This window comes from Megascapheus bottae, chromosome 15 (assembly GCF_031878675.1).
Source record: "Megascapheus bottae isolate mThoBot1 chromosome 15, mThoBot2.hap1, whole genome shotgun sequence".
Taxonomy (NCBI): Eukaryota; Metazoa; Chordata; class Mammalia; order Rodentia; family Geomyidae; genus Megascapheus; species Megascapheus bottae.
This window is the reverse complement of record NC_143523.1, coordinates 29,015,081-29,159,259: the sequence shown is the minus strand read 5'-3', so window position 1 is coordinate 29,159,259 and position 144,179 is coordinate 29,015,081. Positions and strand designations below refer to the sequence as shown.

The 144,179-nt window shown below is 38.5% G+C and overlaps 1 protein-coding gene across 9 annotated transcripts; it reads right to left on the bottom strand.

Moving 5' to 3' along the window:
- Positions 1 to 30,944: 30,944 nt before the first annotated feature.
- Htr7 (5-hydroxytryptamine receptor 7) lies at positions 30,945 to 129,438 on the bottom strand. Of its 9 annotated transcripts, XR_016537823.1 has the most exons (7): positions 128,761 to 129,438; positions 50,250 to 51,005; positions 46,797 to 46,893; positions 45,397 to 45,572; positions 44,070 to 44,162; positions 39,302 to 39,323; positions 31,034 to 31,109 (listed from the first exon to the last, which is right to left on the bottom strand). XR_016537823.1 is itself a non-coding variant. In XM_090346286.1 (4 exons), exons 1-4 carry the CDS (start codon positions 129,333 to 129,335, stop codon positions 45,561 to 45,563), a joined length of 1,440 nt encoding a protein of 479 aa, XP_090202412.1. In that variant the 5' UTR covers positions 129,336 to 129,438; the 3' UTR covers positions 44,544 to 45,560. The 9 variants fall into 9 exon arrangements, 4 of the variants coding, with proteins under 4 accessions (XP_090202410.1, XP_090202412.1, XP_090202413.1 ...); XR_016537824.1 differs by lacking the exon at positions 39,302 to 39,323 and having other exon boundaries at positions 31,039 to 31,109; XR_016537822.1 differs by lacking the exons at positions 31,034 to 31,109; positions 39,302 to 39,323 and having other exon boundaries at positions 43,890 to 44,162.
- Between the last annotated feature and the right edge of the window lie 14,741 nt (positions 129,439 to 144,179).

Sequence of the window (144,179 nt, the reverse complement as noted above, 5' to 3'; positions counted from 1 at the left end):
ATCCTGATTTGTAAAAACTTATATGTAAATATTGTAAAAACTTATTGTAAATATACACGTTTATTCTGTGTCCACATTTTTCCTACTTTGCTCTTACTGTTTTTACTAGTTTACATCATTATTAAAATAACAAAGTTTTCATATATTTAAATGTAGTACAACACATCAAGTTTGTGCATTGTGACTTCTGGGGATTTTCTGAGCCTCCTCACTTCCTAACAACTTTTTTGCATCATTGGTATTTTCTTCTTTACTTTCTTCAATTAATTCTCTATGTGTAAGTGTTTTATTTATTTAGAATTTACTTTAGCATAAGACATGTAATAAGTAGATATCTATATTCGAAGTTTAATATAATTTATCAATTTGAAAATATTAAAACATACATAAAATAAATATAATTTTAGCAATGTAATTTTTCTTACTAATGTCAAATACTATCCCACTCCAAGTCACATGAAAGTCTATTTCTAAACTCCACAATCTGTTCTACTGAAGTTCTTCTATCTTGTGTACAAGCTGATTTAATTATTGTAACTTTATTATTTACTTTAGTATCTCCTGAAACTAATCTTTCCTCATAGCCCATATGTTTTAGTTTCAACCTGAAAAAGCAGCACACAGAGTTTCTCTTCAAGGGTGGAAGTTTGGATTTTCTTTGAAGAATGACTGCATTTTAGTTCTGAGAGAAGCCATTGAGTGGGTCCAAGGCTTATGTAATCCCCACGCACAGCCCTGAGAAAGACCTAAATGCAGACTCAGTTGCAGTCTGCTCCATGTGAGACCAAATTCTGCTTAGAGCTGTTAATTGGGCAAATCTTTTCACAGATGTAGGTTTCTGCAGTTAATACTATCAATAGAGAAATGTTTCTCTATTAAGATGGGTTTATAACATCCTATTTTTTGAGTGCTCTTGGGTCAGCATTCATGTTTACGAGTTGGAGAGAAAAGGTGGATATGCCAAGGAAAAGTCCTGTGTGGAATCCAGATGCTTTTCTCAGCCTACATTCTAAGAGAGTGGAAAAATGACGAGGGCAGGACTGAGGCTGTCTGTTTAGCGCTGGAGCTTTTTATTCCACATTAGGTGTCATTAACGAGTGAACAGATTGGATTGGGGGAAATGTACATTATTAAGTTGTAGAGTTCTGATTTATTCTGAAGCCTGCAGGGGAAACTTTATGCCTGTGGATTTCCCATTGCAGGAATAGGAAACATCTACCTTGGAGGTCTTGTAAGGCCTGTAAAATGCTTAGTCCATGACTGGTCAGGCATATGTGTTTCACTATGATTCTAGTCGGCTGCCACTAGCCATCTGCCTGTGTTGGTAATATTTTGTAGGGCCTGCAAATGACGTTATGACAAGCCAAACTTTATTCCAAGAAAAAATGTGCCCATTCCTGAAGGAGTGATTATGCAAGTGACAAGCTGCTCAAGAGCTCTCCTCAGTAAGTACAAGAGGTAGGCAGGTGGCTTCACTGAGAGCTGGAAGAGAGGTACACACAGTCAGTGAGCTCATAGAGGAGCTTTGAAAGTTGCCTAATCTGGAGTCCTTTGTGCATTCTCTTTACTGTCAATTCCTCTGAAGCCCCTAAGCTTCCATAAAGCCTTGGGCCATTAAACAAGCTTTTATGAAAGTTTTAAGAGCTATGCTGTGTCCATCTTTGGAAAAGAAATCAAGACACATGAAGGTGGAGGATAAGGAAAGCTGGCTAAGCAGCAGCCAGATAGATGACTAAGGTGGCAGCAACCACCCTTCCTAATTTCTGTAGTATGTCAGAATTTCCCAAGGGTCCCTAAAAATTCTTAAGAAAGGCAATTTGGGATAAACTGGAATTGCCACAAGCGGGCAAATTTGCATGCTAAGGGAAAGTATGACCTCATATCTGCTGAAGAAGAGACATTGTTTGAATGAATGCTTTTTGTAAATCTAAAGTGAAAAATCTATTAACTCATTAAACAATTTAATCTTTTTCAAATGAGCCAGCTCCTATGTGGAAGTGTAATTCCAATAGTTGAAAGCTTGCCTAAAAAGTCTGGCCCTGAATTCAAACAGACATTCACGCACACGCGCGCGCGGGCACACACACACACACACACACACACACACACACACACACACGAGTAACAGGTTTCACCCAAATAATAGTTTTCACATAATCCAATAAATCCAATAATCCAGAAAGATTCTGTTTCTTTAATAGAAAGTATAACTAGCACAAAGATTAAAATCCAGGTTATCCAGGGGGTTGACATAACTATTCCTGTTAGACTGAGGCTCCAAAGATCATTTTCGCCTGAAAACTATAAATGTATTGTTTTTAATATGTTTTCTTTTATAGGTGATAGACAGTGGAGTTACAGTTATGTAAATCAGGTAATGAGTGCATTTTCTTTTTGAATAGTGTTACCTCTTCTCTCGCTCCCTCCCAGTTTTTCCCTCCCATCCCCTTGAGTAAGTTGCATGGTTCATTTTGAACATAGTTGAGTATCACTACTGCATTTGTTCATCCTTGGTCCCTCCCTTTTTGTGCCCTCCCTTTTACCTCCCCAAAACAGAAATGGTAAAGAAAATTTAAAAAAGCAACAAAGAAAAAAATAAACCCTTGTTTCCATTTCTTGGAATTCATTTTGATAAATATTATTTTATATGATCATGTGATCTTTGTTTCAGTCTCTGCTAATGAACAAGAAAAAAGCCTCCAGTGATGGATAGTCTTAGCACTTCCTTCAAATACTATCCTTCTGAATCTGTCGCTGTTTTCTGTCCCTCCCCTGGTGTCCCATCCCTCCCACACTGACTGTAGACTGCCTCTTGGGTCCTCTTTTCAGTACAGATTCCTTTGATATTTCTTTAAAGTCAAACTAGATGTTAATATGGGAATCTGGGGCAAGTCTTAAATTGTACCCAAAGTTATCTAACCTTGTGGGCACATTTCATCCAAGATCACTAAGGAATCTCCATAGTTTTTCTGAATTCTTTGTTCTTTTTTAAGGTAACCAAATATATTTCTGTCAATTTTTGGTTTGTCAGAGGATTCTTGGGTAAAATCCACCAATTAAGGTATTTTTCATTTGGAAATTAATAGAAGTGGATTTTTAAAATTTGGTTTTCTTACAATTACTGTTTAACATTTGGGGCAAAGAATTACCCTTCTAATTGATACTTTCAGCCTACATGAGAAAAAAAATCAGTTGAATGCATCATACTATATTCGAATCTTTCATTTTCATTGTATATTTGAATACATAAATATATACACACATGTACATGTAAATACAGTGCCCTGATTTTTTTTTTATTTTTTACCAGTCCTTGTGCTTGAACTCAGGGTTAAACACTGTCCTTGGGCTTTCTCAAGGCTAGGGCTCTACCACTTGAGCCACAACACCACTTTTGGCTTTTTTTTTTTAATGTATGTGGTAAGGAGGAATCAAAGCCAGGTCTTCATGCATGCTAGGCTAGCACTCTATCACTAGGCCTACTCTTCTGATTTTTAAATATCAACTATGGCAAAAATGTATACCACTGCATAGTGTTTTTAACCATGATTTTAATATTCATACCCATTACCATGACTATTACAAGATTATAATGTATCATAGAACCATTCCCCTTTATGAAACAAACACAAAATCTTCTAACCTTTTAATTCTTTTGTGAAAAAAGTCTTCCCATAATGGTGGTGGTTGTCCATAAGTCAATTATTTGAAAAGAAAAACCAATAACTTCTTCCTTTGTTTTTGAGTTTTCCTAATGAAATTACAATTATTCTAAACAAATTAATATTTCTTGATAAAGATTTTTGCTGCAATTGTTCAAATTTATCTATCCTTGAGCACTAGTCTTCCACAATTTTCTGACTGCTTTTCCCCATTTTGAGATTAAAAAAGCAAAACATTTTTCTGTTCAATCTTGCTGTACAAAAGTGGGTTCATTCACATCCATAAGGCTACAGGCTATTTCAGAGCTACACATTTAAACAAAACATCCATAACGAGCTAAGTATTTTTCTCTATTGAATTGGCAGTAAGCATCTTGGAGGTCTGGAATCACCCCTGTGCAACAGGAGAAAAGATTTAGTAATATATTCCTTGCGTAATACAGTGCGTTTGCTGGGTTGCAGTTTATTTGCCTTTTTTATCTATGAGTCTGTTTACATACAAACAAGAATGTTCTTGTGTCTCCAACTGCATAATATCACTCTGCTACTCCTTTAATTTGATCAGACCTCTTGAAATCACCTTTCATGGCCTACCCATAGCTCTAACTTAAGCCCTTCACAGTGCCTGCTGGCATCTCATTGGTAGTAGATTTTATAAGAACAAGCTTATTAAGAATTTCTGTTACATTTGAAGGTGTACATTAAAAAAAAATGTTTGCTTCAAGCACCCTGTAGTGACTCCTGAATATTTTTTTTCCTTTCAGTGCATTTCAACACAAATTAAAGAGTAGAAAATTGCACAATTATTGCAGAAACGAAACAACAGCAAGAAAAAAGGACCATATTCCTTTAGCTAAAAACCTTAAAAGGTTCTACAAGGTAAATGCATTTTGAAATATGTCTGTCTAAATCTCAGGATTCTAAATAAAGCTATGTGCACATCAGATTATAGGCTAGCTGTTTGAGGTACCTGCAAAGATGACTGAATAGAAATGTAAAAGTGTGGCTGGGCGCAGTGACTCATGCCTGTAATCCTAGCTACTCAGGAGGCTGCGATCTGAGGATCGTGGTTCAAAGCCAGCCCAGGCACTAAAGATGGTGAGGTGCTTATCTCCAGACAATCACTAGAAAACCGGAAGTGATGCTGTGGCTCTAGGGGTAGGGGTAGGGCTTGGCTCAAGGGTAGGACGGTAGCCTTGAGCTGAAGAGCTCAGGGACAACGCCCAGGCCCAGAGTTCAAGCTCCACGACAGACCAAAAAATAACCTTTTATGAAATCACAATTATAATATAAAAAGTCCTGGGACTTGAACTTAGTGGCTTGAACACGTTTTGCTCTGCCACTTGAGCCACAGCACCACTTCCAGCTTTTTCTGAGTATGTGGTACCGGGGAATCAAACCCAGCGCTTCGTTGATGCTAGGTGAGCACTCTACCATTAGTTTACACTCCCAGTTCCCAATTCTAATTTTTAGTATTTAAAATTTTCTATATTATAATTGTGATTTCATAAAAGGTTTTTTGTACTTCTCTTTCATTAGGTACGATTTCCAAAAATAATCCTGCTTTTGCTTTTGCTTCAATTTTAGAAATTTTATTACAAGTTGCTTGTGAAAGATACAGTATTTTGTTCTTTTAATCTATGGAAATTGTGTTAAATATTTCATCTTTGAAGCTTTATTGAAGTATAATCAGTAATAAAATTGCACAAATGTAAGGGTTCAGTACAATACAAGTTTTTTAATTAGTTGGTTTGCTGTAATCCTGGGGATCAAGTCAAGGTGTCTTTAGGCTATTATGAATGAAATTGTTCCTCTGATTTCCTTTCCAGTATGTTTGTATTGGTATATAGGAAAATTACTATTTTTTTGTATCTTGACAATTTACTAGGAGAGTTTACCAGACTGAAGTATTTTCTAAAGGACTCTGCCCTCTTTTATGTATACACCATCCACAGATAGGATAATTTGACTTCCATTCCTATTTGATTCCTTTCATTCCTCTCTCTCTCTTGCCTTATTGCTCTACCAAGAATTCAAGCACTCTATCAAATAAGAATATAAAAAGTAGACAGCTATAGGGAAAAAAAGATGGTGGTGAAGCAATAAAGAATCACCTAGGTGATTCTAATCAAACAGGTTTCGTGTTCTAACACACACTTCACTCCAAGAGGTCGACAACAGGGAAAATAGAGAAGAAGAAGAACCTATACATAACAAACAAGGGCAGAAGTGTGGGGTTTCTTCCCCCCAGCCCCCATGGCCTGCCTGCATCATTGCTAAGCCACAAGGGCAAAGCCCCAGGACTGCCCTGAACCCCGGCCATTGCACACGAGGCCACCCCATCCATTGCACAAGAGGCCACCCCATCCAGATGCAGAAAACTTGGACTACGCTGCCATTAGCTCAGAACCAATGCCAGCAACTTGAAGAGGGCAAAGAGACCACGGCCTTCCCACATGCAGTGAGAACCTGCTCCCCATTAGGGCTTCCAATGCTGGAGAAGCCCAATTCCAAATCTGGTGCTGTAACGCTCCTCCCTGCCTTCTGGAAATAGACTCCGGTCCAGAGCTTTGACCCGGACCACCTTCTATGACTGGTGGGAATCCGCCTACTCCAGACACAGACCCAGGCCAGGACACTAGCCCGCTATGTTGAGTTCCCACATAACGGGAACTTAACGGAAAATCAACACTAAGCCTCAACTTAGCCCAGAACACGAGACTGGCCCGCACATCACAGAGCCCTAGCTGACCAGGACACATTACACTATCCACACCACCCAGAGCTGAAAGTTGCCAAATGCCAAGTCTGACAAAGATCCATTCAATGATCACACGCTCCCACATTCCACCACAACAGGAATGACCCCAACAGTCCCTGAACCCAAATGTGTAAATTACAACAAAAGATTACAAAGCTCATGAACAATCAAGACGACAAACCAAATCCAAATGCCAACAATAATCCAACTGCATTAAAAGACAAAATTCACTTCAACAAGGAGCTTGGAAGCATGAAAGGCTCAATTTCCCTGTTGTAAACCACAGCTGAAAGCACAAACAATAGACTAGGTGAAACAGAAAATAGGTATCAGGAGTTAGTGGCAAAACAATTAGAACAAAAGGGAAATCAAGGACGTGGAAAAAAAACGCACGCACACACACACACACACACACACACACACACACACACACACACACACACACAAATTGTACCCGTCAAAGGAAAATTCCAAGAATTGGCAGATTCAGCCAAAAGATCAAATTTATGCAGTTGGGATCTATGAAGGGGAAGAATTCAAGGCCAGGAGTTTGGCCTAGTGGTAGAGTGCTTGCCTAGCATGCACTAAGACCTGGGTTCGATTCCTAGGTACCACATACATAGAAAAGCCGGAAGTGGTGCTGTTGCTCAAGTGGTAGAGCACTAGCCTTGAGGAAAAAGCCCAAGGACAGTGTTCAGGCCCTAAGTTCAAGCCCCAGGACAGGCAAAAAAAATTAAAAACTAAAGGAATTAAAAACCTATTCAATAATAAAAAAAAAACAGAAAATTTATTCAATAATAAAAAAAAAAAACAGAAAATTTCCCCGGTCTCGAGAGAGAAATTCTCACTCACCTAGTAGAGACATAGAAAACTCTTAGTAAACAGGATCCAAGAAGATATACCCGTAATGAAAATTCTGGGCTTAAAAAGCACGGAATCGGTTTAGGGGCAGAAAAATGAAGGAGCTATATTACAATGGAAAGAAGAATCGAATAACTACAGATCTTACCACACAAAATCACAATGCAAGTAAAACATGAGATGGTATAATTCAAGCACCAAAGATTAACAACTGCCAACCCAAACTGGTATACCCAGTGAAGCTGTCTTCTACAATTGATGGTGAAATTAAAACCTTCCATGAAAAAGAATTAAAGGAATTCATGAACACTACAGAGAATCATAAAGGAAAACAAAAAATCAAAGTAATAAAAAACACATTAGACAAAAATCACTAGATGACTAGTTTAGAAGCACAGGAAAAAGAAAGAGGTGAAATACAAGAAGTCAAGAAAAGAAAATACCAGGAACCATGACACATCTCTCCATAAGCTTAAACATGAACAGAATCAAATCCTCAACCAAAAGAAATAGATCAGCAGATTAGAAAAAACAAATATATATATATATCTCCATTTATTGTCTCCAAGAGACACATCTCATGGTTAAAGATAAAAACATATTCCAAGTGAAGAGATGGAAAAAGATCTTTCATGTAAATGAATCCTGCAAAAAGGCAGGAGTAGACATACTTATATCTGATAAAAATAGATTCCCCATTAAAATCAGAACAAAGAGACAAGTTAGGAAGAAATAGAATAATAGTGCAAGCCTATAGTGCAATACAATACAATACAATGGCTGACACATTGCTACAGGAAAAAGGAAATCAACCAAGATATCTCAGAATGACATATGGTTTGCAAATATAAATCAACAAAGATATCTCAGAATGATTTGTGACTTGCAAATATTTTCCCTTGATGTATAGATTGCCTTCTACCTCTGTTGGTTATTTCTTTAGCAGAGTACTTTCAGTTTGATTTAATCCTGTTTTGTTGCCTGTATCTTTAGGTATCAAACTCAAAACATTCTTTTTTTTTTTTTTTGCCAGTCCTGGGCTTGAGCTCAGGGCCTGAGCACTGTCCTTGGACTTTCTCAAGGCTAGAGCTCTACCACTTGAGCCTCAGCACCACTTCTGGCTTTTTTTCTCTGTATGTGGTACCGAGGAATCGAACCCGGGTCTTCATGCATGCTAGGCAAGCACTTTAACCGCTAGGCCAAACTCTCAGCCCCCAAACTCAAAACATTCTTGCCCAGAAAAATGTCATGAATTATTTTTTATCACATTGTCTTCTAGTTGCAATACAGTTTTAATTATACATGTAAAATGCCTTTTGACTTGATTGTTGCTTTGGTATAGGATAAGGGTATTATTTCATTCTTCTATGTGTGTTTATATAGCTGCCTCAATTTCATAAATTGAAGAGACCGCATGTTTCTGATAACTTGCACAACTATCAATTGACTGTGCTTGAATTAATTTATTTGGAAGCTTTCCACTCTATTTCATGTTGCATGTATACCTTTCTAACATATTTTGGTGACCAGTAGTATGAGGCTTCCAATTTCCTTCTTTTCATTCAAAATTGCTTTGTCTAATCAGGGTCTTTTGTATTTCTATCATTGGAATTTTTTAGTAATGATTAGATTGGATCAGCAGATAACTTTGGATAGTAAAGTTGGTTTTGGGGGTGAGGGGGGTTGTGGGTAATGGGGCTTGAACTCCACCCTGAGCTCTTCAGCTCAAAGCTACTACCCTACCCTTGAGCCAAAACCCACTTCCCATTTCTAGAGGTTAATTGGAGATAAGAGTCTTAGGTCCTTTTGTGCCCATGCTGGCTTTGAACCTTGATCCTCAGATCTCAGCCTCCTGAGTAGCTGGGATTACAGGCATGAGCCATCATGCATGGCTGGATAGTAAAGAATTTTTAAACAGAGTTCTTTTGCTATTTGACATGAAACAACTTGAAATTTATTTCTATATTCATTAATTTTCCCCATCGAAGTATTATACATCAAGTCTTTTATCTTATTTAAATATATTCTTAATGTCAAATAATATTAGGAAGTGAGCTTGTTTACTTGCTTTCTTTGTAGATAGAACATTATTGATTTGCAAAAACACAAATGATTTTTCCATGCCAGTTTTTTATCCTCTTTTTACTGGATTTATTCATTAGCTTAATAAGCCTTTATTTTTTTAAAAAAAATACTATGTTGGGTTTAATAACCAAGGTTAAAAGCCTATAATTTTTCTTTTAGTAATTTTCTTGTCTGGCTATACTATCAATGTAATTCTGAATTCATAAATGAGTTCAAAGATATTATCTCCTCTTCAATTGCTTGAAAGACCATTAAAAAAAGTGTCAGTATTATTTCTTTAAATGTTTGTTAGAATTCAGCAATAAAGCCATCAGGTTTTTGAATTTGCTTTGATGGGAAGCTTTTTATTACTGATTCAATCTCATTACTTCTCATTGTTCTGTTTAGATGTTCTATTCATTGTTCAGTCTCAGATTGTATGTGCTTAGGAAGTTATTCATTATCCAATTTGTTGTCACATAATTGCTTGCTGTTATCTCTTACGATCTTTGTGTCTCTGTGGTTTCAGTTGTAATGGGTCCTTTACAGCTCAGATTTTGTTAGTATCTTCTCTCTCAATTTCTTAGTCTAACTAAAGGTTTCTCAATTTTGTTTCTTTTCATGAAAACAGCTGTGAGGTTTTGTTGTTCTTGTTCTTTTGTATTGTTTCTTTAGTCTCCACTACACTTATTTCTGTTCTTTTTTATTTCTTTCCTTTAACCAACTTTAGGCTTCGCTTGTTCTTTTTCTAGTTCCTCAGCTATAAAATTGTCATTTATTTGTAATATTTCTTTTGTAATATAGAATGTGCTCTTGTAAACTTCTCCTTTAGCACTGTTCTTGTTATATATCACATCAGCTTTGGTATGTGGTCTTTTATTTTAATCTGACTTGAGGTGTTTTCTGATTTCTCTTTCAAAGTTTTATTTGATCAATGGATGTTCAAGAGAGAGTTGTTTCATTTTCACATATTCATGAACTTCCAAGTATACCTTTAGTGATTGATTTTTGTTGTTATTTTTTACAATTGTGGTTAGGAAGATAATTTGCTGTTTCAGTCTTTATTACCTGCCAAGCAAGGCAGCTGCCCTTAGGGTAAACTCCTCTACTAATGCACCTTCCATGTCCTTTCTCTTTTCTCAGCTAGAATTTTGGAGAGACCTGAGCATAACCAGAAGTGTTTCTGTTCCCTACTTTTATGCTGCAAATTGTGCAGGCAGAAAATTGTTATTGTTAATATTTTAGCCTAATGAACTTGTGCTCCATGAACCTGGGGCAGAATGTACTCAAAAATGTGTCTTCATAATTTTGTTTGTTGGGAGGTTGGAGACTATGAACCTAAATATTATACTCAAGAATGTTCTCACTGATCAAGCACTTTCCTGTGTAAATATGTATATGCTCACCAAACAAAATCCCCATATTTGCACTACTAGAAGCCTGGAACTAATGGAAAATAATAGAGGGCATTGTTTTGGAAACAACTGTCATGCTTTTCTTACCTGTTACAGGTAATAAATCATTTGGCCACGAACGTTTTTGGGTTTTGCACTCACAAGAGATGCCTCTGCTATTTTGCTTTATCTTCTATATTGAGACTTGCTTTACACCCAATAAGGTGATGTGGTTCTACTGGGAATGCAGCTTCCTACTCTAGTGAAGCTCTATAATTAAGGTCAATAATGGTGAACAGTACAGAGACCTCAGTGGACAAGGATGGAGATATATCTCTAGTAGAGGAAGAGAGGAAAAACTGTTGGGATCTTCCTGTGGCAAAAGCTGATTTTCCTAATCTGATTTTCACTCATCAGGAGGCATCCTTCTGCATTCCAGGTTCAATCATTAGGCATACATGTGATGGCATTAACATCACCATCCAGTGCTGGGTTGTGGCATGCAGAGATCAGCCATGGAGCCAGGTGGATGGGTGAGGAGTCCCAAATCTCCTTAATAAGTGAGTGGCACCACTATCCTGAGTGCAGGCATTCCTACATTGCTGCTAATGGCATGTGAGTTATGAAAGCTCATGAAGCTGCCAGAAGTTAGAATTCAAAAGATATCTTTTCAACCAATTATCTGGGTATAATGCCATAACTTTGTAATCCCAGCAATGCAGGAAAATGAAATCAGAAATATCATGGTTCTAGGACAACCAGATTGTTCACAAGTTTCCATTGCAATGGAGGAAGATCAGCATTGTGGGACATGTCTCTCATGTCATGTGCAGAAACAGCCTAAGATAGAATCAGGGTTGGAGGAGGCATGGCTCAATGGTAGAACACCTGCCAAGCAAATATGAGACTCTTAAGTTAAAACCACAGCACCACCAAGAAACCAGGCTCTTTACTGGTTACTTTGGAGACAAAGTTTTGCCTGAGCTGACTTCTCACAACAATCTTCAAAAATATCAGTTTTCAGGATAGCTATGATTACAGGCATGAGCCAGTGGTGCCTGGCAAGAAAATATTTCTTAATGAGGAAGGAGAAAGCAAGATATTTCTAGACAACAAAAATTAAGAATTTTCCTCTAATTAAAACACAAAAATGGGCAGGATATTAAGAATACAAGGAACGAACTTAAATGAAGGCCTCCTAATTTTGTTGTTTAGATCAATTTTATACCAGTGGTCATTTCACTCTTATATAGTCAGACTGAAACAAATTAACAGTGTATTCCAAGTTCTTTGAAACAGATGCTGAAAGGTTTAAGTCCAATCTATGACATTTGGCATTTGTTTGCATTGAAAAGCTTCAAGCATTGTGCCAGTGCTGGGATTCAGAGATATTAATCACATGAAATGAATGGTGATGCCTTCCAACCCGGGTTAATTCACTATAAAATAATTTGCTTGTCTGTTTGCTTATTTCTACAGGATACTAAATGGCTTTTGCATAAGTGCCTAAGTAGAAAGACTAATAAAATGATCACAGCATGATGCCAGTCTCAGATCTGGCCCTCTTTTCCTTTAAAAGCATGTACATCTTGGATAAGAATGTTTGGAGGCAAAACAGGGAATCTGTCGATACTATTTACACAAAGATACTGGCAGCAGAGGCATCCCTTCACTTTGCTTCTTGGACAGCAAACCCAATGAGAGTCCAGAACAGAAGAGTGGAAAGCAGAGAGAAGCAGTGGTTAAGAAGAACACATCTGAAAATAGTCCAGGGAAAGAATAGGAGAAAGAGTCACCCACAGTGGAGTAAGATTCTGCAGAACTGGCAGAAGCCGATGACATATAGTAACACTTCTGCAAATGTATATGCGCATGGTAAGCAAATATGATATTAAGCACCTTCAGGATATTTATTTTTCCACTGGTTATTGGACTGCTCATTGTCCTTCTTCTGAAAGCCTATCCCTTTGGCTTCTACCAAAGATGTTTCCAATTATTTCTGGGAAACCAAAATACAGACTTTTTGCCACAGACTGACTGACTCTGATGGCATTGTCATTATAAAATAAAATAAATCATATAAAACTTTAAAAGAATGTATAAAGTTAGGAGTGTAATGAATTGTTCCATTTTAGAAGTGGCAGAAAGAAAATCCAAAAGACTGGATGGAAATCAGAGCATTGAATGGGAAGTATAACACACACACACACACACACACACACACACACACACACACACACACACACACACACACACACACACACACACACACCCAGAGCAATAAAGAAGGAAACCGGGAGGAAAAAGGCTGAAGCTGCATCAACACGAAGAGAAAGGTGATGGTAAGGACACCAGGATAGTAAAGGATTCGGAAGCTTTTTATGTAAATAGACTGTGAATCTTTCCTGCTAAGGGTAGACCACATCCGGGATTATGGTCTAAAGAACAACAAGAATAATGATTGCTTTTCTGTCTATCCATCATTGGTAGCCACTTCAATAAGAGAAATTAATAGAGATGTAGAACAGATGAAACTGGGCATATAGAAATGATACCAACCGATGTCTTTAGTCAGCTTTAACAGCTCACTGCCAGCACATGTACAGATCTGCCTCCAGGCATAATGGCATAACACACTTAAGAGCTTACCTAATCCTTTATATGTGAAGAATACAAAGCAATAACTATTTGTTTTGTAAAGTTACACATTCTCATAAAGCTCTTCTAGTAATCCAGAATAGTAGAATAGTAAAATAAAATGAAGGCAATAAAAGTACTCAAAATTCTAGCATTATTAATATATGTCATTTACCTTTTCACATAAATCAGATCACTATCATTCTCTATATCAATACAAACATATGTACATACACATATAAATATACTCATGTGCATACTTGCATAAACATATGCACTGCTAGATATATGTGCATTTTAAAATATATACCACACAAAAGTATTTGCAGAAGCAAGAATATATAATGTATATATAGAAACAGGATAGATGGCAGACAGATAGATGAAAGATAGATAGACAGATAGATAGATAGATACTTTTACATAGCAGACTTCCCAGCACCTGAAATTTTAATAAAAATTAGATAAGTGAAGACACAACATTTAAGCAGTTAGTTAATTTAAACATCTAAGCATCCATCTACAAAGAAAAAAACTGCAAGGAAAAGGAAAAGTTTATGAAGTGCACACAATTGGCCTTATAGTTCCTTCATACAACAAGCACAAAAGAGATTCCCAGTCTTTCTTCCTATTCATTTTCAATGACAATGTGCCTTTTACAATGCAAGCACCTGGCTGCACTGAATATAGAGTTTTTAAAAAGGTGTATTTTTTGCATAAATGCGGCCCTAAAGGTGAACTTAGCACTTTACCTGTTACAGGTCTGAGGAAATGGTGACTTTCTCTAAATTGGGGGATTTAAACCCAGCTGTGGGGAACCTTCCAAGTAGATGTGACCTAGGCCACCTTGTGTTCTGAAAAAAAAAATGTCTAGATGTGATGTTCACATTCTAGGATCATTTCCAAACCTGTGTCATGAGCAAGTTGAAACATTTTCCTGCAGAGTCTTTGTTTGCTTTCATTTTTTTTGAATTTCCCAGAAGGTACTGAAGAACAACTGGAAAATTATTAACTCTTTAATCAACATTCATTTCTAAGATAATTTCATTTATAAAAGTTTCCAAAATAAAGACATAGGGGTTATTTTCTTTGCTTAGAATTATTTTAATTATCTGTATTACGTGTAGTTATCACTTATTAACCCTCTTTGAAAGATATGCCTTCTTGTACCAACTTCCTTAATGCCCACTTAAGACTGATTACATAATTGCCAAAGTTTATAACATTGTAGTCTTCCCATTAGACACAACTTCTCATTGTTTTGTGATGTTTCCACATGTTGCACCATTATTGTACACATAACAATATCATCATTTGTCTCCTGATGTCTGAATTTTATCAAGTGGAATGGGGGAAATGTAAATTAGGATGTCTGATTTACTACAACTTTCTGGCAGAATGACCTTTGGAATTGGTAAATTATAGCTAGTGATTAAACCTAGTGAGAAACCTGAGGCCAATCATCGTTTTCTCTTGTATAAGAGATCTATTTTCTCACCATTGAATTTCGATTAAACTTTAGTAATTCAGCCTGGAATAGCTCTTATTATAAACTCTAAGTGGCTGTACAAGAGTGGCCATTTTACAAAACAGTTCGTGAATACAATATATGTTCATCAATGTCACCCCTTTCCCCATTCTCACCCGTCCCTCTTTTATTCACCCCTTTCCTCTGTCTTCTTCTTTTTTTACAGTATAAAGTGTATTCGACTGAAAGCATAAGAGTCAGGCACATCAGCACAAGGATTTAATTATAGAATGTAGAGCACAAGCACAAGAACACTTCAGTATTCCCAAGCTTATAATGCTGCTGAGAGGGTGACTCCTCTCTCTTCTTAATTTTGTAGGATATACAGTGGATTCTTGTTTGCATCTTCCTCCTCTTCTCGTCTTCATTTGTCTACCCCTTTCCTTTCAACCTCATCCCTTCCCAGTACCTAGTTAGCCTGAAATGTCTTAATGTCAATGATCTAAGATAAACTGCCCTTTTATCTGCAATCCAGTTTTCTTCTCTACAAAATCAAGTATCTTACCTATATAAGTTGATTATGCTTTCTCTGTCTTCGCTTTGATGATTCCTTATAATCTCTGAAATATCTTTACCTTTTCCATGCCATTTTTGTAATACCTCAAGCCTGTGCAGTGCTCCTGTCTCTGGCTGACTTTTCAGAGGTTACTTATTCCCTGAAAATGACTTGATTTTCTTCCAGTTCTTACCTCATTTCAACTGAAAAACTCTTCATTTCTTTCTTGGTGGATTACAGTTTCTTTTCAGAACCTCTTGAGTTCTCTTTTTACATTGCCATTTCCTTGAAACTGTGCAGATTTTGTTATCAGAATTCTTCCTATGAATTAGGTACTTATTTTGCGATTTTTAAAAATTCTTTTTCTTAAAGAATAATACTAATGATTCATCTTTACATTGCATGCAGTATTAATTAAGGAATAATGTGGGAGGAAGGCTGCACACAATGTAAATTGTTTAGTGTTGGGGGCACAGTTTCACCAAATCCAGTTGTGTTAATGGCTTGTGTGTATGCTAACAGGTACTGGCTAATTTATTGGAATAGGAGGAAACAGCCAGGTAGACACCCTACCTTCACCTGCTGCACAAGAGTGCTCATTTCTCATTACTTGTTGGTAAAACATACATAAAAAGTAACCAGAAATGTACTCACGTATGTAACTGTAATCCCTCTGTATATCACCCTGACAATAAAATTAAGTTTGTAGAAGAAAGTAATTGGATTATTCATGGTCTCTGCTGTGAACCCCATCACTCCCAGAAACAGGCAGGCCCCTTCTTCTTATCATCCTCCCATGGAAACAAAAGCTCACAGAGGTAACAGCTCTGCTTGGTGATATTCACACTCTCTAAGGAATATTTCCTCCTTCCCCTCGAAATACCAAAATGGAAAGAAGACAGTTGGTGAATAATAAACCCTGGGATAAACAAGGGCAAAATTAGTTAGAACCAAAAGATGTGTAACAGAAAGGGAAAGAGGGGATGAGTCACCCACAAAATCATGCAGCAGGCAGAGTCAAGTGTATAAGAAACTAACACTGGGAGGTAAAGCAGAACTGCAGAACAAATCTGCACTATGAGTTAGACAATCACTTAAATTCTGATTACCCACATTCATTCCCCGGACTCACATTTCCAGGACCTACACAGAGAAGCCCAAAGCAGAAGGATTCAAGTCACAGCCTTGACTGCTCTGCTTCACCCCTGGTGCCTAGTCTTGCGGTTACTGCAGAGCTGGAAATTGCAAAACCACAATGGATGCCAGTGGGCAAGGTGCTTTGTGAGAGCAATGTAGAAGTCCAAGGTCTAGAGGAATGACATTGCCGCTGCCATCTGCCAGACACAAGGTCACAGATGGGAGGGGGCCCTCATGCTTTTCCCTGAGAGCTTTAGTGCAGCTGACAGGTCCTTAATACACTGTGAGCAGGTGAACACCACTGGCTGGCTCTCCTTCAAGCTGCTACTAGTCAGATGGATTTCAGATGACAAATACAGCATCTGTGATTGGCCTAACCTAGAGATGCAATTGCAGCCACTGCAAATTCCCCTGAATCATTTCAAGAGCTTCTATTTGAGGCTGACAACCACAGATAGTGAAGAACCACGAACATGCAATGCTTTTATTTCCTGCCCATAGATAGATAGATAGATAGATAGATAGATAGATAGATAGATAGATAGATGAAAGTTAATTTTTAAATCATAGTAAGAACTGAAAAATAATTAATCAAAATAAAACCATCATAACAAGACAGTATTAGTTAAAACTTCTGATTTTTTCATTTTTTCCATATTTTTTGTAATAGAAGGGTTACATTATATTAACCAGATACAAGGTGCATTACTTCACAAACATTGATACCCTTTCTCATGTCTTGGTCCCCATTTCCCTCCCCCCACCCCCACCCCTCATCTTGTTTTCCCCCCTTCCCTATCCAATTTCAAATAACCAAATATGCATATACACAATATATCAGATAACAAGGTAAAATACTGTAACAATATGAGATAACCAAGGGACAACAAAAGAGATGAGAGATAATAGCACATTAAGGCCAACACTCATTATATGGCATCGGGTTTGGGGGGGGGTTTATATTACTTTGTTCACCTTTTTCTGTTCTTTTCCCTCCACCCCCCTTCTCCTCCTCTTCCTTCTGTGGCCTGTACTCAAGTAAAGGCTAATGTTCTTTCATTTGAGGCACATCTTCAGTCTTGAATTTTCCTGGCTTTTGTTTGTTTTGGAGATGGAATTTAGTGAACTGTTCCTGCATGAGCTAGCTTCAAAGTTTCACTTTACAGATCCCAGTCTTTTGAATAGCTAAAATAGCACATATGAGTAATCAATGTTTGGCTTCTGGTATTCTTTCATCATATATTTTATTGTAATTAATAGAAGGGTTACATTATATTCATCTGATAGAAGGTGCATTACTTCACAAACATTGATTCCCTTTCTCATGTCTTAGTCCCCATTTCCTTCCCCTTACCCCCGCCCCTCATCTTGTTTCCCCCCTTCCCTATCCTATTTCAAATAACCAAATACGCATATATACAATCTATCAGATACAAGGTGAAATACTGTAACAACATGAGATAACCAAGGGACAGCAAAAGAGATGAGAGATAACATAGTACATCAAGGACAACAGTCACTCATTATATGGCTTTTGTCTTTATGTCCTGGATGTCCTTTCATTTAGCATCATCTTATAATGCCTTATATATCTAGGCTATGCTCTATTGTAAATCTCTGCTAGGAGAACCCAAGGTTTCTACTGATTATGACAAATGAGAGAAACCAATGAGCCTATGTTCCTTTGAGTCTAGCTTAATTCACTTAAGATGATTTTTTCTAAGTCTTTCCATTTCCTACAAATGGGGCAATGTCATTCTTTCTGACAGGAGCATAGAATTCCATTGTGTATAAATACCACATCTTGTTGATCCACTCATCAACTGAGTGACATCTGGGTTGGTTCCATATCTTTGCTATGGTAAATAGTGCTGCAATGAACATCCTTGTGCTAGTGGATTTAGTATGTTCTTGTTTCTGGACAATTGGGTAAATGTCGAGTAGTGGAATTGCTGGGTCACAGGGGAGCTCTATGTTTAGTTTCTTGAGGAACTGCCATACTGCTTTCCATAGTGGTTGAATGAGTTTGCACTCCCACCAACAGTGTAGTAGTGATCCCTCCTGGCCACATCCCCTCCAGCATCTGTTGTTACTAGTTTTCTTGATCCTGGCCATTCTAACTAGAGTGAGGTGGAATCTTAGCGTTGTTTTGACTTGCATTTCTTTTATGACCAGAGATGTCAAGCATTTCTTCATGTGTCTATAGGCCATTCTTATTTCTTCTTCAGAGAAGACTCTCTTTAAGTCTTTGGCCCATCTTTTAATGGGATGGTTGTTTCTTTGGAGATTAGTTTTGGGGTGATTCAATTTTTTAGCTGTTGATATATTTTAGATATGAAGCCTTTGTCTGTTGTATGGTTAGTGAAGATCTTCTCCCACTCTGTGGACTTTCTAGTTAATTTGCTAGCTATGTCCTTTGCCATGCAGAAGCTCTGCAGTTTAATGCAGTCCCACTTATCCAGCCTTTCTCTGATTTATTGTGTTTCTTGGGCATTATTAAGAATGTTTCAACCTGTGCCAAGGAGGTCTAGTGAATTTCCTATTCCTTCTTGTAAAGTTTTCAGTGTATCTGCATTTACCTCGAGGTCTTTGATCCATTTGGAGTTAATTCTAGTCCAAGGTGACAAAGAAGGATCCAACTTTAGTTTTCTGCAGGTACTTAACCAGTTCTACCAGCACCACCAGTTGAAGGGGCTATCTTTCTTCTGTTCTATATTTTTTGGCTCCCTTATCAAAGATTAGGTGGCCATAGGTCTGTGGTTTAATATCTGGGTCCTCAGTTCTATTCCATTGGTCTTCAGGCCTTTTCTTGTGCCAATACCAAGCTGTTTTGGTCACTACAGCTCTGTAATAGTTTAACGTTGGGTATTAAAATTCCTCCTGTGCTGTTCTTCCTGCTAAGAATTGTTTTTGCCATTGGGGTCTTTTATTATGCCATATGAAATTTTGGATTGCCTCTTCTATTTCTTTAAAGAATGACATTGGGATATTGATGGGTATTGCGTTGAATTTGTAGATAGCCCTTGGCAAGACTGCCATTTTCACGATGTTGATTCTTCCAATCCAAGAGCATGGGAAGTTTTCCATTTCCTCAGTTCTGCTTTAATTTCCTTTTTCAGGGTTTTAAAGTTTTCATCAAAAAGGTCCTTCACATTCTTAGTTAATTCCTAGGTACTTTATTTTCCTTGAGACTATTGCAGAAGGAGTTGCTTTCCTGATTATTGCCTCGTTCCTCTCACTGTTGGCATATAGGAAAGCAGTTTATTTTTGAGGGTTAATTTTATACCCTGCTGCCTTGCCAAAGTTTTGAATCAGCTCAAGGATCTTGGGATTGGAGTCCATAGGGTTCTCTAAATACGGAATCTTGTCATCTGCAAAGAGGGAAAGTTTCAGTTTCTCTTTCCCTATTTGGATCCCCTTTATGCTTGCTTCTTGCCTTATTGCTCTGGCTAGGAATTCTAATACTATGTTAAAGAGGAGTGGAGAGAGTAGGCTTCCTTTTCTCGTTCCTGATTTTAAAGGGAATGGGTTTAGCTTTTCGCCATTAAGTATAATACTAGCTGTGGGTTTGTCATACATAGCCTTTGTTATACTGAGGAATGTTCCATGGATTCCTAGGGTTTCTCCAGAGCTTTTAGCATAAAGGGGTGTTAGATCTTGTCAAATGTCTTTTCTGCCTCTATTGAGACAATCATGTAATTCTTGTCTTTGCTCCTGTTGATGTGTTGAATTATATTGATTTGTGTATGTTGAACCAGCTTTGCCTCCCTCTGATGAATCTTGTTTGATATCATAGTGTATAATTTTTTGATGAGTTGCTGAAGACGGTTGTCCAGTATTTTAGTGAGAAGTTTTGCATCAATAATCATCAAAGAAATGGGTCTATAGTTCTCTTTCTTTGATGAATCTCTGTCTGGTTTTGGGATGAGTGTTATGGTGGCTTCATAGAATGAGTTTGGCAAAGAGCCTTCATTTCCAATTTCATTGAAGAGCTTGAGAAGTGTTGGTGTGAGGTCTGCTTTGAAGACCTTATGGAATTCAGTTGTGAATCCTTCTGGCCCTGGGCTTTTCTTGGATGGAAGTTCTCTTATTGCCATTTCTATTTCAGTGCTTGAAATAGGTCTTTTGAGGTGGATTAGGTCTTCTTGGTTCAGTGTGGGTATGTTAATTTGGCTAGAAATTCATCCATTTCTTCTAGATTTGAAATTTGTTGGCATAAAGATTTGAAAAGTATTCCCTTATGATGCTCTGGATCTTGATAATTTCTTTTTTTGTGTGTGCCAGTCCTGGGCTTGAGCTCAGGGCCTGAGCACTGTCCTTGGACTTTCTCAAGGCTAGAGCTCTACCACTTGAGCCTCAGCACCACTTCCGGCTTTTTTCTATATATGTGGTACTGAAGAATCGAACCCGGGTCTTCATGCATGCTAGGCAAGCACTTTAACCACTAGGCCAAACTCCCGGCCCCTGATCTTGATAATTTCTGTCATGATATTACCATTCTCACTGCGATTTTTAAACTTCTGAATTTTGTTGTTGTTGTTGTTGTTTTTTTGCCAGTCCTGGGCTTGAGCTCAGGGCCTGAGCGCTGTCCTTGGACTTTCTCAAGGCTAGAGCTCTACCACTTGAGCCTCAGCACCACTTCCAGCTTTTTGCTATGTACGTGGTTCCAAGGAGTTGAACCTGGGTCTTCATGCATGCTAGGCAAGCACTCTACCACTAGGCCAAACTCCCGGCCTGAAGTTCTGAATTTTTATGTCTAGAATTTTCTATTTAAAATTTTTGGAATAAGCATGACTATAGTAAGAAATCACAAGGGGTGCAATTGTATCTAGTGACCTCTGTATTAAACTGGAACTCAGCAGTGAATTCTTTACCTAGCAAACTGAGTTCTTCCACAGCTGTATATATCCACATAAGGTTAAAAATGTGGAATGAATCTGCATTATGAAGGGAATCGATAGTTCTCTGGGTCAGGTTGGGGGGCTATCTCTTTCTCTCAATGGAGAACACAGTTTGAGGCTGGGAGTATAGCTATTTTACTGTTCCCATGAATATGAAGACATAATCCTTTTCCCTGTTTTCTCTGACAAGATGTCCTCTGTTCCTAGGAATAACATCTCTGAGATCAAGGAAAACAAAAGAAGTGTTCTCCTTTTCTGAAACCAGTCATTCCATTGTTCTAGTATGGATATGGTTTGGATGCATCCACCAAGTATATGTGCCCTTACTGTGGTGATGTTTAGTGTGGACAATATTCAGAGGTAGGCTGTTCAAAGAGCCTCACTCACTGAGGATGCTAATCACAGAAGAAATTAAGGTCGTTTATATGGGACCTATGGTTAGTTCTCAAAGGAAAGTTGCTATAAAAGAAGCAGGTCCAGCCCTCTCTCAGGTTTCCTCTCAACATATGATCTCTCCACAGACTCACATGTCTGCCCTTGTGATACCATCTGCCACTAGGTTCTCATTAGAGATGAGAACCTGTGGATATATGAGATAAATAAAGTTGTTTTCTTTATAAAGTTACATCACCTCAGGTCATATAGTGACAATATTTTTTACAGTAACAAATACTGACCAATACAGGCAATAAATATCAGGGCCATTTCAAAAAACAACTGAGATCCTCTACCAAGCACCCAACTGATCTTGTTTTCTGTCAACTGACTATTCATAATTTTGCCTCAAAAAATAATTAGGAAGACCAGGAGTTTGGCCTAGTTGTAGAGTGCTTGCCTAGCATGCATGAAGACCTGGGTTTGATTCCTTGGTACCATGTACATAGAAAAAAGCTGAAAGTGGTGCTGTGGCTTAAGTGGTAGAGCTGTAGCCTTGGGAAAACCCAAGGACAATGCTCAGGTCCTGAGCTCAAGCCCAGGTCTGGCACCAAACATCATCATCACAATAATAATAATAATAATAATAATAATAATAATAAATAACGATAAATATCTAAATTCATGGTATCATGGATATCATGTTACTAATCATATTCAAAGCTTCTGTCTTGTGATTTGATATAATGTCAAGATCATTGCAGTTTCTTACTTTCTTCCATACAGCAATCACTTAAATAATTGAAACAAATTTTCTAAGTCATATCCTTCCTTATTTATCCACAATTATCCAATCAATTGAAGTACTTTCCTGTACTTTCAACCATAATATAATAAGTGCTTTAATCAAATAAGCTTAAAGTTTAATCGACTCAGACTTCTATGACTATGGAAATGTTTTAATACTCTAAATTAAAAAACATCTATAATAATTCATTGGTCCTTCCAATGGTATTTGTTAGTTCTAGCAGAGTACATGTCATGGGGTTAACTTAGAGGGGTTTTGTATTATATTAGGCAAAAATCCTCTTCTTTAAACACAACATAAATTTTAACATCTCTGTAGATTTCCATATGAACAAAAAGAAAGCACAGCCCATTTAACTTACTACCGTAAATTTCAACAAAATTACCTAGTGTTAATAACTGATTTCATTTCCCTGTCGAAAGTGTGTGAGTTTGCTTACTTCAGAGTCATTTCAAAGGTCTGTTATTCTATTACAAGTGGGGTCCTTGTCATCAGTCTGTGGTGACACATCTATGGTAAAGACTTTGGACTAACCCACACTGCCATAAAAGTTTCAGCTAGATAATGGGGCTTCATTTGTGTGTGTGTGTGTGTGTGTGTGTGTGTGTATGTGTGTGTGAAATGATAGATAACCCCTAAAATGTTTCAGAAAAGCAAGCCAATGTTTCTGGATGGGAAAAATAATTGCAAGTAGATAGTTTCAGATACGAAGGCTACTGGAGGATTAAATAAACCCTCTAAGTTAGGAAGCCACCGCTCAGATCATATCTCAATTCGTGGAGATATGAGATAGTATGAATTGAATGATGTTTTAACCTGATAACATATACTACTAACACTTGGAAAATGTATTAAAAATAAGAAGAATATCTCGTGAGTCATGATTATTAAAATGTACTTGTCATTAACATTATGAAAGTATAGAAAAGTATCCAAAGAAATAAAAAAACTACTTATATTGTCAGCATCCAGAGATTACTAGTCAGCTCAGATGTAACCACTCCTAATAATAATAAGTGCATAATATGCAATCACACATAAGGTTATATACATATAAACGTTTTAAAGTTGGGGTTCTACTACTTTATATTTCAATTTCTACTTGGAGTACGCCACTCAGCATTGTAGCATTATTTCCTGTGTATATTATCAGTTATATTTTGAAAATAATTTTTTGCCAGTCCTGAGGATTGAACTCAGGGCATGGGCACTGTCCTTGAGCTTTCTCAAGGCTAGCAGTCTACCACTTGAACCACAGCACCACTTTCAGATTTTTCTGTGTGTGCAGTACCAAGGAATAAAACCTAGAGTGCTAAGCAAGCACTCTACCCTAGGCTATACTCCTAGCTCTGAAAAATACATTTATTAATTGCTATGAAACATTCCTGTTAGACTATAACTTCATGAGCAAAGACATTAGATCTGTCTTGTTCATCACAAGTGATAAGCATGCCATATTTAACCACTTTTCAATTGTTTGACATTGAGGTGTTTTCCAAGTTTCTACTGCCATTTATTAATGTATGGATTTTCTGACTTCCCCATTCTCTGACAGCTATTTAGTTCCTATATCTCTAACCACATTCTCTGGGGGTGTGGGGGAGTTCTGTTTTGCCTAAATAATCCTTGGAGATTTTGCAGTGCAGACTAAGTAGGAAAGAGGTAAAGTTGAAGTCAAAGGGCAAAAAAATCTATTGCTTGGGACTAGAGGGAGAAATTTTTCATTATTGTGGAAGCCAGCTATGTGAGAGAACAAGATGGGATAAAACTTCTTCACTGCATTTTTAAAATACACAATCAGAAAGTGAAGTGGAGTCTGGAATCTTTGCCTGCCAGCATCCATCCCTGAGTATTAGGATAGTGTACTTTCTGAAATCCCTCAGGCTGAAGATGATCGCTCAAGTGGTACAGTGTCTACCGAGCAAGTGAAAGGATCCGACTTCAAACTTCAGTACTGCCAAAAGTAAAAACCAAATCTCTGTGGCTTGACATCCTTAGTTTATGTCTCATTGTGACAGGGTATACAGATAGACATTGCAAGATGGTATAGGGAAGTCAGTTATCGCTGCATGGTGGATGTTCCACAGGCTGTGTCTAGCACTGTATTTTTACATCCTACCTGGAGAGGAAGAAGAACAATTGGGAAGTCTTTGAGGGAGAATGATTCTCTCCCAATGATATGGGAAACATTTTTGTCCCATGTTCTTGACCCAAACGTATTCCCCATCTAGCTGCAAAGAAACCAGAAAAAAATGGAATTTATGTGTCTCCACCTCTACTATCACTCCCAATTCTATGAAATCTCAGTAGAATTATTCCAACATATCATTGTGTTTCCCTAGCAAACTGGTGGACATAAGGCCCACATAAGGCTAATTGAAGTGTCAGTCTCAGGTACTGGAATATTGATAAACAGAAGGCTGGAGTTGATTTACTCTGACAGTCAACCATGAAAAACCTAAAGTTTATTTGTTTCTGCATTTTGAACACTACCGGAGCCTGAGAGGTCTTTCATAAAAGTTGGTTATTCAGCTTTTTCTTCCTATTCATAATCTATCTACTTCTTGCCTCTGAAGTCCTTTAATGCCTTTACCCACTATTATTTTGATTTCTAATAACCACAAGACCCTAACACAGAACTTAAATTATTTTCTAATTTGCTTGTAATTATCTCACACCATCAATTTTGGAGGATGGTTTACAGAAATACCATTGAAGTAATGTGACTTGTACATAAACCTCTACTCTACTTTTATTATCTTCTTAGGCCAAATCCATAGATCAAGTATATATTTTAAAATCTTGTGACACTAATTTGGTCATTGAAATGTCAATACAAAATTGTTTCCATATGCTAATCATCTGATTTCAGCTTTAGAAAATAGTGCTCTCAGAATGATAAATAATGGTAAGCACAAGAAAGTTCTCACTACCCAGTCTAGTATTAATGGTAAGTTAGATGGAAGAAGCTAATCGTGGATAGATGAGAAAATCCCAAGAATTACAAATGCAGTATTGAACATGCCTCAAGAGAGACTCCATTTCTATGAATTCAACCAACCAATAGTTTAAAGTATTTGTGAAAATATAATTGTGTCATACATAGACATTTTCTGTATCATTGTACCCTAAAAAATGCAGAATAATGTTGCTGACATGCATTTGCATTGTATTAGTTATTAAAAGCAATCTAGGCATGATTTAAAGAACATCTGAAAATCTACCAGTCATATGCAAATACTGTGCCATTTTAAAGAAGAACTTAAGCATCTGCAGATAAAAGACAAAAGAGATGACTATGTAAAGGAACAAAGACACAAAATTATCCCCAAAAGAGAAAACTTACACAGTAACATCCAAGTCTAAGAAAACACTTTTAACAAAAATAGAGTAAAACAATTCTTAATTTAATGCCAGAGCCAAAAACAAATATTTTTTTCATGGGACTTGAACTCTGAGCCTGAGAATTCTCCCTGAGCTCTTAAGCTCAAGGCTATCGCCTTACTGCTAAAGCTACAGCACCATGTCCATAAAATTGTTTTTCAAAACCACTTACCAGAAAACATCCAGTAGATAAATTTTGGGAGCAAATTCTAAACAAACACTATTTACTTAAATTTCCTTTTTTTTTTTTTTTTGCCAGTCCTGGGCTTGGGCTCAGGGCTTGAGCACTGTCCTTGGACTTTCTCAAGGCTAGAGCTCTACCACTTGAGCCTCAGCACCACTTCCAGCTTTTTGCTATATGTGGAGTACCGAGGAATTGAACCCGAATCTTCGTGCATGCTAGGCTAGCACTTTAACCACTAGGCCAAACTCCCGGCCCCCTTTTTTTTATTATTTGCCAGTCCTGGGCTTGAGCTCAGGGTCTGAGCACTGTCCTTGGACTTTCTCAAGGCTAGAGCTCTACCACTTGAGCCTCAGCACCACTTCTGGCTTTTTTCTATGTATGTGGCACCAAGGAATTGAACCCAGGTCTTCATGCATGAAAGGCAAGCAATCTACCACTAGACCAAACTCCCAGCCCTTAAATTTCTTTACTGAAACCTTAACCCTTTTTAGAGAAAAGTTTTATAAACATAACACTATTCTCAAATATCATTAAATGAAAACAAAGCTAGTGACCAATCTGACTTAGGAATATCAACTCAAGAAAGACTAAAAAAAAAAAAAGAATTAGGAAATAGAATTAAATTAGACTGAAAGAATATCAGATCATGAATAACTTTCATTCTAGTCCTAAAGGATAATTTTCTATTAGTAAGCAAATTAACATAATATACTCTCTTAGCTACGCAAACAATATTTGTAAAAGGTGAAAGATTTATCTGAAGAGAAACCAGAGTATAACAATATTTGTTTAATTCCAATTGTGCTCTTAATTTTATAAAGGAAAACAAATTGTAAAGCAGACTTGGATAGGTACTGCAAGAATATGGTTACATATTTCTCACAAATCAGAGGTCAACATTGCGCTTAATGGAAGAATAATGAAAGCATTTCCACTGAAGTCAGAAATAAGATAAGAATGGCTTAGATGATTACAATTATTTAGTATTATTCTGAATAATATTCAAGCCAACATAATTAATTAAGATGACACTTGTAATCCCAGCACTTAGGAGTTAGAAGCAGAAAGATTAGAAGTCCCAGACCAGGCTAAGAGAAAAGGAGAGAGAAGGGGAAGGGTACTAAAAGACAGAAGGAAGGAAGGAAGGAAGGAAGGAAGGAAGGAAGGAAGGAAGGAAGGAAGGAAGGAAGGAAGAAAGGAAGGGAGGAAGGAAGGAAAGAAGGGAGGAAAGAAGGAAGGGAGAGAGGGAGGGAGGGAGAGAGAGAGGGAGAGAAGGAGGGAAGGGAGAGAAGGGAGGGAAGGAGGGACGGGGCTTCAAAATTACAATTATCTCCAAAATAGAATAATTCTACTTTTTAAAATTTTTCTGTAACTCTCAGGTGGAAAAAAATCTAAACATTTTTGAAACTATTAGGAGCATCAAGTAAGACAACTACTTTTGAGATAAATATGTGAAAATGCAATTTCTCTCTCTCCCATGCCAGTGATAACTAGTGATCACATTTTCAATAGCACAGTTAACAAGAATAACTGTAAACTGCATATACATCACAATCATAGTCTTCACTGGGCTATGTTAGAAATCAACAAAAATATTTAAATTAATGTTTTTAAAAATACAACCAAAATTAATACAGGAGGACTAGGAGGAAGGACATTGCTTTTCCATAGCAATAACCCCTGTGGTCAGCAATGGCAGCAAAAACAGCAACAGTGTAGAGAGCTACATGGGAAGATGGACTCCACAAACACTCAGTGGACCCACAGCTCTGGAAAGACATGGCATTCCAAATAACAAGGGAAAGAGTTCATTAAGGAATTGGGCATGAAGTTACTAGTCTCATTAGGGGAAATCTGAATTTCATTAATTGTAGTTAGACTAATATTTGGGGTAAATGTAAAAAGTGAAACAAAGGTAGAAGGAAACACTTTTAATAACTAATAGAACAACTCTTTCTTGACACCAGCTCCTGAAAGAAAATATAATAGACAAAAATGCCAAGAGTCCAGGTTTCATCATTTTCTAACAGGCAAACTAAAACAAGAACAAAGAAATTTTTTAAAACCTATAAAATTGACATCATGTAAATGATCAAAACTGCACACTGGCAAAAGAGAAATTAGCATAAGCTAAGAATGTTGATTGGATGGTTTCAAACTTTCAAGGAGGCATTTTTGTATATCTGTATCACAAATTTAAGTGTTGTGAGTTTTTAGAATCTTTTTATTTTCAAATTTTCATTTAACCCAACAATCTTATCTCTAGAAATTCTCCCCAAAGAGATAATTATACAATAGGGAACATATATGCCTACTGTTTTACTCAGAAACGCAAAAACAAAAAGATATAGCAAAATGTCTATCACTACATGGTTGGTTAAGTAAATGTGATCGTCTGTTACAGTTATAAAGCAAAAGCATAGCTTTTGTATATCAAGGTAGGAAAAACAATCTCAGCATGTATTTTGAATTGGGAGGAAAATAGCCTGCAGTGAAGGGCAAATTCCTTTACAAAGCATTATGTTTATCTATATCTATGCTTCCACTGCAGTCAGCAATCTGCAGGTTTATCTCTGGATGATGAGAGTGCCATAGTTTTATTGTCTTATTAGTAATTTGTTTTATTTTATTTTTATTTTGTATATGACCGCTTTTAGTTGTTAACATTTTTTTCAGATTAACTACAGACTATTAAACTTCTTGAAAAGAATTTGTCTCTCCACCAAGTCTAGAGACTTTTCTTTGCCTTGTGTTCTTCTAGTCGTATTAGTTTCACCACCACACATCAATCCTATATGGCATAATTGTCCTTTTTATTATTTTTATCTTAATTTTTATTGTTATTGTAGAGATGTTGTACAGATGATTGCAGTTACATGAATCGGGTAATGAATAACGAATACAATTCTTTTTGAATCATGTCTCCCCCGGGTTACTCTCTCCCAATTTTTCCCTCCTGTCCCCACCCACAAGATATCCCGTTCATTTTTCTCACAGTGTCTAGTGAGTGCCACTGTTGTATTTGTTCAGCCTTGTTTCACCTTTTCCTGCACTCTCTTGCCCCCCTAAATACAAACTAACAAACAAGACAAAAAGGAAAACAAAAGCAGCAACAATGGCAACTAAACGTGTGTCTTGTTTTCTTTTCTTTAGGAAAGACCATGAGATCCCAATTAGCCTCCAGAAAACTGAATGTGGTGCTGTGGCTCAAAGTGGTAGAATGCTAGCCTTTAGCAAAATTGTTCAAGGACACCTCCCAGACCCTGAGGTCAAGCCCCACAGCCAAATAAATAAACAAATAAATAAATAAAAACATCCAAATTGCTATGTATGAAAGGGCTACTTTGACATTATATTTGCATATGTAAATGTTTCACAGTTATTCATGTTGTGTCACTTGTATTAATTACATGCATTATCAGCACTGCATCTGTTAAATAAATTACCATTTATAATTGCTTTGGTTACTAATATCACATAACAAATTACCTGAAAGCTCAATTACTTAAAGTAACAGCAAGCTGGGCAAAGTGGCTCATGCCTGTAATTCTAGCGCTACTCAAGAGGCTGAGATCTGAGGATCCCAGTTCAATGCCAACCTGGGAGCTAAATTATGTGAGGCTCTTATCTCCAACTAACCACCAGAAAATGGAAAGTGGCACTGTGGCTCAAGAAGGTAGAGCGGTAGCCTGGAGCAGAAGAGCTCAGGGACAGCGCCCAGGCCCAGAGTTCAAGTCCCATGACCGGGGAAAAAAAAGGAACAGCAACTATTATCATTTTCTCTTAGTTTCTTTAGGCCAAAGCAGGGAGTCCTACTTAGAAAATCTCTAATCAGTCCACAGTTTCATAGTGGCTGTCATGAAACATGTGGAGGAATCAGGCTGGAAATTGGGCAAAGCATCTTCATGTGGCTTCATGTGGAAGCTTTTGAAACCAGGTCGTCTGGGTATCCACACAGCAGGGTGGCAAAAGGATGCTGCTGGAAATGCTAACACCAAGGCTTGGGGCAGCAAGAAGGCTGAAAGTTAACTTTCACACCTAACTTTGAAAGTCATGCACTTCTCTCCTGCATTCTTTTGCTGACAAGTCAATCAAAAGATACCCTCGGTTCAAATCAAACCCTGGGAAGAAATAAAACTTCCCCAATTTAAAAAATAGTTGGAAACATTTAGAAACATGTGTAGGACAAAGGATACACTAAAAAACAATCTGCCACAAAATGTTTTGTTTGTTTGTTTGTTTGTCTACAAAAGATCACACCACTATTCAGCACTGAAATGTAGAGTTCTTTAAAAATCCAGAAAGGTACTTCAAGATAAGAAATGATTAGAAATGAAAAAAAGAAATAATTAGATATGGAAGCAAGAGGTTTACCTTTGTGATTGTTGTTCTCAGTGTTCTATGTTATTTGTTTTCTCTTTTTTCCCCCCTTCTGACTAACTTCATGTGGTTATTGTATCTGACTTTGTTACCTGGCATAATGTTTATCTGAAAAGGGGAAGGGATAAACAAGATGATTGGGAGGGGCGGAGAGAGGAAAAGGGGGACAAAAACATGAGAAGGGGCATCAATGTTCGAGAAGTAATGCACCCATTATCTGATGAATGTAACTGCAACCCTATACATTATCCCAACAATAAAATACAATTAAAAAAATTTAAAAATACAATTAAAAAAGGAAGAACTGATTCTTGTTATCTAATATTTTTTTCAAAATAACATTTCCAAGTGATAACAGAACAATGTCTCACGCTTTCATCAGTAGAGGATTTTCTTTCATAGTAGCTGTACAAGAAATGTCTTCATTTACCTTTCCAAACCTGCTTCCCTCGGTTCTCCTTGTTCATCTGTCTTTTGGATGGTGTAGACAAGTTCCTGTCCCTCTGGCTTCTGGTTAGATTAGGCTGGTAGAATGACCTGGCAGGAGACAGGAGGTAGGAAGGGAGGAGGCTCTCCACAGCCAACTTCCCTCCCTGTGATCTGAAACCCTGACCCAGGGAACAATTAGAGCCTGTCCTACAACTCCCTCCCTTCCAGGTGGCTATAATTGTAACAAGATGGTCTGATATCCTCTGTCCAGAGTGAGAGAGTTAGGCTGTGGACACCAAGAGAGAAGTTGAGAGGCATCAGAAAGCCCCTACACTGGCAATACATATCCTGTAAAAGTAGATTGATGAGAGGAGGGGTTGGTTTGGGAAGAATGAAGGAGAATGCCAAAAGTGACAGTGTTGATCAAACCGCATTGTATTTGCAATCTAATGTGTTAAATAGAAACTCCCTTTGTACAACCACTTTAAGATAATATAAACACATTTTTAATTAAAAAATCCAACTTTTTTTCTATTGGGACAAAAAGTAATAGACCTTCAGGAAATCTCAAGAATTAGCCAAAATGTACCCGTTCTGTAGCCCCAAAGTTATGAAGACATACATTCATTTGCAAGACTTTGTCTTGGGAATTAAGTGGCATTCTGGCAAGAAGAGCCACCTAGAACTAGTTTCACCATAATTTATTTCACCATGCTCAGCTACCCAGACATGCAGGCTACTACAGCCGTCATCTAAAGAGGCCTAGGCCTGCTTAGCACTCAGGTGGCAGCCGACTTGGACATCATCCAACACTCAGAAAGCAAGACTTACATGGTCACAGTAATGTAAAAGTAGCTAATAAAAGTCTCTAGTCCTGCATGAGAAATAACTAAATCAATTAAAAACAGGTAAGTATACTTTAAAATTATTTGAAAAAAAATCAGTTAACTTTTCAAATAAAAGTATTATTTCAAAATGATAGCCAAGTTAATGTCAACAAAAATGAATTGCATTTTTCCAATGATTCCAGAATCCTCCTAGGCAAAATGAAAGTAGGTTGGGTTGCCAAATATCAAAAAGATGACAAGGACAGTCAGATCTTTGGCACCCTTCTTGCCAATCACACGGGCGGAGGAGGGGTGTCACAAATCTCTTCTCTTCTTTCTCCTCTTCTTCCCTACAATTTCTTTCTTTGACACACACAGATTTTTCCAGCTCTGCAACCATAGCATTTATCACTTACCATCTTTCACTTAGGTATCTAAAATGTCTCTTAAAGATTGCCAAAGGTTCCCACCTCCTTTTAACAGAAATGCCTTCAGTGTAACAATTCTTAAGTGTTTCAAACATAAGAACTCAGTATATTTAAAATGAGGATGGCTTGGAAAAAACAATCCCCTCTACTTCATTTGCTAGTGCATTAATGAACCTAGCTGTGGAAAACACAAACATAAATTTAATCTTTGTAGGACCAAGAAACACAACAAATCAGACAAAGGCTGGATAAGTGGGACTGCATTAAACTGCAGAGCTTCTGCATGGCAAAGGAAAGCCTACAGAGTGGGAGAAGATTTTCACTAACCATACAACAGACAAAAGCCTCATATCTAAAATATATCAACAGCTCAAAAAATTGAATCACTCCAAAACTAATCTCCAAAGAAACAACCATCCCATTAAAAGATGGGCCAAAGACTTAAAGAAAGTCTTCTCTGAAGAAGAAATTAGAATGGCCTATAGACACATGAAGAAATGCTCAACATCTCTGGTCATAAAAGAAATGCAAATAAAAACAACTCTAAGATTCCACCTCAGTCCAATTAGAGTGGCCAGGATCAAGAAATCTAATAACAAGAGATGCTGGAGGGGATGTGGCCAGGAGGGATCACTGCTACACTGTTGGTGGGAGTGCAAACTCATCCAACCACTATGGAAAGCAGTATGGCAGTTCCTCAAAAGACTAAATATAGAAGTCCCCTATGACCCAGCAATTCCACCACTTGGCATTTACCCAACCGTCCAGAAACAAGGACATACTGATTCCACTAGCACAACGATGTTCGTTACTGCACTATTTACCATAGCTAAGATTACAGCACTATTTACCATAGCAAAGATATGGAACCAACCCAGATGTCTCTCAGTTGATGAGTGGATCAACAAGATGTGGTATTTATACACAATGGAATTCTATGCTGCCATCAGAAAGAACAACATTGCCCCATTTGTAAGGAAATGGAAAGACTTAGAAAAAATCATATTAAGTGAAGTAAGCCAGACTCAAAGGAACATAGGCCCAATAGTCTCCCTCATTTGTCATAATCGATAAGAACCTTGGGCTCTCCTAGCAGAGATTCACAATAGAACAAAATCTAGATGCATAAGGCCATATAGTATGACGCTAAATGTAAGGACCTCCAGGATATAGAAACAAAAGCCATATAAGGAGTGATTCTTGTCCTTGATGTTATCTCTCATCTCTTTTACTGTCCCTTGGTTATCTCATATTGTTACAATATTTCACCTTGTTATCTGATATATTTTATATATGCTTAATTGGTTGTTTGAAATAGGAGAGGGAAGGGGGGAAATCAAGTTGTGAGGGGGGAGGGAAATGGGAAACAGAACATGAGAAAGCGTATCAATATTTGTAAAGTAATGTACCTTCTATCTGATGAATATAATGTAACCCTTCTATTAATTACAATAAAAATATATGAAAAAAATTTAATCTTTGTATTATTTAGCCCCACCTAAAGGCATTCACATCTAAAATAATTACTGGTAACAACCCTGGGTAAATATTCCTGGGAATTCCAATTGCCCACATCTGATTTTTTTAAGAAAAGACACACATTGTGTCATAATTAGAAGGTGCAGAAATGTAGAGGGTTACACTCTGAAAAGCTGAACTTTGAGATGTTAGACTAAGAAAATCTGAAGGAGTCTTTGAATGATCTTTTTCATACAGAGTTTCCACCATGGTAGAAATTTCTTGGTCATTGGTGTCAGAAACCCAATTTGAATGAACAACATAGAAGTTTATTGTCTCCTACAATGGAAGAAGTGACTGGAAAGTTTGGGGTTTCACACAATTTGATATGTAAGGACCAAGAAGAGGGATCAAATGATTACAGTGAAAAGAGTGAGATTGGGTGTGAAATCTGAACAATTTTCTGATACACCTCCACAACGTTCTGCCCATTCAGTAACCAAGTCCCATTTCAACAGCTGTGTATGACCAGGCTCCTAAGTCTAGAGTTGCCCACATGATAGAGAATCACTGAATACTTCACAAAAGAAGCTCCTTTCTAAATAATATGAGATGTAAACCAATTAATAGGACACTGGCTTTTTTAATTAAGTGGAGAGTTGCTTTTTCTTTTATATTTTTATTCACTCGTAGCCTGTTACCTACACTGAACCATGTAAGTAAATGTAGCTCTCATTATGGATCCACAAGTGCCAAACTGGTTTGATGCCTTCTATAGAATGGAAACTCAGCAGTTCACTGCTCTATCTGAAATAGTCTAAGAACAGGTCAAAATTAAGGAATATGCTGTTAAGAAAAAATATTATTGGATAATTATAATTTAGTTGGGAATCAGAAGAGTAAAAGAAATTCAATAACGCTTGCCCCTCCCCAAAAAAGTTGCAAATATGAAAATGTCACAAAAGTTAGTTCCCTGCAATATATAAGAAACTGAAAATTTAGTAAGTCCATGAGCAGGCAATTAACAAAAGATCCAAATGGCTCATCAACACATAAAGCATTCAGCCTCTTTAATAACCAAGGAAGTGCAAACTTAAAACTACAAAGTGATAACATTTTACACACTCTCTATGGGTGAAAATGTAAAACTTGATAATATGAAGTGTTTGAGAAAATGTGAAAACAAGTTAGTTTTCATACACTGCTGTGGGAGTTTAAAAAAAAAAAGATGGCGGAGGAAATAATCACTTGGAATTTGCAAAATTCCACTCTCCCACATAGCAAACTCACTTTGGGCATACTACAACTGTTGGGCATAGAAATTTTTTGCACATGCACTCCATAAATATGACTTGGAAACTATGAGCCACTTGCAAATGTTTAAACATATATATGTGTAAATTTCAGTCATAAATTTACTTTAAAAAGAAGGAATCTTGAAGTGTATAAATGCACTCATCCCTCAGCTTTTTCAGGGGACTGGTTCCAGGATCCCCCAATGGTGTCAAATGCTGCAGATGTTCAACTTCCTTATATAAATTGTGTAGTGTTTGCATGTAACATATGCACAGCTTTAAATTGAGTCTAGGTTACTCGTGATGCTTACTACAGTATCAGTGCTGAATAAATAATTGTGCTACATTGTTTACAGAGTAAACAACATACAGGAAGATCTGTATATGTTCAATAATGATACAACTTTTTTTCCCAAGTATTTTTAAGTCAAAGTTGGCTAACTTCACTGGCATGTAACCTACAGATACTGAGGACTGACCATACTGATATTAACATAACAAAGCTGTAATGCCAGTCTTTTAAATTTATTCAAACGTGTATCAGAAAACCCTTAACACCCTATTTTAATAAATTAATATTTCTTCTTTAACAATGGAAAGTTTTACCTATTTATGTTAACTTATATTTTCAGGCAATGTTACCCCTTAAGTTTATATTACTGTACTGTACTGTTTAAATATCTTTTATTATCACTCTCCTAAACTTCTGTTAGAGATAGGCATGAAAAATGAAAACTATTAAAGTTTATTTTCCTGTGGCTTTAAAACTGAGAGTAAAATAATTTACTAATTTAAAAACATTATCAATAAATTATCGTAAGTAGCAATTTAAATATTACCAATTTGTATTACTATAAAATTACCATTGATCAAAGCTGAATGTATTATATATTTTGATAAGGATTAAATATAAAACTTTATCAGAAATGAATCTTTTCATGAAAATGGTAGGACAGATGTTCTTTTTCATTTAATTTATGTATCCAAAAATTATTAGAGCTTACTTGCAAAATAAAAGGATTCACTGTAAGTTAACAACAACATGAAAGGAAGGAGACCCCCTAGTAGGAAAAGTCTTGCCAGCAATAGATTGACACATGTATAGTTTACATAAAATCCACCACATAAACTTGTCAAGTTGCATAAATCTTTTAAACATATAATAGAATAAATAAATGAGGGGCCAGGAGTGTGGCCTAGTGGTAGAGTGCTTGCCCAGCAGGCACAAAGCACTGGGTTCAATTCTTCAGTACCACATACAAAGAAAAAGCCAGAAATGGTGCTGTAACTCAAGTGGTAGAGTGTTAGCCTTGAGAAAGCTCAAGGACAGTGCCCAGGCCCTGAGTTCAAGCCCCAAGATTGGCAAAAAAAAAAAGAACCAACAAATGAGGTAAAATTGCTTTATGGTAACCATTATCAGGACACTTGAATCTAAACTTAGAAAATACATGTACACATATAGTATCCAATAATCATTTGGCAAAGGTAATGGAAATATTTCTTCTACATGTTTGAAAAAATGTTCATCTAAACAAATAAATGTATATACAATATGCCAGGTAACAAACTCAGATACAGTAACCACATGAGATTAAACCATAAGGGAAAAAAAGAGAAAAAAAATAACTTCACAAAGTACATAAAGAACAATAATCACAAACATAAACTTCTTGTTTTCATATCCTAGAATTCATTTTGTTTAGTCTCATCCTATATGATCATATGTGCATAGATTTTGAGCTATTCTGATCCTCTGCTAGAATCCTAGATATGCACTAATTATTACAAATGAGGGAAACTATGGAGCCTATGCTCCTTTGGGTCTGGCTTACTTCACTTAACATTATTTTTTTCCAAGTCTTTTCATTTCCTTACGAATGTGGCAATATCATTCTTTCTGATGGCAGCATAGAATTCCATTGTGTGGGGCCGGGAGTTTGGCCTAGTGGTAGAGTGCTTGCTTAGCATGCACGAAGACCTGGGTTCGATTCCTCGGTACCACATACATAGAAAAATGCTAAAAGTGGTGCTGAGGCTCAAGCCGTAGAGCTCTAGCTTTGAGAAAGTCCAAGGACAGTGCTCAGGCCCTGAGCTCAAGTCCAGGACTGGCAAAAAAAAAAAAAAAAAAGAATTCCATTGTGTGTAAGTACCACATCTTCTTGATCCATTCATAGACTGAGGGGTATCTGGGTTTGTTCCATGTCTTAGCTATGGTAAATAATGCTTCAATGAACCGCATACCTGGCATATACCTGGTATATCATATATATGTTTATTTGTTTATTTGACACAGGGAGGGGAAGGGAGAAAACAAGATGATTGGGAGGGGGGGGGGAGGGACAGTGGGACAAAAACATGAGAAGGAATTCAAGAAGTAATGCATCCACTACCTGATGAATGTAACTGTAACTCCTTTATAGATTATCCCAACAATAAAATACAATTTTAAAAATGTTCAAGAAGATATAAAACATTGACTTCCAACATACATTTATTTTACTTTAAGGTATAATGGTGATCAGTAGGAAATAAATACTATATTTTCATCTTGAAAGTAATGCAGGTAAGCCAAAACAGAACCCCAGGAAATAAGAGAAGTCTTCCCATTCTTTTTCCTTCCATAATCTGTTAAGTCTGATACTTAACAGATTGGTGTTTGTCAGTATAAATAAGTCAAATATACTACCATCATTTCACATCTGTATTTGCTAGGGTGAAATGCAAATAAAAATATTTTACCTCCGTGTTTAAAAAATTGGTAGCATCCGGTTTGAATTCACGAGTTTGCACATGCTTGGCATAAGCTCTACCACTTGAGTTACCTCAGCCCTTTTTAGCCTTATTAGACAATTTTGTGGTGAAACTATATGTCTCCCCAGATTCATAATATTTAAAAAATGATATTCATCCAAAAATTGGTGCTTTGAACAATCCAAATGGATGAATGGGAATTATGCCAAGCCTTGCCTTCATTGGTTTAATTAAATAAATCTAGAAATGTTTTTGTAGATAAGTTAAAAGCCAATACTTAAAATCATGCTGCAATTAAAGTCATAAGAGCCAGGACAATAGCAGTATGAAGAGAAATCTCTGACTCATGCACACACACAAAAAAATGTTCAAGTGTTAATTTTATCTCCTCTTCCAAAATATAGTCTTACATTTCAAACACACACACACACAAAAAAAAAAATGGTGAGGAATCTGAGGGAACAATGAGATGCCTTTAGATGTTCTTTCCTGAAACTGCTCTCTTGGGCTGGAAGAACAGCCGGCACTGTCTCACAGAAACAGATTTCTACAAAAGACCAGGAGGTGGGGCGACTGGCCAACTCGCCCTGACAAATCTCAGCTGTTAGCTAATTAGCCTCACTCATTTTGTTTTAAAATGCTAGGGAAATCCTTCCGTTCTCTGCTCTAATGTTGGCAAGGAAGACACTGGGCCCTAGTCCTGTAGAGGGTTTGGATAACAAGTGCCTTAAGCTGCAGGGACCCCCTAGCAAGTTCCCTAAGTACCTAAACCACTACAAGGTTTGCAGCATCCTACTCATCCATGTGACCTGAACTCCAGCATGTGAACTGTTCTCTCCACTATCAACTTAATGCACTGATCTGAAATTTCCTGCAGGAAATTACTTGCCTCAAAATAACTGTGCTTTTTTAAGAAGAGGATGTTGCCCTGTATTTGGTTAATTGGGTGTTAATTAAGAGGCAACAGAAGGTTGGAAGTGATGGTGAGTCTGTAATCCCAGGACCTCCTCAGAGCTTGAGGCAAGAGGACCAAGAGTTAGAGGTTAGCCTGGGCTATACATAGCAAGTCCTTGTCAAACAGGGGAGAGCGTGGAGAGAGAGACCAAACCACAAGACAGCAGAATGTGAGAGAATGGAACACAAGACAGATGTTTCAATGACGGAATAGAAAGGAATGCATTCTAAGTGTTAATATTTGTCATGGTGAACCAATAAGAGATCTAGTGGGAAAAAAAATAGGATAGAGAGAAGAGGAGAGGGGAAGAGAGAAGGGAGGAGGGAAGAATAGATAAGAGATTATGAAGAATTCATTCATATTGTAGGATGCTGAGAAATCCTGTAAAGCATAACGAAAGCTCTTCAGTTCCACTGGAAACCAAAAGGGCTGAGAATCAATGGGCTAATGATCTCAGTTCAAAATAGAAAACAAATATCCTAGTTTCAAGAAGACAGAAAAGTCAAGAAGAGGCCAAATTCTTTCTCTTCTTGCCTCTTCTTTTTAGCTCACCCACATGGTATACTCGTGCAAATGTTAACCTTACCTGGAAACACCCTCACAGACATCTGAAACCAAAAAAAAAAAAAGTTACCTATTAACTCACTGAAGACCAAAGTCCAAGTATTTCTTTCCATCTGCTACTTTAGATTACTACCTTTCCCCTCCACTTCCTTTCTCTTCGCTTTCTGTAAAGTGTGGACGACTCAACATAACTGTTACCTACAAATTTCCATTTTGTGTTCAACCTCTCTCCCTTTATATTTCACATTAGCCATAATTCATATCACGTTTACATTTTTATTAATTTTTGTATCTTTGTTACTTTGTACTATAAAAGGGGAGGTTGCCTTTTATTTAGCCCAGGAAGAACTTTAAAAACAAAAGTTTTATATCAGGGAATTATTTTTTTTCCAGAGAAAGCATAAATGACACAATTTTAGAGCACCATCCAATTAAACACACTTTGGTCTCTGGGTACTAGATCCCCTGAGTTGGTTTTCAAAGCCTGCCAGTTCACACATAATGCCTAACAAGGTATTTCTTGTGTAAAACTTAGAGCAAATAATGACATCACAATATGCATGGCTCTGAGTATTTTCCAAATGTGCTGACCCCCTTAAAGTTTCCAAATGGCATCTTCATGTGCTGCTAAGGAGCATCTGGCTAGCTGTAGATAAACAAGTTTCAACATATGGGCCATCACACATATACAGCTCTGCTTCACTAGAGCAGAAAATTAAGCAAAGGTCACAGTCTTGATATAAGGAACTCATGCCCAGAAGCAGCACTGTGTAGTGTAGGGCCCTGCCCAAGGTGTGCATGGAAGACTTTAATTTTAATTTCTTCTGCCACTCGCTGGGCCTGCTCCTTCATTCAGGCCAAGCACGTCCCCTCAGTTCCTCATACAAAGTTGAGGGGGGGGGAACATTGATGGCTTCTCAATAGCTTATCTATAATCCTAGGTACGTGAAAGAGGAAAGATAAGCAGATCATGGTTCAAGCCTAGACTGCCAGGGAAGGGGGTGTTTTGGACTGGTGAAGAGAATAAAGGAGGTTGAAAACTGGGAGAGAAGGAGAGAGAGTGATGGGGATGATATTGATTGGCACAGAATATAAACACATGTAGAGATGTAACAATAAAATCCTCCCCATATAAATAAGGAAAGGGAGGACTCGGCTACCCAGGGACTGGAAGTGGTAATGCCTGCCTGTCATCCTGACCATAAAAAGCAAGACCCTGTCTCAAAAATAACCAACCCAAAGCGGGGTAGGTGGCGTGACTCAAGTCATAGAGTGGTGGCTAGCAAGTACAAGGTCCTGAGTTGAAACCACAGTACCTCAAGGAAAAACTGCCAAGTCAATTCAGGTACATACCTCTCTTCTTACTTTATCCATTCCTTTTCCATCCTTCCTTTCCTTCCTCTCTCCCTCGTTCCCCTCCCACCTTGCCAGTGGCTCATGCCTGTAATCCTAGAACGAGATTGGAAAGATTGTTGTTCCAAGCCAGTCCTGACAGAAAAACCTAGGAGAAGTTGGGCATCAAGGGACACGCTAGGCCATCTATGGTGGGGAGTGGCAGACTGAGGTCTGGTGGGGTCCCAAACAAATACTGAGATCCTATAACAAAATGACTAGAGAAGAAAAATGCCTTGAGATGTAACTCAGCAATGCCTAGCAAGTGCAAAGCCCTGAGCTCACACTCTAATACCAAAAAAGAAAAAGGGAAAATAAATATTCATAGATATAAAGAATATATATATACATATTGTATGTGTGTGTGTGTGTGTGTGTGTGTGTGTGTGTGTGTGTATGTTCCCAGCACTGGTGATGAAAACAATGATGAAGACATGTTACCAAATAAATGAGAACAGGAAAATTAGCCTAGACCGAGAAGGAAAATGTGCAAAGGCCCCATGACGGGAAAGAACATTGAAAATAGCTCAACATTTATGGTGCAGGCATGGTGGCTCACACCGGTAATCCCAGCTGCTTGAGAAGTAGAGACCAAAAGTTAGCAAGACCTCATCCTGCTAATGGATCAAGAAAAAATGGTGTAAACCTAGGACTCTCCTAGCCGAGGATTACAATAGCTCAAAACCTATGTACATAAGGTCATATAGGATGAGACTAAACCAAAGGAACTCTGGGATATGGAAACAAGAGATGTATCTTGTGTGATTGTTGTTCTTAAAGTACTGTTATTTGTCTTCTCTTTTTTTGTCCTTTGGTTAATCTCATATTGTTACTGTATCTGACTTTGTTACCTGGTATATTGTATATATGTTTGTTTATTTGAAATAGGAGGGAAGGAGGGTAAAACAAGATGATTGGGACGGGGTGAAGGGAGGGAAAAGGATACAAAAACATGAGAAGGGGTATCAGTGTGTGAGAGATAATGTACCTACTACTTGACCAATGTAACTATAACCCCTCTATATATGACAATAAAAAAAATGTGGTGTAAGATACACAACAGAAATTCACTCATAGCTTAGAAAGAATGATTTTGTGCTGTTTACAAAGAAATGGAAGGACCTAGAAAAATCATGTTAAATGAAGTAAGTCAAGCCCAGAGAGACAAAGGTTGCAAGTTCTCTCTTGCTGTAATTAATGTATAAATATATAAGTAAAGACTCTGGGTAGTATGCAATTGTACAAAAATGCATTAACCAAAAGATGTAGAGTCAGGGGAGACTGCAGAGGGTATAATTCTTTAGAAAAGCTAACTCACAGTCCAACAAAAAAAGAACACCAGTGATCAGTACGTCAAAGGGGGACACAGCAAGGTGGGAGGTAGAAGAATGAAGAGGAAACAGGGGAAGAATTTGTGTTCATCACCAGTATGTGGGGCACTTACCTACTACTATGCTGGGAAAACACACACACACACACACACACACACACACACACACACACACACTGTATGTATATATATATATATATATATTCATGGTATATAATTCAACATCTATCCTACAAAATTAAGGAAATTGAGGTGAAGCACGGGGTGAGGAGGGATGGGGGGAAATGATAAAGTGCTGATTGAGATATATTCCTAAACTATATTCCTAAACTGCTCTGATGAATGGCAATTCCTTTCTAGAGCTACTTAAAAATAGTAAGAAATAGATTTTTTAAAAGTTAGCAAGACCGCATCTGAATTAATTTCCAGGGATAGTGATATGTGTGTGTGATTTCAGATACATAGGAGACAATAGGTAGAATTGTAGTTTGAGGCTAACACTGAACAACATGTCTAGCCGCAGACATGCTAAGCAGAGTCAAAAACTAGACCTTACCTGAAAAACAACTAAAAGTGAATAAAATGAGAGTGGCATTAAGAATATGACACAAATGGTGGCGCACCTGTCTCGCAGGCGCAAAGCCTTGATATCAAAGCCCATTACCACAAAAAAGACTGTAAATACTGACATGTAATAAATGAAGGATTCTGTTGATAATTTAAATGTTACAAGGAAAATTCCTGTCTTCAAACACTTCCTACAGTGGCATAAACTAGCCTTCATTTAAAAAATGTGTTGAGTTCACTGCTACAGCCAAATAATTGATGAAACTATATAAAATATGACCATCAAATGCATATATACACACATAAATATATATGCATCTCAAGGATAGGACATCATACTAGGTGCTTGAAAAGTTCCAAAACAGCTTTCAGAAAACTCGAGAATGCCGTAGCAAGTGCAAGTTTCATATTTATAGAGTAAAACTGAGCACTAAGGCAAGCATTGCTTGGTTATTATGTCTTACAAGTGCATCACTTCCCAATCCTCAGCCTTGCCAAAAAATGACAGCTGAGATCCTAGAGTGAGAAGAGACATGAGTCACAGTAGTCCTTCTTGTCTAAAGACTCACAAAATCCATGTAAACTGTTTACTTCACTGACTTGTCTCCACCCTTAGTGAACCCAAGAGCTGTGTCTGCATACACATAAGAAGCAGTATTAATTACTGGATATTTTTCTCATTCCTTTTCGATTGCTACCTTCTCCTTCCATCTGCATGCCATGTATGGAAAGCAGAATGTACACATGGATTCCAGCCCTGTAGGGGGGAAGTCATCAAGCATGTCAGACAGGATAAAGAATCAACTTGAAAAGTGAAAGTCCTCATAAAAAAATGAAACATTTTTGAAAATCTATTAACACAACTAAACATTAGGCCCTGTCTTATGCCACCAGAGAGGGAAAAAAATTGTCACTCACTGCAAGCTCCTGAAGGAGTTACCACTTGATCTGAGATCTGACTGCTTTCAACCTGATGACAAATGCCTGGTGCAGCAGGAGCCCAATTAATATGCATTCAGCAAATCAAGAGATGAGCAGCTATCATTTTAAAAGTTCATTACGAAAGGATAAATCCTCATGTTGGAACACAATTTAGGACAGAAGTACCAACTACCTATTAAGGATCTGTTATTATTTTGCTCTGATTTGTGTGTGGTTTGAGACAAGGTCTTGAGAGGTAGATCCAGTTCTTCCAAGTTCTGGGATGACAGGCATGCTATGTGTTGAGATTTTCACAAACACACCAAGTGCGACCCCCTGCCATTCTGTGCAAAATAACATGCATGCTATCAGACTTTTCATTGAAAAACCATTACTTAAGTTGCTTTATTACCGCTACAAATAATCTTTATTTGATGTAATGTAATAAAACATTTTCGAATTTAACAACATGTATTTGAACGTAATCATTCAAATTATGAACTGTAGGTATATACTGTCACTTTAACAAATCTGCAGTTCAGGAATTTGTACAAGCTTTGTCTGACAGAAGAGGGCTCACCTCCCCTTGCAGGGTGGAAGGCCTGTGTGATCAGAAGCAACGTCAATGATAGCTGGAAGAAGTCCACAGTCCACGTTGGAATTCCTTTTTGTCCTTGGAGAGGATAGACAGACACCTTCATTGTAGGAAAATAATACTCTCTTTCAATTCTCTTTGATCAAATGATAGTTTGACTTCCTTTTCCCCCTTACAGTTACAGATATTCTTTTTTCTGATCTATGTCTTTCCATCACTTCAGATCAGAGTTAGGACCATTTCAAAGATAATCCTAGCCACAAAGGAACTCTTTTATTACCTGCCTTTAATGCCTATCACTTTGTATTAGAAGGGAGGGGGGCTTAGAGGAGAGAATTAACCAGCCACACATTTGATTTTGGATACAGACAACATAAAATACAACTTCTCTTGATGATAACAAACACTGTTCTTAGGCTATTCCTACAGTGGTCCAGATGCCCCTAAATTCACATGGTTTGCTTGAGTTAACATGTTCCTGCCCTGTCTCCAGAACCCCCAGGCATTCATGGAAACCTGGAAACCCAGTTATTGCCATATCTACCTCATAACACAAAGTTACAGAATTGCCCCAGGGGCTCACTGTATCCTTTGCAGAAGATGAGAGTGAAGGACATGCCAGAGTCATGTTAATATACAATGTGGTTAAGAAGCACTCACTCTTCAGCCAGTACAACTCCTACAAAAGGAATCCCCTCGCCACCCCGGCCCCCTCTGAAGCTGGAGTGCACAAAAGAGATATTTTCAGATTTTTAATGCTTTTCTCCATCCTGAGATCCATTCCTGAGCTGTTCCATCACAATAAGGGAGTCCACAAAAGAAGGTACACAGTGGGAAATCACAGAGACCCTGCAGGAAAGCCAAACTATTTGACAGAAGCTTTGAAACAAACACTGCTCTGAGGAATCATTTGTATTAGCTGATGACTGGGTTCTGTTTTCTAACACGGACATGCAACATTTTCAACACTATGCGTACCACAGTTTGCCTAAAAAGAGACCCTTCTGTCAGAGCACAAAGTATGTATTTTTGTCTCATGAATGATTCCTGAATATTCATCACAATGCCTAGACTCATAAGCTGGGGAAGTGCACACTAGAACTTTCTCTCATTTGCATGGATGTGGACAGATGCAAAAGAAAGCACCAGAAACTGTTTCCCTTCTGGAACTCAGCTCTGTGAGTGTGCTTACTGCCAAGATGATCGGGCTGTCTTACACTGAGAGCTGTTTTCATTTGCACACAATAGCACTGATCCACAGGGGAAATAAAAAAAGGAGAAGCCACCAACTCCTCCATGGAACACTTCATACAACCATGGGTCATGTGTCAGCCGTCCCCACGGAGGACACAGAAGCGGCATTCCGGTGCAGTCTTGGCAAATCATTTCATTCTGCTTCCACCTGTTTAGCCTTGTGAACTTCATCTCCATTATTCCACTTTGGATTATCAGTCATGACCTTTCTTTCTACAGTAGTCAGAGTTTTGTCTATGAGAGAAGGAGAGAGAAAAAGAAAGAGAGAGAGAAAATATTTTAACAATACCATAAGTATGAGATTTCTGCTTGAGGTGAATGCTGAAGACATGTCCCAGGCTCCTTGTCCACGTCTAACCAAAAGGTGGACCTCTGCTCATGCTGTCCTCTACTGTGAACCCTCTCTACCACATCTCCCTACATCTTACCCTTCCTTCAAGATTCATTTCAAATAGCACCTCCTTCCTAATCTTCACCCTGGTCTGCAAGGTTCATTTTTATTGAATACCCACTCTGATCGCCTGATTTTACATTGTGTTCTGTGTGCTATTTATTAGGAAAACAACAAAGAAAAGATAGAGCAAAACTGAGTAAGATTTGGAGTGTAAATCAGTGGGAGAATGTGTGTTTAACATAAACTCCCTGGGTCCCCAGCATCACATAAAAAATGGGGGGGGGTGATATTTTCCTTTCCTATTTTAAAACTTTAAGGAGATATTCCAAAGCTAAAGTGTAGGCACCTGCAAAACACAGAACAAATAAGCTTTTATTATCATTTACTTTTAAAACATTCTGAATTTAGGCTAGTTAATGATAAAGAAAATAACACTAAGAGATATTTTTTAAGTCCCTTAAAAGAAGCTTTTTGCCTTTTTCCTTCTTTAAGAGAGCAACCCACATTCAGTGTTTTAGAAAACTTGATCTCTTTTCCCAGTTTCCCTTGGGACCCATTTCATTTCATTTAAAAAAAAATTGGTTTCTGCATGATGTTGACTCCCAGTGCTTCAGCATAAACCCTGGGGTGGCATATTGACAGAATTCATGGCAGAAGCCCAAGGTTTTTCTGCTATGAGCCACTGCTAAGCATCACCGCAATCAACAGGGATTTTAAGAGGCTCTTTGAAGAGAAAGACAATACAATCACAAAGGAGAAAGGGGAAAAATGAGAGAAAGAGCTACTTCAAAACAGTATCTCATGATATTCTTTTATATGAGAGTATTTAAGAGTCTCCTTTTCAATTCAGTTCATAAACAGTGGCAGGAATAAGTCACCACAGTAAGACACACAAAAGCAATTTACAGCAATTGAAATCCATCAACAAAGCCATCCAATTAAAAAGAAAAAAAAAGAATCTGGACTTGTAACACACTGTTACATTTGTGTTTTTATTATCAGTATTTGAACATGTGTTTTTAAAGTGAAAATGATTAAAAATGATAGTAGTGAATTCAAATTACCAGTGCAAAAGTATTCACAGCTTTTTTCCCTCTATTCACTCCGTTACCCCAAGGAAAATTCTCCAGTGCCTGCTGGACTCCCAAGGTTCTGGTTATGCTGATCAAGAAAATAGGAAGAAATGGGTAAATATTTAGAAGTAGCAACATGTAGTCTAGTAGATTGTTTACAAAGGCAAAGAAGAAAACTAGAGGGGTCTGGAGTGTGGCCTAGTGGTAGAGTGCTTGCCTAGCATGCACAAAGCCCTGGGTTCAATTCCTCCATATCACATACACAGAAAAAAACAGAAGTGGTACTGTGGTTCAAGCGGTACAGAGCTAGCCTTGAGAAAGCTCAAGAATAGTGTCCAGGCCCTGAGTTCAAGCCCCCAGAAATGGAGGGGGAAAGAGGAGGAGGAGGAAGAGAAGGAAGAGGAGGAAGAAGAGGAGGAGGACAATGACTAGAATGTAGAAGAGAAAATGGAGCCCAAAAGGCAGCACAAGGCAGTAATTAGATCAGAACTTCGAAGAAACCAGAGGGAAAAAGTGCTGAAGAAATTGGAGAGCACCAGAGTGCTTTGGTTAGTCACCAGATATTTGAGAGCTCAAGAAAAATCAGAGGATTGTGAGGTTTGCTAATGACTATGGATTGGACGCCTTTTGTCATTTTTCCTAAGACACCACAGTGGAGACTGGTTCTATCATTCAGATCCAGTAGAGAATAAGTCATAATAGTTTCCAATCTGATGATGCCAAAGAACTAGTCTTCAAAGTATGGCACTTAAAAGTAATTTATGGTAATTCGAATCTATAAGCCGTTAACTGCAGACCTTGTTGGGTTTATTCTAGTGGTAAATCTTTTACTAGCCATCACCTTCCACCACAGCAGCCACTCCAACCCAGTGGCCATGAGCTCTGGGGACAATTATTTCCTATGCTTCTATTTCTATCCCCACCTTACCTGGTGCCATTTCTTATACATAGTAGGCCCTCAAATGTTTCTGAAGAAAAAAAAGCCAATGAAGCAACCCATATATCTAGTCTCTACCTTCTGATTCACCCCACTCAATGCTGCTAAATCTTCACTGCTTTAATAACTACATGACTTTGTCACACAAATTCACAGATTAATTATGGGAGGCTAAGCTGTGTATTGTAGGGTATTTACCAGCTCCCTTTGCCCTGTGTAACACACACACACACACACAGAGAGAAATTGTTACAACTAAAAATATCTCCATACTGATAAATGACAACAGAGAGAAAGGAAAATTTCTTGGGGTTAGAAACCAGTTGTCTGCACTAAAAGTTCCAGTTCTTGGAGATAGCGATAAAAAGGTCCTTCATAATTTTGTCCCAATCTACCTTTCTATTCTAATTTCCAACTTTTCCCTCACCATGGTGCTTATCTCTGGCCAAAAGATCATCTTAAAAAGCAGGCTCTGATGGCGTATGTGTGTAATCCTAGCTACTCAGGAGGCTGATATCTGAGATCACAGTTCACAGTCACCCCCCCCTACCTTCGGCAAGAAAATATCCATAAGACTCTTTCTCCAATAAACTACCCAAAAAAGGCAAAAGTAGAGCTTTGGCTCAAGTGGTAGAGTGCTAGCTTGCCATAAGAACAAAAAATTCAACGACAGAATCCAGGCTCTGAATTCAAGCCACAGAACCAGCATTAAGAGAGTGAGGGGGGCCAGGAGTATGGCCTCGTGGTATAAAGTGCTCATTTAGCATGCATGAAGCCCTGGGTTCAATTCCTTGGTACTACATACACAGAAAAGGCCAGAAGTGGTGCTGTGGCTCAAGAGGGAGCAAAAAGTGTCCAAGAACAGTGCCCAGGCCCTGAGTTCAAGCCCCAGGAATGGCAAAAGAGAGAGAAAAGCAGCTTCCACACTGGTATCTCTCAAGGCACTTTAGTTTGCCATTAACTGGTTCTGGCAAACTTCATAGATCTTCTGGTGCCCATTTCCTTCAGGAAGTCTTCTTGATTAGCATTAGCATAATTTCAGAGTTATTTTCCTCCCCTTTGAATCCCTATGGTTTTTCCTGCTTCCATCTTTCCTAATTACAGAAAGTCTGTGTATGTATATCCTGGTCTGTTTAGGTTGCTACAATAAAATGCCTTAAGCATAGTAGCTTATTAATAAAGAAATTTATTTCCGGAGGATGGAAAGCCCTTAATTAAGGTATCATCTTACTTGGTGTGCTGTGAGGCATCATAAATTGGTCCACTACAGCATCTGTTTCAGAAAGTATGTCTTCTAGAGGTATCTTGTGGAAGATACAGGAACAGACTAGTTGTTTTGGATCCCTTTCATTAGGGTACTAATCCTATTCGTGGGGCTTTAGCCCCCAAACCCAGTCACCTCCTAGAAGCATTGCAGCACTAGGCTTCTATGTATAAATGTGGGGAGAAGACAAAACACTCAGCTCACCGAAGCTTATGCATGTTTTTCTAGAAGAACAGCATCATATTTTTTGTACCCACCTCACTGAATAGCAGTTATACTAAAAGAATGGAAAAACATTCTAACATTGCTACTGACCAAAAAATACTGCTTGGGCTAGAGTTAGAAAACAGCAGCTCTTTCCTAAAATTGGTAAATCTTCTTAGGTCAGTTATCCTAAAGTTTTTGCATATACATTATCATTATAAATTCTCCACATCAAAATCAATCAAATCCCTAAAAATCTATCAATATCCTTGCCTTATTTTCTCCATCTGAAAAACTACTAAGATTGTGTAGGAGATGGCCTACTGATGAATTTTCTGGTTCCTTATCTCCATTAGCTCTTTTGTGATCTTTTTCCAGATCTCTACATCCACCCAGGAATTTCCTGCATGAATGTGATTCTACACGGGAAGACCATACTTTATTCCTTTGGCAAGAGAAGGATGTCCGTGATGTATAATCAGTGAGACAATCAAAAAAGTGCACCATATAGAATACAGTAAGTATTCAAAGGGTGAAGGTGGCTGGGATAGCTGCTCTTGTCTACCACCCTGGCTACTCAGGAGGCTACTCCATCTGAGGATTGAGGCTCAAAGCTACCCTACGCAGACAAATCCAAGAGGCTCTCACCAGCAAAAAGATGGACCACCAGCCTTAAATGAAAAGGCCAAGCAAATGCAGCTGGCCTAGAAGTTGAAACCCGGGTACCAGCACATACCAAAAAAAAAAATGATGTCAAAGGAATTCAAATACGAGGACATAACTTAGATATGGATATGTGGATATGGAGAAAGAATGCAAACCACCGCTTTCCTTGTTCTTCACCAGCACATCAGTCTCCTTTTTTCCAATCTAAGACTTGGCTTTGGAAAGTTTATTGGGTGGAGGGCCTGAGTCTCTGCTGTTCTACATGGAAACCCTCCATTTGGTAGAAAATAAGCTAGCTACTTCTGGGATGTACTTTAGGAAGGTGCATGAAGGAGTCAGGGGATAAAAGGAAAATAGTGATAAGTGACCTTACAGCACAAACTCGGGCCTTTCGGGCCTCTCAGCCAGCTTCAGGGCCTCGTGCATGCCTGCGGCCGAGAGCTTCCGATTGATATTCCGGTACTGGCACTGGAGCAGGCTGCGGTAGGTGGTCCTCAGGTCCCGGTTGAAGAAGGCATATATAAAAGGGTTAATGAGAGAGTTTGCATAGCCCAGCCACAGACATGTCCTTTCCACCCACAGTGGGATGCAGCTGCAGGAGGTGCCGCAGATGAAGGGCCTGGCAGTGGAGAGGAGGAAAAACGGCAGCCAGCACACGGTGAAGGCCCCGACAATGATACCCAGGGTGGTGGCTGCTTTCTGTTCCCTCTTAAAGATGGAGATGTTTTTCCTTTCGTGTTTGAGGAGTCTGGAAAGATTGGCGCATTCCTCCACCTCCTTCTGGAGCTTCACCATGCCGTTGAGGGAGATGATGCTCTCGGGCTGGGCCCGGGGGAAGCCGGGGAACTTGTGTTTGGCGGCGCTCTTCCTGGCAGCCTTGTAGATCTGGTAGTACATGAAGAGCATGACTGACATGGGGATATAGAACGCCACGGCGGTGGAGTAGATGGTGTAGCCAAAGTCCTGGCTGATCAAGCACACCTTGTCATCATTCACATTCTGGGCCCAGCCGAAGAGAGGGGGTAAGGTGATGGAGGCCGACAGCAGCCAGACGGACAGGATCATTTTGGCCATGCATTTCCCATTCTGCCTTACAGGGTAAGTGAGAGGCCTGGTGATGCCAAGGTACCTACGAGAGGAATGGGAAAAGGACAGGTGACTAATGGAACCAAGGATCCCCAATAGGGGAAGTACCAGCCAGTCCTCACATCCTCACTCTTAGTATTACAGAAGGGTAAACCAAGGTGCTTGAGAGGCCATCCGTTATGCTGCAAGTCAAGCAGCCAGAGGAGACTCGGCCTAAACACACTGTGACCCCAAAACCATTCGTCCAGCTACACACCTGTGACTCATGCCTAGAATCCAAAATAGAGAAGCTGAGATCCAAGGATCACAGGACAAAGCCAGACAGGGGCAGGAAAGTCCATGAGACTTTTGTCTTGAGGTGTGGCTCACATGGTAGAGTACCAGCCTTGAGCAAAAAAGCCAAGTGAATAGAGGCCCTGAGTTCAAATCCCAATATGGACACAAAAACATAAGCAAGATGCAACAAACAAAAATCCGTTCATGCCTTTGTCATACCTTGTTGCTTGTGTCCAGTCATGCTGTCAACGAACTAAAACTTGACACTCGCCTTCCTCTATGACAACCATCGCTACCAAAATCAAGTAGAAGTAAGACATCAAGCCTGATGGGAAATGTTGTAATGCATCCTCACAAATGACCAACATCTGTCACAATGGCATTATTTCCCCCTGCTCTCAGGAGTCTTAATTCAGGCCAGTTGTTAATGCATTTCAACTTGTCCCCTGTATGGCATTTTTAATGGTAATCTTATTATTGGGGTGATGTAGAGGGGTTACAGCTACATTCATCAAGTAGTAGATACATTACTTCTTGAACATTGATACCCCTTCTCATATTTTTCTCCAGCTTTCCCCTCACCCCCTCCCAATCATCTTGCTTTTCCCCTTCCTTCCCCTTCTTCAAATAAACAAATAAAGGTATTTGCATTTATTTGTATGGCATTTTTTCATCAAATTTACATTGATTCATGAAACTTTTTGAAATCATGGAATTTGGGACTGAAAATTAGGAACTGATATTTTTTTATTCTCAGATAACTCACTCGCACCAGAAAAATACAAGAAAAAAATCTTTAAAACAAGAACAGCTGTTGCTTTTTTGCCCAGTGTGGAGATGGCTACCAAGAAAGGGCAAACTCTGAGAAATATCAGGCAAAGCCAATGTTTTCTCTGTGCTTAGTTCTACATAAGGAACAAATACTTCTTCATCTCTGTTGTCGGAAATTTATAATGCAAAAGAAATTGAACAAGTAGAGAATGCATGTGTGGTTAAAAGCTGAATATTTCCCAGCTTTTCATTTTTTCCCCTCATCTTTAACAATCTTACCTTCTTTAGGGAAGGATGCAGCTAGCATGTGAGAAACAAAAACATAAAATCTAGTCATTTTGTTGAATTTTTTATGTCCTTAGTATGCCAAAGACATATTTTTATTACATAAAAGAAAAGGTACAGAGAGTTTCTAACCTACCAACAGTTCATTTTCTGAAAGCCAATCAAATAAGGATATGAAAATGTACAATAACCTTTCTTTACAAAAAGAAAAACCTTGATGCTTAAATTACCACACAAAAGTCTAAAATTCTTGCTTCCACAATGGAAAACTTACAAGATAAAATTAAAACACAGTATGAAAAAAATAAGCAGATTTCCTTATCCATGGAAACTATCTCTTCAGGCCCTCTACACATGTAGACATTTCAGTGTATCCACAGGAAACTGCTTCCATTTAACACACACACACACACACACACACACACACACACACACAGAGATACAAAAATCTGTGGCTATTCCAAGTCACTAACGTAAGATGGCACAGCATTTATACCTAACCTACACACAGCTTCCATATGCTTTAGATCACTTCTACATTACTTATAGCACCTAACATGATGTAAATATTACATACGTAGTTGTAATGTTATATTATTTATGGAATATTGTCAAAAAAACACGTTACACATGTTCAGGGCAGACACAGTCATATTAGGCCTAAGCATTACAACATTCTATCTGCAGCTGAAGGTGAAGAACTCACAGATACCGAAGGCTGACCATATTAAAAGAGCTCCTTCCACATGCTGAGCACTGTCCTAAATGTTGGGGGATATGGCAGTAAATGAAAGAGGCAAAACTTTTGTGGAACCAGACACAAGGAGAAATCACATGGAGAGGACAGAAAGACTGAGCACAGGAATATGAAGAGAGCTTCTGGTCCCTTCCAAGAACTCAGCTATCCATGGCTTTACCCACCTTCCCTCCCCTTTCTTGATGTTACCGACCTACCAGCACAGCCCTAGGCTAATCCACTGAAATTCGGGCTATGGTTCGGTTCCAAGGTTGAATGAAGAGTTGGGGGGGGGGGAGGATGTTTTTTTGAGAATGCAAAAATAAGAGCAGATAAAAAGTATCTTTTTCACACAAAAAAAAGGAAACTAGGAAGAGCAGAGAAAGAAAATTCAGAAAGAAAGGACAGAAAGAATATGAACTAGAATTTGCTTTTCGTGTATGGAATTATCTGTGTTTCAAACTATGGGAACATGTTCGGAAATGTTGAACCTCGCCAAGGCTCCATGCAGACATACCACCACAGAAGGAAGTCTTCTCCCTTGCTTTGCTTAGACATCCTCTCAAGTGATTCCTGGAGAGGGCCCCTCTGCACATCCCTCTTGGATCTTATCCTTACCCTATACCAGGTCCTGTGGACATGGCCTGTTGGGGTCCCCCCCCCTTGTATTCCAGATTCCTTTAGCAGGAGATTCCCCAGAACTTCAGACTTTTAATCTCTTTCTCTCTGTGTCTACAGTCATGAGATCAATGGCATGTTTCTCATCCTGGATTTGGATTGCAAAACACCAGCCTAATCGGAAGGGTCGGGTTCATCAAGGACTGTATGTCTGAGGTCAGGTCACATACTTCTGCAGGTGGCCACCAGGTGGCATTGGCAGACCACCTAACACCAATGTCAGGGGGAAGAAGGGACAAAAGATAGAACTGTACAAGACACATGATTATTGGTGGGGTTACATAGAAAATAAAGTCACCCAGCCTGAAATTCACAACCTGGTCGACATATGCTTTTGTGGATGGCAGTTCTGTTTTCCCTTGCATTCTTTCACATTTTCCTTACTGGGAACCTTTGAGCTTGATTAAAAATCAAGCATTTCCATGAGAAACCTTGGGCTCTCCTAGCAGAGATTTACAACAGAACAAAACCTAGATACATAAGGCCATGCTACACGAAAGGACCTCTAGAATATAGAAACAAAAGGCCGAGTGATTGTTGTCCTTAATGTACTATGTTATCTCTCATCTCTTTTGCTCTCCCTTGGTTATCTCCTATTGTTACAGTATTTCCCCTGGTTATCGGATGTATTGTATATATGCTTATTTGGTTATTTGAAATAGGATAGGGAAGGGAGGCAAACAAGATGAGGGGTGGGAGTGGGGAGAGGGAAATGAGGACCAAGACACGAGAAAGGGTATCAATGTATGTGAAGTAATGCACCCTCTAGCTGGTGAATATAATGTAACCCTTCTATTAATTGCAATAAAAATTATATGGGGAAAAATCAAGTGTTTCTCCTGCCCACATAAATGATACAGAACTATTCCTCAGACATTAATTAGGGAAGGCCTAAAGGATATCTCAGAATGTGAGACAAGCTCATAATAAGTGTTTCTACATGTGCTAGTACATGTATTAGATTCTAGTTATTTGATGGGCACAGGTTCTTATTTTCTCTGCATGAGTGTACAAAGCATATTCCATAAACACTGTTGTACTTTGACTCCATTCTATAACTGTTTCAAGTCAAATCCTACAGTAAAGTTGTTATATTTACTTCCTTAGTCTATGGGTACCACTTCCTTCAGACTTCAGAAAGTTAAAACCAACTAAAAGATTACTTGAAAAAAAAATGTGTTCACTAAACCATCTAGACTTAAGATAAAAATCAAGAGTTTATGATTTAAAGGATTAAACATTTTTAAATGTAATGGGGAAGTAATTCTTGTAACAATTCAAAACTTTTAAGTACATAGGGAAACGTGTTTAAAATGGTGAGGATCTATGTGAAGAATACACAAAATGCTACTGAACTACATCACATAATACTTGAGTTCATGAAAAATAACTTTTGTTTCTATAATAAAAAAATTTACTTTTATAAAAGTGCCAATCTTTCTTTAATTAACTGTAACTAGCATTCAACCCCAACTGTACAACCTACTTAGGACTGTTGATTTGGGCAAATGGTTTTTAAGTTCATCAAGTCAACTTGTAAAAAGAGACACAAGGACATGATACTTAATCCCATAAAATAATCCAAATCCACAAAAATAAAAGCATAATATCTATTCAAAAAACAGATGAGAAGAACAGGCCCAATAAATTAACTCAAATATGTAAATGAATTTAATATTACAATATTTAAATCAGCAATGAAAGATTGCCAATTCATGAATTCTGACATCTATTGTAATAAAAAATAATCCTATCTTCTAGTCTTTTACCTTATTAAATACAAATTCCAGATAGATCAAAGATTATCATATAAAATTAAGATTACTATAACAAAACATAAGTATTTCTTCAATCCTGAAATGACAAAGGCTGTTCTTAACTAGGATACAAAAGCTTAAAGTTACAAAGTGACATATTGACATATCTTAGTGAAAAAAATTTTACACATGAAAATAAATGATCACTTAATTTAAAAATCACTACAGACAAGAGTTAAAAACACCAAACTTGTAATCCAAGCAACAATATTCCAATACTGATAGGTCTCTCTTACAGGTCAATAACAAAGATTATCATTCCCTTAAAACAACTGAACAAAAACCAAAGACAAATGCTAATAGCTAGTAAGTATGTGGAATTGATAAAGAGACAAAAAAATTAACACAATGGTAAACATTTATATTTTTAAGAAAGACAAAATCCAATATTGGAAAACTTTGGGACAAAACCCAGACACTCTATTACTTTGCTAGCAGAACTGCCAACTGAGATAATAACTCTACAGGATATTTTAGCAGTTGATATATATATCAACATGTATCCTTTGGCTCAGCAACCAGACTTTTCAGGATTTTGTAAAGGTAATTATGTAAATGAAAAATGGCTAGTATACAAAGACATAAGCAAAAAAAATCCAAGAGAAGAAAAAAGATTCAATCTAAGTAGATATGAATAGATTAAATGCATAAAGCATGGTACAAATTATACTCAGTAATGTGCATATGTGTACACACACAATGATTCAACATTCTAATTTGGTCAGGTATAAAGGTATGTGCCTGTAATCTCAACACTCAGAAGGCTGATGTAAGAGAACTGAAGGTTCAAGGTCAGCTTGAACTGATGAGACTTTTCAAAAGACCAAAATCAAAACAAAATAAACCTCAAAAACCAAAGTGATCATGTGCATTTAAGTTTTCTAACAGAAAAGTGAGTAGAAAATAGCATTTAATCTATCCAACATAAATAGAGTATCATAAAATATATGAACTTTTTAACATAAAGTTGTGTAAATATATTAACTAAGCATGTCATCAAGAATATAATCATGATTTCAATTTCAGCTTTATCTCAGTTCATAATTTTCTATGCTAGAATATTTTTTGTACCACTCCTGGGGCTTGATCTCAGGGCCTAGACTCTTTCCCTGAGCTTTTCTGCTCAAGGCTAGTGCTGTAACACTTGAGCAACAACTGCGCTTGCAGCTTATACAGTGCACAATTGGAGATGAGTCTCACAGGCTTCAAACCGCGATCCTCAGATCTCAACCTTCTATGAAGCTAGGATTATAAACAGGAGCCACGAGTGCCCGGCTATGACAGCACCCAGACCCTGAGTTCAAGCTCCACAACCGACCAAAAGAAATGTTGTTTTAAAATTAAGAATAAAATGAAAATATTTAAGGACAGTCTGTGATTTCCTAAATAATTTGTGACTGACAGCAAAGACAATCCAGTCTCAAAAATCCTTAAAAAGTTGACAATTAAATCTAATATTATTTCATTTGATTTGTTTGTCAAAACTACTTTATTATATTCATAAATTTGTGCAAATAGATGTATTTGAAATTAACTCATTATGTAAAGTAATATTGGCATTCAAGAAAGTACTTATTCAAATTATACATTTTCCCAAACCTCGTAGAGGACAAATACCTTTAAGACAGAGAAAAGAGGAAAAGGCTCAGATTGATTCTGAATATTACTTAATATGCATGGTTAATATTTATCATGCTAATAATGTATGCTCACTGTTAATTAGAAAGCAGGGTGCTTTTAAAGCCTTCAGAATTGAACATTAAAATGCATGGAAATGTATAAAGTTAATCTCAAAGACAAAGGAGAAAATATACTATATAACTGAGAAATGTCTGCATTGCACATCAGGAGTTCTGTAAGAATTGTGAGAACAAGAGGATTAGGAACTATACAATTTGCACAGAGAGGGACTGGAAGCAAATTCTCTCGGCTGCCTGTCTTCCATGTTAACTTCATAGCAATTGTACATCATGAGTATTTAATTAAATGGCTTCTCCTAGGTTTCATTGCAATGGGATAAAAGAAACTGAATGGAAATGCCGTGGGTCTTAGGGTGTACAGTTTAGAAAAGTTTATGTGTTAAGGAAACCACTTCCAGGAGACTTCATCCTTTAGAGCAAGAAAAATTCATCAAACTCTGCAGACTAAAGCAGTGGTTCCACAAGCTGTTGAATTATTGGAATAACCGAGAAGCCTTGGGAACATCTTAATTCCTAAACCACCCTTCTCTTTCAATATGCTTTGGAGACTCAGGGTCTTAGATTTAAGGTGGTCTATCCTGGCATTTTTTTCCACATGCTGTTGTCAAAAATCATCTTCCCCCATTCACTTCCAAGGACTTGAAACCAAGTGAAGGGCTATTTCTTTTCCTTCATACATTTGGTCTTAAGGTTCGGCTTCCAAACAGGTCTGACAAAGTCATCTGACTGAATAATTCTTTCTCCTAGTACATGAAGGAGTCATGGCTTTTATCCTTTAATCAAGATGTAGATTTCTTTTTTTAAAAAAAGATGCATCATATATAACAAGGTTTTTTCAACCGTTTAGAACAATCATGGCTCACTCTTAGAGATAATTTTAGATAATTTAAAACTTCATTTGCATGTGCCTTCCACATTTTTTCAGAGAAAATATTTATTACTAACTGCAAAGAATTACCTCAACTATCTACATGGCTGTTGATTTCTTTTAAAGTCTGAACAAATTTACAACCATACTTATTTATACAGGTTTTCATACTTATAAAAATAGTAACATTAGCTATTACATTTTTAGAAATACAGGCTTTTTAAATGCTGATCTTAATGCACAAAATTGAATATAACCCCATAATGGATTGTGGTGCAAAGTTGCAAAACCATTGATCTACAATAAATATATAAAAAGGCATTCAACATCATGAGTCATTGGGGAAATGTAAAGTAAAAGCATAGTAGGATGTCCTGGCCATCAGAGTAGTGAGAATTAATGATGAGGAGAGGCTGATGACTATAAAATCTGTAAGACCAAATATGAGTTGTAATGACATGGAGCAACTGTCATTCTCATAGGCTCCTGGTGGGAGTGCAAACTGATGGCATAGCTAACTGGAAAATGTTTTAATATCGGCTAAAGCTGAGTAAAATACACACTGTGATTCAGCAATTCTTCTACATCTGTACTAATATTATATCCAAAATACAAGAATGTTCACAACTGGCAGTAAACCCAAGTGAAACCAACCCATCCTGCAGGAGTGAACTGAGTTCCACTCCTCAATAGGAAAGTGGTATACAATCAGGGTGTGCTTATGAGCTGGAATTCTAAGAAATAAGAATGAACCAAGGGCCGCGAGTTTGGCCTAGTGGTAGAGTGCTTGCCTAGCATTCATGAAGACCCAAGTTCGATTCTTTGGTACCACATACATAGAAAAAAAAAAAAAAAGAGTGAACCAACTACTGCCAAGACAACCTGATGTTGAGCTAAAGAAGCCAAAACAAATTAAAAGAACATATTCAAACACAGCAAAATTTACCTATGCACCAAAATAAGAATTAGAAGTTATCTGGAGAAAAGAGGGGGATGTGACTGAGGATGTATGAAGAAAATGTAGAGTTCTAGAATGTTCCATCTCTTTATCTGGGTGTCTTATATAGGTATTCTCTCTTTTTAAAAATTAGACAAAACTGAGCATGGTGGTGCACATCTGTAATTCCAGTCCTCAGGAGGCTGAGGAAGAAGGAACATTAAGATCAAGTCCAGCCTGTTACAAAGTAAGACCGTAGCTCTAACAGAAAACAACGTTCAACAAACTGTTTAAGTCTAATTTGCTCAGCAGTCTAGATACATATAAGTTTACGCTTTTATTAAAAGTGATATTTCTAAAACTACAATTGACATCACTTGCTATTAACCTAGATACAGATCTGTTCTCTAAAACCATTGGTGTTCTACTATGCTTTTAAGCCATTTTCATTTGTGTTTCCAAGCTGCAATTATAGCTAAAGCTAAACAATATAAATTCCTCATTCTACTTCCAATATTGTGGCAGAAATGTGGGCAGAACACAGAGGAAAAAAGCAAACAAAATCCAATGTTTTTAAATAAAACCTTACAGTCTCTTTGAGAAAATATATTTTTATTTTATTGTAAAGGGGTAACAAAGAGGTTACAGTTACATAAAGAAATGAGTACAATTCTTGTCTAATGCTGCTATTGCTTCCTTCCTTTTCTCCCACTTTCCCTTCCCCCTGACTCTGTGCCCCAAGTTGTAAAATTCATTTCCAACATAGTGTCTTGCGAGTATCAATGTTGCATTGGTTGACCCTTTGCCCTTTGTTTCACCATTTCTGTGATTCCTCTTCCCATTCCCAAATCAGGTAAAGTTATATGCAAGACAAAGGGTACTGAAATCAGAAACGGTGACAACCTTCGATAAACCAAAGGAAAAAATAATGAAAGATAAAACAAATAACTGAAAACAATACACTTTACACCTCTCCTTTCCATATCTTGGAGCTCATTTTGCATTAGCATCCATATGATCATACGTACATAGCTATTAAGCTACTGTGATCCTTTGATAGAAGGAGCCTAGACATACACTAATTATTACAATTGAGGGAAACCATGGAGCCTGTGTTTCTTTGGGTCTGGCTTACTTCACTTAATATGATTTTTTTCCAAATCTTTTCATTTCCTTATGAATGGGACAGTGTCATTCTTTCTCATGGGAGCATATATATACATATATATATCACATTTTCTTGTTCTGGTCATTTACTGAGATGCATCTGGCTGATTTTATGTCTTAGCTGTGGTAAAGAATGCTGCAATGAACACAGTTGTACTAGTAGTTTTAGTGTGGCCTTGATCCAGCAATTCTACTCCTGGGCATTTACTGAAAATATATTAGTATATAAAACAAGAGATTAGAGTTTCTCTTTAGAGAGAGCAAAAGAGTCACTAAAAACAAATCACTTAAATCTACCGATATTCAAAAACTCCTATCTATATTAACATACTGTTGCTTCGTTACCAGTTATAACCTGAAGCAACACCAATTTAATATATCACTAATTCTGTAAGGTCAAGAGTTGAGCCACAGTTCAACTGGGTCCCTAGGTAGAGTTCTTACCAGGCTGAATCAAGGCATTGGCCAGGGTTGTGGTGCTAGGAGGCTCAGAATCCTTCTCCAAATATATGTGGTTGTTGGCAGAATCCACTTCCTTAGAGCTTTAGATCTCGAGAAGGTTATGTTGAAGATCACAGGACAGCATCTGTTGCAGCTTCAAGTCTCTTAGACTTGTAGATTCTCCTTGAACAGGGCTTTAACCTGCTCAGATCACCCCAAACATCATTTAAGGGCAAGGGATTCTACTAGGCATAAGAGCCAGGGGAACAGAATCACTAAATCACCTTAAATTTCTGCTGCCTAGGTGCTAGCAGAAGCCCAGTACATCATTTTCGACCAAGGGGATTAAGCAAAGATCTTCTTGACACCTGTTAAAGTTGAGACAAGCTTTCCAATGAAACTAATCATGTCTATACTCTATCAATAGACAATCACTCTTTGTTGCATTTTTCTGTCATTCCATATTTCTCTAATTGTCAATTTGCAGGTTTTTGCCCATCTAATATATTAAATTCTATATGCCTATGAAAATTGACCAAAGTAGATTTAGATAACTGCAACAAGTCATCAAAACGAATATTGTAGACAACAAAGATGAATGGTGACTTCTGAATTATTCTTGATGTTGATCACATTAGTTGTATCTGAATTTACTGACTTTTCTGGATTTTCCCACCAACGAATTAGGCCTTTTAATTCCTCAGAGAAAAAAATATAAATGGGAAAAGCTAATTAAGTCAAAATTTTACCACCAATAATAAAAAAGAAAGTAATGACATAAACCCTTGGCTAAAACACCAAAAGGTTATGGGAGAGATATAACTTCTGTTTTATGATGTCGTTGAGTGGCATCCTGAGCAGCTTTGGCTTGGTTTTGTTTGACACAGTTGGGAAAAATCTAATATAGAATGACGAGCCACAAGACCTATCCCAATAAAATTAAGCCATAAAGGCTAGATATACTGCTGATCATGTACGCCCAATTTTAAGGACTTTTCCTGCAGCCATCCCTAAGAACCCTCATTCCCATCTCATTGGACAGTGTGCTATAACCACCATAGTACTTATAGAGGCTGAGAGGCAGGAATTAAATCTGGAAGCATCATTATCCTGAGCAGTATCAGGATCTGTTGATAAGAAAAATGAAAGAATTGTTTTGGAGAAGGCACGCAGAAATTGTGCAGAAGTGGATTCATCACACATATGAGAACAGGAAATTGGCTCCTAAGTCAGTGTGTTCATAGAATGATGGAGAAATGAGGATAGGATAAGTAGGATGTATGTCAAGATACAACAATAAATAACTTCCCCCACCATCACCCAAAATCCTATCTATAATCCTCTCAGTGTTAAAACTTCTTCCATGTATGGTTGCTTAGGCAAATTTCCTACAATTCTTAGTAGGTGAACCATGGATCCCAAAGGGCAGAAATGAAGACATAAATTCTATCCACTGCAAACACTTTGGCATAGCAGAATCTGCCCCTGGACTTAATGAAGCTCTTGATGAGTCTCCCAAAGCAGAGATTCTACAATAAACTGAAGAAAAGTCTTAATTGCTTTCATGGCCCCTTCACATAAATTGGGCTAGATTTCTTCACACTTGACAGCACTTCCCATTTCTTAAACTTTCCCATCTCTTCCACCATCAAACTCAGCTTCATACACTCAGTACCTACCCCTTCCCTCCACTTGCTTCTCCCAACTCAAGCCTAAAAGAACTACTTTGTCAGCTTTTTGGAGAGTGGCCCCACACATTCCAAACTCAACTGTAACACATTCTGCCTCAAGGGCCTGCTGTTTGTCTTGTTCCTAAATGATCTCAAACCAGTGCCATCTCTTCTGCAGGAGAGATGAACAAGGGCCCTTAGTTTGCTGCATAGTGTGCTAGGTTGGGAGTAGAAATGAGGATGAGTTGTAGGACATTTATTTATACAAGTGTGCACAAAAGAATCTTCAGCATTGACTGAAAAGGAAGAGATAAAGAGTCATATGTGATTTGGGGTGGCAGGTAGGGAGGTGCCACTGCTATTTTTTGATACAAATCCAGAAAGAGTTGCTGCCACGATTCTGGCTGGGAAAGCTGGTAAAGTTCAAAACAGGGAGTGTAGACAATGTGCCACTTCCTGTATTGTCCCAGAAGCAATCCCTGAGAAGATCTGTGAGCCTGATGAAATGTTTTGAAAGATTTTCAAATTTCTTTTCTCCTTGGGAGAAGTTAAAGCAAACAAAGAAAGGCCAACATCATCATGAATCACACAATGAAACCCCATCCACTTCTAAATCTGCTAAGAAGTGAAATCTGAGGAGACTGAGAGATATAATCAGTGTTTTATCCCAGGGAGAAAACAAAAAGAGATTATTAAAAAGGCCCTATCCTAGCTTTCACACTAACCTCCCTGCCTCTAGTCTTTTTGTTTCTCAAATACTGTACCAGTCTAAAAAAGCTAGGTGAAGTGTTAGTCACAAATGGCCTCCACTCACATACTCAAACACAGATACAACACACACACACACACACACACACACACACACACACACACACACACACACGATTGTTTTTCATTCCTGTTTTTTCACTCCTGCTACCTCTTCTCTGAGCCCAGGAGACTCGCCAGGCTAATTCTCATTGAGACAGCTACATAGTAGACTTGTTACCCACGTACCGGGAAGGAAAAGGATTAGCAATACTGGAGGATACCTGACACACTGTTTTTACCTAAATACTTCAGGGTAGTGAGGCCCCTCTGTGTGGATGACCTATAATCCTTTTCTTGATGACTCTCTATTCCAGTAAATCATTCTTCCCACTCTAGCACTGCTCCCAGACCTAAGACTGTGACCCTAAAATGTCACTGGTCACATGATGTTATTTGTCTACCTCATTCACAAAATTACAAGCTGCAAAAGAGGTATCCCTCTTCAAAATTCAAGTACAGAGTTCAGTATGCATCACATGGCAGTAATTCAGAAACACGCAACAACTGATTGAATGAATAATCATGTAGAAGTCCAAAGAGTTCCAAGGGACAATGAACACTAGAACTGACCACCTTCAAACCAAGTTCAAGCAACACCAAGAATGACAAAATGGAATACTACATTTAAACATTATGAGATGCAACTGTCCTCTTGTCTCAGCAAGAAAAAACATTCTAGTTCCTGGAACACTGAAGGATTTCATATATGTCTGTCTCCTGTTCCTTAGAAGCGTTCCACTGGTTTGAAGAGGACAAGAGAGGCAAACCAAATTCCATCTGAAGGAATGCTAGGTTCCAACACTGAAACCTTTCTCACTTTTTAATACTGAAAATCAGATACATGACTAGAGGGGAAAAAAATCTCAAATTATACGGAATTGAAAAGTGACGTTTCCCTCCAATATGGTATTCTCCAACAGTGCATCCTTTCAGAAATTCTCTGTGCTTGCTACATACCCACAGGTTGAATAAATGAGATCATATTCTTTCTATATGTTCTACAACTTGCTCTTTTCTCTTCACATATATCAAGCACATAAAATTATATATGTTTTGAGACAAGGTCTGACTATGTATCCTAGACTAGCCTTTAACTCATGATCCTCCTGCCTCAGTTTCCCACATGCTGGGACTCCGTAGACACACCTCCATGGAGTAGTATATGTACACATGCTAATGAAAAGTTTCCATTTGATCCTGGGACTTCTTATAAGAAACTAACTTAACTCTTTTAGATTTTATACTCTGTTTTTCTGAAGCCATTCCAAATATGCAGTAGAAGCAGAACACATGAAAGATGAAATTGTTTTAGTAGAACACTTTTACCATAATACTTTAGGTTTCATACAAGTTAATTTTTCCCATATATACAATTCTATGTAAGCAAGAAGAGTGGTTGTAATAAAGCATATGCATTATTCAAAGTTCTCCAGAAACAATAAAATGTATGTAATTATAGGATGTTATTCATTAGACTGCTTACAGGATTGCAAGCTAAACTGTCCTGCAATTCTGCAAGTAGTGGAGCTGGAGCGAGTCAGTCTAAGAAGCTGGACAGCAGAGAGTAAGAAAGACCAAAGGTACAGCCCCAGTCCCAAGCTGGAGAATGGCTGGTACGATTCCACATTCAACAGCTGAAGAATGTGTTCCACAAGTGATGGCAGCAGGAAACAAAAAATATTGTGTCCATTCTAGAAGGGTTGAGCCTGTGTGCCATTGAAGCTTTCTCCTGTTTCAAGCACCATCCAGGGCCGCTCGGCCTATGCATGGTTCCACCCACATTCAGGAAGGTCTTCCCTTCTCTGTTTGCTGACACACATGACAATCATCTTGGGAAACGCCTTCACCATCTCAGGCAGAATTACATGGTACCAACTTTATATCAGCTTTCTCTAAACTCAGTTGTCAGGTTGACAACTGACATTAACCATAACAGTAACAATGCTATTCATGCAATGCAGAAAAGAATACAGCTTTTGTATTTTATATTCATACATAAATACATTTGTTGCCAGGATTCTTTGAGACAATATTTCACTAGAGACTGTCAGTATGTAGTCCATACTGATCTGGAACTCAATATGTAGCTAAGGCTGACCTCGAACTCACAGTCCTCCAGCCTCCACCTTCTAAGTACTAGAATATGAGCATTTACCTCTGCACTTGATGTCATTTAGCTGTATTTTCATACACATTTATAAGCATGAATTTCTTCATTATAAAATAAGATTTAATAACTACATTAATAATGCATGGACATGTACTTCATATAATGTGAGATTAGGGGGTAATTCTAAAGTAATACATTAAGGTACATTATTCCTTCTGCAAATGACAGGATTTGATTATTCTTTATTTTCTGAATATTCTACCTTTCTACATATATATTTTTTCCTTTATCCATTCAGCCACTGATAAATGGCACTTAAATTAATTCTGTATTTTATCTATTATGAATGGTACCATAGTGAATGAATGTGAGTGTGCAGGTATCTCTTTGAAATTCCTTATACTCTTCTAGATACCATGCCATTGGCTCTGCTCCTCACAGAGGGAACTGAGCAGCTTCCAGAGGCGGCGAAGTTCAGAAAGGTGAGCTTCACATCGAGCTGACAAGATTCAAACCCAACTTTCAACTCTTAAAAACAGAGAGCAATTTAATCTCTCGAAGGCCTCATTACCCCATCTTTAGCATAGGATAATAGTACTTACGTCACAAAATTATAATAAAGGGAAAATCCTCATTAGGCACACTCTACAACGCATCAACTGCAGTGTGAGCATGTTTGATAAGCACAATGGTGGTGCTAGCTGCTCTACCCTGGCTCCCCTAAAAGCCCCTATATTAAAGGCTTGTTTCCCAGTCTCCAGTACTACTGGAAGGTGGTAGAAACATAACGTGGGAGAGCCTCGTGGTAAGTTTTAGGTCCCTGGGGAAGTGCTCCAGAAGGAATCCTGGGCCCACACTCTTCCTTCTTCTCTTTCACATCGTGGCCCTGTCACTCTCACTGGAAGTGCAGCGCCTCCACCAAGAGATCTAAAGGCAGTGGGTTTACCAAACGTGGATTGGAACCTCTACATTAACTGTCAGCCAAAATAAACCTTTTCTCTTTAGGAGTCAAACATCTCAGTTATTTTTTGTGGTAATGGAAAGCTGACTCACAGTATCAATGATGCAGCTTAACTTCTCCAAATGCCTTATAATTCCTGATTTGCTTGATCTACAACACTCCATCTTTTATAAAGGCCATCATATTAAGACGGTCTGACTTTTCCAAGGAAAGGCATTCTAAACATGCTATACCAGTGTTCTTTAACTGGCCAGCTAGACTGAGGCCAAGCCTTGCCCCGGGAGAGTACTTTTCAGTCTGGGCACTGTCCTTCAGCTTCTCACTCAAGGACAGTGCTCTACCACTTGAACCACAGTTCCACTTCTGGGCTTTGGTGGATAAATGGAAATAAGAATCTCTTTTACTTTGCTGTCCAGGCTGGCTTTGAACCACCATCCTCAGCTCTTAGCCTCCTGAGTAGGTAGAATTACAGGTGTGAGCTACTGGTTCTTTTTGCCTCTGCTTGTCTTCATCTTGAAGTACTTCCTGTTGTACTGTTGGTGGTGGTGATCATAGGAGCTGAACTCAACTCAGGGCCTGGACGCTGACCCTGAGCTCTATGCTCAAGGCTAGCACTTTACAACTTTGAGCCATGGCTCCACTTTGAACCATGGCTCCACTTCTGGTTTCCTGGTAGTTACTTGGAGACAAGAGTCTCACAGCCTTTGATTCCAGGGCAGGCTTTGAACCATGATCCTCAAATCTCAACCTCCTGGATACCTAGGATTATAGGCATGAACCACAGTGCCCAGCTCCTACTGTACTTTTGAGCCCTCAAAACAACTCACCCTAAGTAAGGTTTTTCTTCTACTCTGTTATGCTATGGCTGTAGAAATTTCTGCCCATAGGAAAAAAGTTACAGTCTAATTGTTATTTTTGGTCTATAAATTCAAGCATGATTTCTAGAAAACACATTTCTTGATAAGTATGATTAATTTACCCTTGTCTTTTTAAGACAAGTCATATTAAATATATGATTTGGAACAGTGGAGAATGTATCCATTACTTACCATGAAACATACACATAAAAAATTCTATCATAATGCCAGTGAGCTCAGGATAAAAACCCACTTAGCTCTCCAAAATACTTTCATTATCTTAAAATTAATCACAATGTTAATCTGAAAAGATCAATGAATAATTGCTCTGTCACATGCTGAATACCTCTATGCTACTCTTGACCTGGTTCAAAACCAAACAGCCTGGTGTGAATCCTAACTCTGTGACTAAGAGGCAAAGTTCACATGACTTCAACTCTTTGAGCCTCTAGTCTTCATCTGTCCAGAGTAACAATTCCTCCATTCCAGACTATGTCAGGATTTATTTCTTTACTGTGGGCCTTGAACTCAGGGCCTCAAATTCTCACTTCGCTTTTTCATTCAAGGCTGATGCTCTACTACTTGAGCTACACAGCTCCACTTCTGGATTTTTAGTGGTTTATTGGAGATATGCATCTCTCAGACTTTTCTTCCCTGCCTCTGGATTAGCTCTGAACCTTGATCCTCAGGTGTTAGCTTTGTAAATACCTAGGATTACAAGTGTGAGGTACCAGCATCGAGCTCTATGTCAGGAATTAAATTCTCAAAACGCTTAAGTCCTCAGTGATGTAAGACGCATGAGGACAGAAACTGTGCTTTCATTTGATCAGTACTAAATCCAAATCCCAGTACAATGGCTGATACGGTGTAGATAGAAAACAATTGGATGAATGAAAGGAGTGGCACAGTCAAGAACATAGCAAACACTGCTTTGTCCCACACAGGCTATTAAAAACATCAAATGTGTCTGATCACCAGACAGACTGACTTGATATAATCAAGACCACTTTGACAGTGGTCTGTCTTCTTAGTAAAAGTCTAGTCAGTAGATAGGGAGGGGGTACTTAAAATCCTAGAGGCAAATTCCTTTGCAATATCTCTCATCTGTCCACCTATTGTTCCTACCTTATCCAAGATTCACACACAAACACACACACACACACACACACACACACACACACACACACACCCCTTGTAGACTGTCATGAAATAAGTATTATCTAAATGCTGAACAGCATGCTTGTTTTTCCCCTATAGATACCAACAGAGCCTTTGGCAAGAGCCTTTCACTTAGGAAATAGTTCTGGATTGCCCCAGTTACCTTGAGTGTCCACAGCTGGTAATTGATTTGAAATAAATGCAGTATGTTCTTGTCCTTTACTTGGTCCTTACAACTGTGCTGATTTGTTCCCCACTTTTACATCTCAAACTACATCAATATACCTGCAGACTCGAACTGACCCAAGAATGCAGCAATATACAAAGTCCTATAGACCATGATGCCACAGCTTCCTGATAAGCAGCTGGATGTCAGAACACACCTGTGCCTCGGGTGCTTATTGGTCAAATTCATGTGACCACAGGGAAGTGGCCTTTCAGCAAAGTGCTTTCATATCGCCAGCTTAAATACTACTCATGCCAGGCATTTCCGGGAAAGAAACATCCATAACACCTATACACAGCTTTTCTCTCTGCCCTGAACCAGCCCACTTTCAGAAAACACAGAGAGAGAAAGAAAGAGAGAAACACAGGGGGGAGGGGGAGACAGAGAGACAGAGAAAAAAGAGAGATTTAGAAAAACAGACAGGTTAACAACTGATCTTTACTTAGCACTGCCAACCTCACATACCCCAATAAGCAGGATAACAAAATGCCAGGAGACTCAAGGCAGGGCCTGTCCAAGGGAGATTTGTCCACTTCAAGAGCAGGAAATGCTAGTGGTACCACGTACAGCCATACAGCTCACTATAAAGGTTGGGAATTGTTTTAAAAATCATGTGCATTCTCTTCCAAATTTGAAGCTAATTAGGAACCCAGATGTTCTATCTTAATTAACATGTCCATGTGTGTGTTTTTTCCTGATATCTGAATACAGATTCCAAAATGCTTTAACAGATGGGAAAGTGATTAGACCTAGGAAAAGAGTGAGAAAACCTGTCAGAGTTTAACTTTTCTTTCTCTACCAGTGATTACCTGAACTTTTCAAGTCTTTTTTTTGTTTTGTTTTTTTGTTTTTTTTGCCAGTCCTGGGCTTGAGCTTAGGGCCTGAGCACTGTCCTTGGACTTTCTCAAGGCTAGAGCTCTACCACTTGAGCCTCAGAACCACTTCTGGCTTTGATCTATGTATGTGGTACCGAGGAATTGAACCCGGGTCTTCATGCATGCTAGGCAAGCACTTTAACCACTAGGCCAAACTCCTGGCCCACTTTTCAAGTCTTTTACAAACACTTGAGACTCATGAATAATACAGGAAATCTATAAAATGCCAATTTTCAGCAATAAGCAGGACATTAAAATGTAAATTACAGTTCACCACACTGCCATCCTCTACGTGACAAATGAAGTCTTTTCTTATTCCTTGTCTTGACACTGGTCATCAAGATGTTTGTTCAATGTAGAGAGAAAGCGCAGGGGGAAGCAGACATGAGGGGTGGTCACAACAGCACCACCCCCCCCCATCCCAGGCCAGGCCTCAGAAAGAGGAACCCAAGATTAGGAGGGCTCGCTGAAAACATTCACTTTCAACTCACTACATGGAAAATCATGCTCTGTATTATTACATTTTCCCAGGAAGAGCTTCTGAGGAAAATGGCACTCTGTTGATAAAAGGTATTTATTAGGAATAAACAGGAGATGGAGTGAGCTAAAAACTGAAGTCCATCAGGCCCAGGCATCTACTCTTTATTCCCATTGGCTGGATTCATGTCCCCAAACTCTCTCTTATCTACTCAAGGCCTGCTTATTCATTATCTCTGTCACCCATTATGCACAACGTTGATAGGTTCTTGTTTACGAGTACTCGATATTGCTTTTCTTTTTTATGTTGCTATTATCTGAAAGCACCTCTACTAGGGAGACATCATTCAACAAAGCAGTTTATGGATAAAGTGCATAATCAATGATCAATGTCACCCCATTTGACATTCTCACACATCCCTTCCAACCCACCCTTTCTCTCACTCTTCTTAGTTTTATTGGTTCTGCACTGGAATTTTTTCCATATATTTTTATGGTAATTAATAGAAGGGTTACATTATATTCACCTGATAGAATGTGCATTACTTCACATACATTGATGCTCTTTCTCATGTCTTGGTCCCCATCTCCCTCCCCACTGCTGCCCCTCATCTTGTTTTCCCCCCTTACCTATCCGACTTCAAATAACCAAATATGCATATATACAATATATCAGATAACCAGGAGAAATACTGTAACAATATGAGATAACTAAGGAACAGCAAAAGAGATGAGAGATAACATAGTACAGTAAGGACAACAATCACTCATTATATGGCTTTTGACTCTATGTCCTGGAGGTCCTTACATTTAGCGTCATACTATATGGCTTTATGTATCTAGGTTTTGCTCTATTATAAATCTCTACTAGGAGAGCCCAAGGTTTCTACTGATTATGACAAATGAGGGAAACCATTGAGCCTATATTCCTTTGAATCTGGCTTACTTCACTTAATATGATTTTTTCTAAATCTTTCCATTTCCTTACAAATGGGGCAATGTTGTTCTTTCTGATGGCAGCATAGAATTCCATTGTGTATAAATACCACATCTTGTTTGCACTGGATTTTTGGTTATTATTTACTATCTTTAAGTAGTTGTGCAAAGGAGTTGCCATATGCCAAAAGCAGTTTATGAGTACACTGCCCCTTTATTGAACAGATGATTCTTTTTTTAAAATTGCTAATTGCCCTTACCTGGGGCCTGAACTGCAACAATATTAGCACCATCTAGTGGAAAGAGCTGGGCATGGAGAAGACCACCACTCTGGAGTGAGTGACAGTACAGCCGAGGACTATCAGAACAGGTCACAGGAGTGGTAGATTCTACATGAAGGTATCTAAAGACCTCTAACAGTTGATCAAGAACCCCTTCAAGTTTACCAAATATTCTAATTATATAAAGCAAACAATATTCCAAACTTCAAACAAACCAAATGTTGGTATTGTTGAAGCATCAAATACGTAGAGCATTTAAAGCAGGACTCTTATGGAAGACCTGTGTTCAATGTCTAAGTACAACAGGCAAGACCTCAAACTTTTACATACATATTTATAAATAACTGTGCTGAACTTGTGAAGCAAACAGTCCCACTCATTTGGAGACCAAGAATTAGAATGAGTCCAACTACAAAGCCCCAAAATAGAACTGTTCCTGTTCTCTGTTTCTATAGGAACTCAACTCTCTTTGTACATTCTTTTATTAAATATTAATTGATTGTGGTAACAATGTGCATAATATTAAAGTCTGTGTCTATACTTGGCGCAAAACAAAATTTAAAAACCCTGCTTAGAATCTCATGAAAAATAATATAAAAAGGGGTGTTTTATTTCAGTGAGTCATTTTCATTTTTAGCCTCTTTTTCTCTGTGATAGAAAAGAAAAGAAAAAGAGGAAAGGGAGGAGGTGAGTGGAAAATTTAGGGAAACACAGAAATATGCCGAAGTGGAGAGGTCCGAGGAGTTTGCACTTAGAGTTTGACATCAACTGGGAGACTCCTATTCATCCTTCCAGATGTGGCTAGCAGTCACCTCCAATCAGATATTCCAATCTTCCCTCCACCCCCAACCATTTCCTCTCATTATTGAGATCCTACTGCACTTGATGCATCACTCTGTGGTACCACAGAACATCCCATTCTTTTGCACTGATTTGCCCTTCCCCAGACATCAGGAGGAGGCCGTTGCATTTCTCAGAACATCTGCTGGCTAAATGATGACTGAGAGCAGAAGTAAATAATGAACACTTTAAGCAAATACCATTTCCTTTTCCCTAAACTATGCTCCTATTGTTATATAACAACAAGTCAAAAATTCTTGAAAGTAACATGAAGACCCAGCAATTCTCAAAGCCTTTGTTCTGGCTCTTCTTTTCATGATTTTTTTTCCTATATGGTCTTTTAAGACTGTCTCCCCAGGCCACAAAATCAACAGTCATTGAAATGTAAAGCAGAAAACAAAACAACCAAGTACTTTGGTTTGGAATGCTATTTTCTTCTCTTTTGCCCATGATCAAACTATAAGGAAGAAGGCCACAGACATCAGAGCATCTGCCTGAACTGCAAAGAGAGCTGGGAAGCCCCCAGGGAACATCAGATGCTCTGCATCAATCCCCTCACCCAGGCTAGGCATGACCTGTTTCTTTAAGTGCTATTGACAATTGTGCAGCGGAAGGTTAACAGACAACTCAGAGCCACTTTATTTCCATGGAAATGATATACAAACAGCATGACCTGGCTGTATAAAATCTACTGCATTTGAGCAAAAACGTGATGCTTAGCATCATGGTTGCCAAGTGTCTTCTGTTGGTAGAATGGGCTCATACCGCTAAACGCAGCTATCTAGTTCAAAACCATCCTGGTCCGGACTCAACCAAGTAGATCAAGCCCATAACTCTAGCTATTTGGAAGGCAGAGATGGGGGAAAATCCCAGTTTGAGGCCAGCTCTAGCATTAAATTTCACAAGACTCCATTTCAACAAATGTCTACATGCATGGTCCAGGCCTGTCATTTCAAACTACAAGGAAAGCACAATGGTTGAGTACAGTGGTATTCACCTGTCATCCTAGCAACGAAGAGAACCACAAATAAGTTTAAGCCAGCCTTGACATAAAGCAGATCTTACCTTGAAAATAACTAACTCATGAAAGGACTGGCAGAGTGGTTCAAGTGGTAAAGCGGTTGCTTAATACATATAAAACCCTGAATTCTAACTCAGTACAGCAACAACAAATAGTTAGCCAGATACCACTGGAACAAACAAGCTGGTTATGGAGATGTACATATGTAATCTCAGCCATACAAAACACATAGATGGGAGTGCTACATTTCTAGAACAGCTCTGGGAAAAAACAAGAGCCTGTGTGAAAAATGACTAAAGCAAAAAAAAAAAAAAGGCTGAACTGGGAGTGGTGGCTTGCATCTGTAATCCTAGCTACTCAGGAGGCTGAGATCTGAGGATCAAGGTTCACAGCCAGCCTAGGCACAAAAGAACCTGAGACTCATCTCCAATTAACCTCTACAAAATAGGAAGTGGGGCTTGGCTCAAGGGTAGGGCCTTGAGAGCTCAGGGACAGTGCCCTGGACGAGTTCAAGCCCCATGACCCTGCCCCCCCCAAAAAAGGCTGAGAGAGTGGTTCAAGTGGTAGAGAGGCTGTCTAAGGAGCCTCAGGCTCTGAGTTCAAATCACAGCAGTGCCAAAATAATTTTTTTAAAAAGCCAGAATTCAGACCTATGCTCTAACGTGTCTATATAAATGGGACAAACTTGAGAACATGACATAATCTTTTGCCTCAATTTTCTTCTCTGTGAAATGAGAATAGTAATAATGCTACCTTGGGTCTGTCACTAGCACAGTGAAAACACAGGAAACAACCGATAAGCACTATCAGCTGTCATTCCTCCCTTCTTCCCTTTTCTGACTTAATTCACTTACTCCTCTCAGAAGATACATATACTGTTCTGTTTCTGTCTAAAATACATTGAAGGCTTAGACTCAAATTTCATTTTAATTATCTTAACATGTATTATCACTGTGTGTATGTGCATGTGTGTGTCTGTGTCTGTGTATCTTTACTAGGGCTGGAACTAAGGGAACCCTTCTATTAATTACAATAAAATATATGGAGAAAAAAAAAAGTCTCCGATCCTTTTGTGCCCGGCTGGCTTTGAACTTTGATCTCAGATCTCAGCCTCCTGAGTAGCTAGGATTACAGGTGCAAGCCACTGCTCCCGGCTTTCTCTATTCATTTTTTAATAGCATGGAGACCCCAAATGGCTTTATCTGTGTTTCCTAGTCTATTCTACCTTTTTCTTAGGCTTTCATGATCAAGCTCCTCAGTGGACATATATGGTTTTCTTGGAAATGTGATGATGATTTAAAAAATTGCAGATCACTTTTTTAAAAATTCACACCTGCACATATCTACAACATAAAGTTTTACAAGGGAATAAAATCAGATGGCATTTGCATGCTCCATTAAATCTAATGACAACATACATTCATGTGATATTTTCTGCCAAAGGATGACAAATTAAACTGCTAAGAAATGCTTTAGTTGACTCTTTAAACAGTCTGTTACAATTAATAGCTGCATACCATTGTTCCTTGCTGTGATTTTAATTTTAAGCAAGTATTTTCCACTCTTTAGAAACACTGCATCAGAGAGCTAGCTATTAAAAATAGTATAACAAGGAAATAGCAGGTGATGAAAAAGCACTGCTTTTTGCAGTGTAAATTTTGCTCTTTTATTGACATTATGCCGAGAGAGGAAAACAAGGAGGACAGGCAAAGTAAGGAAAGGTGATAATTAAATTAGATTCTTAGACTGATATGACTACAACCACCTTTATTATAAACAGAAATTACATCCAAAGTTCATTAAATCAGCCTCATAGCTCTTTTGGATGGCTCTTAAGAATAAAATAACACAAATTATAGCTAATAAATTTGCTTTTATTTTTTAACACTCCCATTAAAACAAAAGAAAGAGAATTTTTAAAAACTTCTCCTTAGTCTCTTCTACAATTTTTAAACTTTCCTATACGATATCTCAAACTTCTCCTAGTTCAGAAAACTGTGCTTTTAGGTCTTCTCATTGATGAGTACCTGCCATCATCAGTCAGTATTTTAGTTCCTAGACCGGACACAAAGAATAGCATCACCATGTGACTGTCTGTGAGGGGGGTTAGGTTTAGAAAAGAAGAAAGGCATGTGCATATGTAGAATAAGAAACACGTATAAAAATCATAAAGCTGTGTGTACACACACATACAATGTACATTTTATATATACATTTGTGTATATATACCTAAAGTAGTGAAGAAGAAATAGATTTAAGTATGATTAATTCAACTGGGAAGTTAAAGGCAAAGCATAAACCTAACGTAGCATTATAGCTGCATATTGAACACTGCACAGAATCTTAGGAGAGGATTAAAAATGGAAAATACCAAGGAAAGAATCAGAGGTAAACTATTCAGAAAATGATCAAGAAAGATGAATGTGCCAAATGTTCATGTTTCGGTTCATGTGCATTGAAAGGCTAAAAGGACGAAGTAGCTGTAGTGAATTGTGTGTCATCTTGTGTTGCCATGGCAACCGTGTGAAACCTAAGCTGGACTTTCTCCTGAGTGCTACCAGTCACTGCTGATACCATTTCCAGTTCTACACTCCCCAGTTCCTCAATGTGGTCGATCCAAATATAACTGCCTCATACATCTGCTCCCTGGTGACCACTTCCCCATGTGACAGCTAGATGCTTGATTAGCCTCATTAACCGTCATACTCAGCACAAACTTCCCAGATAAACCACAGTGGCTAACTCTCAGTTACACAGCACCCCCTGGAATGCATACTGCTTACAATAAACCCAATTAAAGCTTCCTATAAGAAACCTGTTTGGATAGTGTTCTGGATTCACTGAAGTTTTGGTCCTCAGGGGTCCTTCTCCCCTCTCCTCCTTTTCTCTTCTCTCCTATTCCTCTGTCTCTTCCTCCCTTTCTCCCTCTTTCCCTCTCTTTTCATCCTCTCAGCCTTCCATGAATACAGCCTACCATTGTTCCACGTACTCCCTCGATTCTGTAAGTAATAAAACCATTGACAGTATAGGAAAGAAAAGATCACATAAATTAAGATGCATTACAGCTTTCTGAATTACACTTACAACAAACGTACACATTTTTGTATTGATCCTATCATCCTGTCTAATGAACCCAAAGGAAAGAATTTTTCAAGTTAATTCTCTTGATGTTTCCTCTCAGATATTTTTCCTTCACTCAAGTACACTGTTATCATTTCTAATAAGATCAAGTTCAATAATCCTCCTGTTGTTGATCTTTTTCACTAGTTTCTATAAACATGAGAATGATTCCTTTGTTTAACAATTTTGGTTTCTCAAACTGAAATACCTGTTCACAGCTATTCCCTGCTGTTATTTAGGATTTATCTAGAAAAATCTCTAAATCTCTTCAGGATCATACAAAAAAAAATCTCTTCAGGATTAAAAAAAAAATCTCTTCAGGATCATCAAAAAAATCTCTTCAGGATCATATGAAACTAAAGAACTCTGAAGAAAAGAAGAAACTATCAAATTTATGTAGTTCAAACTTCCAAAAATTCTAGGTGAAGTGAAAAAAAGTGTGAAACCATTTCATAAAAACATCCAATTTTGTTTTTCATACAAGTTTGTAATGTAAGATCTAAGTAAACAAGGACATGATCGTGATTCCATTATTCAAATTTCCAAATTTCTTCACATTCAACATAATGCAAAGTACTACGGAAGACCAAAAATAAGATTACACTAAGATAAGACCTAATGTCTAAGATAAGACCTTAATGTCTAACTGAGCAAAGGACAAATTCTGGGGAAAAAAAGAGTTCTTGTGTGTTTACTTGTTGTAGGATGACTATCATTGTTTAATTTGTTTTTGGTTGCAGTGCCATATGACAGAATTAGTCATAATCCCTGATGTAAAACATGCATGAGTTCATTTTTATATACTTATTTTATTTATCCCTAAAAATAATACAGTAAACACCATGAATATATTGTACATTCCAAGAACTAGAATACAGCAATTACTTGCATCCACTTCTGTGAGTCTCACCCCCTCTTCTGTCTCTCCATCATGCAAGAAGAAGGCCATTTCCTGCTGCCATAGAAGAGATGACTCAAGGGAGTTGGTCATCAAATGTGAGCCAATGATTATTAGTGGATAGATGGAAAAATATACTCATAAGTGAATAAAAGTTTGAACAGTGTTCCAAAGGGCCTAGAGTATGGGCATGATGGGACAAACCTGTAATCTCAGCAGTCAAGAAGGAAGCTAAGGTAGGTGGCCAGTCTATACTACATAGTAAAGGGGATGCGGGGGGGAGAAGAGGAGGAGGAAGAGGGAAAAAGCTACAAAAATAAAAGCTGTGGGGTAGGTAGGGATAATTCAGTTGGAGCATTAATTTATGAAGTGGCTTCATATATAATAGGAGAGGACTCCTAAACTTATTCTCAAGGTAAGAAGAGGACAATGGAGAACTTTAACAAGGAACCAATTGATCATAGTACTACTTAGGGTTACATCAACAGGGCGGAAATAGGCAGAACAGTATTTAAGGAATCAAAATTGAAAGGTTTGAGCCAGGCACCAGAGGCTCATGCCTATAATTCTAGCTATTCAGGAAGCTGAGAGCTGAGGATCATGGTTCAAAGCAGCTCAAGCAACCTCTTTAGATTCTCATCTTTAATTAACCAGCAAGATAAGACAGAACTAGACATGTTCTCCAAGGGATACGATGCCAGTCATGAGCTGAGAGGAAAACTCAAACAAGATTATGAGGTCTTAGATTCAAACCCAAGTACCAACACAACAATAAATAAATTAACTGATTAAAAAACTTGTATAGAAGTGTACAAGAAAATGCCACAAAAAATGACATCTGACAAATACTTCAGTAAAATCCTATCCCAGCTTCTTACAAAAGAGAAAATCAAAACCAGAACATTCATAAAATCACCAAAATGAATATTTTACCTATAAACAAATGCCCTCTGTACATTTCAAAACATTCAATGTAACAGTTTAAGGAATGAATTGCAGAACTGGGTGTGGGGAAAGGTGACGAAATGGTAAGGCATTGTTTTATAAGCATGGCATTGAGATAAGTCCTCAGTACAGCAAAAAACAAGACAGCTCAAAATAAGCACAAATTCAAGCATTGTGAAAAATATAGGAAAATGCTGGGATACATACCATTGTTAAAGAACTTGCCTGGCATGCATGAGATTATTCTAGAATAATCTCCAGCAAATGTTGAGAACCAAACAAAAATTTTTAGGACACCAGTAAGAAAAGACAGGTCGTCATATTAATTTCAGGAAGAGTAGGGTATATAATTCAGCTAATATGAAGTGTCTATGTGAAAAAAAAAAATAAATGCTGGTGGCTCACTCCTGTAATCCCAGCTACTCAGGAAGCTGAGAAGTAAGGATCAAGGTGTGAGGGCAGCCAGGGCAAGAAAGCCCATGAGATTTGCATCTCCAATTAACCACCAGAAAACCCAAAGTGGCGCTGTATCTCAACCTTGAGCACAGAAGGCCAGGGACAGTGTCCAGGCTCTGACTGCAAGCCCCACAAATGACTAAAAAAACAAAAAAATACTCTTTATCACACTTATGTAACCATAACCCCTCTGTTACAGTAATAACAAATAAATGAGACAAGAAGCTGGGAAGGTGGGCATAAATGTATAAGCCTTTCATTCAGCCACTTGGGAAGCATAAATAGAAAGATCAAGGCCCAACATAGCCCAGAAAGAGTAAGAATCTATTTGAAAACAGTGGCAGCAAAAAGGGATAAAAACATGGTTCAACACTACTACACTGTTGGTGGGAGTGTAAACTTGTTCAACCACTCTGAAAAGCAGTATGGTGATTCCTCAAAAGACTGAATATAGAGCTCCACTATGAGCCAGCAATCCCTCGCCTGGGCATTTACCCAAACATCCAGAAACAAGGTCGTACTAAAGCTACTAGCACAACCACGTTCCCTGCAGCACTATTTACCATGGCTAAGATATAGAATCAATCCAAGATGCCCCTCAGTAGATAAATGGATCATGAAGATGTGGCATACTTACACCATGGAATTCTATGCTACCATCAGAAAGAATGACATTGCTCCATTTGTAAGGAAATGGAAAGACTAGAAAAAGATCTTATCAACTGAAGTAAGCCAGACCCAAAGAAACATAGGTTCCATGTTTTCCCTCATTTGTAATAATTAGTATGCATCTAGGATTCTCCTAGCAAAGGATCACAATAGCTCAAAAGCTATGTTCATATAGCCATATAGGATGAGGCTAAGCGAAACGAACTCCAGGATATGGAAACAAGAGGTTTATCTTTGTGATTGGTGTTCTTATGTTCTATGTGAAGTTATTTCTCTTTTTTCCCCTTATGGTTCATCTCATGTTGTTACTGAATTGACTTTGATACCTAGTATACTGTATGTACGTTAATTTATTTGAAATAGGAAAGGGAAGGAAAAAAACAATATTATTTGGAGGGGGTGGGGGGAGGGAAAGTGAAAGACAAACATGGGAAGGGGTATCAGTGATTAAGAAGTAATGTACCCAGTACCTCTAATCCCTCTACACATCACCCCGACAATATAATACAATAAAAAAGGAAAGGATGTGTAGTTCAAGTAGCAAAGTACCTGCCTAACAAGCTCAAATCCCAGTGTTCAAACCCCAGAATTGAGAAAAAATAAATTTAAAAATTTCAGAGAGCACAATTTCAATGCAATACCCATCAATAGAATAATAAAAGACCTGGATAGCAAAAACAATTCTTAGCAGAAATAACAGCGCAGGAGGAATTTCAATACCAAACTTTAGACTCTCTTACAGAGCTATAGTGACCAAAACAGCTTGGTACTGGCACAAGAACGGGCCTGAAGACCAATGGAATAGAACTGAGGACCCAGATATTAACCCACAGACCCATGACCACCTAATCTTTGATAAGGGGGCCAATAAAACAGAATAGAAGAAAGACAACCTCTTCAACAAGTGGTGCTGGCAGAACTGGTTAAGTACCTGCAGAAAACTAAAGTTGGATCCTTCTTTGTCACCTGCACCAGGATTAACTCCATATGGATCAAAGACCTCAAGGTAAAAGCAGATACACTGAAAACTTTACAAGAAGGAATAGGAAATACACTAGGTCTCCTTAGCACAGGTTGAAACTTTCTTAATAAGGACCAAGAAACACAACAAATCTCCAAAGAAATAACCATCCCATTAAAAGATGGGCCAAAGACTTAAAGAGAGTCTTCTCTGAAGAAGAAATAAGAATGGCCCATGGACACATGAAGAAATGCTCAACATCTCTGGCCATAAAAGAAATGCAAATCAAAACAACTCTAAGATTCCACCTCACTCCAGTTAGAATGGCCAGGATCAAGAAATCTAATAACGACAGATTCTGCAGGGGATGTGGCCAGGAGGGATCACTACTACACTGTTGGTGGGAGTGCAAACTCGTTCAACCATTATGGAAAGCAGTATGGAAGTTCCTCAAGAGACTAAACAGAACTCCCCTATGTCCCTGCAATTCCACTACTTAACATTTACCCAATTGTCCAGAAACAAAGATATACTAAATCCACTAGCACAGGATGTTCATTGCAGCACTATTTACCATAGCAAAGACATGGAACCAACCCAGATGTCCCTCAGTTGATGAGTGGATCAACAAGATGTGGTATTTATACACAATGGAATTCTATAATGCTGTCAGGAATGATGTCATCCCCCCATTTGTAAGGAAATGGAAAGACTTAGAAAAAAATCATACTAAGTGAGGTAAGCCAGACTCAAAGGACCATAGGCTCAATGGTTTCCCTCACTTGTCATAATCATAGAAACCTTGGGCTCTCCTAGCAGAGATTTACAATAGAACAAAATCTAGATACACAGGCCATATAGTATGATGCTAAATGAAACGACCTCCAGGATACAGAAACAAAAGCCATATAATGAGTGATTGTTGTCCCTGATGTACTATGTTATCTCTCATCTCTTTTGCTGCCCCTTGGTTATCTCATATTGTTACAGTATTTCACCTTGTTGTCTGATATACTGTATATATACATATTTGGTTATTTGAAATAGGATAGGGAAGGAGGGAAAACAAGATGAGGGGCAGGGATGGGGGGAGGGAGATGGGGACCAAGACATGAGAAAAGGTATCAATGTATGTGAAGTAATGCACCTATCAGGTGAATATAATGTAACCCTTGTATTAATTACAATAAAAAATATATGGAAAAAATAAATACAAATCTACAAAGAGATATGAAGCAAGTTTTAAAAAAATTCAACTGCTAGACAGGCTTATATCTATAATCATAGTTACTCAAGGCGTGGAGATTGGGAAAATGATTGTTAAAGACCAGCCCCAAGCAAAACACTCACTAACACCACACTCCCACACACACACTAGTTCTACCATCTCAGTGTGAAAAAGGATGGGGAAATAAAATGATTGGGAGGGGGTGGGAAAGGAAATGGAGACAAAAACATGAGAAGGGGTATCAATGTGTAAGAAGTAATGTGCCTACTACCTGGTGAAGGTAACTGTAACCCCTCTATACATTACCCCGACAATAAAAAAAATTAAAAAAAAATTCCAGAGAGCCTGGGCACTGGTTGCTCATGCCTATAATCCTAGCTACTCAAGAGGATTCAAAGCCATTCTGGGCAGGAAAGTCTGTAAAACATATCTCCAATTAATGACCAGAAAACTAGAAATGGAGCTGTGGCTCAAATTGGTAGAGCACTAGCCTTGAGCAAAAGAGCTCAGAGACAGCATCTAGGCCCTGAGTTTAAGCCCCACTACCAACAAAATAAATAAATAAATAAATAAATGGCAAAAGTGTACCCGAACTACACTGCAGCATTATTTAGCATAGCCAAGATACAGAATTAACCCAGATGCCTCTCAATAGATGAACTAATTGAGAAAATGTGATATATATATATATACATACATACAATGGAATTCTATGCTTCCATTAGAAAGAATGGCATTACCCCCATTCATAGAAAGACTTGGGAACAATCATATTAAGTGAAGTAAGCCAGACCTAAAGAAACATAGACTCCAGTTTTCCTCATTGCTAATAATTAATATATGTTTAGGATAGTCCTTGCAGAAGATTGCAATTGCTTAATAGCTATGTACATATGGCCATATAAGATGATGTAAAGCAAAATTATGTTGAGGCCTGACCTTCATCTCTGAGGCCTGATTCGGGCTCAGCGGCCATTAAAGGGCTTTGGCCAGGCATTCGCTCCTTGCATACCTCTCTTAAGGCATCTCGGTGTACATGACTCGACTGAGCCCCCTGCAGCAGCAGCTCGGGTCTCACAGCTGAGCAGGTCGTGTGGGCTTTCCTGTACTTGTCCCGCCCAGTACCTAAAAGTTTCCCCCAGACCCTTAGGGATAGCATGGCCCTCTTCCTATTGGCTAGCTTCCCAGTTCCCACCTTCTCTTTCCCCAACAGTATATAACTAATTGCCTGATGCAATAAAGAGAGATCAGCGGAGAGACCTGATGCATTTTCATAGTTGACACTGCTCCTGACTCAGTGTGGTTTTTTCTTCCCTGGTAATTGGGGGAGGGCTAGGTCATCGATACTTACCATCTTGCTCAGCTCTGGGGGAACTTCAGGCTGGCCCTGGGTGTCCCTCCCCATATCCGTGTTGCTCCACAGTAGCAACAACTGGTGCCCTCTCTGAGGCCAACATGTTTTTCTTTGTGTGTGTTTTTTTTAATGTACTATGTGAAGTTATTTCCTTTTTTTTCCCGTTATTTCCCCCACTCTGGCTTATCCTGTTGCCGCTCTATTTGATTTTGGTACCCTGTATCTGGTGTATGTGTTTATCTGAACTAGGAAAGGGAAAAAGGAAAACAAAATGGTAAGACAAAGGACAAAGGGTGAATCAATACAACAACAGTACTCACAAGACAATATGTTGGAAATGAACCTCGCAACTGGGAGACCAGTGGTGGAGAGCAAAAGTGGGAGAAAAATGAAGGAGGGGGTAACAACGTTCGATAAAACATGTACTCACTAACTTGAGCATGTAACTGTAACCCTTCTGTACATCACCTTGACAAGAAAACCAAATTTTAAAAAGTTCTACAACTACACTGGTTCACTAATGAAGATTTACAATGCAGACTAAATGCAAAGATACAAGAAAACAGGGATGCAAGAAAAATAAAGTCTATATCCAAACAAAATTCAACAACACATTAAAAGAATTACACACTATGACTAAGTAATATTTATTCCTCAAACTCAAGGATGGTGAAAATAACCAGTGATATGAAATTCAGTCAATGTAATACAGCACATTTACAAAATAAAGAACAAAGGCCCCATGATCATTTTACTATGAAGAAAAAGTTTTGTCAAAGTTCAACACCATTTCATGTAAAAAAAAAATCCCATGATTGGAAAGAGAAGAAAACCTTAATTTAATAAAAGCCAACTATGAAAAGCTATGAATAATATCATACTTGTTGCCTTCTTATTGTTGAAACAAAAATAACTGAGAAAATCAAATTAAAGCAGACAAGATTTTTATTTTGTCCCACAGTCTGAGTCCATGGTCAGGTAGCTCCATTCTTCCTGAGAGCAGTAAGGCAGAATGTCGTAACAGAAAGGCATAGCAAAGCAGACGTGCTCAACCCATGGAAGTCAAGAAGCAGAATCAGAGAAACAGACTGACAATTTCTGTGGTACTGGCCACGTGTGCTTACTAGGCAAGGGTTCTGTCACTTGATCCATACCACCAGCATTTGAGAAAGGAAGAAGGCGGGTCTAAGGACAACATATGCCCTTCAAATATCACATTTCTGTGACCTATTGCTCACCTCTGAATGGCCCATTTGTCTACAAATTCATCAATACATTAATCACTGATGAAGTTAGTACCCTCATAATCTCCTTTCTTTATGGTCTTGGTATTAGGAAGAATGTAATGAAACAGTCACTCATATAAACTGGTGTGACCTTCCTGAATAATGTGATATGTACCATACATAGTTATATACCACATAACGATATTTTGATCAATAGTGAGCAACGTACATAATGGACCACATATAGGACAATGGTGCTATATGATTAAAATGAACCTGGACATTTCCTAATGTCTTGATGATATCATCCTAACATCTTGGTATAATGTATCACCCACAGATCTGGTAACAAATAAAACCTATTATGCTTGCCAGATATGTAAAAGTGTGTGAATATATATATACATATATATGTATATATCATGTACACATTTGCAATACTAGATAAACACTAACTACTGGTATTATTTACCAAACTATTATGATTGCTATTCTAAAAAAGTATCTCTACTTACTAAGCAAGTTTCCAATAATAACATATGCCATGTTACAGCAAACTTCACTTGTTTATATGCTGCCCTGATTTTATGAAGAGACTGCCTGGTGTGCCTAACCAAGTTCTGGTGAGCTTGCATGGTACGCTCTATGATCCTCACATGACAATGGAATTGCCTGAGCATGCATTTCTCAATGGTATGCCCATTACGTGCTACATGGTTATATTAAAAATGGACACGGTCTTATAATCACACTTACAAAAGATTATACCAACAAAAATAATCCAAGCAGAAATCAAGCATTTTCGTGATTAATCGCACCAGGAAACTAGAAACAATCCGAACATTTAAATAAGGATAAATATTAAGTAAAATATGGTAGACTAAGTCACAATTTTTGAAACATTATTTAATGGCATGGCAATTGTCCCTAATAAATTTCTCAGCTTTACCTAAGTATAACTGGAAAATAAAGTTTTATATACAACTTCAGTGATTTGATTTATGTTGTACGATGACCACAATCAGGTCATTAACGCATCTGCTACCCCCTAGTTATTTGGGAGGGGGTGTATGTTGTATGTGAAGATAGTTAAAATCTACATTCTCAGAAGATTTCATGTATACAAATATTTGTATACATGAACAGTATTATTGCCTATATTCCCAGTGCTATACAAAACTTATTTATGTTAATACTGAGAGTTTCCAATAACACTTCGATCACTATCTCCCTATTCCTCATTGCACTCCCAGCCTCTGGCAACCAACATCTTTTTCTCTGTTTCTAAAACTTTGATATTTTAACACTCTACATATAGGTTAGATTGTGTTGTATTTATCTATCTGTATCTTCCTTATAATGTCCTCCAGATTCACACATGTTGTTTCAAATGGCAAGATTCAATACTAAGAATAGAAGGTTTAAAAAAATCTTGCCATTGTTATGGCTAGAACATAGGAAGGAGAAATGCCTTGAATTAGATTAAGACAACAGAATAACACAAAAATACTGCCAGACATGATGGCACACCTGTAATCCTAGCTACTCAGGAGGCTGAGATCTGAGAATTGAGGTTCAAAGCCAGCCTGGGCACAAAAGAACATGAGACTCTTATCTCCAATTAATCACTAGTAAATGGGAAGTGGGGCTGTGACTCAAGGGGTAGGCAGAAGCCGTAAGCTGAAAAGCTCAGGGACAATGCCCAGGCCCAGGGGTAGGGTGGAAGCATTGAGCTCAGTGACAGTGCCCAGGCCCAGAGTTCAAGCCCCATGACCCACAAAAAAAAAAAGGGTAACACAAAATACTGTCATACCTATCTGAACTGTTGTGTCAAGAAACAGAAGTCATAAAACAATGACAAATGTATCAAGAAACTAGTCCATCAAAGTAAATTTTCTTCCCAGTGTGCATTTAAGCTATAAATCTTGTGATAAGAAGTTTTGAGTGAAATCTTTCTAATGTAATTTGGGTGCTTTCTTGCATGTCGAAACAGCATCCGGTAAACAAAATTCCATCTCTTCCTGATGACTCACAGTCATTATCCAAAGAATCAAATGGTATACCATCTATGACACAGTTGTGCCCTCAGGAGCCACTATCTAGGAATATTCCCACACACAGACAGACACACTGGGTTCTGATTTCTAGGTATTTCATTCATATGTATTTCTTCGGTTTTCCATAACTTTTATCTTTAAACAATCATTGGAAGAGACCTCAGAGATTAACCAGTTTCACCCCTTCATTTTATGGAGTAAATCTTTTCCTCCTACACTATGAAACTCTGGCTCCAACTCTTCACTATTTTAATGTGCCTACTTTGAGCAGCTCTCTTTTCTAACTTTCTGCTTCTAATCTGACACCTGGGACACCAGATAAGCAACCTTGTCTAAACTGTACCAGAAATAACCAAAATAAAAACGAAAACCTATTCTAAAATTACAGAGCAAGTAGATAAATTACAAGAGGACACATGCTTAAAAAATGCTTAAAAATGGGACATGTTTTTTGTCCACTCAGTTGTTAGGAAAGTGAAATGTCATTTTCTGGGAAATGGATGAAACTGAAGATAAATTACAAGAGGACACATGTTTCAAAGAATGCTTAAAAAATGGGACATGTTTTTAGTCCACTCAGCTGTTAGGAGAGTGAAATGTCATTTTCTGGGAAATGGATGAAACTGAAGACCACACCCTGCTAAGTGAAAAAAAATAAACATTCTCTACAAACACGCATATCTCCTGCTTTCGCTCATTTGTTGACATTAGAGAAAAAAAACAAATACAATGTTAAAAAAAAAACCCTACGAACTACTAGACAGGTAGAAGGAAAAGGAAAAGGGGTATGCAATATGAGAGAGCAACTGAGATGAGAATATAATCAAGTATGAACATATGGAAAGGACATAATGAAATCCTTTACTATATACAACTAATGCACACTAATAATATTAAAGAAAAGCCATGCTGGAGACATGGTTCAACTAGTAGGGTGCCAGCCACACAAGGAAAGCAGAGGAAATGGGATGTCCTGATTATTGGCAAATAATAATGACAATTGAAAAGAGAAAGAAAGAGGTGGGGGGGATGAAGAATTATCTGTTGGCTTTTGAGACCCTAGCACCTTATACTTTACCTGAAGATAGTCTCGGTTTGTCTGGGTTGGGACCCATGAAAAAGTAATTTTTTTGGAAATTCTTGTCATTTTCATATGTGTGTGATCTTGAGCCAATATACAGAAGAAGGCCTGACCCATGATGAGCCTCCATAACAGTCTGCATCCTTCATAGCCCAGATGTCCACTGGTAAAACCCTAGATTCAATTTTGTTTCAAGATTGACACTTCTGTACCTCTCTATCTGAAGTCCCTTATCTCTCCAATTGCTTCATAATGTGAGGGCTAACAGGATTTTGAGCTTGTATAACCATACCAGTATTTAAAACATTCTAATAATTCCATACTCTACACATTCTCTAAAGCACTTTCACCACATTCCACTCATACAGGCCCTGACATGTACCCATTCTAATTGGTCGGTGATATTAGATATTCTGTATTACCCCTAGTCTTCATAATCTTGGTTTTTTTTCCTCCACACAGCACATAAATTTAGAAGATGCAAATATTTTAAGTGATGATTTAAAGTGATTATGGATAGAAGAAAATACCAGCTAATCATATAAAAAGACATACCAAATCATATAAAAATATTTCTGTGGAAGGACTTAAAAGGAAGTCTTACGGATCCATAATAAAACAAACCTGCGCAGATTCAGAAACACTGAAATTATTCCCTGCATTCTCTCAGACCACAGGGGCAACAAATTGGAACCGAACACCAATCTCCACCAACGAAAACCCTGTAACTAATACAGATTGAACAACACATTGTTGAATCACCAATGGGTTATCGAGGAGATAACCCATTGACAGAAATAACCCAGAACAGAAATTCAACATTTTATGAAATTTAACAAAAAGGAGCACACAAAATACCAGCTCCTTTGGGACACAGCTAAGGCAGTACTCAGAGGAAAATTTATAGCTCTGAGCGCCTACAATAACAAATTGGAAAAATTACAAACAAATAAATTAATGTGTCACCTTAAGCTCCTGGAAAAAGAGCAGCAAACCAACCCTAATCCCACTAAAAGGAAGCAAATTATTAAAATCAAAGGAGAATTAAATGAATGGGAATCCAAAAAAACTATAGAAAGAATCAACAAAACAAGGAGTTGGTTCTTTGAAAAAATTAACAAAATTGACAAACCCTTAGCAAATCTTACCAAAAAAAGAAGGGAGCACACCCAAATAAACAAAATCACAGATGATAATGGTAATATCACGACAGAAATTACCAAGATACAGAGCATCATGAGGGAATACTTTTCAGAACTTTATGCCAACATATTTGAGAATTTAGAAGAAATGGATGAATTTCAAACCAATATTAACATACACACACTGAACGAAGAAGAACCATCCCAACTAAACAGGCCTACTTCAAGCACTGAAATAGAAATGGCAATAAGAGACCTTCTATCTAAGAAAAGCCCATGGCCAGATGGATTCACAGCTGAATTCTATAAGGTCTTCAAAGCAGAGCTCACACCAACACTTCTCAAGCTCTTCAACGAAATTAAAAATGAAGGCTCTTTGCCAACTCATTCTAGGAAGCCAGTATAACACTCATCCCAGAACCAGAAAGAGATTCATCAAAGAAAGAGAACTGTAGACCCATTTCTTTGATGAACTTCTCAACAAAATACTGGACAACCTTCTTCAACAATTCATCAAAAAAATTATACACTATGATCAAACAGGTTTCATCACAGGGAGGCAAAGCTGGTTCAACATACGCAAATCAATTAATATAATGCAACACATCAACAGGAGCAAAAATCACATGATTGTCTCGATAGATGCAGGAAAGGCATTTGACAAGATCCAACACCCCTTTACGCTAAAAGCTCTGGAAAAACTAGGAATCCATGAAACATTCCTCAGTATAATAAAGGCAGTCTATGACACACCCACAGCTACCATTATACTTAATGGCAAAAAGCTAAAGCCATTCCCTCTAAAATCAGGAACGAGACAAGGATGCCCACTCTCTCCACTCCTCCTTAACATATTATTAGAATTTCTAGCCAGAGCAATAGGGCAAGAAGCAAGCATAAAGGGAATCTGAATAGGGAAAGAGGAAGTGAAACTTACCCTCTTTGCAGATGACATGATTCTGTACTTAACCCTATAGACTCCACTCCCAAGCTCCTTGAGCTGACTCAAAACTTTGGCAAGGTAGCAGGGTATAAAATTAACCCTCAAAAATCAACTGCCATCCTATATGACAACAGTGATAAGAACGAGGCAAAAATCAGGAAAGCAACTCCTTTTGCAATAGCCTCAAAGAAAATAAAGTACCTAGGAATTAACTAAGAATGTGAAGGACCTTTTTGATGAAAACTTTAAAACCCTGAAAAAGGAAATTAAAGCAGAACTGAGGAAATGGAAAACCTCCCATGCTCCTGGATTGGAAGAATCAACATCATGAAAATGGCAATCTTGCCAAGGGCTATCTACAAATTCAACGCAATACCCATCAATATCCCAATGTCATTCTTTAAAGAAATACAAGAGGCAATCCAAAATTTCATATAGAATAATAAAAGACCTGGATAGCAAAAAAAAACTTCTTATCAGAAAGAACAGTGCAGGAAGAATTTCAATACCAGACTTTAGACTCTACTACAGAACTATAGTGACCAAAACAGCTTGGTACCAGCACAAGAACAGGCCTGAAGACCAATGGAATGGAACTGAGGACCCAGATATTAACCCACAGACCCATGGCCACCTAATCTTTGATAAGAGAGTAAAAAAAATAGAATGGAAGAAAGACAGCCTCTTCAACAAATGGTGCTGGCAGAACTGGTTAAGCACCTGCAGAAAACTAAAGTTGGATCCTTCTTTGTCACCCTGCACCAGGATTAACTCCAAATGGATCAAAGACCTCGAGGTAAATGCAGATACACTGAAAACTTTACAAGAAGGAGTAGGAGATTCACTAGACCTCCTTGGCACAGGCTGGAACTTTCTTAATAATGCCCAAGAAACACAACAAATCAGAGAAAGGCTGGATAAGTGGGACTGCATTAAACTGCAGAGCTTCTGCAAGGCAAAGGACATAGCTAGCAAATTAACTACAAAGTCCACAGAGTGGGAGAAGATCTTCACTAACCATACAACAGACAAAGTCCTCATATCTAAAATATATCAACAGCCAAAAAAATGAATCACTCCAAAACTAATCTCCAAAGAAACAACCATCCCATTAAAAGATGGGCCAATGACTTAAAGAGAGTCTTCTCTGCAGAAGAAACAAAAATGGCCTATAGACACATGAAGAAATGCTTGACATCTCTGGTCATAAAAGAAATGCAAATCAAAACAACTCTAAGATTCCACCACAGAATGGCCAGGATCAAGAAATCTAATAACAACAGATGCTGCAGGAGATGTGGCCAGGAGGGATCACTACTGTACTGTTGGTGGGAGTGCAAACTCGTTCAACCACTAAGGGAAGCAGTATGGCAGTTCCTCAAGAGACTAAATATAGAACTCCCCTATGACCCAGCAATTCCACCACTTGGCATTTACCCAATCATCCAGAAACAAGGATATACTGAATCTACTAGCACAACTATGTTCATTGCAGCACTGTTTACCACAGCAAAGATATGGACCAACCTAGATGCCAGGATCAGCCCCAGAAACCACTGGCTGGCATCTTTCTCGACTAGTACCTTGCTCCCTCTGATGGAGTGAACAGGAATAATCTCATTTCCTCCCAGGAATCATGGGAAGCGATTCCTAAGAATGATACAATGAGGATTTAAATATTATTTGTGAAAACATATTCGTCTATGTTTCTGACATAAGATTTAAAAAATAACATAAAATCTATTGTGAAAATGTTTTGAGCAATGGCTCAATCATGATAATTAGCATATGTGTTATCTCATCTACTTACTGTGATTCATCATTTAGTACCTATTCAGAAATTTTCAAGTAAACAGTACATTGTTATTAACTACAGTCATTCTAATGTATGACAGATCTTTGTGCTTATCACAGTACACAATTTTGAAAACATCATATTTTGACTATATATATATATATATATATATATATGCTTTTTGTCTGTGGATTAAAGAAAACAAATAAAAGTAAAGTTAAAAAAACACAAATGATCCAATTTAAAGAAAAAAGTTTGAATACACATCATACCAATAAGGATACACAAGTGGCTCAGATACCCAACATAATTCGTACATAAGATTTACACATATAAATGGCAATGGAAGTCTATTAAAGATTCACTAATGTCTATAACAAAATATGATATTACATACCCAAGTATTGGGATGAATGTGGAGCAAAAAACTGATACATATTTGGGTACTGTAAATCACTTTAAAAACAATTTAGTAGCTTCTTAGAAAGTTAAAACCACACAATATTGTCATAGGTGTCTACTCAATAAGAAAGAACAATTTAGTAGTTTCTTAGAAAGTTAAAGCACACTTAATATTTTCATAGGTGTCTACTCAATATAAAAAAAAGAACACTGTAAGACTGGGAGTTTAGCCTAGTAGTAGAGTGCTTGCCTAGAATGCACGAACACCCAGGTTTGATTCATCAGTACCACATATATAAAAAAAAGCTAGAAGTGGTTCTGAGGCTTAAATGGTAGAGCTCTAGCCTTGAGAAAGTCCAAAGACAGTGCTCAGGCCCTGAGCTCAAGCCCAGGACTGGCAAAAAAAAAAAAAAAGAACACTGTCCACACAAAAACCTTGTGTACAGCATTCATGAAAGAACTATACATTGAATATGCCTCATGTAAAGTGCTTAGGAGCAGAAGTGTTTCAGATTTGGTACATCTCATTTTAGCATATTTTTATAACCACAATAATATATTTTGGAGATGGGACAAAAATTCAAACATGATATTCATTTACATTTCATTTACATAACATACACCTTGCATATTATTACCAGAAAATAATCTTACAGAATATTTTGGTAGCACCTGTCTTCTAGCTGCAACCCATCACAGGAGTCAGGTATAGAATTTTCCAGTTGCAGCATCATGTCAGAGCTCTAAAATAATTTGATTTGGATCTTGGATTGTTTGACTTGAAAAGGTTCACCTATATTCTTAACACCAAAAAAGTAGAAATACTTCAAATATCTTTCAAGTATGGAATGAGTAAAGGAAAATATATACAATAAACCTACTCAGCAAAATAGGGAAAAATGGACTACTGATAATGTCACAATACTGATGAGCTTCAGAAAGATTGTGCTAAATGAAAAATACCTTCATGAATGATTATATTTTGTTTTGTTTTATTTATATAAAAGTTCCAAGCTGGGCACCTGTGGCTCATATCTGTAATCATAGATATTCAGAAGGCTGAAATCTAAGGATCACTGTTCAAAGCCAGCCTGGGCAGGAAAGTCCATGAGACTCTTTATCTCCAATAAAGTATTTAGAAAAATACAGAAATGGCACTGTGGCTCCAATGGTAGAGCGGTAGCCTTGAGTAAAAGAAACTCGGGAACAGCTCCCAGACCCATAGTTAAAGCCCCCGAACTGCCAATAAAAAAAAAAATCCAGGAAAGATAACCCTATAAAGACCAAAAGCAGATGAATGGCTGCATGGGCTAGAAGAAAGGAGTAAGTGTACAGATGGCACTGGGAACTTCATGGTGAATTAGAAATGTTATAAACTAGACTGTATTGATAGACACCCAGTTTACAAATCCAATCCAAATCATTAGTATGCACACAGCATACTAATTGTGTTTAGTGGGTTTTGTGATACATAAATCATTTGTCAATGAAGCTATGAAGAAAAAGGGCAACAAAAGTAAGAATAAGATGGATATGTTAAAGCTTCACTTTTACTCCTCCCTAGGATATCTCCCTTCTCTCTTACCACTAAGATGCTGCTTGATCTATCATGGCAAGCGAAGCTGTTTAAAGTTAGAATCCAGGTCAACGGGAATCAGCTGGGTTTGGGACCTTCTTTAGAACAGAGCATTCCAGATCTCTTGAATTCTAAATATCCATTGGTATGTGGGTAATTTTTAGTATTGGAACCCAAACTCTCTTGTGAAGGTTTAACTCTGCTATGTGGTTTCTATCTGAAGCCCACCGCTCTTGGTTCCTGAGCTCATTTTCTCCCTGCCACCACTTTTAGTTAAGTCTTATCCTCAACGTATGAACTGGCCAAAAGCCAAAATACCATCCCAGACAACAGGCCAAGACTGCCATTTAGGCCATTTAGACTGGCACCAGCTAGCTTTTTTTTGCTAGCATTCTGCAAGCTCTGATGAGGGATGGAGTTCAAGCAATATCTCAGAAGCTAAAAGGCTTATAGGCTTATCCAGATTTCCATTCTTAAAAAGAAAAAAAAAGAGGACCTCTTTTAAATGTCAAAACATTTTCAAACCTACACTTAATAATAATTACACTTTCTGTATCAGTTGATTGAAAAAATACTGAATGACAAAAAGCCTCTGTGACAGCTTAAATGTTCTCAAGTGAATTTGTGCATTATTAATCATAACCACATCTATATTTATCAGAAAGGAAAATCTGCTATTTGGAAACAAGAGAAATCCTTTCAAGTTGATTCTGAATTCTGGGAAAGTGTAGAGTTTGTCTCAGAATAAGCTGGGTTTTTTATTCTGTTTTGTTGTATTTTTTGGATGTTTGGGATAACAGCCCCAAGGTGGTATACAGGAAGGCTCCTGATAAGAAAGTGAGGTGGGGTTGAGGGGAAGTAAGTTATTCTGCAAAATGAAATACTACACAGAAAAATACTTTTTAAGGTTATCCCTTGTCAGTGTAAGAGAATGATGCATTTAAGGTTTTTATTTCACTTTTTGTAGTTGGTAAAGAAAGGAGAAGGACAGGAACACATGGAATGATATGTGAGGCAGATGCAAATCAATTAATGCAATACACCATATGACAATTTCTCTGGATGCCTGAAGGGACCCCTTTCTTAACTTCCCCTAAAATACATCCCCTATAGGCATTTTCTGTCTTCATGACAAAGGAGTACTAAAGGCAGGGGCTCTAAATTCCCTGATAACAGCTCAGATTACAAGAGCAGTTAAACCAGGTGGAGTTACTAGAATTCCTCACCCACCCAACCCCCTTAGTCTGCCAGGAAACTCCCTCCCTTTGCTTTATCTCAAAGCAGTGTGCCAGAAGCCCACCTAGATGATAGGTCAGTTCAAACAGCAAAGGTATGGTTGCCCCAGCCATCACTCAAGTATGTTGAGATTCCATTGGCCACCTGTGTATGGCCAAGCCCAACCACATGGATAGTGGTCTATAAAAGTAGCCTGTAAGATTAGGCAGGGTCACTCTCTCACTCACATCTTAGAGATGGCCCTGACCGGTCAGTATGATTCTTGATGCTAGGAGCAGAATAAAACTCTAACTTGCGCTTTTGTATCAGACTCGTTCCTTTGATCACGGACCCTAATATTGGGGAACTGGACCCTAACAATACCGAGAAGGCATTTGACAAAATACAGCATCCATTCATGTTGAAAGCACTAGAGAAAATAGAAATAGAAGGTACATTCTTTAAAATAATTAAAGCCATATATGACAAACTTACAGCCAGTATCATACTAAATGGAGACAGACTAGAACCATTTACCCTAAAATCAGGAACAAGACAGGGGTACTCACTTTCTCCACATCTCTTCAATACAGCCCTGGAACCCTTAGCCAGAGCAATAAGGCAAGAGAAGGACATCAAAGGAATCCACATAAGGAAAGAAAAAATTAAACTATCCCTATTCACAGATGACATGATCCTATACCTGAACAACCCAATAAACTCCTCTCCAAAACTCCTAGAACTAATCAATCACTTTAGCAAAGTGGCAGGATACAAAAGCAAACTTCAAAAGTCAGAAGCATTTCTGTACGCCAACAATACACAAACATAAGGATAAATCAAGAATATGATCCCATTTGCAATAGCCACCCCCAAAATAAAATACTTAGGAATTAACTTAACCAAAGATGTAAAGGAATTATTTAATGAAAACTATAAAAGCCAAAAGAAAGAAATTAAAGAGGATACCAGGAAATGGAAAGACATCTCATGCTCATGGATAGGGAGAATCAACATAGTGAAAATGGCCATACTGCCAAAATTGATATACAAATTCAATGAAATCCTCATCAAAATCCCAAAAACATTCTTTACTGAAATAGAAGGTGTAATCCAAAGGTACATATGGAACAACAAAAGACCTAGAATAGTCAAAGCAATTCCAGGCAAAAAGAGTAATGCAGGTGATATTACAATACAAGACTTCAAACTCTACTACAGAGCCATAATAACACAAACAGCATGGTACTGGCACAAAAATAGACCAGAAGATCAATGGAACAGAATAGAAGATCCAGAAATAGAACCACATACCTATAGTCAACTTGTATTTGACAAAGGAGCCAAAGATATACAGTGGAACAAACACAGTCTATTCAATTACTGGTGCTGGCAAAACTGTACAGTCACATGCAGAAAACTAAAAATAAATCCCAAGACTTCAAACGCTACTACAGAGCCATAATAACAAAAACAGCATGGTATTGGCACAAAAATATACCAGAAGAACAATGGAACAGAATAGAAGATCCAGAAATAAAACCATATACATTCAACTTATATTTGACAAAGGAGCCAGAGATATACAGTGGAATAAACATAGCCTCTTCAATTATTGGCGCTGGGAAAACTGAGTAGGCACAAGCAGAAAACTAAAAATTAATAGATCAAAGACCTCAATATCAGACCTGAAACTGCTACACAATAGAGTAGAAGAAACACTGGAACTCATAAGCACAGGCGAAAACTTCTTGAACAGTTCCAGGGTCACAACAGATTGGAAAGAGACTTGACAAATGGGACTACCTAAAAATAAAAAGTTTCTGCACAGACAAAGGCATGGCTACTAAGGTAGAAAGACAGCCAACCAACAGTGAAAAGATATTTACTAATAATACATCAGACAAATGCTTAATATCCAATATCTACTGGAAACTCAAGAAACTAATCCCCCCCCCAATCCAACAAACCAATCACTAAATGGGCAAGGGAACTAAAGAGAGACTTATCAAAAGAAATGGCTAAAATGGCCAAAAAAAAAGAGAAAATGCTCATCATCCACGGTCATAAAGGAAATGCAAATAAAAACAACCATAAGCTACCACCTTACCCCAATTAGAATGGCCAATATTCTGAACTCAGACAACGACAAATGCTGGCGGGGTTGTGGAGAAAGAGGAAACTTACTGCTGCTAGGAATGTAAACTAGTACTCTGGAAGGTAGCTTGGAGGTTTCTTTAAAAAACGGGCTCAACCATGTTCATCTCTACACTATTCACAATAGCCAATAGCCAAGTGATGGAAACAACCCAGATGCCCCATTACAGATGAAGGGATTAAAAAAATGTGATACACAAACACACACACACACAATAGAATTCTACATAGCCAACAGACAAAATAAAATAATGGCATTCACTGGGAAGTGGATAAAACTAGAGCGAATCATGTTGAGAGAGATAAGTCAGGACCAAAGGAACAAAAGGTGCATGGTGTCCTTGATATGTGGATATTACGTCCAAACAGTACAAGAGTGATGACTCGATGTTCAGGTACCCAAGGATATTGACATGTTGTATAAATATCATATCTAAATATAACAGACATAAAATCTATGATGGAACTGGGCGTGGTGGCTCACACCTGTAATCCTAGCTACTCAGGAGGCTGAGATCTGAGGATCAAGGTTCAAAGCTATCCTGAGCACAAAAGGACCTGAGACTCTTATCTCCAATTAACCTTTGGAAATTGGGAAGTGGGGCTTAGCTCAAGAGTAGGGCAGTAGCCTTGAGCTGAACAGGGACAGCACCCAGGCCGAGTTCAACCCCCATGACCCACAAAAAAAAATCTATGATGGTATATATACTCTATAGACATAATATTATATGATATAGCTTGGTATGCATCTATGACATACTCTCAGTTTAATTTTAATTATGTTCTAAAATCTATGTATCAATGACTGCATATAGACTTCCTTCTTGAATACTTCTTTGTTAAACATGACACTTGAAATATGATATAAAAATCAGTGTTAATAAAATCTTTCAAAAATAAAAGGAAGATGTGTGGGGGTAAGAAGTTTTGCTGGGGAATTCGGAGCAGTACTACTGCTTGATGCCAAGGTGTAGAGGACGCCAGAGATCCTAGCCACAAGATCTGCAGAGCTGCTAAGACAAATGTGTTTCTGATCCTTTTCTTGAGTTATCTCTTTACACACCTAAGAACAAATAAGCTCCTCAGATGCTGAGGTTTATGCAGTTCCAGGAAATATCACTTCACAGGCCATTTGTAATACCCTGACACTTCAGCATAAACTATTAGCTCTTTACAACTTACCAAAACCAAAAAAAAATGTCAAAACCCTCTTTTGCATGCATAGACCCTTGGCATATGCAGATGTATGGCTCCATGAAGCAATGAGTGATCAGGAGGCACAAAGTTCAGTACTCTGAACCTATACCCTACCTGCACTGTGCAAACAGCAAGCATCTATGACGTGAAACTGGATGAAGTGGACTATATTACTGTCACAAAAATTACACTTGCGGGCTGGTAGTTTGGCCTAGTGGTAGAGTGCTTGCCTAGCATGCATGAAGACCCGGGTTCGATTCCTCAGTACCACATCCATAGAAAAAAAAGCTGGAAGTGATGCTGTGGCTCAAGTGGTAGAGCTCTAGCCTTGAGAAAGTCCAAGGACAGTGCTCAGACCCTGAGCTGAAGCCCAGGACTGGCAAAAAAAAATTACACTTGCACCATTAATATTGCTTACCAAAAACTCAATCTCAGTTCATGCTCTTTATCTTAAACACTTGTTGACTTTTCTCATAGCAGCACCCAGTTTCTACTAAAGCGATGTTGCCTTTCAACAAATCTAAAATGTCTCACATAACCACATTATGTGCTTCTTTTGACTTGGAAAGATTATCATAACTTGCTTTTTAGACATCATTTTCCTTTACTGAGGTGTATTCTCACAAAAATTAAAGGTAATAAAACAATCAGATTATACAACTTGTTTAAACACAGTTAAAAAGATCTCAGGGCTAACTGAAAGCATCTCCATATTTGGCGATTTTGCTCACTAGACACTAGGTTGAAAATTTACTGTACAACCCATGGGTGGGAATAAGAGGAAAATAGTGGTAGAGAGTGAGGGACGGGGTAACATTGTCCACAAAGAAATGGACTCTTGGGGTTGGGAGCATAGCTTAGTGGTAGAGTTCTCACCTAGCATGCACAAACAGAAAAAGCCAGAAGTGGTGCTGTTGCTCAAGTGGCAGAGCACTAGCCTTGAGCAAAAAGTGTCCAAGGACAGTGCCCAGGCCCTGAGTTCAAGCCTGGGCACTGGCAAGAAAGAAAGAAAGAAAGAAAAGAAAAGAAAAGAAAAGAAAAGAAAGAAAGAAAGAAAGAAAGAAAGAAAGAAAGAAAGAAAGAAAGAAAGAAAGAAAGGAAGAGAGAGAGAGAGAGAGAAAGGAAAGAAGGAAAGAAGGAAGGAAGGAAGGAAGGAGAGAAAGAGAGAGAGAAAGAAAGAAAGAAACTGTACCTGACTTATGTAACTGTAACCCCTCTGTATATCACCTCTATAAAAATTTATATGGAGATATTGGAATTTCTCTTATTTTATATTTACATTTATTTTATATTTATATTTATATGCAACTGGGAATGCCAATTATCAAAGCAATAAGCACTGCTCTTAACAGTTTGTATGCTATTACTATTAAACCACTATTTCTAGCACATTAAGAATATGAATATTCATCTACTCACTCATTCACCAAATATTTATTGGCTGTTTATCTTGTGCTAGTGCCAACAGTTGGCTTCAGTAACCCAAACTTAAACGCTACCAATAAACAATGTAATGATGGTCTTTCCTTGGCAGTGAGATACAGATTCACTGCCACGTTGGTTTGTATTATTAAACTTATTAGTACCTTCCACATTTCTTCAAGAACAAAACCCATTTAATACCACAAGGCATTAATTACACTCAAACACAAATCATCTGCCTGTACAGCTTTTAAATTTGTAACCAGATATAGATAGAAAGAAAAAGTGAGCTCCAAAATCACCTAAATACAGCTGAGCCATGACCTGGATAAAAATCATTATAGGAAGCTTTGGTCCTGTAGAGATCTTCTCCAACAAAAACAATGAAGAAGTGATTCAGCTGCAGCTAATGAGCCATTCACTGGTCACTCACTGGGGTATGCAGGAACATCTCGGTACCAGACGGCAGTATGTATGCTTTCTCAGATCTGCTTCTGCCACTCAGCAATTGCTGCAAATGGCAAACGAGCTCCCCCTCCCCTCCCCTCCCCTGCCCTCCTCTCCTCTCCTCATTTCTCTTCATCGAATGTAAAAGGTAGACTATACAACTGCTAAAGTTCTCTATCAATTGATTACACACTCAAATTAGGATAATTCAAGGAGACTGATTACAGAGGTATGGGCCAGAGTAGAAAGCAAAACAAGAGAACAATCACCATCTCAGCCCCTAGGGTGAAGGGTAGGCACTTGTGCAAAGCCCAGAAGGAAGGAGTCATGCAGTGGTGGCCACGTTGAAAGGACTCTCTATCAAAAGGCATGGTGAGTGCAAGTGCCCCTACAGGATGTCTGCTGGAGTTCCCACCTTCCCCTCATCCTCTGATATCCTCCTCTGGGCTCGCCATTGGTTTCATCCAACCAGAAGCCAGAGAACATGTCAAGTTTCCAAAAAGCAAACAAGAGTGGAGACAAGTGCAAAGCAGACATGGAGATGTGAACTAAGAAAAGTCCTACTCTGTTTTAGCATTCTTGGATGTTTCCTGGTTGTTGTGGGAACCATTTGATCTCTGGCATGCAAGCCTGGAACTTCTGGACAAATAAAAACAGGTATGTGCCCACCTACACACCAAAGTCATCCTCTGGCCTTTCACTCTCAAGAATGTTTCAAGAGCGATAAATAAGAAGTCCCTGACCCTAAGGCCTTCATGCCCCTCTCTAGCCAGATGTTTGTTATTTGATTTTTCACTCATCTTTATGAAGGACCATCAAGTGAACTTACCTAAATGCATAAAGTTTCCATTCCCTTTTTGTGAAGTTTAAGAATTAAGATGCCACCTCTGAAGTAAGACACATCCAGGTCTGATTCCAGGTTCCAGGTTCCCCTGGATTAAATTTTCCTTAATAAAATAAGGGTAACAGAACCAACCACAGAATATTGTGAAGAGGAAATGAGATATTCATCATATAGTATATGGTTTGCCTAGTAAATTGTACTGCGTATTATTACCTTCTCCTTGGGCATTTATTTAACAAGTCTTAGAAGGCTTTTGCCTGAGGTACCTTCCTTTCCTTTCATTCTGTCTCTGGGGACTTTTGTGACATGACTTCTTTGGTTCCCCAAATGAAACAACTAATTATCAATTTTCATTGATGCAAGCCATTAAATAAATTTGTTCAAAGACTTATCACCTTAGACAAGATCAAATTAATAGCTTTTAGTGGGAAAAATATTCATTCTGAAGATATGAATCTTTTGTATTTGGAATGAAAATCCAAACAAGATAAAAAAAATCAATCAGCACATCCATTTGAAAAATGTAATTTTGAAAAGGGAAACTTGGATTCTTGTCAGGAGACTTTATTTTGGCTGGTGACTTCTATGACTACATAGTCCTACTTTAAAAAAAAATTGGGGGATTTTGTCATCATCTATAGATGCACTGACATTACAGACATGAACAAGAGGTGCTGTAATTTCAAAAGTGGCTGTGAAATTCCCAAGAATATAGCCAGCATCCAGTTTTGACTAAATAGAAGTTAATGATGAAATAAGCAAAAGGGCTGTTTGTGACACCAGAACCAGCATTCAGACATCAAAATTGGGCTGAACACATTCTTTTGGGCCATCTACATTCCCAGAGTGCATTCTGTTGCCTGCTACCACCCTCTGTTTAGCTGGACAAATCCTTTTCTCCCTCCAGACACTGTTATTACCCTTGGATTATCCAGGGCCTACTAGAAAAGCAAACTTCATAAACAACATCCAGAGAACCTAGAGGACATTGTGTTGTAATATGAACGAATCAGTAGGAGGACATCAATTCAGAAGGGACAATAGTGAGTTTAATGACTTTCATCAGTTACCAGTTGCTGGTAACAAAACTCTATGGCTAAATCACAGCTTTTTATTCAGACTGCTCTTCTGAAAGTCATGTAAGCTGTATGGTCCAGGCAGGTGCAATTCATCTCAGCTGGATTTTCTTGTGTGTCTGTAGTCAGTTACAGATCTTCTAATGTCTGAATCATGTATGATAACTTCAGTCACCTGACTGGAAACTGGAAGCTAATGAAATAGGCCATGGGTCTTTCGTTTTCCAGGCTGGGATTCTCCAAAGATAGGTACCAGTCATGGGGTACCCAAAAGCAGCAAAACAAGGCAAATTTCAACATACCTAACTTTTTGAATCTCCCCTCACATCATGTTTTCCAAAATCCCACTTGTCCAAAAAGCTGTAAGGCCCAAGGCTCACAAGGGAAGAGCAGAAACATCACACTTCAAGGCACTGTACATAGAGAAATGGAATATCTTCGATAGCTAATTTGCTTTTTGTTTACTTATCACCTTCATTCCTTTATTCAATCATCTGACCACCTGATGAATATTTATCAAATACCTTTCACTTGTCAATAGCAGCTAGGAGAGAAGAGAGAGATGAACAAAATGCCAAGAGCCCACATTTAGTGATGGGAGGGAAAACAAAGATACAGAAACAATTACAATTTATTTTAATGAAGATCAGGATACTACAGGAGGGCTTAAGAGAGACACCAATCTAGGGACTATGTCCAGACCATGACACATGTGCTGAAAGAATGTTTAGAAACGAGGCTGATGGAGGAATAGTATTATAGACAGAAGAAACAATTGACCTGAGCTGAAGAGGGCAGGAACATAAAGAATGGACAAGAGTAGGATCAGAGAGGGCGGAAGATGGCAGCGGTTCAGGGTGAGACATACTGAGCTCCTGCCAAGATTCATGTACTGGCAGTGCAGGAGACAGTCCTCTAACAGAAATTGATCCTAAGTAAGCTTTAGGACCACAGAGAACTCAGGCAGAGAGGAAAAAAAGGAAGAATACCAGCATGAAAAGAAAGCGTGGAGCTCTGCCACGGAGCAGCCGGGGAGACAAAGGCTCTTCTGAATCAGAGCAGAGACACTGCTCCACAGCAGCACAGATCCGCTGGCTGCAGACAGAGCCACACAGAGCTGCGCAAGCCCAGAGCCCACACCCGGTCATGCATGGACCTGCCAGCTTCACGGAACCAGAAAATCCAGCAATTTGTGAGTAGCTCCAAGGAGAAGTTTCCACTTCTGCTCTGGGAACGGCATTGGGAAGGAGCCCCTCCCCACCAGCTGAAAGCAGCGCCATCTTGACTGCTGGCAAGGACCCAGGCCAAAGAAATTGGAGCCTGAGAGGTGTTGCTGACTGCACCATCTTTCTAACTGGCAAAGGATTTCCCAGAGATCCCTTAGCCAGAAATCCGGCCCCAGCTCTGCTGAAGTCCATCCCCCTGCGCAGTCCACAGACCTGGTAAACAAAGCCACCCGCGGATCTTTCAGCTTTGTTTTACCAAGCAAGCAATCTCATCCGAAAAACCGCAAAGCCAAATCACAAGAGAAAAAGACTTTGTGAAGTGTTTAGATCCCGAATTTAGTGGAGACACAAGTTTCCTATCCTGCCCCCCTCCAAAAAAAAAAAAACTGAAGAATACCCTTTAATTTTTTTACCCCATTTCATTTGCATTTTTAAATGTTCCTACTTTTCTCTTTGCCATTTAACCTACACCTTTTTTTCTAATATTATTCATTCCTTTTTTTTTTCTTTTTTCTTTTTTTCTCCTGTCTTTTCCCGCAATCCTGCTGTCACTGTCGTCATTCCTAGAAACACAATGACAGCTCTGGGTACAGTCTGAATAAAAACGATATCCAAATTGATACAGTCACCTGTTTTTAAACTCCTGGTTCTCAACCCTAGTATCTCTTGGGTAAGAACTCAGAACAGTGAGGAATCTCCCCCCACCTTTTCTTTTCTTTTTTTGTTTTTCTTTTTGTGTATGTGTGTGTGTGTGTTCTGTTTTATTTTATTTTGTTGCTGTTTTGTTTCTTTTTTTCTTTCTAAAATTGGTATCATTGAAATCTATATCAACCTCTCTCTTTTCTCTATATATTCTTATTACTCTTCTTATTTTGATAAGTTTTATCTAAGTTCATCTAAACTTTCTACACAAATACTCTACCTGTCTATCACCTTAGGTCAGTTATCCTTATACGATACCCTTTATTCATTACTATAATATTCTTACACTCCTGTATTATTCTTTTCCTACCTCCCTTGTCATCTTTCATATTATTTTTCTGTCTCTGGTCCTCCGTTCATCCTTCAACTCTTATAATGCATAGATCTACATTTGATGGTTATTGAGCAATGCTGTGTATCTAGGTGTTCAATTATACTCTAGGTCCAGAGGGACTTAAATACAATAGAGATTGGATTGAGGGGCTTATTGTTTTGCTCATAAATTGGTCATCTGTGATTGTATTTGATTTGTATGTAAGTGTACAAAAAGAAAGAGTGTTATTACCAATCTAAAAGAGCTAATATCTATTGTCAGCCAACTAAAAATGTCTAGGTTGGTTATACCTGAAAAATTATAATCTTGTTTAGTATTAATCTTGCTCCCATCTTCAAATGGGCAGAACAAGAAACTCAAGAAAAATGTAAAATCAAGGAATAGCATCTCCCACCCAACATAAACAGGCAATGGCAAATCTACAGGAGAGCCTTCTAAGTGCTATACAAATGCAATTGATAAACATCATTAATGAAAAATGTGAAAACATAAAGAAAGAGATAAGGGAGGAAGCCACAGCTAAACAAGAGGAAACCATAAACAAGGTGATATGTGAAAAAGGGGAAGCCATAAAGGAGGCAATAAAGGTTTTTCAAAGAAAAATTGACGAATTCATAGAATCCACAAACAAAAAGGTGACTGAACTCCAACAAATGCCCAAAGAGAATAAAGCTGCTGAGCTAACCACTCAAATGGAAATCAAGGAGTTAAAGAAATCCATACATGATCTAAAACAAGAGATGCAAGGCATCAAAAATGAGCAATTAGAAGCAAGGGAGATGAAGAATAAAGTACATAGCTTTGATAGCAGGTTAGACAATGCAGAAGAGAGAATTTCTGGGGTTGAAGATAATTTAGTTGTTATAGAGAAAGAACAGAAAATGAGTCAAACCAAATCTAGGAAATATGAGAGAGGTGCAAGATACAATTAGGAAGCCTAATTTAAGGTAATTGGTATTGAAGAGGGCCTGGATAAAGAGGTCAATGGTATTGGAAACGTACTTCAGGGAATAATCTCAGAGAACTTCCCAAATATCTTGAAGGGCAGGCCGATCCAGATACAAGAAGCTTTTAGAACCCCAAACAGACCTGACCAGAAATGGACATTCCACCGCCACATTATAATCCGAACCATATCAATAGAGACCAAAGAAAGGACCCTAAAAGCAGCCAGGGAAAAGACAACTATCACCTACAAAGGAAAACCAATCAGAATAACCCCAGATTTCTCAGCAGAGACCATGCAAGCAAGAAGAGATTAAAACAATATATGCCATGCCCTGAAGTCAATAACTACCAACCAAGAATACTGTACCCAGGTAAGCTCTCATTCGTAACTGAGGGAACAATAAAAACATTCCATTCCAGGAAAAAACTGCAACATTATGTAGCAACAAAACCAACATTACAGAAAATTCTCAAAGATGTTCTACACATAGAAAACCAACAAATGTAATACAGAGAAAGACATGGCACCTAAAACTCGTAACATCTAAGTACCACAAAAACTATCAAGACACAAGCCCTAATGAAAGCTTGTAAAAATGGCAGGAACCAATAAATATTTCTCAATCCTGACTCTCAGTATCAATGGACTTAACTCTCCAATTAAATGGCATAGATTATCTAGTTGGATCAAAAAACAAGATCCATCATTCTGCTGTCTTCAAGAGACACATCTTACCCCAAAAAACAAACACCTTTTGAAAATGAGAGGTTGTAATAAATTATATCAAGCTAACGGCCCCCATAAACAGGCTGGAGTTGCCATCCTTATATTAGATAAAATAGACTTCAAACCAAAATTAGTGGGAAAAGACAAAGAACGTTACTACATACTACTAAAGGGATCTTTCCTCCAGGAGGACATAACCATCCTAAATATCTACACACCGAATCCCAGAGCTCGGAACTTCATCAAGCAAACTTTACTTTCACTGAAACCATACACAGATCGAAACACAGTGATTATTGGTGACTTTAACACACCAGTCTCACCTTTGGACAGATCAACAAGGCAAAAACTCAACAGAGAAACCTTAGAATTGAACAACTATATAGACCAACTAGATCTAACAGACATCTGCAGATTATTCCACCGAGCAACAACACAATATACGTTTTTCTCAGCAGGACATGGAACATTTTCCAAAATAGACCACATTTTAGGCCATAAAACAAACCCGGACAGATTCAGAAACACTGAAATTATTCCCCGCACTCTCTCAGACCACAAGGGCATCAAATTGGAACTGAACACATCTCCACCAATGAAAACCCTGTAACTCATGGAGATTAAACAACACACTGTTGAATCACCAATGGGTCATCGAAGAGATCAGAACAGAAATCCAACAGTTTATGAAATTTAACAAAAGGGAGCACACAAAATATCAGCTCCTTTGGGACACAGCAAAGGCAGTACTCAGAGGAAAATTTAAAGCTCTGAGTGCCTACAATAACAAATTGGAAATATCGCAAACCAACAATTTAATGTGTCACCTTAAGCTCCTGGAAAAAAAGCAACAAACCAACCCTACTCCCACTGGAAGGAAGCAAATTATTAAAACCAAAGCAGAATTAAATGAATTGGAATCCAAAAAAAACTATAGAAAGAATCAACAAAACAAGGAGTTGGTTCTTTGAAAGAATTAACAAAATTGACAAACCCTTAGCAAATCTTACAAAAAAAGAGCATATCAAAAAAAAGAAGAGAGCATACCAAAATAAACAAAATCACAGATGATAATGATCACGACAGAAATTACCAAGATCCAGAGCATCATGAGGGAATACTTCTCAAAACTTTACACCAACAAATTTGAGAATCTAGAAGAAATGGACGAATTCCTAGCCAATATTAACATACCCACACTGAACCAAGAAGAACTACCCAACTCAACAGGCCTATTTCAAGCACTGAAATAGAAATGGCAATAAGAGACCTTCCATCTAAGAAAAGCCCAGGGCCAGATGGATTCACAGCTGAATTCTATAAGGTCTTCAAAGCAGAGCTCACACCAATACTCCTCAAGCTCTTCAACGAAATTGAAAATGAAGGTTCCTTACCAAACTCATTCTATGAAGCCAGTATAACCCTCATCCCCAAACCATACAGAGATTCATCAAAGAAAGAGAACTATAGACTTATTTCTTTGATGAACATCGATGCAAAACTTCTCAACAAAATACTGACCAACCGTCTACAACAACTCATCAAAAAAATTATACACTACGATCAAACGGGTTTCATCACCGGAAGGCAAACCTGGTTCAATATACGCAAATCAATTAATATAATCCAACACATCAACAGGAGCAGGGACAAAAATCACATGATTGTCTCAATAGATGCAGAAAAAGCATTTGACAAGATCCAACACCCCTTTACGCTAAAAGCTCTGGAGAAACTAGGAATTCACGGAACATTCCTCAATATAATAAAGGCTGTGTATGACAAACACACTGCTAGCCATTCCGTCTAAAATCAGGAACGAGACAAGGATGCCCACTCTCTCCACTCCTCTTTAACATAGTATTAGAATTCCTAGCCAGTGCAATAAGGCAAGAAGCAAGCATAAAGGGGATCCAAATAGGGAAAGAGGAAGTAAAACTATCCCTCTTTGCACATGACATGATCCTGTGTTTAAAGAATCCTATAAACTCTACTCCCAAGCTCCTTGAGCTGATTAAAACTTTGGAAGGGTAGCAGGGTATAAAATTAACCCTCAAAAATCAACTGTCTTCCTCTATGCCAACAGTGAGAGGAATGGGGCAACAATCAGGAAAGCAACTCCTTTTGCAATAGCCTCAAAGAAAATAAAGTACCTAGGAATTACCTTAATTAAGAATGTAAAGGAACTTTTTGATGAAAACTTTAAAATCCTGAAAAAGGAAATTAAAGCAGAACTGAGGAAATGTAAAAACCTCCCATGCTCCTGGATTGGAAGAATCAATATCGTGAAAATGGCAATCTTGCCAAGGGCTATCTACAAATTCAACGCAATACCCATCAATATCCCAATGGCATTCTTTAAAGAAATACAAGAGGCAATCCAAAATTTCATATGGAATAATAAAAGACCCCGTATAGCAAAAACACTTCTTAGCAGAAAGAACAGCACAGGAGGAATTTCAATACCAAACTTTAGACTCTATTACAGAGCTATAATTATCAAAACAGCTTGGTACTGACACAAGAACAGGCCTGAAGAGCAATGGAATAGAACTGAAGACCCAGATATTAACCCACAGACCTATGGCCACCTAATCTTTGACAAGGGAGCCAAAAATATAGAATGGAAGAAAGATAGCCTCTTCAACAAGTGGTGCTGGCAGAACTGGTTAAGCATCTGCAGAAAACTAAAGTTGGATCCTTCTTTGTCACCCTGCACTAGAATTATCTCCAAATGGATCAAAGACCTGGAGGTAAAACCCGACACTCTGAAAACTTTACAAGAACGAATAGGAGATACACTAGGTCTCCTTGGCACAGGTGGAAACTTTCTTAATAACGACCAAGAATCACAACAAATCAGAGAAAGGCTGGATAAGTGGGACTGCATTAAACTGCAGAGCTTTTGTGTGGCAAAGGACATAGCTAGTAAAATAATTAGGAAGCCTAACTGGGAGAAGATCTTCACAATGGACAAAGGCCTCATATCTAAAATATATCAACAGCTCAAAAAATTGAGTCAATCCAAAACTAATCTCCAAAGAAACAACCATCCCATTAAAAGATGGGCCAATGACTTAAAGAGAGTCTTCTCTGAAGAAGAAACAAAAATGGTCTATAGACACATGAAGAAATGCTCAACATCTCTGGTCATAAAAGAAATGCAAATCAAAACAACTCTGAGATTCCACCTGCCTCCAGTTAGAATGGTCAGGATCAAGAAATCTAATAACAACAGATGCTGGAGGGGATGTGGCCAGGAGGGATCATTACTACACTGTTGATAGGAGTGCAAACTCATTCAACCACTATGGAAAGCAGTATGGCAGTGCCTCAAAAGACTAAACATAGAGCTCCCCTATGACCCAGCAATTCCACTACTTGGCATTTACCCAACTGTCCAGAAACAAGGACATACTAAATACACTAGCACAACAATGTTCACTGCAGCAATATTCACCATAGCAAAGATATGGAACCAACCCAGATGCCCCTCAGTTGATGAGTGAATCAACAAGATGTGGTATTTATACACAATGGAATTCTATGCTGCTGTCAGAAAGAATGACATTGCCCCATTTGTTAAGAAAGACTTACAAAAAATCATATTAAGTGAAGTAAGCCAGACTCAAAGGAACTTAGGCTCAATGGTTTCCCTCATTTGTCATAATCGGTAGAAACCTTGGGCTCTACTAGCAGTGATCTGCAATAGAGCAAAACCTTGATACCTAACGCCATATAGTATGACGCTAATTGAAAGGACCTCTAGGATATAGAAACAAAAGCCATATAATGAATGATTGTTGTCCTTAAGGTACTATGTTATCTCTCAGCTCCTTTGCTGTCCCTTGGTTATCTCATATTGTTACAGTATCTCACTTTGTTATCTGATATATCAGATATATTTGTATTTGGTTATTTGAAATTGGATAGGGAAGGGGGGAAAACAAGATGATGGTTGGGGGTGGCGGGGAGGGAAATGGGGACCAAGACATGTGAAAGGGTATCAATATATGGGAATTAATGCACCACCTATCTGGCAAATATCATGTAACCCTTTTATTAATTACAATAAAAATATATGAAAAAGTAAATAAATAAAAAGAGTAGGATCAGAGACATGAGTTCCTGTCAACAAACCTTGGAGAGTTGATTCTAGTTCTTGTCTCTCTTTTGTCCCCGCTCATTTTTCTCTTTACCTTCTTCCACCTGGGTTTCTAACCTTCTGCATCACTAAGCTGTTGTTCACAAACTCAACAAGAACATCCACCAAGTGATCATTTTGGTTACACCCCATTTTCCCAAAACATTCTCCCCTTCATTTCCATGCCAGCATAGGCTCTACGCATTCACATTTTACTCACCAGCTCCTTTAAAACTTTGTAGTTTCCTCCACTTCTCTTAACCTCTAAAGATTTCTTCTCCCAACACCTTTCCCATCTACATTTGTTCCCACACCGTTGCTTCATGTATCATTCAAATTCATACCTTTAACCCTGACTTCTCTTTAGAATTCGAGATTCTCATATTCAGAAGTCTACTGATACCAGTTGTCCTTTAAATCATAGCTCATGATCACTACTAATTCTACTCCTCATGCATTTCAGTAACATCATAACCATCTACTGCTTGAGCCAAAAAAAACCCCTAAGAATCACAAACAAGCACCATATCTAATTCTTGAACATGTCCTGCCAATTCTCCCCAACAAATCAAACACCTTCAAGTGTCTCCATCTTCACTACTCCCAACCCAGTCTAATCTGCCTTGACTATTGCAGAAGACTTTCAATGAGTCTTGCATGGTTCATTCTTAACCCCTCTTCATTTCATTCTCTACAAAGACAGCATAGGAAACTTTGAAACTGATAAACCAGACTACGTTACCGTAGGCGTCAACAATCAGTGGCTCTCTTGCACTTAGAATAAAATGCCAACTGTTGACCTAACCTTCAGCCAATATAACTTGTGACTTTGTTTTTAATCTCATCTCTTTCCAGATTTCCTTGGATTTCCCCACTCTAATTACACTGGCCCATGGTCTTCACATGAGCCTCTTATCTTTGCCTGGAAGGCTCTTCCTCCATATTTGAACATGTGTCACTTCATTGGAAAGACTTTCATGATTACCCACTCTGCTTTAATTCTGTGTACTACTTTGTACTGATAAATTTGTGTATTTTTAAATTATCAGCTTATCGTCTGTTTTTTTCTCAACTAGGTGACATCCTAAAATCTAAGACCCAGAAAAACAAGTAGCATGTTTGCTTTGTTTAAGATATGAAAAAGTAACTAACGGGCCGGGAGTTTGGCCTAGTGGTTAAAGTGCTTGCCTAGCATGCATGAAGACCCGGGTTCAATTCCTCGGTACCACATATAGAAAAAAGCTGGAAGTGGTGCTGAGGCTCAAGTGGTAGAGCTCTAGCCTTGAGAAAGTCCAAGGACAGTGCTCAGGCCCTGAGCTCAAGCCCAGGACTGGCAAAAAAAAAAAAAGAATAACTAACACAGCTTAGAGAATCAATAAATGTTTAATATTAATTAGATTAATCCCATATAACTTCCATAATAAGAAAAGGTGATTTTAGGGGCTGGGAATATAGCCTAATGGCAGAGTGCTTGCCTAGCATGTACAAAGCCCTAGGTTTGATTCCTTGACACCACATATACAGAAAAAGTTAGAAGTGGTGTGTGGCTCAAGTGGCAGAGCGCTAGCCTTGAGCAAAAAGTGTCCAAGGGCAATGTCAGGCTCTGAATTCAAGCCCCAGGACTGGCAAAAAAAAAAGTAAAGGTGATTTTAATATGTCAAGAAGTGAATACAAAAGACGTTTATCCTTGTGACACAGAAAGAAAGTCAGAGTGATAGAGGCCCACAGTATCTGTAAAATTATTTACTATGAAACCACATGGCAATTCATTCATCAGCAGGAAGAATTCTCAAAGACTTCTACTAAGACTAGAAGAGACATTCAACAAGCCAAACATATAGATTACTAAAAGAAAAAAAAACTGCAATATTCAGGAAGCTGCTCCAGATTGTTTAAAGCTGGATTAGGGACCTGTCCTTTTAAGTCTCCCCATGATTCACCATAAATATGGATAACCACTTTTAGGTGGATAGTTCTGCCTAATGTTCCAGATGAGAGAACTATCCAGCTGCCTCTATTTCAAAGAGAGGGAAATACGATCAGAGTGCTCAGAAATATATAATGCTCAGGAATTTGAATCACAACAGAGGCCATGATGAAAATGATAATGCAAATGGCTAAATGGGCAATAATAACACTCCCCAAATAGAAGTGCTAGAGATGTTTCCCAAAGGCCCACAGCTGCTTAGCCTCAGCCTGGCATCCATAACTTCAACACACATCAGAAAGTGATTGCTTTATGTCTGGCCTAGAGGCCAGCCTTTCGTAGCAGTCCTTAACAATTATTCAGGCTCAGAAACATACTTGAAAACATACCACAAAGTACCTGGTTTTTATTGATGAAGAACTAAAAGTTCCTGATTATTTGCAGCCAGAAGCTAAATGACTCATAACGACTTCAAGAAAGGTCATGTCACACAAGTAACTGCAGCACAATATCTATGGCTGAGCATTTTGAAGCTCCAAATTTTCTGATATATGAATAAAATCATCCTAATTTACCCTCAACTAAGTAGCACCCGGAAGACCTGAGATGTTGCTGTATCTTTATTCACCTTGGTATCCACACCACTCGAATTATCTAATAGACAAATATTAAGAAATTGATAGTTTTCTAATCATCTTATCTCACTCATGCCCACAAGTAAATCCCTTTTGCTTTCTCCTAACCTGCCATCTGCCACAAACAAGCAGATATCACCACCCTTTCTCTGCCTCTGCCTCTGCCTCTGCCTCTGCCTGTCCCTCACACACACACACACACTCATGGCCTGTGTATTACAGCTCATTGTACAACTGAATCTTAAAGGTGAGAAGTAGTGGCTCTGATCTTTAAAGCATAATGATCTTAACTTAAACCTCACCCAAGCTAACCTATATGCCTGAATGGGAGATAGCCCAGATGATCCAATGGATTCCCTCCTTTCTGCTGCCCCATATAAACATATGCAGAAAACCTGGGATTCAAGTATCCTGAATATCTAATACTTACAAAAGCCACTGAAACAAAGAGAAAAGAACCTTGAGGACAGAGCATGATGTTCATTTTATACTTTTACCTCACAAGATTTTAACCTATGAGAGCTGTTCATGTTTTTCTTACAATACTTGACCTCCTGTATACAAAAATAGACTCCTTACTAAATAGAATAGTATATCAATGCAACAATAATACTAAAAATGTTAAAGGTTCACATGTATCAAGAGGTTTAGTGAAGGTTCATGAATATAGTTCAGTGACAGAGCACTCAGCAACTATGCACAAGGCCACAGGTTCAATTTCCAGTACCTCAAAATAAAGAAGGGAGGAAAGGGAGGAAAGGAAGCTAATTTATGTCTTTAGAATCACAGAATGATAAATGTCAATTTATAGTTTTGGTATTAAACGTGGGTCTGTTGACTCTAGTCATTTTGAACCTGTACATTCTTATCCTCAGTGCTGGTACTGTTCACACTCAAGCGTCAAATCTGAAAAACAGGAAATGCTTGAAGTCAATCTGAAAAGAAGAACATTGACCTGAGAGCAAAAGTCATGTATGATTTTTAAATTTTGGATTGCCCTTTATTAAATCTGTGACCTGAGCAATAGCTGTTAACTTGTCTGAGTTTCTCATTTGTGAAAAAGGAGATAATAAAAATGCTTTTACACACACTGTTTCAAAGACTAAATGAACTTAGCACAGGAACAAATCTATGTTTAAAATAAAGCATAGATCCACAATTCTTATCCATAAATCTGAAACCTTTTTTCTTAAACAAGTTGGATTTGTTTCCTATTACTGTTTTTAAACATTATCATAAGCTTAGTTACTAAAAACAACAGGAGTTTACTATCCTAAGATCAGAGCCTGATATGAGTAGCCCTGTAATACTGAGGTACCCCTAGAGATTCCAAGGAGAACAAACCCATTTCCTCCTCGATATTTTTTGCCTTGGACCCTAGTAGAGATGTGTCTTGGTCCATCTGTGCTGCTATTACCAGGTGAATAATTCAGAATACACTACAGAATTTTATTTCTCTGAATCCTAAAGGTTGAAGAGTTGAAGATTAAGGCACCAGAAGGAACTAGTGTCTGATGAGAGCCATTCCCTACGCAACTGGAAATAAGTCCCAAGCATTTTGTAGCCCATACAGAGGTTAGAGAGCTAATTCCAGAACCCTTAAAACTAACTGAGGACATTCATCATAAAAAATTCTGTTCCTCTAGACCAAATCCCTAGTCTCTATTAGTCAGAATTCATCAGAGACAGACCCAATAAAGGAAAGAGGGAAGGGGAAGGAGAGATTAAGGAAGCCAGTAATGTAACTCTTTGCCAAGGCACATCCCAGAGTCCAAAAGAAAAGATATGAAACATTGAGATATCCCAAGGTAGGAAAAGAAGGATGGTATAGTATCAGAAGAGACTGAGAATAAAGCCTGGGTATTCTGTTAGGACTGATAGGATGGTACTTGCCCACACTGGATAAGCACAAAACTTCCATTGATTCAGGTACCAGTCTCTTCTAGAAACTCCTTCATAGATGTACCCAGGGGAAAAAAATAATCCACTAGCAAGGTGGGTATTCCTTAATATGATCAATTTATCACATAGAATTAACCATCACATGGGCCAGGAGTATGGTCTAGTGGTAGAGTGCTCGCCTAGCATGCACAAATATCTGGGTTCCATTCCTCAGTATCACATACACAGAAAAAGCCAGAAGTGGTGCTGTAGATCAAGTGGCAAAGTGCTATCCTTGGGCAAAAGTGTCCAAGGACAGTGCCCAGGCCATGAATTCACGCCTCAACACTGGCAAAAAATACACAGATATAGATATAGTAGTATATTATTATATATTATTCAATTATATATTATTATGTTGTATTATGTATATAATCATCACAGGGTACTATATAATATACATGTACATGTGATAAACAATCACATTTCTGAAATCCAAAAAGTTCTAAATTCTGAAACACATTTTTACCTTAAGGGTTTTATATATAAGACCATGGAGTTACACTAATGTCATTATAGCAACTACTGTTAACATCAACATCCTCTGTAAAAGGCAAGAGACATGCTTGACAGGATTTACCAAGTTGGGACCAAAAAGCCTGAAAAAGTCTCAAACGATCTGAAGGCAAAGAACCTCAACACCAATCAAATTTGGTTCTGTTTTTCTATTGTGTTCCTGAATGAGTTATTAGGCCTCTATCAACCTCCTGATCCTCAACATGCAGGGGTAAGAGGCCTCTAGCCTTTGGTACTGTACCTGGCACATAGTACACAATCAGTGCATGGTACCACTCCTTCCAGTTATTATATTCCTTGAGTTTTGCCTTTGTACCTGACACTTTGGCTTTCCTTCTTGGATGCATGAGCTTCATCAAAAATGTGTTTATTCACTAAAGGAAAAAGAGCTCTGAGGTTTTTCATTTCACTTTGGCTGCATTTTCACCCTGCTCCAAAGCACAACAATGATGATAAGAACTGATTCCTAACTCTAGTCTCCTAAGGCTTTCACACTATTGGCAACTTTGCTAAGGCCAGTGTTCTGCACATGTGTAGAAAGCAGCAGATGACTCACCAATTAACAATGCTTTGATGGTACCATCCCTTGGGCTTATCCTACTGCCTACACCTTGCTTCTGTTTTCACCAATCTCCTGATGCTAATTTCTCCTCTCAAGTAAATTCCTTCAGTGTCACCAAGTGCCATACTTGTAGGATTCTGGAGAGTAAGAAGATAAGATGTGATGTATGGATTTGGGATCCACAGCACTATTTCTCCTTTCTTCTCCTCTTCTTTCCTTCCCACAAAGACACTTACTGCATGCCAGGTACTCTCCTGTAGGCCAGCAGTCTCCATTAAGACAGGCCTAGGCTTGGCCCTGTAGATTACATAGATAATCCCACGAATCATGAATTCATTACAATTAATTTCACAATCCATTAATTACAAATTAAGGTGACTGCTAGGGAGAAAAAGTATGGGGTGTTGTGAGACTCATTAAGATAGTCTGGAGAATCCAGAAATGCTTCCATGAAATGGTAACATCTAAAGAGGGACCTGCTTGAAGAGCGTAAGAATTAATAGCCAAAGAAACAGAAGAATATCCCACATGAAATGAAAAGATCTGTGAAGGTCCTAAATATAAAAATGTCCAGGAAATGAAAGATCAGGCTTGTCAAAACATAAAAGAGGAGAGTATGGAAAGAGCCAGAGATAGAGAGAGACAGAGACCGAAAGACAGAGGCTGGAAGAGAGAGCGACAGAGGCAGAGAGACAGAAACAAGAGAACACTGAATCCTGGGTAGAAGTTGACAACTTAACAGGGTTACCCAGGCCAAATTAGTTCTTGTTTAGGCCTCCCAGTTAAGGGTGATGTTTATGTTTTAAAAACGGTTGAAAAAAAATTTTTTAAATACTATTTGATAGTATGGTAAAAGTTTTATTAAATTCCAATTTCAGCATACACCAAGTTTGATTAGAACACAGAGTAACTCATACACTGATATATATCGCTCCTTTCGTGCCACGGTGGCAGAGCTGAGGAGTTGTTAACAAAGACCATAAAGCCTGAAATATTTACCACCTAGCCACCTATGAAAGCAAAAGTTTCCCACCTCTGGTTCAGTGAGATGGCCAAAAGCTTAGATCATACAATATTTGGGGGGTTCAATGATGATTTAGGAACTTATACCAAGCATGTAGAAACCCATCAAGGAGAGTGACTAAGGAGAATAATATAATTCAGTAGTGCCCAAAATAAACACCTCAAGATCATGAATTAGTTGGTCTTGGGTACAGCCAAAGTTTTCTCATTTGGAGGTAAAAGATAAATCACAGGTGATTCTAATGTGTGCATAAGTTCAGCAACTCTGGGTACATTTTCATATTTAAATGAATATCCTATCTCAGAGATTCCTCTCAGCTACACACTAAAATCAACCTAGGGATATTTTCCAACATACCAGGTCCACGTAGACCAATTAAATTAGTATTTCAAGAGCAGGGCCTCAACTATACTTGTTCAGCTCACTCTAATACATAGAAAATATTATAACTCCAAATTAAGGATCTAAGATACAGAGCAATGTCCTAAAAGGCAACTCTGAGTGGCCCAACCAAAAGACAATGAGGGCTTGAGTTTAGTTGGAGGAAGAGATGGGGAGATGATGGAAATAACATTGGCACTTGGTGACTCCACATGTTATTCTGGTTGGAAGTTTTGAAAAAGATACTCAAGTGTCTAGTGCAGTAACTAGGTACAAACTGATCCCACCCAATATTGGGCTGGGAGACATGGAAGAAGAAAAAAGACTAGGGAGGTAGGGTAAGAACATTTGTTCTATTCTAATTCAGTATTTAAAAGGAGGGTGTCTATGACAGACTTGGTCACAACAAGGCTATAGAGAATGGAGTCAAATAGGTAAAGGGCCTTGAATTCTATCATAACAATATCATCTTCATACAGCACAATGGTGTAATAGTCCATAGATGGACCTTGGTTTCGGGCACCATTCTTACCTAATACAATGTCTGTGAGCTTCTTCAGCCTCCTCACCTACAGAATGACATTAAATGTGTTCATACCTGTCTTTTTCACTTTTGATCTCAGAGACACTCAATGACAGATAATCAATAAACACCCCTTCAAGGTAATCGGAAAGGTTCAATTACTAATACTATTGTGTTAAATGCCTAGAAAGCTAACCAGTAAAAGAGACTAACCAGAAGGTATCATTACCCATGAAGGGTTCCTTAAAGAGAATCACACAGTGATTTCAGAAAACACACATGTGATTTCAGAAATATATGCAGACCTTTATTAGGACGACAAGCACGTAAGGAAGAATCAGATGCTGAGGTTTTGTAGCTGACACTGAACTCAGCTACATATGATGAATAACAAGTGGTATGTGTTCAAGAGTTAGTTAAGAGTTCAGGATACCAGAAACTCTTTCTCCAACATCCAGGCTACCCTTTCAACATATGCTCCTCCTTCCCAAGCATGGAACTTACTATCCACATGGATAAGGCTGGACAGAGCTCTGTCGTCTATTCCTATTTCACAAAATGAGAAGACAAAAAGATGACACATGCCAAGTGTTTTGAAGGAAGTTCCCAGAAAGCCAAAATCTTTTCTATCTTCTCTTGAACCAACACTTAGTAATAGGACCACATCTAATTTCAAGGGATGCTAGGAAATACTTGATGCTCAGCAGCCATATCACCAGAGCAACAGAAAACCCTGCTAACTTCACATGTTGCAGAAAGAAGCAAGAGGTTTTAGCTTGTGTACAAGATCACATTAAACATCTATTAGTGACAACCATTTTCCTGAGGTATTACTTCCTATTATTTAACAGAGAAAGAAAAATTAGGCCTGGAGTGTGGCCTAGTGGTAAGATGCTCACCTAGCATGCATGAAGCCCTGGCTTTGATTCCCCGGAACCACATACACAGAAAAAGCCAGAAGGGCGCTGTGGATCAAGTGGTAGAGTTCTAGCCTTGAGCAAGAATGTGTCCAAGGACAGTGCCCAGGCCCTGAGTTCAAGCACCATGGCTGGCAAAAAAAAAAAAAGGAAGAAGAAAAATTAAAGGGCTGCCTCCCCAAAATACAGGCAGAAGACCTGTTTCTTCTCCTCCATCTCAACTTCCCTTAGCATATACTGAAGAGGATTCAGTCCTAAGATGTACCAACAAGCTGCAAATTAATATTAGAGATGAGCAGAGATGATTTCCTTTGAAGAGCAAGGTGATTGGGAGAAACCAGAATGCCTCTGCACTGCTGATTACAGCAGAATAAAAGCCAACAGCAAAACTCAGATCATTGAAGGGAATGAGTCATTGTACCTGGCAAGAAAGCATAATTTCAGCCAGATACCAGTCAGAACTAAACATTATGGCTCTTGGAAATAAGCCCGAAGAGTTCCTGTAACTGTGAACCACCCAAAGCTGACCCTTCACACATGAAGCTGAGCGCAAATGGATGATGATGATCCATCACACATTTAACGTAGATCCAGATACACTTCACAAGATGTCATCAAACAAGCACTTTAGTCTTCATTATGCTGTAAAGTGCCTCTGATGTCCACAGACGCTAAAACAATCCCTTTAAAGTAACCCCTCGTATCATTACCAGCCTGCTTGTGAACACAGCATTGAGTCAGATCAGAAGCATGTCTCTCTAATCAGTAGAAATAGTCATTGTCCTTGTTTTCATGATCCACATGTCCTTTCCTTTCTTTCTATTATTGCCTCTCTTCTATGTCATTCATGTCACTTGTCCACTTAAACATTTTATATGAATAGAATTTTATGTAGGGAACTTCACTCCTCATCAACATTATTTTTGTAGCTCACAAATTATGTATTGGTGAAATTATATTATATCTGGATTTGATAACATCATATATTATATAAACTATATTTTATCTTAAGTTGATTTAAGTCAATGTTTTAATAAGCTCTCCAAGATGTTTGGGTACATGACTCTCAAGTTTGATAGCCAATCCTGAATAGTTATTTTATTCCATAAATGGATCATAATTTACTTACCTACTGTATTATTGATAAATGCACTCATGATTTCAAATTTATGGTTTCCATGTGGTGAATAATCATATTCTCTTTTGAAGGAGTTAGTGGTGGGGCTTGAAATCAGGGCCTGGATATTGTCCCTGAGTTATTTTTTTTCTTTTTTTTTATTGTAATTAGTAAAAGGGTTACATGATATTTGCCAGACAGAAGGTGCATTAATTCACATACATTGATACCCTTTCACATGTCTTGGTACCCGTTTCCCTCCCCCCCACACCCCCCACCCGTCTTGGTTTTCCCCCCTTCCCTATCAAATTTCAAATATCCAAATACAAATAAATTCAATATATCAGATAACAAAGTGAGATACTATACCAATATGAGATAACCAAGGGACAGCAAAGGAGATGAGAGACAACATAGTTCATTAAGGACAACAATCATTCATTATATGGCTTTTGTTTCACTATCCTGGAGGTCCTTTCAATTAGCTTCACATTATATGTCCTTATGTATCAAGATTTTGCTCTATTGCAAATCTCTGCTAGTAGAGCCCAAGGTTTCTACTGATTATGACGAATGAGGGAAACCATTGAGCCTAACTAAGTTCCTTTGAGTCTGGCTTACTTCACTTAATATGATTTTTTGGGATCACTACTACACTGTTGGTGGGAGTGCAAACTCGTTTAACCACTATGGAAAGCAGTGTGGCAGTGCCTCAAAAGGCTAAACATAGAACTCCCCTATGACCCAGCAATTCCACTACTTGGCATTTACCCAACCATCCAGAAACAAGGACATACTAAACCCACAAGCACAACAATGTTCATTGCAGCACTATTCACCATAGCAAAGATATGGAACCAACCTAGATGTCCCTCAGTTGATGAGTGGATCAACAAGTTGTGGTATTTGTACACAATGGAATTCTATGTTGCTGTCAGAAAGAATGACATCGCCCCATTTGTTAGGAAATGGAAAGACTGAGTTATTTTTTTGCTCAAAGTTAGTAGTCCTCTACCACTTAGAGCCATGCCTCCACTTCCAGTTTTTGAATGGTTAATTGGATATACTAGTCTCTCAGGGACTTTTTTGTCCAGGCTGGTTTCAAACGGTGATCCTCCATCTCAGCCTCCTGAGTACCTAGGATTATAGGCGTGAGCCACTGGCTTATTCTTGTAGAAGGTTTTTGGTGAACAATAGTCTCTGATATATACTCACCAGGAAAATAACAAAATCAAGAGATGTACATATCCACAACAACACATGAAGATGTCAAAGTATGTCTAGAGTGGTTTACCAGTTTACAAACCCATAGTAAACTATGAAATTTCCCTTTATTCCACATCCTTATAAACACTTCCTATTTTTCAGACATGTTTTATCACTGTCTATCTTGAGGGTTAAACATGTTTTTTGTTTTTCAACTTGGAATCATAAATCACCTATTTCTGGGTATTGTAGCATCTATCATTATTATCATAGTGTTGCAAAAACTGAAGGAGGAGGAGGATTTTGAAGCCAGCTACACAGCAAGTTCCAAGCCACATGGACTATATGTTGAGACTTGATCTCAACAAAAGAACAAAAAAGTTACATATTAGCAAACAAACCTTTAGACATGAAATCAGTTTCAAAAATACTTATCAACAGAGGTGATATATTCTGAGAAATGTATTACAGGATCATTCAGTCACTGTGCAAACACTGCATCACACATATACACCAAGATGGCAAAAACTTTACTAGTTGTATATTTTATAGGCCCACCATTATATGTATAGTCAAACCTTGACTGCAGCAAATGATTGTATCTTGGCTGATGGGTTTTCATATAGTAGGAGTAGGGTTGATTCAGGAAAAAACTTGGAATGATAAAGTTTTTTTTAAATGTCAGTATGGCCAAAATATGGGCAGAAAGACATAGTATACTACAAAATGTTGAAGAATAAGGCAGGAACAAACCACAGACCCTGAAGATGTGCTGGAGTTTGAGTTTAATTCCAACAGAAAAGCCAGTGACTTGAAGTAGAAAATATATGTCATTTTTTAATACTTAAAATACTTCAGGCACCCATTCACTTTTAGCTATAATAAGGTTTGGCACTTCAGACCAATGCTTTCACTGAAAACAACACTAGTACAAATACACAACGTACAAATACACAACGTACACATACACTGTTTATAGGCATCATAGATTTGATGATACAACTAAAACTTCAGGGACAAAATCCTAGAGGAGACAGAAAGTTCAGCCAGAATTTTACTATGCCTTTGAGCCATATACCAAGACTGGGTTGGTTGGGTTGGAGTAAATGCTGGAGGATCCACGCAAAGAGTCCCAACAGAAAGTTGCTAAAAGGAATTGTTTACCCCCCCCCCAAAAAAAACACACACCAGAAGAGCTTTAGAAGTTTTCTGGGACTAGAAAGACAAGAATAAAAGACCCAGTAAATAGAAAGCCCACAGATCAGAGGATGATCTGTTCTAGCTACACATCAGACAAGGGCCTCATATCAAAAATATACTTAAAGCTAAAAAAAATTAAACCCTCCCATAAACAAATTCTCAAGGAAACAGCAACCCCATTAATAAGTGAGCTAAAGACTTAAAGAGAGACTTGTCCAAAGAAGAAATAAGACCAGCCAATAAACCAAACAAGAAATGTTTGACAACTCTGGCCATAAAAAATGCAAATCAAAACAATATTGAGACTTCACCTCACCAAGTTACAATGGCTATTACCAAGAAACTAATATAGCAGATGCTGATGAGGATGTAGCCAAAAAGGAATGCTGTTACACTATTGGTGGGAGTGTAAATTTGTTCAAACATTCTGGAAAGCAGTATGGAGGTTCCTCAAGAGAATAGACATAGAGCTCCCCTATGACTCAGCAAACCCACCCCTGGACATTTACCCAAATAGCCATCAACAAGGCCACACTAAAGCTACCAGTGCAACCATGTTAAGTGAAGCATTATTTACCACAGCTAAGACAGAGAATCAACCCAAATGCACCTCAGCAGGTTAATGGATCAAGAAAATGAGGTATATATACACAAAGGAATTCTCAGAAAGAATGATATTGACATCATTAACATTGCCCCATTTGTAAGAAAACAAAAAGGCTTACGGAAGAAATTATACAAGTAAGACAAGACAGACCCAAAGAAACACAGGCTACATGGTTTTGCTCATTTCTAATAACTACAATGTGTCTAGGATACTCTTAGCAGAGGATCACAATGGCTTAATACCTATGTGCATACAATCATATAAAATGGTGGTTATCCACACGAACTCCAAGACATATAAACAAGCAGAGCATTATTTATTGTACTGTTTACCGTCCTTTCTTTTTTCTTTCATGTTTTCATTCCTTTAATTTATTCCATGTTGACACTGTTTTTGATTTCTGTACCTATTGTCTTGTATACAAGTTCATCTGACTTGGGGAAGGGAAGAGAAGGGAATCACAGAAATGATGGGACAAAAGGGGACCCAATGCGACAATGACAGCCACTACATAGGAAATGAACTTTGCAACCTGGGAGGAGAAGTGGGAGAAAATGAGGGATAGTGTAATACTGCTCAAAAAGAAAGGGAGTCGTGACCTTACTTATGTAACTGTAACCCCTCTGTATAAAATTAAAAAATAGTAATAATGAGAGATCCAGGAGGCCAAGATCCCAGTGAGAAAACCACCTGTCTGGTATTTCCAAAGATATTTCTTGAATTTTGAAACAATGTAGGACAGGTGGCTAACTACCTTCTAAGAAAGCTCCAAGATAAAAAGCTTTCAGTGAGAATTTTGACAGTTCAAGAGAGAAACATCAGGTATGTGTACTAATCAGAGGGGAAAGTTGCTAAAACACCTTAGACTCCTTGCTAAAATTCCAAGACATTTTGTTTATAAGACACAGCTTACTTAGGGGCAGCTCAGTCTCTAACTGGATTAAAGAAACAGTCCTTTAGTATGCTCACGGAATCATGATTTCCCTAAAGGAAAATATTATCCTCACCATCTATAATTTTTCATATAAAATACTGAGTACACAGTCAAAATTTACCAGGCATTCTAAAATACAGACCAAAAACCCAAAGGAGGGGAAATAGACTACACAAAGAAACCACAACTGATACACATTTTGGACTTGGTAGACAAAGAATTTGATTAGGAACAAAAACTAAAGAAAAAAAAAGGAGATACTATATAAAAGGGTAGAGATGCCAATTTAACATAGTATTAGAATATCTAGCCGGAGCAATAAGGCAAGAAGCAAGCATAAAGGGGATCCAAATAGGGAAAGAAGAAGTGAAACTCTCCCTTTTTGCAGATGACATGATTCTATACTTAAAGAACCCTATAGACTTCACTCCCAAGCTCTTCACTTGATTCAAAACTTTGGCAAGGTAGCAGGGTATAAAATTAACCCTCAAAAATCAACATATGCTAACAATGAGAGGAATGAGGCAACAATCAGGAAAGCAACTCCTTTTGCAATAGCCTCAAAGAAAATAAAGTACCTAGGAATTAACTTAACTAAGAATGTAAAGGACCTTTTTGATGAAAACTTTAAAACCCTGAGAAAGGAAATTAAAGTAGAACTGAGGAAATGGAAAAATCTCCCATGCTCCTGGATTGGAAGAATTAACATCGTGAAAATGGCAATCTTGCCAAGGGCTATCTACAAATTCAACGCAATACTCATCAATATCCCAATGTCATTCTTTAAAGAAATACGAGAGGCAATCCAAAATTTCATATGCAATAATAAAAGACCCGTATAGTAAAAACAATTCTTAGCAGAAAGAACAGCGCAGGAGGAATTTCAATACCAGACTTTAGACTCTACTACAGAGCTACAGTGACCAAAACAGCTTGGTACTGGAACAAGAACAGGCCTGAAGACCAATGGAATAGAACTGAGGACCCAGATGGAATAGAACTGTGGAATAGAACCCACAGACCTATGGCCACCTAATCTTTGATAAGGGAGCCAAAAATACAGAATGGAAGAAAGATAGCCTCTTCAACAAGTGGTGCTGGCAGAACTGGTTAAGCACCTGCAGAAAACTAAAGTTGGATCCTTCTTTGTCACCCTGCACCAGGATTAACTCCAAATGGATCAAAGACTTCGAGGTAAAAGCAGATACACTGAAAACTTTTCAAGCCCCAGGACTGGCAAAAAAAAAAAAAAAATTAAAAAAAAAAAAAGAACCAGCACACACACAAAAAAAGGCTAATGGAATGGCCCAAGCGATAGAGTACATGCTTAGCAAATGCAAGATACTGCAAAGAAATAAAGAAGAAAGAAAAATAACGAAGTAAATAAAGGAAAGGAAATGACACATGTATAAAACATAAAAGGTACAAATATGTATACTTGAAAGCATAGAAGAGAGAAAGAATGGAGCAGTATTTGAATAGCATTCCAGGGTGTGGATGGGGTTGGGAAAGGTGGAAGGGAATGATGGAACGGGCTATGCTGATCAGATGCACTGAGCAAATAAACTAATTGCTGAAGTGAAACCACTTTGTACAGACATGTAACTTACTAAGTGCACAATTAATGTACAAATGCAAAAATTTCTAGAAACTCTGAGCAGGATTAACATCATAATACAACTAACAAAATAAAAAACAACGAAAACAAAAACAAATTGCTTCCAGACCTAGGGATATCACAGGAAAAAAACCTGATTTTTAAGAAAGTAAAAACAAAGAGAAAATGCAGTTAGGTATGTTAGAACACCTCTCTAAACCTAGACCAGGGAGGCAGAGATAGAAGGATTACCAATCTCAGGACAACCCAAGCTACACAATGAAAACTTCCCTCACGTGAACAACAAAGAAACGGAGATAGAATGGGAGGAAGGAGAGAGGATGAAGGGGAGAGAAATGGGAGAAGGAGGTCAGAGAGATGATGAGAGGAGACAGGGGGAGAGATGGAGAGAGAAGAGGGAGACTTTCCCATTACCATCAAAATAATAATAATAATGTTGGCTAGTGGCTGATTTTTCAGCAAAAATTATGGCAGCCTGAAGATAATGGAATAATATTCGTTTTAAAATACTGCAGAGAAAACTACAAATACCAGATTCCATGCTCCTTTAAAATCCTCAAAAAATGAAAGTAAGATTAAGACATTTTCAGAAAATCAATAACAGAATTTGTCACCATCGAACTTCTCTTTTAAAAAAAATACTAATGGAAATTTAATTGAGCATAAGAAAATGATCCCAGATGTAGCAGGGTAATGAAGGGAGAAAAAAAAAACTTAAAATTTGCCAGAGAAGTACACATGTTGGTAAATAAGTATTCATTATTTCAATAACAATGAAAAATGGGTTCTAAAAATCTATAAACTATAAAAGCATTATAACAGAAGCTAGGAGCAACTCTAATGTCCACCTACAGGTAAATTGAGAAACTAATTATGGCAATGCAATTTATACAATGGAATACAACAACACAATGAATAAATCAGCAGTGGTCTGGTGGCTCAAGCCTGTAATCCTAGCTACACAGGGGGCTAAGATCTGAGGATCACATTTAAAGCCACCCAGGCTGAAAAATCCATAAGATTCTTATCTCCAATTAACCACCAGAAAGCTGGGGCCCTGTGGCTCAAAGCAGGAGATTTCTATCCTTGAGCAATAGAAGGTCAGGGACAATGCCCTGGCCCTGAGTTCAAGCCCCATGACTGGCTTGGATTGAGGTGGACAGAAAGTGGAACTGAGAAAGTCAGTTCAAATAACACTGCAGTAGTCCTGTAAGTGTCAAACTCATCTACTGAGAGTAAGGAACGAAAGACAGGACACAGACACAGGCCTTTGCACTCTCCTGTGAATTGGAGCAACTGGAGAAAAAAAATTAGGCTAACGCGGGGATTCATAAGGAAAGAAGAGGAAACTTGGCTTAGAAGAGAGGAAAAGCTGAAGACATACCAGAGATGAGGAAATCAGTAAAGAAACAAAGTCCTTTGGAAGGCAAAAGCAAAGAATGGAAAGCCCAAGTGTTTTGGAGTCTGTCTTCTTAGTTCTTACCTAGAAATTTTAAAAGGTTACAGACATGAGAGAGATTATTGGCTCCATGATGGAAGGTTAAGGAAGTTCCCAGCCTGTGACTGTCACTTTTTCAGTAAACTCAAACATTCTCAGAAAAGGGAAGGGGGTGGGGGATCAGAGAAGAAGAGGAATTGTGAAACCTATGAAGAACAATATGGCTGGGAAAGCATCTCACCATGGAAGGGAATAACTAAGAAAACCCAGAGGTTTCATTCTGGTCACATTAAATACCTAACAGACAATCTAAATTCTTGCAATGTAGTACTACAAGCTTAAAGGTAGAAATATTATTTTTCTTTGCTCTGCACAAAATAAGATATAACTTACGTATGATACTTAAGAAATGAATGAAGATTGACTTTTTGTGTGTGCTGGTCCTGAGTCTTGAACTCAGGGCCTGAGCACTGTCATTGAGCTCTCTTGCTCAATGCTAGTGCTTTACCACTTGAGTCACAGCTCTACTTCTAGTTTTTTGGCTTTTGTTTTGTTTTGTTTTGTTTTGGTGGTTAATCAAAGAGAAGAGACTCATGAACTTTCCTGTCCAGGCTGGCTTCAAACCACAATCCTCAGATCTCAGGTTCCTGGGTAGCTGGGATTGCAAGTATAAGCCACCAGCACCCAGCTGAAGACTAAATGCTTTTCATATTTTCATATCACAGTTTATATCACGTGGCATGTTGTACATCAGAACTGAAGAAAGCACTGCTTTCCAAACTATTCACCTCAGATAGATCTTTTTTTCCCTCGTTTTCACTTGTGTTCTTAGAAGAAAATCAATATTTCTTCCAATTCAATCAATTCTTCATTTTATCTAAAGAAATAATATGCTGATCTTCTAAAATGATTTTTAGGCAAATTCCCTCATGGGGCAATTTTCCTAAGAAAAGAAAAAGAAAAAGATATATATATGTCTATATTACCATGATTTGTGATGGTCAGAAGTATATAGTCAATGAAGAAATTAGAAAGTCTTGCCAAGAAGAATTGACCTCTGTCCTATATTCAGGACATCCCTGGTAGTGATAAATCACACATGTTCACTGGATGAAGGATGTTTTTATAGCTCAAGTACAGGAATCACAATGTGACCTCAGCCAAACCCGAATATGCCCAGAGGAGGAGTAGCTCTGTCTGCCCGAGGAGAGGAATTAACAATTTATTTATCACTTGCCAATTATGAAATGCATTACTTGCATTGCAGACTGTTATTTTTTTACACTAATTCCCATTTTCAAGGATTCCATTTGTGGAAGTAGCACCGCTTTGGTTGGTTGAGCAGTCAGATTTCTGTGCTCATGGTTCATGTATATACTTATTATGTATACTGAGTGCATTCTCCTAATTCCTGTTGCCAAAGCCAGACTGTAAATGCATATGTTTTTGTCATTCTTAACTACAGTAATTCAGAACCTCAGCTGCCAAGTTGGATGCCAATATCTCACATATGCACTTCAAGCTCTGCTCTTAAAATAATTCCTTGCTTTCTGTCAGAAGCTCCAGTCATGACGTATAAAATGGCAGGATCATTTTTTAAAAATCGAAATCACTAAATGCAAGGACAATGTATTCTTTTTCTTGGAAATAAGCCTTCTCCTATCATTCCCCTTATTTCCTAATTATAAACCTTGGTCAAGCAATAAAATAGCAGAATATTTCTAATGTCAACAAACCACCGAGAGCAATATTCACAAAGAGGAGACCAAAAGGGAAAATCTCATTTTCATGCTGGACCATCCTTCGAAACACTATCATTTTATGTGTGGAGGCATCAATTATTTCCCCCATGTTGAAAGGTCTACACATTTAAAGGTTCCGGAGGGCCACTAAAAAAATAAGCAACTATTTCTCTGTTGTCATTAAACACAACAGGATACTTAGTCCTGCATTGGTTTTCAAACAGCAGCATTCTGAGTGCGAATATGAAGGTTTAAATATTTCAAGTGACACAGAACTGCTCTGCTGCCTGGGAGCACTGCGAGATCATACTTGGAGTTATCAAGCACATATTATACCTTCCAGGCCAAAACAGATCAGCTCCATTCAAAAAATATCACAAACTTATAGTCAAAAAAAAAGAAAAGAAAAGAAGTGGGTCTCCTAGTATAATAAAACACCCCCCAAACAGAACCCCCACCCCCATCATCCCTGGCAGATGGTCAACTTCTATTTCAATTACTCCACTGGAGCTCTTCAGAGCAGGTTCCCAAGAGACAGGACCAAAGAACCAAACCTTTCACACAAGGAGTAAAGGCTCCTCCAGTCAAGTAAACTCTCAGGAAACACCACAGCGTGGCGGCCAAACACTGAAACCAGACTTCCACAAGAAGGAGATTCGGAATTAGCAATCATAACAAGACATGGAGTCGTCTCCCAGCCCCCTCCCCATTCTCCCCCCTCCTCCGCCCCCCCTCAGCACCCCCTTTCCCAGTTCTGGAATTCATCCCAAACCCTTTCTTTTCCCTTGGCCTGGAGAATAAAGGCTCCTAACCAATCCAGGATCCGGGCAGTTTTATTCCAAGAGCTCTCCCAAAGCCAGGAAGGACGCCTATCCCTCCACCGCCACAATGGTTCGTTGGCCCAGCTCAGAGAAGACATCAGATCTGGTCTCCAGATTTGGGGGGGGGGGGGGGGGGAGGGAGGAAGAGAAGCAAGCTGAAGAATTATTATTACAAGCTGGTGGAATTATTACTCGTGCTTTTAAATACGCAAACTTTGTGGGGGGAAGGGAACCCGGGGGATGGATGCAAGTTTCCGCTGCCTCTGAAGTTGTCTGGCTGGCATGGGGAGGTTGAGGCTCCATCCCTGCCTCCGAACCTGGCTTGATCCTCCCCTCTCAGGTTTAAAATAATAATAATAATAATAATAATAATAATAATAATGTGAACAAATGTAGAAAAAAAGCTAGCAGCCCGGCTGAACGGCCAGCCCCGTCCCCACATGGCCAGGGGAACCCCCCCCACCGCCGCTCCAGGACGGGGCGTCCGGGCGCCCCTTACCTGTCTATGCTGATCACGCACAGGGTCATGATGGAGGCCGTGCAGCACATGACGTCCATGGCGATGAAGACATTGCAGAAGAAGTGTCCGAAGATCCACTTGCCCCCGATGAGGTCGGTGACGCTGACGAAGGGCATGACCGCCACGGCCACAGAGAGGTCGGCCAGCGCCAGGGACACGATCAGGTAGTTGGAGGGCTGGCGGAGCTTCTTGACGAAGCACACGGAGATCACCACCAGGCAGTTGCCCGCGATCGTCAGCAGCGTGATGAGCGTCAGGATGGAGCCGATCACAACTTTCTCGGCTCTGCCGTAGTTGATCTGCTCCCCGCAGCCCGACCCATTGTCCGGTGGCTGCGGCGACGACGCGTCCCAGGTGGGCGCCGGGCTGGCCGTCGCCTCCGGGAAGCCGCTCAGCAGGCGCGGGGTCCACGAGCTGGCCACCGGGTCCGCGCCCCCGTCGTCGTCGGGGCTCAGGTCCGGGAACCCGCGCCCCACCTCCGGCAGGATGAAAGAACGCAGGTGTCCGTAGAGGTCCGGGCGGCCGCTGCTGTTAACGTCCATCATCATCATCATCCTCGTGCCGCTGTGCGCCGCTGCCCATGGAGCCGGCGCCCCCGCCACGCGCTCCGGCTGCGGGGCCCCCGGGCTTCACCTCGCCGGTTCCGCTCCGCCCGGCCCAGCCATGGGGGGGGGGATTGGGGGGGTTGTGGAGGTGGAGGTGGGGGGGATCAGGGGGGGGACCCACGCCGGCCGCTGGGGGGCGCCCGGCCCGGCCTCGCGGCCCCGCGCGTCCCAGGCCCCCCCCCCAAGTCGCGGCGAGTGCCGCGGGGGCGGGGGTGGGTACGGCCACAAGCGCGCGGGGATGCCGGGGTCAGGAGGAACAGGGCGGAGGGGGGGGGGTGAGACGGGACTCCCCTGCCGGAGGGGCCGCTGCACCCGACGGATGACTCGGGCTGGACCCGCCGAGCTCCGCGACCCGCTCCGCAGCCCGCGGCTCCGAGGCCCCGCAGCTGCGCGCGACTCCGCCGGCCGAGTGCGCCAGGCAGCGGCGGCAGAACTTGCGGAGTGCGCCCCGCCCCTCGCGCCCGCCGCCGCCGCCGCCGCCGCTCCCCTGCGGCAGCCGCGCCGCGTCCCTGCCGCCGACACCGCCGCCGCCCGCGCCCCTCGCGCACCCGTACCGGCTTCCCCCGCCCCGCGGGACCTCCCCGCCGCCGCGCGGGATCCCCGAGCGCCTTCGCCCGCCCGGGAGGCTCGGAGCCCTCGGACACAGCCCGACCCCCGCACTGGAGCCCACGACAACCTGATGGGCTGTTTCTGTGTGTGTGTGTGTGTGTGTGTGTGCGCGCGCGCATGCATATATATTCTATTATATGTTATATATAATTTTTATTTCATGTTTTAGGAGGAGTGGGTATTGGAACCCGAGCTTTTCCTAAGGGGGGATTTTTTTTCACCCTTTAGTTTGTTAAGAAAAAAAAAATGTTTCCCAGCACCACCGCCAGCCATAAATAGATACTTCCGTTTCCCATTCTGACCACTTCTGGGGGAAAGCGAAGGCGGAAAAGGAGAAGCAGCCAAGTGGGGTGGGAGTCAAGCGGTGGGAAGCCGGGTCTCCAGGGCCCTGGCACGCAGGAGGAACCAGGGGGCTCGGACCTGGGCTTCCAGGGCCTCAGGTCCTTCCTTGCTCTCCTTCCAGACCGCTGGGAAACAGGCCTGTCCGCTCTGAATGTCCTTCTTGGCTGCCTTTATCTTCAGACTTCAACGCCTGCTATGTTGAAATGTGATTCATTTCCCTCTGACAGTCTAGAAATCTTGTATGTAAGTGGAGAAATGGCCAGTTTGAAATGTTCAGCGGTAGAATCCTGGAGTTATACGCTGATTTAATAGCTATTGCCAAAATCCCCCTTGGTAGTCAGAGCCTGTCAGAGTAGCTACTTTCTTTAAAATACACACACACACACACACACACACATACATATTATATATATGTATATATATACATATATATATATATATATATATATAGAGAGAGAGAGAGAGAGAGAGAGAGAGAGAGAGAGAGAGAGACTTGCTACATTCTATTTTGCTTAAAGGTTTTATTGGAATCCAGCAGTGATTTCTTTTGTTTTAAGACTTCAAAAACAATCAAAATTGTTTTCTCTTCTAGTTAAGTTCTAACAAATTGGAAATATGAAGAAAAAGAGGGGAGAAAGCTCAAAAAAATGTATCTAATGGAACTAATCTAAATAATGGGCCAGTGCTCACAGCTCCTTCATGAAGATCCACAGTTGAGGGGTTCCCCTCCCGGCCCCCAAAACAATCCATTGAATCAGAGGGAAAATGTGAGGCAGTGTCCAGGCCACAGTGTATTTTATTTAAGGACCTGGAAAGGCATCTAAGGCATCTAAGAAACCATTGGTTCATTCCTCTGCATAGAAGAAGAAATAGAGTCTGGAAGAAGTTTAAATGTGTTCAAGATCATATATGATGACCTTGATTATTAGTTTCGGCATTTGAATTGTGTTACTGCTCCTTAAAAAAAAAATTCTTTAAGAGAATGGGAATGTAGCTTAGTGGTAGAGTGCTTGCCTAGCATTCACGAAGCCCTGGGTTCAATTCCCCAGTACCTTATAAATAGAAAAAACAGGAAGTGGCGTTGTGGCTCAAATGGTAGAGTGCTAGCCTTGAGCAAAAGAAGTTCAAGAACAGTGATCCAGGACTGGGGGAAAAATTCCTTTAAGTACATTTCTACCATACTTCTGACTTAACATTTTATTTTATCTTGCATTCTCATATTTTTTTATTTATTTCCTTGATTGCCTTAGTCAGCTTTGGATACATGTTCTTTCTTAGCTCTTTCAAATAGACTCTATAGAGCCGGGAGTTTGGCCTAGTGGTAGAGTGCTAGCCGAGCATGCAGGAAGACCCAGGTTTGATTTTTTGGTACCTCATACATAGAAAAAGCTGGAAGTGGTGCTGTGGCTCAAGTGCTAGAGTTACCTTGAGAAAGCCCAAGGATAGGGCTCAGGCCCTGAGTTCAAGCCCCAGGACTGGAAAAAAAAATCACTATCTAGAGTCATGGATTATAGAATCATTTGGAAATTAGTATGATTTTCTACCCCCCACCCCTTACCAATAACCATTTCTGATTCTCCTTTGTCTCCTTTGTCTTACTCCATTGGGGCTTCCATAACCAAACAACTGGGTAGCTTTAACAACAAATATCTATAGTGCATAGTTCTGGGGGCTGAGCAGTCCAAGATCAAAGCCCCAGCAGATTCATTGTCTGGCAACTCCCCATTGCCTGGTTCAGAGACAGCCACCTTTCTATGTCTCATGTGGCAGAGCAGATGAGAGCTCCCTGGGGACTGTAAGAAGAATCTAAAACCCGTTGAAGGAGAATCTACCCTCTGTCGGAGGAAATAATTACTTCCTAAAAACCATCACAATGGGCAGTATGGATTTGGGAAGGGAAAAAAAATGTTCAGTCCATAAAAAATTTTCAATTGTGTGACATAAATGCACCAAACCATTAAGTTCTATTTCCAAAATTACTTTTCCATAGCATACAGTCACCTCTATTATAGTATACCCAGTGATGGCTGAGTGTACTTGAGAGTTGCTAGATTTTTAATTTATAAACTGTCACAATACATAAACACGGTTATTGAAAGAAAAATCTCGGCTTCTGCAGCATTACCTTGCTTATGTTGACTTGAAATATCATCTATCATTGTGTTATCCTGAAAGCCCTGACAGAACAATCTAGGATTCTTTCCATTTCCCTCTAGCCTTTACTAACAATAATGGTATCCTAATAAAAATGCTAAACTCTTTCTTCCAAAGGAAACCTAAGGAGTTGGCTTTATAAAATATTCACAAAATACAAGAGTATTTATCTAAATGTTCTGTTTATTTTTGCCTTATGGTTTTAAAAAATTTGCATTAAGGTGTTGCTTCTTTTCTCCTCCTCCTACTTCTCCTCTCTGGAAGTTACACAAGAGATCTGAAGTGAAGTGTTGACATTAAATCAAATCATGTCTCTAGTTTTTAATCTCTTCTTATTTCTTTGGGTTTTGTTGTTGTTGTTGTTGTTAAATCTGCCTTTAAAAGTACCAAAACTCATCTACACTCTCATTGCCTATAACAACATTCTCATAAAACTGTCAGTCAGAGCACCTGAGGATACAGCTTTTTAATATTGCAACTGGCAAGCTCCTGCTCTCAAAACTGCACTGGGAGCTTGCAGAATAGCAGAGTCCTATAGAAGGAATTATCATCTTTTTGTTTTTGTGTTTGCTTCTTTTTTGGTACTGGGGATCGAACCAGATTGTTGCACTTGCTAGGCAAGCACTTTGCCACTGAAGTACATCCCAGCCCATGAATTGCCATGTTTTATAAGCCCATCTTCCCTCCAGGTATTTATCTAGCTCATTCATATGTATACACTTCATCATATCTGTACAAACCCACACATGCCATCCTTAGGACATAAGCTTAGGACAGTTTATTTTCCCATAAACAAGCACAGTCTGACAATCTGGATTGACTTAAGTACCATAAGTAAAATGAGCTTTCCCATGCATTGTGCTCTTTGGCAGCTCACTCATTAGATGAAGCATGTTGGCATCAGGCCGGCAAGAGCTCCAATCACTTCCCATGCCCAATGAGACAGACTTCATACCCTACTACTACACATTCTTTTCAGTCTCTTATTTTAATATCCCATATCTTCCCTCAATGAAATGCATTATCTAGTGTCCCTTGATTCCAGAATCGGATGAGGAAAAGATGAGAGCATATAAAATCCTTTGATGGATATAATATAGGTTGTACCATGTAAAGAATACAAACTGTATAGGATGTAATTTATATCCAAAAAGTGATATAGTACCCTTCGTGTCCAAATGCTTGTGTCCAAAAACGTTTCTTTTTTCAGAGTTTTTCCAAATGTTTGAACTATTTCTGTAGACATAATGAAAATCCATATCTGATCCATTCATTTAGTCATTCAATAATCATGTACCTGCTACCTAGTAACAGGCACTGTGCTACCTGCCAGATGTGGAGAATGTCTCTTTGTATTAGAGATTTTTCCAGATGTTGAAATATCTATAAATGCATCACAAGATGTCTTAGGAGTAAGATCTAAGTCTAACCACAATGTTATAATTTTTGTCTCACATAAACCTTATACACATAATCTGAAGATAATCTTTATACAATACAGTAATTTTTATACATCTTCATGTGACTATGACCTATTAAAGAAGGCCAATAGTAGAAGTTCCCAACTGTGACATAATACAGGTACTCAAGCAGATTCTGGACCATTTAGGACTTCACATTTTTTAATTAAGAATGTGCAACCTATACGAAGATTATTGTGCATAAATACCCAAGTTCCCCACCCCCTCAAGCTAGCCGCTAGAGTAGTAGTACTGAACAGAACACATGTCCTAGAGACAGACATAGATCTGTCAGCAGAGACTTTTTAAGGCTTAGTTGGGATAAAAGCAGTCTGGGACACAAAAATGTCCTCTTCTCTTTGACAATCTTTGTCACCATAGCTAGTCTCTATTTTTTTCCCTAGGCTCTTAGAACACTTCTTTCACATTTAGTGTAGCACCTGTTGTGTTTTGCCTTTTTTTCAAACTGGACAGTCCATTGCATTAGACCATGAACCCCCAAATGAGCAGAATATTGTCTCATTCCTGCCACATGCTAGGTATTCAATAAACATACCTCAAGTGAACTGAGTGGAGAATAATGTCTAAAAACAGAACTCATTTGTGTTTTTAAATAATTCCTTTGCCCATCCTGTGTTTTGTGTCAATTAGATTTATGAATAGTCATGCTGCTTTCATTTATTTTCATTAGTACTTAACTCAAGGCCTGGGCACTGTCCCTTAGTGTTTTCCGTGGTTGGTAGCCTGCCACTTAAGCCACAGCTCCACTTCTGGCTTTTTGGTGGTTAATTGGAGAAAAGCATCTTGTGGACCTCCCTGCCTGGGCTGGCTTTGAACTGCAAACCTTAAATCTCAGCCTCCTGAGTAGCTAGGATCACAAGCGGGGGTGGCTTTTTCCTTATTTCTTTCCATTTAGAAATTTTTCACTCACCTTACAAAAATAAGTATACTCTTTACATTTTTCTCTTACCAAACTAAATAGAAATACAGTAGAGAATAAGATACATCCAAGAGAATTTATGTTTTATTAGTTATTCGGGTTTTTTTCCTCTATAAGTGGTACATGCACACCCTCTAGTGGAGAAATTCTTCAGCAGCTGATTTCATGGGGAAACTTACATGACAGGACCAGAAATGCATGTCAAGGGAAAAACTGGACATTATCACATTCCACAGTCTCACCCAACTTGAGAATTCTCACGAAAAGAGAAATTCAGTTCCTCAATTTAAAGAGGGAATTAAAAGTCCTAGTAAGTTAGGGTTAATGTGATAAGAGTACCTGCCATGCAAGTGTGAAATATTCACTTAAAACTCTGATAGATCCAAAAAAAAAAAAAAAAACATAAAATAGATTTTAATGTGGACTCATTGATTGAGTCAACCTTATTTATTGTGTGTAAAATACAGGCTAGGTATTATTTTATGAGTTCCCTGTAGAGGACACAATGTGGCATCCTATTGTCTAGGTGGAGATATCAACTAGGTACAAATTCAAGAGAAGAGATCTCAAGAGAACGTGAAAGAAAGAAAGGAGCTTGAGCATTTAATGGGGACATTAATGAAATATTCTGAGATCAGGAAGAGGAAAAGAAACCAATGGAGACTGAGGCAAAGCCAATGAGTGAGGAGAACTATATGAAATTAAATGTGCCTGAACTCTAGGGAAGAGCATAATTTCAAGGAGCAAAGAGTCAAGTAGGCAAGAGCTAGTTCCGTGGAATGGTTAGGATACAAGCAGACTGGAATAAACTCAAGAGATAAGGAGAAAATGACTCTCTGCTGAATAAGCAATGCTTAAGAGTTGCTTTACTTAGCAGTCCAGGCAGAAGCAAAAAGTTGTGTGGTGTCAGTGACCAAAACAGAAAAAACGAAAGGCTGGGAGGTCATTGAAAAATAAAGATACATCATTTTGTAGCTGCTGTTGATGTTGTTTGCATTTTGCTATTCGCGACAAGTTCTTACTGTATGGAAGTGGCTGTGTAGGCTAGGCTGAAACAATATTTTCCTGAATGTTATCCTACTCCCAAATGCCAATAGTGCTAAGGCTGATAAAACAGATCAGGGATTACATCATGAGAAATAGAATGTTTAGTTAATTTTATAAAAAGTAATCCAATTAGTAATTAGACTAGAAAAGAAAAAAAAATGATGTTTTATCCTGAATCACAATGTAGTACAGTAGTTTTGTTTGATTTTGTTGTTCATCATTAGCATTATTAGTGTTACCCTTATTATTTTGCATAACTATGTACAGTACAGAATCCAACAACTTGTGCAGACATATACTTTTGAAAATAAATTTTTGCATAATGGTTTTTTTTTTTGCCAGTCATGGGGCTTGAACTCAGGGCCTGAGTACTGTCCTTGGACTTTTTTCTCAAGGCTAGAGCTCTACCACTTGAGCCACAGCACCACTTCCAGCTTTTATCTATGTATGTGGTACCGAGGAATTGAACCCCGGCCTTCATGCATGCTAGGCAAGCACTCTACCATTAGGCCAAACTCCCGGCCCCGTGCATAATGGTTTTCTGTTAAAGACATATAAGACCACAAGCTCAGTGTGTGTGTGTGTGTGTGTGTGTGTGTGTGTGTGTGTGTGTGTACCTTTTCTAGGGCTTGAACTTTGGGCCTGAATACTGTCTCTGAGTCTTTTCACTTGAAGCTGGTGCTCTACCACTTGTAGCTTTGGAGTAGCTAATAGGAAATAAGAATCTCATGGACTTTCCTGTCCAGGCTAGTTTTGAACCATGATCCTCAGAGCTCAGCCTTCTGATTAGCTTGGATACTAAATGTGAACTATCCACAACCAGACCAAACTATTTTTAAGTAAAACATTTTGTAAAGTCCTCTTTAGTATTTTGCACCAAATTTTCAAGTAATTGAACTTATCCTTTTTAATGTGAACCCAATTCTCTAACTGGACAATAAGCAGAAATAAAAATGACAAGTGAGAATGAATTTTCAGTGTGCATACTTGAACATCATTGTATCAAAAACACAAGTTGTTGCCTCATTTAATTCTACATGTTCAGTTTGAAGATAATTAAATATTATCAGTACTGTTCAATTGTATGGAGTATTTTGAAGAATCAAGTAAGTGTGCATGTATATATACTTGTATATACATTACCAGCATATTTTATACATCTACTAACAAACAAATATTCGATTATTCTATTAGATAGAATATGCATCATAATGATACATATGTTCTGTCATCAAAGAGTCTTCCTTCCATATAATATTACCAGAAAATTCTGTGCTTACTAAAATGTAACATTACTACACCTTATATATAAAATAGAAAGATAGGTCCTAGATTCTGATGGTAATACTAGGTGAATAACTAGCAGCACATTCGGATACAGGATGATGGACAAGTACTCTTTTTGTGACAAATGTCACAAATGGTAGAAGGTGGCTAGTTTCCCTGACCCTTTCTTCTCAAAACCTAATATCAGGGCTGGAATGTAGCTCAGTGGCAAAGTGCTTGCCTAGCAAGTGCAATGTCCTGGGTTCGATCCCCAGTACCAAAAAAAAAAAAAAGACAGAAAACCCCCTAATATCACCTATTCACCACACTCCTCAGTTACTGTGGCAACAAGGAATGTAAAAGTCACTGGGACAAGCAAAAATATGGCTACACAAATCAGCAATTGCCTTCCCTGCTGAGTCAATGGGACCAGAGAACAGAAACAATCAATGCTCTTGTAGAACACTGACTAAAAGCCAAGTTCAGCAAACATTTTCTGTGAAGTAAGTAGTTATCTTGCATGTAAGGTGATTACATATAAGCTGGTGAGATAGAAACTATTTTAGGCTTTTCAGCAGACAATTCAACATGGAGTCTATTGTTTTAGGTGTTGAAAGGTTGAGACAGGAAACACTTGTAGAAAAATTTAATAAAATTTGCCAGGTGTGGTGGCTCACACCTGTAATCCCAGCTACTCAGGAGGCTGAAATCTGAGGATCCGGGTTTAAAGCCAGCCCAAGCACTAAAGTCCATGAGACTTATCTCCAATTACCCACTAGAAAACAGGAAGTGGTACTGTGGCTCCAGGGGTAGATTGATAGCCTTGAGCTGAAGAACTCAGGGACAGCTCCCAGACCCAGAGTTAAAGCCCCACGACTGACAAAAAAAAAAGTAATAAAATTCCAAGTACAATAGGCCTAATCATAAGAATGGAATTTACTCTAAAAGGATAACAGTTTACTTAACTGATGTTCTGTCATCAAAGTAATTGAAAACGTTCATTACTTAATGATGCTCTGTAATGAGATTTAATGTATTTCATCTTTGAAAAAGTTTTATCATACAGGAAGGTCCTGTCAAATGCTGAAAGCAACCCATTGGAATATGAGTTTTATTGACCTAAAAATTATACAATATAGTATTAACTATTTCAGAATACGACATTCAATGTTTTTTTAATATGCTCATCACTGAACTGTGCAGCCATCACCACTTGGTGAATCCAACACTGAACATTTTCAATACACTGAAGAAAAAAACTGTACCTGAGAAGCAGTCACTAGTTATTTCCTTCTCTCTATCCCCTCGAACCATTCATTTACTTCCTGCCTGTGTAGATTTGCTGATTCTGGACATTTTTGTATAAATGGAATGATTCAAGATGAGGCCTTTATTGCCTGACATCTTTCACATGACAAAAACGTTTTCAAGATTTTTTCCATCTTGAAGGATGGAATGGCACAAATGAATTTCAATACACAGCCATGTCATGTTTATTCATCAGTTGGTGGACATTTGGATTCATGAGTTGGAAGGCATTTGGTTGTTTCCACATGTTGACTGCTAATAATGCCACTAGGATCATTGCTGTGAAATGTTTCCAATTAAATCTTCCTACTGGAACTGCTGGATTGTGTGGCACATCTCTGTTTACCTAGCTAAAAATGTTTTCAAAACTCTTTCCATCGTAGTTACACTCTTCTACATCCCCTAAGAAGTATAAAGCTTTCAATTTGCTCACTTATTCATCAATACTTATTTTTTTCCCTCTCTAGCAGTAACTAGTGGCAATATGGGCTAGGCTTGTTTCTCTCTCAAGCTGAGAAAACAAGACCAAGGTAAGTAAGAGGCCCCACATTTCCTTGTTCTTACCTACATTCCATTTGTTTTTTCTCAGGAAGGGAGCATTTAACAAGTAATACAGCCAAAGAAATTTCAGAAACAACAATGAAAAAGTCAATTTCCACATGCACATTACACATCCAGGTTGACACAGAGAAGCTTGCAGTCAGTCCCTAAGTTATTGTCAGTAATTGCTATGTGATCTGCTGCTCTTCATTTTGTGAAACTATGCCTCCCCCCAAAAGCTAAACGTTAAGGCATAAGGGGCATGAAGTGTGCTTAACTGACAAAATGAATCGAGTTTGCTGAATGGCACTGCATGTCTCTAGCAGAAGTTAGGTAGGTACAGGAAAAATGAACTAAGCAACAGCAGAACATCACTGACCTTTCTGCATCCTGAGTATGCATGGTTTCCCTCAATAACATCTTCTTGGAACCAGGTACCTGCAGACAACAAGGGTCTGCTGTTCTAGCTGATTTGCACAATTCTTTTTGTCAATCATTTAAAAATGTAAGGATGGGAGGCATGCTGGTGACCCACACTTGTCAGTCTAGCTACTCAGGAAACTGAGATCTGAGGATTGCTATTCAAAGCCAGCTTAGGCACGAAAGTCCATGAGACGCCTATCTCCAATTCATTACCGAAAAGCTAGAAAGGGAGCTATGGCTCAAAATGCTAGTCACAGACAGCACCCAGGCCACGAGTTCAAGCTCCAGTACCAGGACTAAATAAATAAATAAAATGTAAAATAATTACTGGCCTGTAGTAAAACAGGAGTCAAAGCAGATATGACCTCTGGGCCATCACTTGCTAGCCCTCAATTTATTTACAAGCTATTTGCTAAATTCTAGTGTTCCAAATTATTACTTTTATGCCCTATAGTAAAAACTTCCCTTTATAATTTAATTTGAACTATTGGTAAATGAAAAAGCAAAAAGTAAGTAATGTGGTCATGAAGTTTAAAGGTTTAAATAAGCCCATAATCTTCAATTGCATAGAAAATGGAAAGACAGAAATAAGCAATGCAATCACAAAGTGTAAAGGTTTAAATAAGAAGTACTTTAGGACCATAATCTTCAATTGCATAATTTGGTGGTGCCATATGAAACCCATTCATAATTTTCGTATCTGGAAATCAGTTGCAGTACAAAAAATAGATGAGATTATTTCTAGCCAAATGAGTTTTCCAAAGGTACAATTTTGTATTTACGAAAAAATTGATGTATGTGCTTTTCTTATGAAAGAAAGAGTATTCACAATACTTAAAGAGGTTATATGCCATCAACTAAAGATATGAACCTTTCCTCTGTTCTTCACTCATGAGCTGAGATAGTCTTGACATTTGAGAGTGAATCTCACTCTACTGCTTAGAATTCCTCAGAATTCACTACAAATACACAGAGCATTTATTATGAGGGGGTATTAGCTCTTGTGTGTGTGTGTGTGTGTATTACATATATTATTATATTATATATGTATTATTATCTATTATATATTATTTATTTTATTTTTTTGCCGGTCCTGGGCTTGAACTCAGGGCCTGAGCACTGTCCTTGAACTTTCTCAAGGCTAGAACTCTATCACTTGAGCCTCAGCACCACTTCCGGCTTTTTCTATATATATGTGGTACCAAGGAATCAAACCCGGGTCTTCATGCATGCTAGGCAAGCACTTTAACCACTAGGCCAAACTCCCGGTCCTATTATATATTATTTAAAGATTAAGGTGGATTAAGATTAAGGTAAATAGTGCAATAAATTGGCCTAAATTATGTGTCTCAATAAAATCCTGTCACATTGTGCTTATGTTTTCTAAGTCTGATGTGCACACCGACCCCTGTAGGAATTCCATCTGTAGTCATGGTTACCAACTCTGAAGAGGCTACTTTTAAACTCTCAAACATCTTCTTCCTACACAAAAATAAGCCATTTCTAATCTTATGCTTTAATTTTTTTTGGAGCACTATTTCCAAAACCTTGTTAGTTGTGTCAAAATTCTCAACAAAGCAAAGAGCTTTTAGGTATTCACTTATTGATTGCAAGGAGAAAATGTCAGGAAATAAATTTTCATGTAACTTGATCTGTAAATTTTAAACCATACTACAACATCCTGAATGATAGAACTTATAAGTGTTACTTTATAAGTGCCAGTTTCTGCTTAGGCACTGCTTTTTCATTAGTCTTCAATAAACTATGCTTGCAAACTTGACTGTGATTTGTTGTCTGAGAAATATTTTTTTTGTTTATTAGCATGCAACACATCACTGTGGTGGCTTATTATATTTTTCAAATTGACAGACCCATGGAATGAAGCATATATTTGGGCAATCATTTTTCTAGGCAACTGAGGATATTTGGGAATGAAACTAACATTCTAATAAATAGACTTAAAAAAAAAAGACTGTTCTCCATAAGATGGGAAGGCTTTTGCAGTCACTTGAGGATGGAGCCAATGAAAAAAGTAGAGAAACTCTCGAGTCAGTCCTCTATGTAAGTTATGTGATCTGCTGTTTCTTTGCTCTTAACACTGTGAAAATACACCTCCCAAAAAGAAAATGATGCTCAAAAAGCAAGATAAATGTTAATATTCCTGGTACCTGAGATTCATTCCAGTCGTGCTAGCTACTCAAAAGACAGTTCTGAGAATCACAGTTCAATGCTAACTTGGGCAGGAAAATCTGGGAGAGGTGAGGCTCAAGTAGTAGAGTGGTAGAATGCTAGCCTTGAGTAAAACATCTAAGGGACAGTACCCAGACCCTAACTTCAAGCACACATGTGCACACACACACACACACACACACACACACACACACACACACATACTTGTTAAGTTTAACTAAAGTAAACCAGTGAAAAGACTGCAGGTCTTTAGCAGAAGTCAGGTGGTAGTGTGAGGAAAATGAATCAAGCCTCCAGGTCTTGAATCCTGTGCATCTTGAGTATTCCAGATTTTATCTCAACTGTAATGTCTTTGAACCACATACCCAGATAGCAAAGATTTGCTGTGTGGAAATGGAAAACGTGTAGAAAAATCTATTAGCACTTTGCCATTGTGCTGATATAATATCTCTGATAAGTGGATTCTTCTAATTATTTTTAGATGCATTTTTCTTATCATATGATGGCGAAGTGTTGGTGAGATGCATGGGGTTGGAGCTGTTTATTGGTGATGTTAGGAATCGACGTCAGCTAGGAACTGCTGATAATGGGGAAAAGTAACTATCCTTTCTTAGCAGGCAGTGTGAGAAATACTGGAGAGCTTCCTCAACTAATGTTGCTCTTCCCTTGATAATCCCTTGCCTAAACCGGTGTGAGCTGACCACTCATCTTCAAGACAGCTCTGCCACCTCGTGGTTTAAGATATTAACTCCAACAGATACTACATCTGACCTTAATAGAGAAGGACCCACAAGAGAGAAGCAAGTGGCTGCAGCATTTTGCCAATTCCTACTGTGGAAAGAAAGAAATGGAAGGGAGGGAGAGAGAAGGGAGAGAGGAAGGAAGGAAGGAAGGAAGGAAGGAAGGAAGGAAAGAAGGAAGGAAGGAAGGAAAGAAGGAAGGAAGGAAGGAAGGAAGGAAGGAAGGAAGGAAGGAAGGAAGGAAGGAAAGAAGGGGGGAGGGAGGGAGGGAAGGGGAGGGAAGGAAAAAAAGAGAAGGGAGGAATACAGAAACTGTGGGAGAAAGGGTGAACAAATGCAGCAGTGATACTCACTAGACACTACGTCTGAAATGAACTTTACAACTTGGGGGAAAGAAGAGTCGGCAGGGAGGGAAAGCTTGAGAAAATGGGGGTGTAACACTGTTCAAAAAGAAGTGCCGTCATTGCATTATTTATGTAACTGTAACCCCTCTTTGCAATAAAATAAAAATTTTAAATTAATAAACAAAAAGATATATTATCTACCTGAAAAAAGAGTGAGCAAGAAAGTGAGAGAAAGAACAAGAAAGAGGAAAAAGAGAGGAAAAGAGAGAAAAGAAAGGAAGGGAAAAAATTATTGCAATAATACAATTAAATATGTTCTCCAAAGACAATACCAGAACAAAGCCCTTACATAGGTCTTTGCTTCCTTCTCCCTCATTCACTGTCAATGTCATTCCGAGCTCAGCAGCTCCCTACAGTCTTAGCCACTGCTTTGAATTCCATTTTCTCATAATTTCCTCCCTTTATACACTACCTTTCAAAACTGCATCCAACTGACAGCTAAAAGATATATTCAGTTGTATTTATACGTTACAGCTTATATAAAACCACCCCAATTTCTTAACTCATGTTGCATTGGTTTACTGTGTTATCACACTTAACCAAAGTCTGAGTTTATTTTGCCCATCGTATATACTGCCTTCCAAACTATTATCCAAGAGAGAATTAACATTTTACACATACTATAACTATAGCACTCGCTATCTGTAAAACTGTAAGAAATCCATAAAGACGTATCGAGTAAATTTATTGCAAACCAAAATGCACCCTGCGTTCATGCACACAAGTTTTGAATTTATTCACAATGTTTCAAAATTAACAGTTTACGCATATCAGAGAAGTCTTACAAAAAAATCAAGATTAGTAAGTGCAATAAGCATTAAACTCAAACCTGATACCTTTCTACTTATGACAACCATTATATTGTGCCATCGTTCATATCCTTGGCTCAGACTTACTCTGGGTGCGAATGCTAATGTAGTTTGCATCGGGGAAATGTGGCAGATCTCTGGAATGAAACACTGGAACATGTGTACGTGCTCTGTGCTGACTACTGAATTAATTTCACTGAACTAATTTTTAATTAAAACCGAGTTTATAAAGTGATTTCTACCCAAACACTGGTGGTTCCTATGCAGGAGTCTGAGATCAAAGGGAGGGGAAGAGAAGAGGAGCCGAAACTTAGGGTGGGTCACGCACACTTTCTTGTGGGCTCCCTCTTTGTTTAGGGTGGGACTGTTTGAGACCTGTCTCCCTGTCAGCAGACAGGGACCCTGTCAGCAGACGTTGACCCCCAACTCCAGATCCCGATTGCACCTTAATTCTTCTCTTTACTCGGAAATTTCCAATGCAGTTTGAGATTTTTTTTTTTTTTTTTTTTTTACACTATGGGATTGAGCGTGGGATGCACGAGTAAACCTCAACTCCCATCA

What these genes read in the sequence shown, in the direction of transcription:
- Htr7 (XM_090346284.1), bottom strand. Translation starts at nt 129,335, where the DNA reads ATGATGATGATGATGGACGTTAACAGCAGCGGCCGCCCGGACCTCTAC. An exon ending in TGCGTGATCAGCATAGACAG is followed by an intron (nt 51,006 to 128,760) that starts GTAAGGGGCGCC and finishes TTCCTCTCGTAG; the next exon opens with GTACCTTGGCATCACCAGGC. An exon ending in GAAAGGCCCGAGTTTGTGCT is followed by an intron (nt 31,110 to 50,249) that starts GTAAGGTCACTT and finishes GTCTCCTGCCAG; the next exon opens with GTCATTCTACCAGCCTAATC.